Source organism: Pyrus communis, chromosome 8 (genome assembly GCF_041283825.1).
Source record: "Pyrus communis isolate YQ-2024b chromosome 8, ASM4128382v1, whole genome shotgun sequence".
In the NCBI taxonomy this organism is placed as follows: Eukaryota; Viridiplantae; Streptophyta; class Magnoliopsida; order Rosales; family Rosaceae; genus Pyrus; species Pyrus communis.
The window spans coordinates 2,378,741-2,520,540 of NC_142572.1; the positions used below are offsets into that span (position 1 = coordinate 2,378,741).

At 36.7% G+C, this 141,800-nt stretch overlaps 13 protein-coding genes and 4 pseudogenes across 26 annotated transcripts; 8 read left to right on the forward strand and 9 right to left on the reverse strand.

The window, feature by feature from the left end:
* Positions 1-9,061: 9,061 nt before the first annotated feature.
* LOC137718437 (Pentatricopeptide repeat (PPR) superfamily protein) lies at positions 9,062-11,113 on the reverse strand. Its single transcript, XM_068457987.2, has one exon. The coding sequence runs from the start codon at positions 10,861-10,863 to the stop codon at positions 9,349-9,351; it is 1,515 nt and encodes a 504-aa protein (XP_068314088.2). The 5' UTR covers positions 10,864-11,113; the 3' UTR covers positions 9,062-9,348.
* Positions 11,114-12,852: 1,739 nt separating this feature from the next.
* LOC137717190 (putative 12-oxophytodienoate reductase 11) lies at positions 12,853-15,921 on the forward strand (annotated as a pseudogene). The gene is made up of 5 exons (XR_015965687.1): positions 12,853-13,022; positions 13,794-13,923; positions 14,022-14,154; positions 14,449-14,575; positions 14,874-15,921. The product of XR_015965687.1 is annotated as a putative 12-oxophytodienoate reductase 11 (transcript).
* A 3,963-nt stretch (positions 15,922-19,884) lies between these two features.
* Positions 19,885-25,236, forward strand: LOC137717989 (12-oxophytodienoate reductase 2). Its single transcript, XM_088699264.1, has 9 exons — positions 19,885-20,078; positions 20,180-20,249; positions 20,819-20,881; positions 21,563-21,632; positions 23,109-23,245; positions 23,681-23,821; positions 23,931-24,061; positions 24,150-24,326; positions 24,481-25,236. The coding sequence occupies exons 5-9, from the start codon at positions 23,169-23,171 to the stop codon at positions 25,071-25,073; spliced, it is 1,119 nt and encodes a 372-aa protein (XP_088555390.1). The 5' UTR covers positions 19,885-20,078; positions 20,180-20,249; positions 20,819-20,881; positions 21,563-21,632; positions 23,109-23,168; the 3' UTR covers positions 25,074-25,236.
* Positions 25,237-30,209: 4,973 nt separating this feature from the next.
* On the forward strand, positions 30,210-36,829 carry LOC137716803 (agamous-like MADS-box protein AGL12). Of its 2 annotated transcripts, none has more exons than XM_068456178.2 (7): positions 30,210-30,624; positions 30,831-30,918; positions 33,487-33,548; positions 34,349-34,448; positions 34,543-34,584; positions 35,843-35,884; positions 36,526-36,829. In XM_068456178.2, exons 1-7 carry the CDS (start codon positions 30,443-30,445, stop codon positions 36,616-36,618), a joined length of 609 nt encoding a protein of 202 aa, XP_068312279.2. In that variant the 5' UTR covers positions 30,210-30,442; the 3' UTR covers positions 36,619-36,829. The 2 variants fall into 2 exon arrangements, with proteins under 2 accessions (XP_068312279.2, XP_088554388.1); XM_088698262.1 differs by having other exon boundaries at positions 30,215-30,624; positions 34,343-34,448.
* An 833-nt stretch (positions 36,830-37,662) lies between these two features.
* LOC137718218 (suppressor of mec-8 and unc-52 protein homolog 1) lies at positions 37,663-47,115 on the forward strand. Its single transcript, XM_088698577.1, has 16 exons — positions 37,663-37,922; positions 38,339-38,549; positions 39,903-40,055; positions 40,439-40,487; positions 41,031-41,114; positions 41,867-41,970; positions 42,269-42,355; positions 42,449-42,502; positions 42,972-43,067; positions 44,054-44,181; positions 44,560-44,686; positions 44,777-44,836; positions 44,972-45,079; positions 45,269-45,369; positions 45,759-45,810; positions 46,765-47,115. Exons 1-16 carry the CDS (start codon positions 37,894-37,896, stop codon positions 46,861-46,863), a joined length of 1,542 nt encoding a protein of 513 aa, XP_088554703.1. The 5' UTR covers positions 37,663-37,893; the 3' UTR covers positions 46,864-47,115.
* Positions 47,116-50,341: 3,226 nt separating this feature from the next.
* Positions 50,342-52,317, forward strand: LOC137717189 (GDSL esterase/lipase At1g71691-like; annotated as a pseudogene).
* A 487-nt stretch (positions 52,318-52,804) lies between these two features.
* Positions 52,805-54,980, reverse strand: LOC137716789 (GDSL-like Lipase/Acylhydrolase superfamily protein). The gene is made up of 5 exons (XM_068456168.2): positions 54,655-54,980; positions 54,395-54,519; positions 54,067-54,315; positions 53,571-53,829; positions 52,805-53,290 (listed from the first exon to the last, which is right to left on the reverse strand). The coding sequence occupies exons 1-5, from the start codon at positions 54,926-54,928 to the stop codon at positions 53,064-53,066; spliced, it is 1,134 nt and encodes a 377-aa protein (XP_068312269.1). The 5' UTR covers positions 54,929-54,980; the 3' UTR covers positions 52,805-53,063.
* Positions 54,981-57,238: 2,258 nt separating this feature from the next.
* Positions 57,239-59,868, reverse strand: LOC137718308 (uncharacterized). Its single transcript, XM_068457830.2, has 3 exons — positions 59,509-59,868; positions 57,855-57,969; positions 57,239-57,491 (listed from the first exon to the last, which is right to left on the reverse strand). Exons 1-3 carry the CDS (start codon positions 59,734-59,736, stop codon positions 57,418-57,420), a joined length of 417 nt encoding a protein of 138 aa, XP_068313931.1. The 5' UTR covers positions 59,737-59,868; the 3' UTR covers positions 57,239-57,417.
* Positions 59,869-61,523: 1,655 nt separating this feature from the next.
* LOC137718244 (Tetratricopeptide repeat (TPR)-like superfamily protein) lies at positions 61,524-66,243 on the forward strand. Of its 2 annotated transcripts, none has more exons than XM_088699049.1 (3): positions 61,524-63,934; positions 64,313-64,376; positions 65,721-66,243. In XM_088699049.1, the coding sequence occupies exon 1, from the start codon at positions 61,710-61,712 to the stop codon at positions 63,909-63,911; it is 2,202 nt and encodes a 733-aa protein (XP_088555175.1). In that variant the 5' UTR covers positions 61,524-61,709; the 3' UTR covers positions 63,912-63,934; positions 64,313-64,376; positions 65,721-66,243. The 2 variants fall into 2 exon arrangements, with proteins under 2 accessions (XP_088555175.1, XP_068313857.2); XM_068457756.2 differs by having other exon boundaries at positions 64,313-64,372.
* Positions 66,244-66,901: 658 nt separating this feature from the next.
* LOC137716783 (glucuronoxylan 4-O-methyltransferase 3 pseudogene) lies at positions 66,902-68,315 on the reverse strand (annotated as a pseudogene). The gene has a single exon (XR_015965624.1). The product of XR_015965624.1 is annotated as a glucuronoxylan 4-O-methyltransferase 3 pseudogene (transcript).
* Positions 68,316-72,569: 4,254 nt separating this feature from the next.
* Positions 72,570-78,930, reverse strand: LOC137717462 (nuclear pore complex protein NUP96). 5 transcript variants are annotated; one of them, XR_015965469.1, is made up of 7 exons: positions 78,655-78,925; positions 75,726-78,306; positions 74,983-75,070; positions 74,370-74,493; positions 73,917-74,065; positions 73,184-73,281; positions 72,570-73,024 (listed from the first exon to the last, which is right to left on the reverse strand). XR_015965469.1 is itself a non-coding variant. In XM_068456845.2 (6 exons), exons 2-6 carry the CDS (start codon positions 78,252-78,254, stop codon positions 72,829-72,831), a joined length of 3,096 nt encoding a protein of 1,031 aa, XP_068312946.2. In that variant the 5' UTR covers positions 78,255-78,306; positions 78,655-78,930; the 3' UTR covers positions 72,570-72,828. The 5 variants fall into 5 exon arrangements, 3 of the variants coding, with proteins under 3 accessions (XP_068312946.2, XP_068312945.2, XP_068312947.2); XR_015965470.1 differs by having other exon boundaries at positions 74,189-74,493; XM_068456845.2 differs by lacking the exon at positions 74,983-75,070 and having other exon boundaries at positions 78,655-78,930.
* A 221-nt stretch (positions 78,931-79,151) lies between these two features.
* On the forward strand, positions 79,152-85,293 carry LOC137717242 (putative methyltransferase At1g22800, mitochondrial). Of its 4 annotated transcripts, none has more exons than XR_011065765.2 (11): positions 79,153-79,443; positions 79,630-79,710; positions 80,276-80,354; positions 80,949-81,090; positions 81,185-81,254; positions 82,074-82,138; positions 82,238-82,316; positions 82,612-82,742; positions 83,453-83,517; positions 83,627-83,716; positions 84,951-85,003. XR_011065765.2 is itself a non-coding variant. In XM_068456542.2 (11 exons), exons 1-11 carry the CDS (start codon positions 79,288-79,290, stop codon positions 85,062-85,064), a joined length of 1,029 nt encoding a protein of 342 aa, XP_068312643.2. In that variant the 5' UTR covers positions 79,161-79,287; the 3' UTR covers positions 85,065-85,293. The 4 variants fall into 4 exon arrangements, 2 of the variants coding, with proteins under 2 accessions (XP_068312644.2, XP_068312643.2); XR_015965732.1 differs by having other exon boundaries at positions 79,157-79,443; positions 82,612-82,699; positions 83,600-83,716; positions 84,951-85,293; XM_068456542.2 differs by having other exon boundaries at positions 79,161-79,443; positions 82,612-82,699; positions 84,951-85,293.
* Positions 85,294-86,775: 1,482 nt separating this feature from the next.
* LOC137717241 (lysine histidine transporter-like 5) lies at positions 86,776-89,710 on the reverse strand. The gene is made up of 9 exons (XM_068456540.2): positions 89,645-89,710; positions 89,481-89,522; positions 88,934-89,124; positions 88,326-88,709; positions 87,794-88,193; positions 87,571-87,676; positions 87,312-87,403; positions 87,123-87,191; positions 86,776-86,977 (listed from the first exon to the last, which is right to left on the reverse strand). Exons 1-9 carry the CDS (start codon positions 89,678-89,680, stop codon positions 86,879-86,881), a joined length of 1,419 nt encoding a protein of 472 aa, XP_068312641.2. The 5' UTR covers positions 89,681-89,710; the 3' UTR covers positions 86,776-86,878.
* A 5,297-nt stretch (positions 89,711-95,007) lies between these two features.
* LOC137717240 (uncharacterized) lies at positions 95,008-98,946 on the forward strand. The gene is made up of 3 exons (XM_068456539.2): positions 95,008-95,628; positions 97,015-97,160; positions 98,057-98,946. The coding sequence occupies exons 1-3, from the start codon at positions 95,367-95,369 to the stop codon at positions 98,732-98,734; spliced, it is 1,086 nt and encodes a 361-aa protein (XP_068312640.1). The 5' UTR covers positions 95,008-95,366; the 3' UTR covers positions 98,735-98,946.
* A 135-nt stretch (positions 98,947-99,081) lies between these two features.
* On the reverse strand, positions 99,082-104,410 carry LOC137717239 (putative serine/threonine-protein kinase At1g09600). Of its 3 annotated transcripts, none has more exons than XM_068456537.2 (8): positions 102,960-104,410; positions 102,165-102,449; positions 101,565-101,882; positions 101,079-101,306; positions 100,836-100,933; positions 100,371-100,470; positions 99,993-100,277; positions 99,082-99,677 (listed from the first exon to the last, which is right to left on the reverse strand). In XM_068456537.2, exons 1-8 carry the CDS (start codon positions 103,389-103,391, stop codon positions 99,549-99,551), a joined length of 1,875 nt encoding a protein of 624 aa, XP_068312638.2. In that variant the 5' UTR covers positions 103,392-104,410; the 3' UTR covers positions 99,082-99,548. The 3 variants fall into 3 exon arrangements, with proteins under 3 accessions (XP_068312638.2, XP_088554752.1, XP_088554753.1); XM_088698626.1 differs by having other exon boundaries at positions 99,993-100,280; positions 102,960-103,977; XM_088698627.1 differs by having other exon boundaries at positions 99,400-99,677; positions 99,993-100,271; positions 102,960-103,529.
* A 12,014-nt stretch (positions 104,411-116,424) lies between these two features.
* Positions 116,425-117,817, reverse strand: LOC148694595 (uncharacterized). Its single transcript, XM_088699035.1, has 2 exons — positions 117,668-117,817; positions 116,425-117,537 (listed from the first exon to the last, which is right to left on the reverse strand). The coding sequence occupies exons 1-2, from the start codon at positions 117,815-117,817 to the stop codon at positions 116,425-116,427; spliced, it is 1,263 nt and encodes a 420-aa protein (XP_088555161.1).
* An 11,622-nt stretch (positions 117,818-129,439) lies between these two features.
* On the reverse strand, positions 129,440-131,902 carry LOC137717188 (pentatricopeptide repeat-containing protein At3g03580-like; annotated as a pseudogene).
* Between the last annotated feature and the right edge of the window lie 9,898 nt (positions 131,903-141,800).

Consider the following 141,800-nt stretch of genomic DNA (forward strand, 5'->3'; position numbering starts at 1 on the left):
AATTAGACACTAGTTAGATTAACTATCATTACTTACCTTTCCTTACTTCAATTTCTTGATTCTTTACATCTTAATTTACGACCAACATTTAACTACCAAAACCTAAGGTTATATCTTGCATTTTCTACCAATCTCCTTCACACTATTCAATTCCTCAAACAAGGCTATTGTCTCAATTATTTAGTCTCGTTTATTGTATGGCTGTATCTAACGTCTCGTTAGACTGCCTACGTACCATAAACAGGGATCAAGCCGTTCGTAATTCACATCCATTATTTGTAGGTGACATGCATAAATCAATTTAAAAGCATTTGTGGAACTATTAATTATATGCCTATGATAAAAGGAAAAGACCCACTTATTTGGAGTCCACGCTATGATTTTCTAGCACGCGCACCGAGATGTCCCCGAATGATTGGCGCCTAGAACAATTATTGAATCATATCTCAGAACTCTTATTAATAGAATACGTAATTCACATAAAACACATCCTCAAGGATATTCTAAAATAGTTTGAGACCTATTGATCATAAGTTAACCGTCGATCAAAGTCCGACGGTAGGGTCTACAACCCTGCATAACTCGATTCGGAAGATCCGCATATCAGATTTCCAATCCCCAACTTCCAAAGATTTGCTTCTAGAATAACATATTAAAATTTCATTACGAACCAACGGTCGGATCTTCGCCAATTGCCCAAAACCAAGTGGCGGTTAACATTTACTTTATAAATTTACAAATCCAATTTGGGAAGATCTGTACCTCAGATTCCCAATCCGTAAGTTTCTATGGTGCTCAAATATTACGTACTATAACATATTAAAGTTTGGTGATGATCCAACGGTCGGATCATCGATTCATATAAATACCTATTAACGTATCGTACCGAATTTAGGTTTTAATGATCAACCTACGTCATTCAAATATCAAAACTGAATTCAAGACATTTAATATAACCTAAAAATAGCATTGGTGGCCCACCGACCATGTGCCACCGCCGGTGGCGGTGGTGGTCGGTCACTCCGACTCGCCGGAAAATTCCACTATTTCCAAAAATTACCAAAATTTACAGAATTGTAGGTCTCAATGAACATAGTAAACTTTATACTTGTGGCGAAGTCTAATTTTTCTTAGAAACACTTCAATTTTACATAATTCCGTCGGAAACCCTAAAGAGGGTGTGCTTCGATTCGACCTCCATGCTCACTCCGACGCCTCCACAAGTGTTTGGGCTTTGTTCTTGAAGTTGAGGGGAGTCTATTTGTGGTGGTAATTGGAGGAGGTAGCTTCAAATCATGGTGATATGAAACCCAACCCGTGCGCCCCCTTTTTGCACGGTTTTACCCAAAATTCACCAATTTCCACCCAATTTTTACATGAAAATGGAATAGGGATATGTTGGCCTCGTGGTAAGGGTCATTTTTACACTAACCTTGTCGTCCAAGGTGGCCGGAGATGGGAGAATCCACCGGGTCGGGTCACGGGTTGAGGGAAACCCGGTTTCCCCCCCTTTTCTTTTCTCCCTCCTTTTCCCTCCTTGCTCTCTTCCCTGGTTGGTCCCTCACTTCTCTTCTCTTCCTGATTAGGCAACAGCCCTTCCCTTCTCCTCCTTTCCTCTTCTCCCCCCATTCTTTTTCTTTTTCTTCCCCGTTTCCGTCACATACACACACACACACACCCACTGTCCTTCTTTTTAGCATATATTAAAATAATATAAATAGAATAGTTATTTCTTCAAAATACTTTCGGTTCTTAATTCCAAATTCATTTCTGCTTGTGCTTACTCGTTCATATTGTCGAGTACTTCAGGAATATACTAAAAGAATATTTAGTACGTCTCACAACACGTTGGTCCATGAAAGTCAAAACCTTCGCCTCTAGGGCATTTTTGTAAATTCACATTATAAAATTTATAAAATAATAAAATTTGGGACGGGTTCTCATAGCATACCCCATCTCTCTTAGTGTAAATAATATCGTTTGTTAAAAAAAAAACAATCATTTGATAACTTGTTTAATCACACTATTATCCGCGTGCGAAATACCATTTTGATAACCGGCATTACACACCTCTTAAGATATTTTGAACGTGTTTAAAAATAGAGAAATTGAATCACATTATTACTAGCCTATTGTAATGTACTAATTATAAAAATAAAAAATAAAAAAATGTACCAAAAAAATTATTAAAAAAAAAACTGTTAAAATAACGAAAATGCTCTTGCCTTATTTGATGCATTATTTTGGAATGCCCTTGAAGTTTTTTGTCTTGGGGGCATTTTTGTTGAGGCTTGGTGACACCAAAATCACTGTTCACCTTTTGTGTTCTCTTTATATAGATGTGCAAAAATATTAGAGGATATTCAAAATCTTATAAGATAAACAAATTTCTTAATTATATTCCAAAATTACTCCAATTACGAAATTTCCAAACTTGCCGAAAATTCCAAATTTGAAATTTGCGATCTGATCCAATCTGGTTTCAAAATTTTGGAACGGAGATTGAACACATTGTATCAAATCCGATCCTTCCAAAAAACACCCTTAAGCAGTCTAGTTTGGTATGTTAGTTTTGGGTTTAAAATTTGCAGCCCTGATAAATACTCTTAGAGCTTGTTTGGATGTGCTTTTAAAATGACCGAAAGCGCTTTTGGTGAAAATGTTTTTAGAATCAATTTTTAGTTAACATGTAAGTAAATCTTGAAAAATCACTTAAAGTGCTTCCTGGAAGAAGCACATAACTAGTGCTTCTTGCAGAAAACACTTTAAGTGCTTTTGGAACCCAAAAATATTTTCTCTAAAAACGCTTTCAATCATTTTAAAAGTACATCTAAACGAGTTCTTAATTTTTTGGGTTACCACATCTAAAGAATTAAAGAGACACAATTAAGCCTCTTTCTGATAAAAATCACAAAAACCGAACGTCCATCAGCTTCATTTGCTTGGCAATACTAATTTCTTGTATACTAGTCCCTGTTAACATTGTTCGAAATGTTCAAGGTACCTAGGCTAGCAATTACTAGTTTTAACAATGTTCTTTCATCTCTCTTGCACAGAACAGAAGAATCCGAACATAGCGGAGGTTGAATCGAAAGCCATCTCTACCATCATCCCCACGCAGACCCCACAACAAGAGCACCAAATTCTTCGAATACGAACGATTTCAATATCCTTCTGCTCTTGAATCTTTGCAATCAACATCGATAACCAACATATAACATATTTGCAGTTATTCAGCACAGAAAATAGGTAACAGAACAAAAAAAGACAATAGCCTAGCAAGAAAACTAATAGGTAAGTTGTCAAATTCTGGACAATGGATCGACCTCGAAACTCTATCTCAATACAATCGCGAGACATCAACGCTTCTGCAAAATGACCTCTATGTTAAACGTAACGCATAGTTAATCAACAGTTGACGATATCATATTACATCAATTCAATCTGCTTTATTCTGCACTTTCAGAAGTACTTGACTCATAAACCTGCACTCCTTTTCTTCTTTTTATGGTGTACCCCAAGAAACTTTTTTTTTGAACAAATGATATTATTTACGCTAAGGGGAGGGGGTGGGCTTAGAATCACAATGGGCTAGCAATAATGTGGTTCAAAATTCGCCTTTGGTGAGAATCGAACTTAAGACCTTTCGCTCACAAGTGGAGGAATACCGCTAGACCCTAGTACTAAGTGGCGTGTACCCCACGAAACTTTGTGGTCAGTAATGCACTCAAACCCGAGAAGATGGACTCTGTAACAACCTATGTATTCCCTGTACAGTTTCCTTCTAAATTGAAAACAATATTAACAGTCTCACTCACCACAGTTCTCCCACTCAAGAATCTAAACACCTTCACGATAAAGGTCTCTGGGTATTGTAAAATGTTTTCGATACTCACAATAAAAAGGTCTGCTAGAATCTATATATAAGTGTAAAAGAGGATGTTTAACTGATTCCCCTGCTTGCTTACACATGCAACACCAGTTTACAATAACATGCCGTCTCTTGATAAAATTATGAACAGTCGAGATTCTCTAATGAGTGTCCAAAAGAAAATGAAAATCTACTCGAACAACCTCTGAATGACTACTCTCCAAAGAATAGTGATCAAACCCCACAGAGAGACGAATAGTAACAATTGAAACCGAAGTTTAGCTACCCTCAAGATCATTACATCATCATCTCTCCCACATGATCTAGGGGTTCATGAAACCTTACAACAATAACATCTCTCGTCACCAGATCATTCATATTCTGAATGATAATAGGATGCAACTAACGTAATATTAAATCTCAAACCCAAACCCAACATATACAACAACTCACCATCACATGTTTATCAGTAGCCATATTGTAGACCAGATAAATGGACAAGACATTTCAAAAGAACATCAGCATGCAACATGCCAAAAGCAAACCACTCTACGATTATGGGATCACAGATTTTAAAGGCAATAAATATAGAAAAATCTTCCCATCCCTCTCAAAATTCCATCCTAATGAGGGTCTCTAACCAAATCGTTTAAAACACACGATTGCTGTAACTTCAGTCGAAAAATTAAAACACAGGGAAAAAATAGGAAAGGCTTAGGAAGAGACCATCAACAGCTCCTGAAATCCCAGAGTGCAAAAAAGATACCAGCAACTTAAGTATCACATACGAAACAATTGACAAGAGAAAGAAATAACTTTAATTCACAAAAATACTCCATTGCTGATATTTCATAATGCCAAACATCACCAGTAGCTGCCACTAGAGACTTTTTCTTTACCTAGATTACAACAGTGTATGAGGTCATTATCGCATTCAGACCCAATCGATATTGTTATTACTCCGATTTCAGAAAAAGAGCATACCCCTCTTGATAGCAATTTCTCTACATAGAACACAACAGAATCGATCCACACCAGCTTATTTTCATTTATGTTACCTCTAGATTGAAAAATTACCTTGATTCTGTATTCGAAGACTCACAATCCACGACACCCTCCATTCCTGACATCCTGACCTAGACTTGCTCATTTCATTGACATGTTTTTGAAACACACGAAACGTTGTTTTATCCTTTATTCATACAACATCTATCTAACCTAGGAATAAACATTCTGAATTCTTCTTCACAAATGCAGGTTGACAGAAAAAATAAAAACTTCGTCTCGCATGCTTTAAGATGCTCAATACTCACCATGCTCAGCTAATACCACAGATCTAAACTTTGAGAGTTAAACATGCAAGTGAAATGGTGTCAAACACATCAAGATCAGATAGATATTCGACATTCGGTCACTCAACGCTGCAATTCACAAGACAAATCCAGATCTAAGACTAGCCATTGTATTTGTGTGATATTATCTTCCTGTCCATAAATTAGCAAATGTATAAAAAGAACACGATCAAGGCCGCTACAACACACAAGCATATATTGTAAGATTTACAAACCAACCAACCAACCAACCAACCTGGAGGGTGGATTGTGTTCATTGGGATCAATCATCAATCCCTAATGCCAAGCTCAACCTCGAGTTCATCGTCGTCTTCAAAGAGCTTAAGAAGACGGGCGTGTTGCTCTTCTCTCTTCTTCTTCTGCCATATCTTGAACAAGAAGACGCAGAAGCCGATGACAGCCGCCACCCCCAGCAGCACAAGCACTGCCTTGAGCGCCGCCGACCCACTTGAAGCTTTGTCTCCGTTCTTGGGAGTGGGAGTTGAGGGCTCGTCTGCCGAACCTAAATTGAAAAGGAGGCTAATGGACAAGAGGAGGAGAAATGGGATTTGCAGCTGCAGACATCGTTCGCAATGGCGGCTCCGAAGTCCATTCATGTCGTCTGTCGTGCTTCTCGCGGAACCCAAATAAAACAACGACGGTGAAGATGAATTTTCAACTGCAATTTGTATTTAGTCGCGGAACCCAAATACAAATACAACGTTGAATTTTCAACTGCAATTTGGAAGTGGAAGGGGAATGTTCTCCGCTGTTTCCTTCCAACGACTAAACTTCAAACACTCATTCCGACCCTATGAATGTAACGGGTCACTTGCTGTCGTACAAATTTTCCTACAACTGGGTTAGAAATAGTGATATTATTATTTGTTTATATGTCAGAGATCTTAAGTTTAATTATCGTTAAAAGATAAATTTAAACCACATTATTATTAGCTCATTGTTAGGCTAAGCGCCCCCTCCATTAGTGTAAATAATATTGTATTATTAGCTCATTGTTAGGCTAAGTGCCCCCTCCATTAGTGTAAATAATATTGTTTGTTCAAAAAAAAAAAAAAACATTATTACAGACCCATTATAAGGCTAAACACCATCTCTTCAATAATATCATTTGTTCAAAATAAAACTATACAAGTGTTAATATCGAAGATAATTAAGAATTACTTGGTAAAGACTAAAAAGAGAAGGAAAAAAATAAATTGCATCGCATCTTGAGTTAAACCTCTATATGCCTATTGCTAAATGAAATTAATTTATTGATGAATTAATAAATTATTGTTATATGCTTATTTCTTATTTTCTTAAATACTGTATATTACTTGGAACCTTTATAAATCTTCTATAATGTATTATCTTATAAACTTAGTGAATTACTAAATTAGCACGTTATCATCAAGTCGGGACCGGTCAAAAATATTATTTAATTAATTTGCAAAGTACCAAATTATCGAGGTTTTATTGTAGCCTAATTAATTGAATGGATTATTATAGAAAGAGGTTTTTTTTTCCTTAATTTAAACACATGTAACCACTTACTACTACGGTATAGTGATATTTCTATTCCCTTCACTTGTAAGAGAGATTTTAGATATGATTCTTATCAAAGGTAAATTTGAACTATATTATTGCTAGTCCTTGTGAGGTTAAGCCCACTCCTTTAGTGGATTCAAAAATAAAAATAAATAAATAACACACAACATTTAAACGACAGACTTGCAAAAAAAAAAAAAAAAAAACATTTATCTGTTAACATGGGTCAAGTTTCCCATCTAGCCTTGCTCTCCCAATCCAGGAAGACGGAAATCACCGGTTGGCTGATGCCGCCCATCAATCCATGAAGGGCACGGGGCATTGCTTGCTCCGTCAGGTCCTAAGTACGTACTGTCTCGTCCGCTCCCAATGGATGCAGGTACAAGTGCCTCGGCGACTCAGACATGCGGAAAGTTGTCTCACTGAGCTTTTGTACTGCTTCAATCATCACAGAAGAGCAGTTTTAGAAAATGATGCATAGCGAATGGGACAGAGGACCAGGCAGCTCACATGTAGATCTCCTATGTCTCATACTTTCGTCTGAAAGTGCCTCTGGCATTCCGCTGCACATGCCGGAGGAATAACTGCTCGTGCCTAAACATCCAGAGTCGGCGAGTCCTTACTATCTCCCCAAAGTTAGGATTTCAACTAAATCATGTTAATTACATTATGACACAGAAAAATGCAGGTTTCGCTGAGATTAATTTTGAGGAAATTAAGAATTACAAGCATGAAAAACTCAACTATGATTTTAAGATGATATCGTGCGCAGAGAAGTGATCTGTTATCTGCCAGTTGTGGCAAGTTAGTGATAGACAAACCAAAAACCAGAAAGAAAAATACTGTGGCAAAGATGATGGTGGATATGTAATGAAAGCAATATGGGGTTAGGATTCATAAGGCAGGCGGGGCAAAAGCGACAGCAGGTTAAGGGATGCATGAATAGACCAAAGTGTTGCCACAAAAATTCAGTTTCCAGTAACTGGACGATGGCATAATCTCTCGTTACATAATCAAAATCATTGGCCAAAAGACAAATCATGCATTTCAATCAATACTTATCCACAAAAACAGCATGAACAAAATAGTTTCCATGTTAAAAGGACAATTTCAAAGTGTGCAGAAGATAAGAAACTCATTCCACCATAAAGGGAAAACACTGGAGAGGGAGAAAGGAAGGCTTACCAGAGTCAAAGGGATTTCCACTGTCATCTTTCCCATCTCCTCTAAATATCTGCAAACAAGCCAAATCTTTTTAACCAAACCAACCCCAAAAGTCAGAAATAAAACTATGTGAATCTCTAACAATAAATCAGGGACATCAGGACCACCATTTTTTTTCGTCTGCATGTTAACTGACTAGCTAGCTGGATCTCAGATAAACCTTCTTCAACAAGCCTAGAGTTTCCATTTTCTCTACGACTTACAGTACTTCTAAGTTCTAACAGCTAGTGTCATAAGAACTTAACATATTTACTGCAAATTTTCAATTTTTTAATAAGATCATGGACCAAAATATAGACAATGAAAGAAAGAAACCAGTACCCAATTAAATATTTACATAGATCATCCCCTAATTGACAGAATTGAAATTTAAGGAGTGAATGATGGAAAAATTTAAAATCAACAGCAAACCCTTAAAACCGATGAATGCTGCTAGCCTAATGAGTGCAACTGTGCAACAGCCCAAAAAAAACATCAGAACAGAACCGAACCAGCAATAATATCAAATCCTCACCTGTCTGGACAAACGTAGTCCAAAGATTTATTAATATTCAGTGAAATGTTGCAACTTGAACCGCTCGGCCTTGATCAACTTCAACTTCAGAATGCAGCAGCCAAACTCAAAATTAAACCAATTCATAACCATCTGGAGCTACTCCAGTTTGATAAGAAATCATTACCTACATCATTTAATCCATCTCCTCCACCGCCCAAGCTTTTTATGCATCATCTTCATCGTAAACAGTAATAGGATTCTCTTCAACCTTGCGTCCTTGTAATGATATGGGTCACGATTTTGCCAGAGAAATGGTCGTATGCCCATCGCAAAAGAAAGAGAGCAGTTTTCGGCCTTTTTTAGGCTTGAAAGAAAAGATGTTTTGGTGGTCCTGGGTTGTATCTGTGGCATATATATTTTAAGGACTTGTTTGCATTTGGCTAAAAACCAAGTTATATATATCCAGATGCGGATTTATTATATCCTACGTTGCACCTCTGTAAAAACCAATTCTCTATTGGATGAAAGGGCTTATTTTTCAGACAGGTAACATTGTGCGCGCTACAAAGTAAGAAAATTGCAGCACAAACAGGCTATAAACTGGCAACTTTACTCCTTTCAGACAAAAAAAACCCTTCACAATCCACCTTCTGCGTACAGTAGCTAATGTATAACAGACACTACACAAATGTACCTGGACAAGGCCCAAGCAAACAAAAAAGTACGAATGCCTAATCCATATTCTTAGCCCTTGTTACTTCCCAGGGCAAGCCTCTGTATACCAATCATGTAAAGCACTTTTTTTGATATATCAATCAGAAACATTTCTGCATCAATATAACACCGAACCCAAATCATGATTAGTTACCCACATACTTTTATATTGGATGTGATTGTAAACGCGAAGTATTCATTGAGCTCTTTGAATTCTCAGGAAGATGGATTGAAGCACCAAACACTGCCATTTTCTCGGTCAAGTTCTTGAGGGCCTCATGCTTGTTTGCCAGTTCCATAAGCACCTTGATCCTTCTGAAGGAAACGCTACTAGGCTTTTGCCCCTTTTCTACCATCTGCAAGAAGCACCTCTCTGCTTCCACTAGTTTTCCCAAATCACAAAGCAAATCAAACAGCACATCAGATACCAATATATAAGAACCGAAACCCTTCTCAATCATATCATTCCACAGCCGCAATGCCATATCCACCTTTTCCTGTCTCCGAAACAACCTGATCAGGAACATACAAGACTGTGTACTTGGTAAGCACCCAGCATGCATCATTCTCCCATACAAACTCCAAGAGCTTTGTAAGTCATTTGACCAGAAGAAAACCCTGAAGAACAAATTGTAAGTAGTTGCATTCGGACTCAAACCCTTACTCGCCATTGCATCCATCAATCCATAAGCATCGCCAAGCCTCTTCGCGATGCAAAAATTCCTAATGGCCGCATTGTATGCAGCAGCATCTGGGTAGCACCCATACTCCGTCATCTCCTTCAATATATCTCTGGCTTTATCTGGCTGACCAACCAACCCCAATCCACCAATGATACTAGTATAGGTGATCACATCAGGTGATATATCCCGTTCTCGCATTTCCTCTACAATCTTAAACGCCTTGTCTACTTCTCTATTCTTACAATAAACATCAACCAAACAATTGTAGGAAACGACATCAGGTTTCACACCCATCTCCCTCATCTCCTCAAAGAACCCCTCAGCTTCCTCGGATGTCTTCCACCCGGACAGCAATATATTGAAAGTCTGCAAATTCGGCTTAAAATTATGCTTGAGACTGTGATACACATTCCTAGCATCCGCCATACTCTTCTCCTGACAAAGAGTCCTCAACAAGGAATTGAAACACATTGTATCGAATTCAGGCACGAGCTTCTTGAACTTCCTAAAAGACTCAACGGTTTGCCTAACGGAGCAAACCTTAGCGATTCTAGCTAAAACAACCATTACAGTGCGCGGGGTTATCAAATTTCGATCCTTATACTTAGTGTCAACTAAGACCTCCCAAGTTTTGTCGAACATTCGACTTCGTCCTAGAATGTAAAGCATTGTGTCCAAGGAAAACTGAGTGTGGTAAAACCCTCTTCTGTTGCCGGTGTAATTGAAAAATTCCAATGCCTGTGAAGGGTTTCCATGGCTGAACCGAACCCGTTTGAGAACCTTATCAATCAAATCATTGGAGAGAAAAACCCCACTCGAATTCAATGCCTGTTTCAAGTTTTTGGAGCCAGTGGGGCAACTGAGTATGCGATAAACGGTCTCGACGTCGGCGGCGGTGGTTGAGCTGCCGCTTTCAGAGCAGAGAGAGCGAGAGAGAGACAAGACTAAAGGTGGGTACTTTCGGTTTTGCGAGGAGACGTACCTGAATAATGCCATCGTTCGACTTCCCTTGAAACGGCGCTGAACTGATTCAACCACCCACCCCCCACATCCGCGAGGAAGACGACTGAGCTAGCAGAATGTCGAGCTGTGTATGCTGGAAAGGAAGAGAAGCTCACCCTCATGGAATCATTTATATGAAGGTTGTAAACGGAAGTCGGACAGGGAAGAGATGGAGAAAATGATACAAATCAGACGGAACAGAGACGCAGTGAGAGGGAAAAGGGTTTGCGTTCTGGACCTGGGCGCGCGGGGCTACAGTGATGGGCTTCTATATGGGGGTTCCTTTAACACACGTCAGATTCATCCGACGGTCTAAGTTTGTTCACGTTATTCAGGTTGGTAAAGGTTAGGAATAAATCAAACTCATATTGTATTCAATTGAGTTTATGCCTTGGTCCAATTACCTTTTGATTTCGATCTCTTTTTTTGTAGAAACTGGGTCACTCTCTCAACAGCACAGAACTCTGCATCTGATGTTACTTTCGACTGGGATACGAAGATTGAAGTCCCGAGAGCATTCATAATTAGAAATGAGTATCATAGTGAGTTCTACTTGAAATCTGTCATACGTAAAGATGTTCTTGACACGAGTCTATTTTGCAATTCATGAATCTACCATGCTAAAATGTACAAATGACCGTGTTTTCTTTGCTAATAGGGTAAACAAATTGTGGGACGAAAGTTTGCAGTTCTAACTTCAAATCCAATTTAAGAATCACTGTAAATTTTCTCAACGACCTACTCATTTAGTTGTATCTTATGCGAAAAATACTAAATGACCGTCATTTCAATTGCTTGCTAGTTCGCGATAATTAGTGCAAAGAGTAGCAAATTGATTCATGTACTTTGTGCAGACATATCTTTTAGGTAATACATCACGGCCACTAAAGAAATTTAGAGAAGAAGAGCTCGATAACTTGAGAGGAGGTAAGAGAGCTCAAGGAATGGGACATGGTCCTCCAACTCTCTCTCTCTCTATCTCTCTCTCCCTCTTTCTCTCTCTCTCTCAAAAGAGTCTTGCTTGCCAAGCACCACATGAATTCCTAATCACATCACCAACTCTAGTAAAATTAAGTGGTCCTTTCCTACACCCATCCACATTCAGTTTAAGCCAATGATCTGGAGGGGGATCCCAATGGAGGAAGGAAAGTAAGAGTTCTGGAGGTTTGTTGAGTAGTAGCCAAATTAACCTGAAGCTATTCACAACCAGTAGCGCATAATAAAAGCTTTGGGGTTGCTTGGAATAACAAAATCTCGATAAAAAATACTCTTATTTCGCCAATGCCAAATAAACCAACATGATAGCAAGCACCAACTGCATTTCGAAAATCACGAATAACAATTTTTTATGTCATGTTCTTACGGATCAAAATAGAGAAGTCTATGGGTCCATAAAAAAGAGGGACGAATAGGCTTTGCCATGCCTTATAAGCAACAGCGCAATCCCTAAAAATATGGGTCCAAATCATAGCATCGTTCTGCAACGTTCTCTAAGCATTCTTTGCAAGAAGAGCCGAGTTCAACGTTTGCATTTGTGACTAGTAACTTAACAGTTTGCATGACATAAACTGGCATAGATGACGTGACGGATTGAATCAAAGTAGTTCTACCAGCTAAGGAGCGCAAATGAGTTTTTCTATAATTAAAGAAGAAAAATATAGTTATGATGAGTATTTTAGAATGCTAATAACAATTCCATTTTAATAACCTGCACAATTTCATTAATTAATTGAAAAATATAATTCATCTATTTATGTATGATCTTAAAAACTAAACGATCAAATCATCTATTTGCTGAGATATTAACCTAATCAATAATCGATTCAAATCCTCACGTTTCCGTTATAAAAAAGCTAACGTCCAAATGGACATGTGGTAGGATTCCACCCATATTCCACGTAAGTTCTTTTCCACCACCACTTCCACTCCATAAAAGGAGAAGGGCGATGTGGGACGGTCTGATATTTTTGGAGGGGAGTTGCAGGGCTGACTTTTAAGCCCCTACTGAGTCTTTGTATTCATTCATTCCAGAATCCAGTAAAAAGGGCCAAGTGCAAGATCAGGCGGCACTTGAATTCTGATGTTTGCTGCTCAACCAGCACCTCCCACAATTCCTCTCCTTACTCCCTACAAATAGGGAAACTTTCTCATAGGTACCTAGAACTTTCCAAATCGTATTTGTTTATTTTTCTAAATTTCTATGTCGGGCTTCTTATGATAGTTTGGACCTACCGTTTTATTTTATTTAATTCAAACGATAATTTAATTTAATGTAAATTATGAGCGGAAGATCTGAACTTGAGTACAAAGAGTAACTAGCCAATTTGGCTACACCGGATCTACAGATGGCTATTGGCTAACAAGAAGTAAAAAAAAGATGAAATTACTAATTACCTATAATCAAGTTTAGTGCACACTGTGTAGTTTATTCATGGATATGTTTTCCAACTATGATTTACAAGTAAAAAGAATGATTTCTTGCAGGGAAGGAGCCAAACCGTATTCTTGTAACTATAGCTTTGTTTATAAAATAATACAAATTTTACACACTAAAATAAACACAAAAGAGTTTAAGTAACTTCATTAATTAATTAATTGTTGATATAAAATAGTATAAATTCAAATAGTTTACAATTCGGCTTTTGATTTCACATATTTTCCTTCGTTTTTCTTAATTCCTTCTTTCTCCTTCGTTTCTCCTTTTTAACTAAGAAACAAAAACTAAAAGGCGAAACTGTTACCAAACGAGCGTTAGCAAACTATGTTTGTTGCTTGTGTTTATGGTTCATTATTTGGTTTTCTTCTTTAGAATTGTGTTCTCACCGTTAGCATACGGTAAACGGATAAAGTTCCCCAGTCACATTCTGGCTTGCATTACTTTGTATGATTGACAATTTTGTTATTCCTTGCCAAAATTGTTTCAGCACCATTGACCAGACAGAGATCATACAACAATGTTGCTCAACCACATGCTATCTGATATTACTCTCAGAGAACGTCGAACGGGGGTCTTCTCATAGCTGAAGCCACTGCAGTTTCCAACACAGCTCTAGGGTAATTTAACAAGAGTAGCTTTATAGACTAACATACATTTGGGGGTGCTTCTTTCGTTTCAAAGTTTGACGACATTCTTGTTTCTTTAATATTCGAAGGTACCCGCGAACACACCTGGTATATGGACAAGGGAGCAAGTTGAAGCATGGAGACCCATTGTTGACGCTGTTCATGCCAAAGGTGGCGTTTTCTTCTGCCAGATTTGGCATGCTGGGAGGGTTTCTAATACCGGTGCGTTTCTCACTTTTACGGTTTTACCATGGAATGCTTTGTCAACATGAGTGAATAATTAATAAACCGTTGACGAAGTTTGATGTATAACATAATGGTGTACGCATCAGAACGAGCGAGTGATTATCCTGACACTTCTCTGCTTATATTTTTTTTTTCTTTGAAAAAGTGGTGCTACTCTTAATTGTATAATAATTCGCAACAAGGGATTCCAAGTCGAAAGAGTATGCTGCTGTGGATGCTGGTTACTTTCTTTAGACTTCAAGTTGTGATTCTATCTCTCCTTGTTTACAGGTTATCAACCAAATGGGCAAGCTCCAATATGTTTCTGAATTCACACCTCCAGGACTATTAAGGACCGATGAAATTGCACAAGTTGTCAATGATTTTAGACTTGCTGCGAAGAATTCTATTGAAGCTGGTAATTTGTCTTCGCGTTTAATAAGAAATAGATTTTACAACAACTCAATTTGCTTCAAACTTATGCAAAACAAACCATATTTGATCAGAGAAATGTAGTAAGATATGGGAGGGGGATTCAAATTTCAAACTCTGGCCTTCAGGATGGAGTAAAAAGCTCACTGCCATCAGAGCTGCAAGCCCCCTCACACCTGTTCTTTGAACTGCATGTTAACTAACCATTATTTACTTGGGAACTCAGCGACAATGCTTAAGATTCTAATACCATTGGTATGCTGAAATTGTTATCTGCTATATAGGCTTCGATGGAGTTGAAATTCATGGGGCGCATGGCTACCTTCTTGATCAGTTCATGAAGGATCATGTGAATGATCGAACAGACCAATATGGTGGATCTCTAGAAAATTGTTGCCGCTTTCCACTGGAAGTTGTTGAAGATATTGTTAACGAAATAGGAGCAGATAAAGTTGGAATTAGATTATCTCCATTTGCGGACTATATGGACTCAGGGGATTCAAATCCAAAAGAATTAGGCCTCCATATGGCCAATGCCTTGAACAAATATGGAATGGCGTACTGCCACATGGTTGAGCCGAGAATGAAGACGGTTGGAGAAAAATAGGAAACCCCCGACAGTCTTCTTCCCATGAGAAAGGCTTTCCGCGGTACCTTCATTGCTGCGGGTGGTTACGACAGGGAAGATGGGAACAATGCTGTGGCCGAGGGTCGTGCAGATCTTATTGCTTATGGTCGTATTTTCTTGGCGAATCCAGACTTACCAAAGAGATTTGAGCTTAACGCTCCTCTAAACAAGTACAAAAGAGAGACATTCTACATATCTGATCCGGTCGTCGGTTACACTGATTATCCATTTCTTGAAGCCACTACTTAAGTTTACCGCAAAGCTTGAACGCTAGAGCTCGCTTGGTACACCGGATCTGTCTGTACTATTACAGTTGGATTGTTTTTATTGTGTTGTCCAAGGTTTGGGAGGGTTCCGGAACAAAGGGGCTGGAAAAGTTTTACTCTTTGTTCATTGTTGTACCCTACACAATAGGGGTTGGTTTAAAAAACTGAAAAACCGAACCAAATGCAGAACTAAACCGTAAAAAACCGAACCGAATCAAAATTGGTTGGTTCGGTTTTGGTGGTTCAGATAGGTATATATGCGCTGGTATAGATCAGCTGACCAAGTTTGGATTTAGACCTTGGATTGTATGCAGGTCTTCCCTCCTAGAATAAAATGTTTGTTGTTGGATTGAATTAAATGTAGCCAGTAAGTCAGAGAATGGTTTTAAATGTTTACCTTCTTCTTGGATTGGTTTCAGATTCATTTGAAAAAATAAATTTCAAATAAAAGCAATTGAACCGAACTCATATCGAACTAGAAAAGCCAATCAAAATTAACCAAACCAAATAAATATCGGAAAAAAAAAAAAAAAAAAACCTAACTGAACAAAATAGTAATTTCAATTTGGTTTTCGGTTTTGACAAAAAAAAGGAAACCGATTAGAACCGAACCCACCCTTAGTATACATGGGCCGAATGAACTGCAGTTAAAATGTTATTAACATATGTGAAAAAATAAACTATTCTTATCCCTATATAAAGTACAACCAATTGATCTTAGTTGTTCCTATTGTTCTTAAGATGTTGAAGCCATTTGACCGTACTTTTCATCCTCTGAGGATTAGAAACGATGGTACATTTTTTGAGCACGTGAAATACTTATTTAATGTATGATGCCATTATAACTATGTCTTAGTTGCAAGAGAGATTCTCTTATTTAAAAGGGAAATGAAACAAACGTACCCCTCCTTTTTTTATCAAAAACCTTATCCCCCTAATCCTATCAATTTGAGAGGGATTATAGAAGTTCCCTTAATATACTATACTGCATAATAATCAACAATCAAGGACAAAAATATGTATATAGAAATAAACTTGAATAATAAACAATAAATTGCAACAAAGTATATTAGCATAGTATGAATAAAAAGAAACTATGTTAAACGGATAAAACAGCATCGGAAAACTTGACTTTGTGGTCCTCGGAAAACTTGACTTTGTGGTCCTCGGAAAACTTGACTTCTAACGAGGTTCTCAGAATTCTTCGAAAGGATGAGTTCTTTTAAAGCCCAAATTTGCTCTTCATAGTCCATCTTCCCAATCACTCCGTAAGAAGGATTAAGTATTATAAAGTGTCAGAAACTACTGATGGTGAGCAACGTGGGATAGTGAGATAGAATGAGATTTCTACTCAAAAACTCCAACATACTACCCATCTTCTACTTTTGAAGTTTGATATCTATTTTTTTATATATTTTTTTCTTCAACATGCTCTGGATATAATGAGGTTTCTATTCCAAACCAATCATAGACACCGAACCATGCATATGTAATTTTATTTATTTAAAAAAATCCTAGCCTAATTTAAAAGCCTTTTTCACATGTAAGTTGCCCATGATCAAACACTTTAAAAGTGAAGAATAATACTAGAAAGACTAATTTGTAGACAAATAATATGTTACTAATAAGAATAAATACGTTTATCAATGACTTAAGTCAAAATTCAATTATCAACTTTCATATTGCTTAATTTATAAAATTTAGCCTACAAACCGTACTCATTTAAAAAAGAACAACTTATTCAAACTACTCTTATATTTGTCTAGACGTGATCTAGGTCAATGATGTGGAATCAACTTTTATAAGCCAATTTTATTACGGCATAAATGTTGTGACTTTATATGAAAAAGACCCCAAATTATATAGGATTACGTTTTTTTGGTGTATAACTCCCCACGTGATTACAAACTTCACCAAAACCATCCATCATTGGTCTAGATAAACATTCTGCCATATCTATCCTACCACCAAAGCCAAGTGTTACCCTTTAATAATTTTCTTTAGGGTAAAAAACTGTTTACCATCCTCATATTTTGTGGTTTTCAACATTTAGTACATCAAGTTTTTTTCGTCTCTGAGTCATACCTAAAGTGTAAATTTTGGGACAGTCTCATATATCCGTTAGTCAAACTGTTAAGTCTTCCGTTACCTGATGACATGGCACCAATGTGGATAATGATTAGGCGCTACGTGTCAATAAGGGTCTCACGTGGATATTAAAAAAAATAATAAAAAAAGAAAAAAGTTCTCCTCCACCCTTCACAGTGGACGAGCTTCTCCCTCTCCAACTCCTCGACCCACCCCTTCAGACGCCCCCACTCCTCCCTCTCCAACTTCCAGACCCACCTCTTCCTTTCCTCCACCCTCTTCACCTCCACTCCCTTCTCTCTCTCCCCCAGATCAATCTCCAAGTCCTCGAAACAGGAAAATGGAATCGGAGCAGTTAATCTCGGGGGCGGGTCCTACTACCTCCAAATGCGATCAGAGTCGGCGATGCCGCCCTCCTCCTTTCTCTGCAGTCTGTCGTCCTTCAAGCCCACTCAGATTTTCGAGGAGTTGCCGAGCACCACTATTGTCTCTGTCTTCCGTCCCAACGCCGGCAATACCAGCCCCTCACCACCACTTCCCAACCGGACCCATCTCCCTCCACTAATCCTCCATACATGACCCGGATCCCAACCAGATTCCCAATTCTAATTCTCCATCCACAAATCTTTCGAACCTTCCTCCACCTGCTTTGAGGACTGGGATGAAGGCGATATCGAATGCCCTTCAAGGACCCATCAAGTCCGACGACCTGCAATTCCAGATTTTTAATTTTTAAATTTTTTTTTTAAATTTTTTATACCAGATTGAGGTCAGGGTTAGGAATCAGAGGGATGGGTGGGAGAGCTCCGTGTGGACTGCAGAGGAGAGAATGGAGGGAGAAGGAGGGGAATGGGTGGGTGTGTCGAGGGGGGGGGGGGGGGGGGGGGGGAATGGGTGCAGGGAAAAGAAGGGAGGGAGAATGAGAGAGGGGGTCAGGAGGGATAGAGGGGGTGAACGCCAGAATAATTTTTTTTTTTAATTTTTAAATTTAAATTTTTTTTTTTTTTAATATCCACGTGGGATCCTTATTGACACGTGACACCCAGTCATTGTCCATGTGGGTGTCATGTCATCAGTTAATGGAAGACTTAACAGTTTGACTAACGAATCTATGAGACTGTCCCAAAATTTAGACTTTAGATATGATTCTGGAACGAAAAAAACTTGATATACTAAAGGTTGAAAATCACAAAATATAAGGATAGTAAACAGTTGCCCTAAAGAAAATTACGAAGGGGTAACACTTGGCTTTGGTGGTTGGATCGATATGGCAGAATGTTTATGATGGAGGGTTTTGGTGACGTTTGCAATCAGGTGGGGAGTTATACACCAAAAAAACGTAATCCTATATAATTTGGGATCTTTTTCATATAAAGTCACAACATTTATGCCGTAATCAAATTGGCTTATAAAAGTTGGTTCCACATCATTGACCTAGATCACGTCTAGACAAATATAAGAGTAGTTTGAATAAGTTGTTCTTTTTTAAATGAGTACGGTTTGTAGGCTAAATTTCATAAATTAAACAATATAGTAGTTTGAATAAGTTGTTCTTTTTTAAATGAGTACGGTTTGTAGGCTAAATTTCATAAATTAAACAATATGAAAGTTGATAATTGAATTTTAACTTAAGTCATTGATAAATGTGTTTATGTTTATTAGTAACACATTATTTGTCTACAAATTAGTCTTTCTGACATTACTTTTCACTTTTAAAGTGTTTGGTCATCGGCAACTTACATGTGAAAAAGGCTTTTAAATTAGGTTAGGTTTTTTTAAATACGACACAGTACAGAATACTCCAAAATTTTTGGCATTAGATATTTGAATAAAATTAAAAATATTAAAATTTTAATGGTTAAAAATTCTGAAGTATCTGATGTTTTGAAAATGACATCGTAGAATTTTTGTATATAAATGATATGGTATTTAATGTGATATAATAATTATTAAAGACAATAATATAGGAATAAAGATTGTAATTTTGTAAAAGATATGGGAGTATACTTGCTATTTAAAAATTTCATTAAATAAGCATTGATTACTATACTTTGAAGAAAAAAACACTTCTTTTAGAAGCATGGTAGATCATGTTTGTAACAACCCGTCCCGAAATTTACGTAAAAAAATGGGTATTTTTATATTTTCACTAAGTTTGGGGATACTTTCTTTTTTAAAATTGTTTTTGAGTCTTAATTGGTGAGCCCACCCCCTGTTTTGTTCGCCGGTTGCTTTCCCTTTCCCTTTTCTTTTATTTCTTCTGAAAAGTCTCTCTCTCTCCCTCACCCATTCTCTCTGTCTTTCTCTCCCTCCCTTCGAGCAGAACACACCCACACACACACACACACCCATGCCCACACCTATAGCTCTTTTCTAACCCCGTGGTTGTGTTTTGGACGTCAAATCACGAAGAAACCACCTCGGAGACATTTCCCAGTTTTCCGGCGAGCACCGCCCCTTTCGAGGCAATTTCCGGCCAAACCACGGAGAGTTGGCCGGCGTGCAAGGTATCAATCTCTTCGTCTCGCTGAGTACTACAACTTTCCTTCTTGTCTCACCCAGTTTCATTGAGTATTGAAGAAGTTATACTCATTTGAATCTTACCCAGTTTCCGACAGACACCCGTGGCTTCCAGGCTGTTTTCCGGCCAACTCCGGCCACGGTGACGGGAACCAAGGGTATATTTCGATTCCTTACCTTCGGGGCTTCAATTTGGTATATTGAATGACATGTTTTGGTTGAGTTTTGAGCTCCATCGGAGCTTGGGAATTCTCCGGCCGAGAACCGGCCTTCTCCTTCCTTGGAATCCGGCGAACCACCAAACCCAAGGCCTTTGGGCCTTTCTTGCCAAGCCCAACCCAACCCTTTTATTTTTATTTTTTTGTTTTGTTAATTTAAAGGCCTTTGGGCCATTTCCTTTAGGGCCTTCGGCCTGTTAGCCCTAAACCCATTAGACCAAACCCTTAGGCCCAAACCCGGATCCAACCCAAGTTCAAACCCTTTAACCCAACCCGGATCCAAGCCCAGACCCATTTGACCTGCTAACCCGGACCCGGTCAACAGTCAGTGTTGACTTTGACTCCGACCGGTCAACGGTCAACGTTGACTTTGACCGTTGACTTTTTAGGTTTTCGTGCGGGACCCTTCCTAGGCTAATTTCGACGTTCTGAACCTGTTTCCGATGTCCGCTTTCCTAAATTCAATCGTTTGAGTAGAGTTTGACTAAATGTACCATTTATGTGCTTAGGGGCGATTATCTGTGGCGTTTCCTTCTTCGCTAGATGGCGTGGCTTTTCGACGGCGAAGTACTGTGAGTGGACCCTTTCTAAAAATGCATGTTTTGATAGTATAAATGCATACATTAAATGCATGATTTGATGATTATGTTTTCTGAAACGTTTTACGAGATAACATGCTTACTGATGCTAGTTTGAATTATTACTATTTTTCCTATAACCCATGTTCTTATAGAATATCTGATGGATGACGATATGATATTTAGAACATGTTTAGAACACCTCTTTATAGTATAGATGATGCATGACTTTATACTATGAAGTTGACTTTCAATATATGTATGTTCACTAGTTTTATACTTACCTAGTGGTCCTTTCCGCTACGGGACGTAGGGATAGATCCGGTCCGACCCGAGCGACGATTTGGTGTTGGCATAGGGCCTGGAGTGTGTTTTCCTCTGACTGTTTACTCAGAGACGGGGAGCCGGCATGGGGCCTGAAGTGTATTTTCCTCTGACTGTCGGCTCAGGGACAGGAAGCCGGCATGGGGCCTGAAGAGTTATCGGACATTCACTGGTGTTTATTGTTTATGCGAATTATGATTTGAGACATTGCACGACATGCTAGGTTTCGGAAAACCTATGTTTATAATTATATATGTGTTTTCATAAAATCTGGGGATTAGTATGTTGATAACTGTTTTATTATATATATATCAACTTGGTCCACTCATGTTTGTTTTGCGCCCCCTTCAGGACTTAGAATCGAGGCATACAATCCCGACGTCCAGGCACTTCCGCATCGGCATCTTCAAGTCCTCTCGGTGTAGGACCCACTCCTTTGTTTCATTCAATTTTATATTATTTTCTTTTAGTGTTCTAGATTAGAGGTGTGCTCTGAACACAGTCCGTATTTGCATATTAATTATTCTTTTATATTTATAAACCTTATTTATCCTTTGTTTTCAGTATTTACACTTAATAAATGGCTTTCGTCACCCTCGGGTGTCGACCAGCACGTGCCTATCCTGGTATTCGGGGAATATCGAGGTCGGGGCGTGTCAATGTTTTTGCTTTTTTATGCTTTTCTACTATTATTAACAACAGTTTTTTTTTTTTTTTTTTTTTTTTTTTTTTACCGAACACATTTAGTGTTCCAAATTTTTTAATAAGCTACTTTTTTATAAAAGCATCACAATCCCAAACCAGCTCTTAGTACTACGATCTAGTGGTATTCCTCTTTTATTTGTAAGTGAGAGGTCTTAGGTTTGTGTCTCACCAAAGGCGAATTTAAACTAAATTATTGATAGCTCATTATAAGACTAAGCTCATTCCCTCCCTTTAGGCCATCTCCAACCCTTAGTTAAAACCTAAAATTTTTAGCCCATAAAGTTTAGCTTTTAACCGAGAAACAACTTTTCTGCTCCAACCATTATGGCCTAAAATTTTAGCCCCAAATTATTAAAGAATGAATTTATGCTTTTTTTTTTAAATAACTTTATTTAAAAAAAATTATGTAAACTATCTTAAATTAATTTTATGAACATTTTAACTTAAAATATTTAAATTCCGATAAATATTGAAAAATCACTAAATTGACATATAAAACTCATGAATACTATGGAAGAATATGAAACACATGATAGAAAAATTTGGAAATGGGAAGAAATGGTTTGGAAGATGATACAAAGAAAAATTGGGAGAATTGTAGGAGAAAAGTAAGTTTTGTGTGAATGTTTAAACAAATACATAAGTATTTATAGAATTTTTGGGTGAATTTTGAGTTAAATAATTTTTTTAAAATTATTTTAGCCATTGGATTCAATAAATATACAAAATATAAAACTAAAAATAAAAAATAAAAAATAAATAAAAAAGGAATATGGACCGTTGGATCAACCAACAACCTATTTGATTGTGGCCACAAGATCACATAAAGAGCCGTTAGGCTCATCACTTCCATTAGACAACCAAAAGACAAGCCCGAGTGGGTGGGCTAGGAAAGCTGAGCAGGCCTAGCGTGTACGGGCTTAGCGCGTATGGGCTGACGAGTCCAATTCACTCTCACATGTGGGAGCCACCATTAGTTTTGGGCTAAATTTTGGATGGTATTTGAGTTTTTTTTAAGTTCTAACACTTAACCCAATTTTAGCATAAGGGTTGGAAAGAAATGGAGGAAGAATAGAAGGGAAATTTTAGGACCTACTCTAAGAGTTGAAGTTGATATAAAAGTAGATAATATCATCTGTTAAAAGAAAAGAAAAAATCAACTGGTGATACGGGGTCTTCCATTCATTTGCAGCACAACCAAAAGCAAAAGCAAAAACCAAGTGCAAGACCAAGATTAGGTCTGACAACGGATATGTCTGCTCAACCAGCACCTCCCACAATTCCTCTCCTTACTCCCTACAAACTGGGAAACTTCGATCTTTCTCACAGGTATTTTCTCTTTTTCTTCTAAATTTGTATGTCGGGTTATTTTCTTGGTGGATGAATTTGCCATAGCATGGCACTCCTGCTTAAAGAAAGCCTAGCAGCGTTTGTGGAAATTCCCACTTGGCTAACAAGAAATAACTAAGAGCCGGTTCGATATCCCCCATATCGCTTTTAGTTTCGTATTTCACCTCTATCTCTAACTAGAACTAAAAACGAAATAGTAATCATACATGTCCTAATTTAGTTCGAGCGGTCATCGCTTTGTATAACAAGTTAACTGGTTGTTCATCAAATGAAGTTGTTTGTATGCATTTTGATCGTCGCAAAAACCTTCATATAGTCGCAAAAAGGCATCTTATAGTAAGTTGTTGGACTTGTGAATTGGCAATGTGTTGCAATCTGCATTCATACTTCATGATTTCTGTCCTAAATTTCCAGGATTGTTTTAGCACCGCTGACTAGACAGAGATCGTACAACAATGTTCCTCAGCCACATGCCATCTTATATTACTCGCAGAGAACGTCAAAAGGGGGTCTTCTCATAGCTGAAGCTGTTGAAGTTTCGGATACTGCTCGAGGGTGCGCAAACATATGATACATTTCGAGTAGTGCTATTGTCTGCTTTCTACATTAATATTTGCAACGTCTGATGGATGACACTTTTCTTTCCTTAATATCTGATCTGAAGGTATGTGGATATGCCTGGTATTTGGACAAGGGAGCAAGTCGAAGCATGGAAACCAGTTGTTGACGCTGTTCACACTAAAGGCGGTATCTTCTTCTGTCAGATTTGGCATGCCGGCAGGGTTTCAAATAGCGGTGCGTTTCTCCCTGCCCTTCACCTTCAATGATCCCACATATTGTGTTGTGTTCAGGTTGTGATTCTAACTCTCCTCTCTACTAACAGGTTTCCAGCCCAATGGGCAAGCTCCAATCTCTTGCACTGACAAGCCACTGACCCCCCAGCTACTGTCTAATGGTGTTGACGTTGCTGAATTCACACCTCCAAGGCGATTAGAGACAAATGAAATTCCACAAATTGTGAATGATTTTAGACTTGCTGCACGGAATGCTATCGAAGCTGGTAATCAATCTTTTATTTAAACATGAAATGGTAAAATTTGCATAAACTTCAAATTGGTTTAAGCTTAATCTGCTAAATGTAGTAAATTAAGGGAATACAAGAAGGTACTTGAAGAAATGCATGACGAAAATGCTTGTCTGATATGTATGTATAGGCTTTGACGGGGTTGAAATTCACGGGGCCAATGGCTACATTATTGATCAGTTTCTTAAAGACCAAGTGAACGATCGAACAGACCAATACGGTGGATCTCTAGAGAATCGTTGTCGATTTGCTCTGGAAATCGTTGAAGCTGTTGCTAATGAGATAGGAGCAGACAAAGTTGGACTTCGATTATCTCCATTTGCCGACTATATGGAGTCAGGGGATTCGAATCCTAACGCATTGGGCCTTTACATGGCGGAATCCTTGAACAAATACGGGATCCTGTACTGCCATGTGATTGAGCCAAGAATGAAGACACCGGGAGATATAAGTGAAAGCTCCGATAGTCTTGCGCCAATGAGAGAAGCATTCAAAGGTGCCTTCATCGCTGCAGGTGGTTACGAAAGGGAAGATGGGAACAAGGCCATTGCTGAGGGCCGTGCAGATCTTATTGCTTATGGTCGTTGGTTCTTGGCTAATCCGGATTTGCCAAAGAGATTTGAGCTTAACGCTCCTCTAAACAAGTACAATCGAGATACGTTCTACACATCTGATCCGGTAATTGGTTACACTGATTATCCATTTCTTGAAACCACGGTTTAAGTATCCAATTAAATGTGGAAGCTTGAACACTTGTACTTTTATACCTGTATACCTGCACTGATGTTCTTAAATGTTTATCCTGTTACATTGAACATTCTCAGTTGGTTAACTAGGTTTGGTGTATTATGACTCGGCAAAAATATACATGCTGTTTTATCAAGAACACGCAAAAATATACTTTAACAACAAAGTAAATTTAGAAACATGCATCAATCTCTTTAGACAAATCTAAATCCCACCCGATTTTTTTCCTGCAATGTAACAATAGCATTTGGTAATGTACATGGAATTTGTATATGTATACATATGCACTTACATTTTGAAACCTATTTACATTATAAACTAGTTTGACCATTTGAACTATTATCTCAGTTAAAACTAACCCTTTGAATTATTATTTTTTGGTAAATTAACTCCTTGAACTATTTAAATTAGCCAATTAACTCCTCACCGTCATATTCGATGAAATTTTATCCACTTTGCTGTTAAATATGGCACATGATTGTGAATGCAAATTTCCGCCGTCTCTTCCTTTGACAAAAAATGCACATGCAAAATAATAACACCTTTGATTATGGCCAAAGGCCTCACGTGCCCACGATGAATTTGGGGAAGCTTTAGCCGAAGAATCTCTAATGCCAAAGTTATAATTCTGAAAAGAATGTATTTAGGAGTTTGCGGGCAAATGACTTAGTATTTTAGTGGGATAAGAGGGGTATTTATAAGAGAGTGGTCGGCCCTTAGGGTGAGGAGTGGCGGCCTTTTATGGTGTATTTGGGTGATAATTGCAAGATATTATGCAAAATAATATCTTACAATTAACATGGCAAATATTCCTAATTTAAATAGAAAGTTTTGGGAGTTATCTTTTGAATAAAATCCATAAGGGATTGATAAAGAGCGATGAGAGGAATGTAAAATAAATTCCATATTGATCACCTTTGACTCTTTTTTGATTGAGTCGTTATTGTTCGTTGCATGCACTTAGGAATCTCGATGTACCTCGAGGTTAATCTTGTCTTTTTAACCCAAAATTCCAGGTGTCCTCAGATACAAGCTTAGCACTGTTGGAAGTGTGTGATATTTTCAGACATTTCACGTATTAAACTCATTTAGTTTAATCAAAAGGCAAGTATTATTGTTTAAATCCGTCTTATTATATGTCATACGCCAAACAATAAGTCCACGGTTAGGAGAAAGTCTAAAAAGTATAATCAAAATTAGGAATTTGAGTTGCATGAGTGGCTTGATCTATTTTGTGTTTAGGGTCAAGAATAGTAGGAGAAAAGAGAGAGAATGAGCCATCAACAAATTTCCACAGATCATGACTTACAAGAAAGAGCTTAAGCCGACGAAGCCAAAAAAGATAGTTGGAATCGGTTAATTTGAGGAAGTGAGTAATATTTGGGATTTATAGGCGAAGAGGACGACACAGACATGCAGAAGCTATTGTTTGAGGAATGATTGACTTTAACAAGGAAGACACAGTGTACGGTCTAGTAGTATTCCTCTTCGCATGTAAATAAGAGATCTTAGTGTAGATAATACATTTAGGATTTTGGAAATAATAGGAAAGTCTAAAATACATATACGATGTAGAAATTGTAATTCTCACTGCTACTAGTGTGTAACTGTGTACAACATAGATAATTATAAAATAAGAATCTACAACTTATACACATTAAGGGGTAAAGCTTCTAGAATCATTCTTAAATTAACCTGTCTTCTCTAACATAAAATCTAGCCAAAAGAGCTAAACAGTTGATATTCACGACTTTGATTTTTACAGATATATAAACTTTTATGTTTATCCAATTTTGTGATAGAAGTATGAACTTATAAATAGCTGAGTTACTGTGACATCCCACATCATTCAGGGGAGTGATCCTTAAATGTATATTCCCATCCCTACCTAGCACGAGGCCTTTTGGGAGCTCACTGGCTTCGGGTTTCGTAGGAACTCCGAAGTTAAGCGAGGAGGGGGCTAGAGCAATCCCATGATGGGTGACCCACTGGGAAGTTGCTCGTGAGTTACCAAAAACAAAACCGTGAGGGAATGGTAAGCCTAAAGCGGACAATATCGTGCTACAGTAGTGGAGTCGGGCCCGGGACGTGGTCCCGCCCGGGCCAGGATGTGACAATTGGTATCAGAGCCTAACCCTGGTCGTGGTGTGCCGACGAGGACATCGGGCCCCTAAGGGGGGTGGATTGTGACATCCCACATCACCCAGGGGAGTGATCCTTAAATGTATATTCTCATCCCTACCTAGCACGAGGCCTTTTGGGAGCTCACTGGCTTCGGGTTTCGTAGGAACTCCGAAGTTAAGCGAGGAGGGGGCTAGAGCAATCCCATGATGGGTGACCCACTGGGAAGTTGCTCGTGAGTTACCAAAAACAAAACCATTTGGGAATGGTAAGCCCAAAGAGAACAATATCGTGCTACAGTAGTGGAGTCGGGCCCGGGACGTGGTCCCGCCCGGGGCGGGATGTGACAGTTACTCCCTATATTTTCAATTAGTTTTATGATGGAACTTCAACTTTCTTCATGATATTAAAGTCAGGTTGCCCTACCCCCACATATGAAGCTCAACGACCACAGTTCAAATGAAACTCCAGAACACTTCATTTATGTTGTCCATATGTGAGAGGGCGTATTGAAATTTCACCACACGTGAGAGATGTTGAAATGTCCTACATTGACCGTATCAATGAGAAAAAAAGAGTTTAAATATCCTAACCCCACTCCAACTAACACCGATGCCTTTTGTGATAAAACTCCATACCTGACGGATTGTGTAGGTGGTAATTACCAAGTTGGGGACAATATCGGTATTGTTGGAGTGTGCTTTTAGCCCGTCTCTTTGATAATTCTACATGGTATCAGAGCTAGTGAATGGGCTTGTACTGTATTGCCATGTGATGGGTGGGTCCCCTTGGGCCTGCGCGATGATGGTTGGTTCCTTGGCCCCACGTGTAGGGTGAGTCTCCTTGACTCCACGTGGTTGTCGATGTGTGGATCTCCCACGTGTAACCCATTAATTGGGTCTCACGTAAGAGGGTGTGTTGAAATGTCCCACATCGACCGTATCAATGACAAAAAAAGAGTTTAAATATTCTAACCCCACTCCAACTAACATCGAGATCTTTTGTGATAAAATCTCACACCTGATGAATTGTGCAGATGATAATTATCAAGTTGGGAGCAATATAGTGTTGTTGGAGTAGACCTTTAGCCCGCCTCTCTGATAATTCTACCAAAGAGCGTGGCGTGTTGAAAATTCGCTACACATTGCTTTCCCGCATCTTTCCATCTCTTTTCTCACCTTAGGCTCTAGCTGTCATAATATTTCAACTTGAAAATAACAGATCATAGAGCACGAGACGGACCGTACGTCCATGCGACTGTTTAAGGTTTCACCTGTATTCTTTTTCAAGCATTTCAAGCTAAGGCCGAAAATGATGATGGAATCTTGGCTTACTGGTTCATACGAATGGCACAAAGGTTTAGTTAATTGGAAAATTAAAAAGAAACTGTTTGTGCATAATGGCATTTGTTTAGAGTCTTATACTTTTGAACTTTTGAAACCTAATAAGTGGCTAGGTGAGTGTGTTAGCAAAAGATTTCTGGAATCAAGCTTTACACTGCAAAAGAACAATATGCATCCACGCGGCGGCTTTGTAAGCCACTTCATGCAGCCTATTTGATCGCAGATGTCAAAGAGAAATCTCTTTTGTATTGTATTAAACGTGAGGGATTTGACAGGATTATTCTTGGCTTCTAAGCTAAGATGAAGAAAAATAATAACAACTGAATTCTTTGAAATTAAAAATAACTTCTAGGGAGACAGTGGAGAAAGCTGACCTGACGTTTGGAGTGTTTTTTTTTTTTCAAAAAAAAAAATTTGATGGAAAAAGTAAAATGTTTAAGGGATTTTTACAATACCCCATATAATGAAATATTTCGATATAACGATTAAAATACTTAGAACATAAAATATTTCAAGGCACTCCAATTTTTAAAGGATAATGCCATGTATTCACACACCGTTTTTTATTTTTCACACTCTTGTTAGTTTGTGTTCATTCTTCATTCATCTTCTTCACTTTATTTGATCTGATGATTGCAATGAAGAGGAGTGTGAGAGAAAAAAAATAAGTGTATGAAAGAAAAAAAATGAATATTTGAATAGCAATCATTTTTTTAACTGTATAATAAGCTTGGAAGGCTTTAAACCATGCAAAGGTTTGTCACAAAAACAAAGGCAAATGGGTGAAGAGAAGGCCGAAGGGATGTGGAAAAAGAAGAGGCAAAAGCTAACAACCCAACATGGGCAGCTCATTGGATCATTAGAGAGATTGATGGGCATCACATGATAAAATAAAAAATAAAAAAATAAAACAAAACAAAAGCTTACAAATTGCATGCTGACTAGACTTCAACTGTCCCACAAATACACTTTTCCTTCAGCTGAGAGACTGTTGAATGGTCATTGGTCACCGAGGATACCAAATCTAGTGCTGCAATGGCCATCCAATGAGCGTGACATACTATATTTCACCTTTTTAATAGAGAGTGATTCTAGAATTTAGAGAATTGGATGATTTAGTATTTGACATGTTTGCAGAAGTTAGTGATTTAGAGTACACATAAGTTCTTGGTTTACAAAACAACGAGATGAACCAAGTAATTCTAATCTAACCCTAAAAGTTAACGGAATTCTTAGATGAATTCACCTAATTAGTGAACACGCTAATTAATGTAGGAATAATCAGTTTTACTTTAGTAATTAAAGATCCAGTTTCTGAGTAACGTGATCCAATAAATGTAAGTAGCGAGAGACTTTATTAGTTTGCGTTTTACATATAAGTAGTAGAGAGCTTGTAGAGAGAAGTTTGAATTATGCTGAATTCACGTACTATATATTATAAGGTAATAACTAAATTAACCATGGATAAACAATGTGGGGTAATGTGATTAACTTTGTGAAATGGGGGGATTGAAATTCCGTTGGAGACAGAGAGCATGATAGAATAAAAAGAGATGATTATGTGAAAGGTTAACCTAATTAAATGATAAACAAAGCTAAGTGATTTGTGAAAGTAGGTGCGCATTATTCTTAATCATCGGTTGAAGATATAGATTGGAATCCACGTGATGTTATATAAAGCACTAAGCTCTTGATATTTAGAGGCAAACCGTACGTCAGTTCTAAGTTCCGAGAGAGGAGGATTGCAACAACCTCGAAGCTAGTTCAAACTAGTGGGAGGTTGTCTGCAGAGGAAATTAAACAGCCACCAAATTTTTGTATCAGCCATATATATACTCATACATATATACAGTTCAACTTTTGATATATCGATTGGTCGATATGGCTCGCGGAAAGGTTCAGATGAAGAGGATCGAGAACCCGGTGCACAGGCAAGTTACTTTCTGCAAGCGCCGGGCAGGGCTCCTGAAGAAGGCTAAGGAGCTGTCTGTGTTGTGTGATGCTGAGATTGGAGTTTTCATTTTCTCCTCCCAAGGAAAGCTCTTTGAACTAGCCACCAAAGGGTCTCAAGCTCTCTCTACCTTTTTCTGTACAATAATAATGTATCTGTATAATGTTTAGCAGATAGTTTCAAACGCCCTATAATTAAGTGGTGTGCATGTACTCTTACAAAAAATTAATAGAATTGGAACTAATATTGTATTAATTTTAAGAAATCTAGCTTTTAGATTAACTCTGATTGATATTGCTTTGTTTTTTATTATGGCAGAAGCATGCAAGGGCTTATTGAGAGGTACATGAAGATGAAGCCCACCCGAGCACCTCAGACAGAGCAAACCATGGAAACACAAACTCTGGTACAATACCTCTTGCTGTTTAATTTGTCGCTTATTTTCCAATTTATGTCATTTATTTGTTTCATCAATGATTTCTCATATTTATTTTTATCAAAAAATAATTCTCATGTTATATACACATAGTTCTAAGGAAAACACACACACACGAAATTATTGTGCCATTCATTATTATTCCTAAAGCTAGTGCAGCATCAGATGCTGGTTATGAATGATTCTTACAAGATTACAAAAATTAATTAAATACACAACATACACGCTTAGCTAGAAAAATAAAAGAAAAACAAACAAACAAAATAGCACATATATACATGATAATGTTCCTCAAATCACAACTTCTTTTTGAAAGACCGAACAATATCAGACACCTAATTGCAGTAATCTTGAATATACAAATAAATACAAACTAAATACACACACACACACACATATATATATATATATATGCGAGTACAGTAAACTCAAGTGTTAACTAGTATTTTAATACATAGCTAACCACTCATGTTCATGTATGCATGCATATATGACATTACGTATGAATACATATTTCTAATTGGATAATGCTTGTGTTCCTTCGTGGGGAAACCTACTTATTTCTTCACTTTTAATTAATATAAGTAATAGAAATTTCATAATTGCAATCGTTCTTACTCTTTACACTACAAGAATTGTAAGTACTATAGGCAATTTTATTGGCATCTTAAACATTATTAGGGGCATTTATCGTAGATTTTCGCCTCCAAAAAGAAGGAGTGGCGAATAACATAATCGCCTCTAAAAGTAGCGTCACTAATACTATTTCCGCACCTAATCATGATTATTTCCGCTCCTACTGTTTTGCTGGCAATTAAGCAATAGAGACATTTAAATCTGCCCCTATTGTATTATTATAATATTATTAATAATATTAACAAATATTACAATTGAATGCTATAAATAAATAATTGGACCTGTTTTAATTGAAAAACGTTTTCATTCTCCGTAAATGATACTATTAATAGGTTTCTTTCCTGTTAAATTTTTTGGTTCAAATATAATACATCATCTGGGATCAATACCATCAAAAGTAGAATCAAAATTTACTCTTCATTCAAAACTCTTTAGATATACAAGATTAAACTTCGATCGATAGTTACCAAATAAAAACAAAACTTCGATCGACACATGATGGATAAATACAAATAAAAATCAGAAAGTAGTACATAAGGGACTATAGCAAAACTTATATCTAAGGAAAACTAATGAAAAAAGCTTGAAAACTTTCTTATATCTAATCAACACCTGGTCTTTTGACTCCCAACAACAAAATGATGCGTCTTCCATGATCAATTTCTACAAATACACCAAAATGATGCAACTTCCATGATCCATTCTTTGATCTATTTCTGGGTAACAACATTTTCACACAAACAAGAAAAACAAAATCATATAAACAGATAAAATTAATGCAATGTAATGAAAACAATGTTTGAGTAGACCTCACATGAAAAGAAACGAGGATAAACATCTACCCATCGCACTACGAATAGCATACAAAACCTGCAAAACAAACAGAAAAATCAAACCTAATACATCCAATCTGGATTCATGATTCGTCATTTAATGTTTACATAAATAAAACAGAAAAGATAAATAAAGAACACAACCAAGAGATTTATAACCAATTTCACTTCAAATTCTTCACACCCCGTCAATTATACCTGCTAAATAGCAGATCGAGACAAAAAAAATTTAATCAAACGATACTGAAAGGTAGCAATATTAAGAAGCAATGGAGAAGGAAATAAGAGAAAAAATATCTCGGAAAGAAAGAGAGAGCAGGACAAGAAATATGAAGGAAAAGGGAGATGGGGAAGTTTGTGCCGTGAAAGGAGGAGAAAATAGGGGAGATTGATGTGCGGTTATCAGAGAAATAGGGTTTTGATAATTTCTTTAATTTATTACGTTAAGGAAATACACAAAATAATTAAATATAAGTGTATAAATATTCACATCCGCTCCTAATGGAAATTATTAAATTTGGAAAATATATGTTGAATTTAGAAATGTATATTAAATTAAAAATATATATATTAGAGGCTTACTTATCCTCCTCTAATATCTAAATTTTAATAGAGGCATTTTTTTACGCATCTAAAAGTAGTAATAGAGGCAAATATTTATTTCTGCTCCTAATGAAGATTAATAGAGGCAAATCACCATATCCGCATCTAATCTAATGCCCCTAATAGTTACAATTTTTTTAGTGTTATCATCATTTAAAGATTTGAACGATTGTAATTATGAAGTTCTTATGGTAAAAAAATACGTTAATCATAAGTGGGGGACAAATAGGTTTTTTTCATGAGTGAAGTAAGTATTATCCTTTGTAATTAATTAATTATATTTCTTACTTTATGTTAACTTTCATCTCATCTATTAGGGAAAGAGAAATGAAACCCTACATGGTGCATCTACGATAATTACAATCCTTTTGATTGACTTAGGGCATATTTACATGGATGCCATCTACGATTTTTTTCTTCTTCCTTCTAAACCTAATTTGAATTCCCTTATTGTATTGGTATATAGGATGCGAAAAAGGAGATTAACTTGATGAAACAGGAGATTGAAATACTACAAAAAGGTCTCAGGTATTACAAAGTAAAATTATATTATCCTATTTATTACCATGACATCAATATATATAGAACTTATATTTGCATGTGATTGTATCCATATATACTTCTAACAATTATATATGACAATAATATATATAGAGCTAAATCCATGTAATATAAAAAAAAAAATATGAAGGGGTAGGGGGAAAATTTGAAACTATTACATTAATTTAGAGAAGAAAAAGTTTTGAACCTGGAACGCTTGTGTAGAAACCCAACAACCTATCCACTTAGATATTAGACACATGTATAGTCTTCTAATTACCAGAATACAATCAAATATCTCGTAAATTTCAATGTACCAAATTGTAATTATGACCCTTATATAAAGCACTCCATTTCTTGAACTATATCGAATAGGTTTTTTGGAGTACGGTTAAATCTAGCGAAGTCAAAAGTCTAGTTATTTTGCCACTCAGTATTATGGTCTAGTGGTATTCCTCTTTGCTTAGGAGTGAGAGGTCTTAGATTCGAATCTCGTGGATGGCGAATTTGATACCAAATTAGGCTGCCCATTGTATAGCTTAGCCGAACTCCCCCTCCCCCTATTGTAAAAATATCAATATTCTCACAAAAAGTCTAGTTATTTTACCAAAAAAAGCAAAAAAGGCCTGTAGTTTAAATTAATTTAACTCAAAGATTATGAATTGAAGAAGTAAACTTTCAAACATATCATACGTAGTAACATGTTAATTAGGTATGATTAGTTTGGTAATGGTTGTAATTTTGGTTTTAAGGGAATTGGATTACATATGAAAACATTATAGGTATAGGTATATGTTTGATGGAGGTGCTGGGACAATGACTCTGGATGAATTACAAGTGCTTGAAAAACATCTTGAAACGTGGATTTATCATGTCCGCTCGGCAAAGGTATCGTTTTTATCCATCACTTACATTATTATTATTATTTATCACAATCCATAAATTACATCTAAGCAACAGTTAATTCATGTTATGTGTGCAGATGGACATTTTGTTCCAAGAGATCCAGCTGTTGAGGAACTCGGTAAGTTTGCTCTTCAAAGTCCCTACTTACTTTTGATGAGATCATGCATTGGTATTGTATTGTATATAGAGGTGTGATATCCACACACCCCATTTTACTTCTCACATACCTTTTGGATTTTCTACCGTCGGATCTGATGAATTGAAGAATATCAACGGACATAAATTATCAAGGGGTGTGTGAGAAGTAAAATGAGGTGTGTGAATAGCACACCCCTTGTATATAATGCTGGAGATGTTAGTACATACATCAACTTCATTAGATAAGATCCATCAATGTTCCAAAACAGTTTGGCACAATAGTTTTTTTCCATTATTTTTGCTAAGTTTTTAATATTATATCAATGAGAAGGGGAGCGAGCGGGGGTGCAATTGGAGATGTCTACCATAGTAGTTTATAAGTTTAATTGGATCGACACTGTGATTTATGTTATTAGATTATAGCTCTCTGTTTAAATAGGAAAATAATAATCACACTGTTTAATCATATTCGTTGGTTTTGCTTGGTTGATTCAATTCAGTTATTATAAATAAGGAGTTGCATAGGAGAAGAAAAATGATGCGTGGTTGTCATTTCTCTTTGAATAAGTAGAAGATGTTAGAGAGGATTTCAAAAAAATCAACTCCAATTATGCTCCTATCACCTCCTAAGATAGGATACCGCTAAGAGCTCCTAAATATGAGGGAGAAAATGAGCTCCTAGTGGTTTCATGTAATTAAATGCTCCACGTTTCAGTGTTATTATTCATAAATAATTAAATTCATATCGACTCATATTCATTATGACTTTCTAAATTATGGAGTAAAACTTTTTTAGAGAGTTTCAAAAATAATTCTTCTCTCTTTTTAGTAAATTGAGCTATAAAAAATAGAGAACATGACTGGAGTTGCTCTCAAATCCCTATATCTAACGTTTTAGAGTGTATTATTTATTTTCACTAATGTTGCCTAACTCCCTTGGTACTTGAAAATCACTGGTCCAAATGCAACACCAAATTTTTTTTTGGAAGAGAGCTCTTCATGGCCTCCAAAGTTTTTGGCACTACAACTTGACTTCATTTGTATTTTGTTACTTCATGAAGAACAAAGCTAGGAATCATTATCCTATCCATCAAATGTCACTTGAGTGGGCACATTCATGGCCCTTATAAAATTTCAACTTTTAATTTTGGATAATTGATTGAAATTTTATGTTTATTGATAATATTGTTGCCTTGCTTTTTTTAATCTTCTCAAATAATTAAATTGATATTTTGAAGGAAGGAATTCTGGCAGCTGCAAATAAGTATCTTCAAGATAAGGTAATCAACATTCTTATTAAAGTTTATGGTAAATTGCAGCTATTATCGCTAATTATTAGCAAATTTTCAATTTGTCCGCCAATTCAATTTGTTGAAATTTGATCATCTGCCAATTACCCTTTTTTGGCAAGATTTATGGGTAAAAAGACCCCATATATTGTATATACTTAGCTAACTTTTTAACTGAAGTTCTATGTTTAATTTAGAACGAAATAAAAGAGTCTGATTAAGTAAATACATTGCGGGTGGTTATTTTTCCCCAAAATAATAATAATAAAAAAATTCAGACTTTGACGTTAAGACCAAAGTGACAAAGTGTTAAATGATTGGGTATAAATTCAAAGCGTAATGTTAGGGAGACTAAACTTGCAGATAAATTTGTAAATTAAATGATGTTTTACCAATAAAAATGATCACGTTTATCAGCACTTAAGTAATAATCTAATCATCAACTTTCATATCATTTAGTTTACAAATTTATCTATAAATTTATTCTCTCTGCATTACTCAAATTCAAAATACCAATCGAGGGGCCAAGGCTAGATATAATTAAAGCACTATTGTTACAATTACTTTTGTAAAAGTACGAAGTTTTACTTTCTAACTCATTGATCTTAAATATATTTATTTATTTTATGCAGATTGAAGTGAACACTGGAGCTAATGACTTTATGCCAATAGCAACTGACAACACATATCCACTAACCATACCAAATGATATATATGAGTTTTAGAGAAGTAACTATGCTTTATATAATGGTTTAGTATTCTTATTGCCAAGTGTGTGGTGTGGTTTAAAAATTTTCATAAATAAATGTTACTAAGAATCATCCAGCTATCTATGGCTGACAATATTGCATGCATATTGTTGTATTGTACAATATGGTATTGCTATTGAAGTGCATTGTAAGGTAATTTAATGATATGCATAATATTATGGTGTGATTTGTTATTGAGTCATCACTCTTTATTGAATGTATTTTATTTTGTGTTAATTAAATTTTACTGTCACATTATGGCTTGGGGAGGACCACTTTCCGACCCTGCTCCACCACCGTAGCAGATTATTGTCCGCTTTGGGTCCCGACCACGCCCTCACGGTTTTGTTTCTGGGAACTCACACGAGAACTTCTCAGTGGGTCACCCATCATGGAAATGCTCTCGCGCGAACTCGCTTAACTTCAGAGTTCCGATGAATTCTGAAGCTAGTGAGCTCCCAAAATGCCTCGTGCTAGGTAGGGATGGGAATATACATTTAAGGATCACTCCCCTGGACGATGTGAGATGTCACATTTACCCTCTAAGTTTGGTGGTAATTTTGAGACTAATAGTCACAAGGTTTCAGAATTAGCATTTTACACATGAAAAGTTTATTGATCATTATGTCGACAAATTGACCGCTAGGTCTGCTGTTAAATGGATGATGTAGAAGTTGTGATCAATCACAAAATGGCTCGATAATTAACCAACAAAGTGTATTTATACGGAACGTGGTATACAATCTTGCTTAATTCCAGTTAATAATGGTGATTCTTAATAGATAACAACTTTAATAACAATAACTTTTCAGTACTTTGTGCAAAATGAAAACAAAAAAAAAATGAAATTTTTTTAAAACGTGCATGATAAAGAAAAAGTCTCTCACTTACACAATACATTACAACAATATCTTGAAAATCATAATAAAAAACAATTAACAAGACATTTTTTAAGTGCGTTTAGCGCCCGTGATTAAAAAACCCTCGCCCTCAAGTGTCTAAAAAGACATTTATGTCCATGTCCCTGTCAATTAACATAAATTAATTTTGGGGCCTAAACACAAATACAAAAACTGTGTTTTACACTTTACTCCATCTCCCTCTCCCCTTCCCTTCCCCCCGCCTTCTTGAAGCAGCCCTCACCCGCCCGAACTACACCAGTTTCTTTACCCCACCCGGCTTTCGCTTTCTTCTTCTTCTTCCCAGACGGCACTGCAAACCCTACTTCCCCACTGAAACTTCGTCGGCGAGATGTCCACCTTAGAAATTGAAGCTCGAGAGTACGTTTTCTTCTCAAATTGCTCCATTTTTTATTCTTTTTCTTCTCTTTAACATTGTATTGCACACACATAAATCCTATGTTTATGTTTTTCTAGGGCTCAATATTCAAACTCTAGTGTTATTTTCTGGGCTGACAAATGGGGGAGTAGAGCAGACCAGGGTTAAGTTAGGTTAAACTGGGTTCTGTTTTTTTTGTTTTTTTTGTTTTTTGGTTATCATTGGATTCTGTTTGTTTCAAAGCAAAACAATGTCTGGAAAATTCTGGGAAATTTTACATTTTTTCGGATATGTTGGCTTTCGGTAACAGGGGTAGAGACATGTCTGCTAAAGATTTAGTGAGACTACAACGTTGTGCTGTTTGAGTGTACTAGAAAATTCGATGTCGTAAATCTGGTTTGTTTTTCTCCCTTTTCAGTGTCATCAAGATTGTGCTTCAATTTTGCAAAGAGAATTCTTTGCACCAAACGTTTCAAACATTGCAGAGTGAGTGCCAGGTATCTTTGAACACTGTCGACAGCGTTGAGACATTTGTTTCTGACATAAATAGTGGAAGGTGGGATGCAATTTTGCCTCAAGTGGCTCAACTTAAGCTTCCCAGGAACAAATTGGAGGATTTGTACGAGCAGGTGTGTAACAGCACTTACCTTTTTATATGTATATTTCAAGCCTGGTTTTAGTCCTTTCACTTTCCGATGTTTACACAACTGTTCAACTTTTGCTGCTGTGACGTATGAACTATGTCGCTTTGCATATTCTTCAACTTAGAAGCTCAGTCATGGTATATAATGCTTGATATCGGTGTTATTTCTTTAGAATATGATTCATATGGGGCTAGTCTTTTTTGTCTGTGTGTGTGTATATACTTTCTATTATGCATTATGGTTTATGAGGGTGAGCCTTGGCCAATGGAATGGTTGCTCATTTGTGACCAAAAGGTTGCTCCTTTGTCACCAAAATGTCACAGGTTTGAGTCATGGAAACAGCCTCTTTGCAAAGCAAAGGTAAGGTTGCGTACGATAGACGTTCCTCCCCCGACCCTCGGAAAGCGAGGAGCCTTGTTGGCTTGGGGTCGCCTTCATATACATTATGTTTTATGTCTGATATGTCAATACTCTATGAGAGAACTTCTCCTTGTAGGATGCATAATATTGCTACCGAGTTTAGAGTGATCAAAGGCTCAAAGTGTAGGATATAAGCGACAATGTACATTTTGTTTAGTTGTAGAAAAAAGAGAGTATATTTCTGATATAGGAAAGTGTTTCAAGTGTCACATCCCATGGATAAAGGCATATTAGTGAGGAACTAGTTATGACTCATTTGAGAGGAGAAAGTACCTTAAGGTATTGTGAAGTCAGCAATAGAATTGTATTGATAGTGTAGGGTGGAAACATATTCTGTTTAATTTGAAATATTGAATATGAAAATTGTCCCAACAAAAACTTGTGCACGCATAGAAACATACCAGACCAAGCCATTGTCTAGATGCTCAAATAGCATTGTCAAGTTCTTATTTCTAGAACCCTTTGCATGACAGATGGATCAGATCAGTAGTGATGTAAGACGAGCCAACAATTTTAAAATTTGGGGACAAGTAGCGTCTAATTCTGTTGGTTATAAACAGATTCATTGTCATGAGAATGAATGACACTAGGGGAATTCAGATCATTTTCCATAAACCAAAGTTGTGTTTGTACTTGTTTTATTTGTTCATAGTGGGGTTGATACTTTTTCCCCCTATATCAGTGCCGTCTTTGTACTTCCGACATGTGGATTTTTCAGTTGGTGTTAATATGGGTTGCAGAGTTGTGTCTTCTTTAGCCCTAAATGTTAGTATGATCGCTGTGATACCTCCGCCAGGTTCAGCTTGCTACTTTGCTTTACTTCTGTGAATGTTAATTTGAATGGACTGACAATGAAGTAATTTTTGTATGTTTTCTTCTGCTCATGGTATGATCTTTCCTTTCCTATGAATCGTGTAGATTGTACTGGAAATGATTGAACTTCGAGAATTGGATACTGCTCGTGCTATCTTAAGACAGACTCAGGTAATGGGTGTAGTGAAGCAAGAACAACCCGAAAGATTCTTGCGACTTGAGCACCTCCTTGTCAGAACATATTTTGATCCAAACGAGGTATGAAAATAGCTTTGGTATAATCATTTGACTCATTAGTTACTGTATTATTGGTCATAGTAAGAAAAAATTTCTACTTTTCTTTCTTTATTGCGGTCTACTATGGTAATTTGTGCCATGAATTCCTGCCAAAAACATGTTAGTCAGTTGAAGGTTCCCAAACACCTGATGGTCCCAAAAACCTGAAGATCACAAACACCTGAAGGTCTCAAACAACATTCAGCACTCCAGAACTAATGATGCACCACATTATTGGTCTCTGTAATGCCATCAAATTAGATTATTTGCTTCTAGCTCATTCCACTGTCTTGGAGTATGTTGTGCTTTCACTTCAATCAGTATGATGCTTTATCAGAAACTTAAAGGTTTGTTATCTATAACAGGCTTATCAAGAGTCAACCAAAGAAAAGCGGCGTGCTCAAATTGCTCAAGGTTTAACTCCATCTACCTTCTATAATTGAACTTTTTATTATTTCCAGTAGGTTTTTAATTTCAATGAACACATCAGGTATTCTCTTCTCTATCATTAGAGATAAAATTTATCACTGAAGGAACATAATTACCAGAAGAAAAAAAAACTGCACAATTTGGATTGGCTTCAATCTTCAGATAACAGTTCAATTCATGGTTTGGGGAGAAAAAGTTTGATATGCTTGCCGTCTGAAGACTTTTAGGAACTGAAATATGCTCTTATGGTCATACAATGGCATAATGCATGAGAAAAGCAAAGATTTCTTGTTACTGAATTTTCTGTTCAACATTTCCTTTGATTTATTTTTTATCGTTCCTGTTTATAGATTTAGACCAGGCCCTAGGTGTGGAGAGTTTAAATGTGAGATACAGTCAGAGGTGTCAGACTTTGAAATCTGACAAAAAATGTAGATAGCAAAGGAAAAAATCTTAGTAGTTGTTGAATTTTATTCTTTGAAATTTCTGTTGTCTTTGACGACTTCTATTTTCTTTTGAATTTCTCAGCACTTGCTGCGGAAGTTACTGTGGTGCCACCATCAAGATTGACGGCTTTAATTGGTCAGGCTCTAAAGTGGCAGCAGCACCAAGGTGAACTTTTGGCATCTGTTATTTTGTTTTTGGTTATTTGGTATGAGGTTCCCTTTGAAAATTATTCTCTTGTGGATATGTTGCTTACCATTCATTTGTCCTTTACTATTTTTCCCTCCCTCCCTTCTATTTTCTTCCTTTCCATAGATGGGTACTTTTTATTTGTTATAGATACCCTTTATGGCTGTAAAATTCATATTCACTTTTATGCATGGTGAATTTTTAGTGCTACTGAAACCGAGTTTTATCTGTCCACAAGAAGTTTTCTCCGTATATGTTAGGTGAGGAAACAGAGATTTTTGTTGTTGATCTAGGTTCGGCATTTTGCCATTCCATGGAATAGAAATCCCAGCTGCATGAATCAGATGGAATCCCGCGTATATATCCATGTAATATATACGTGTGGGATGGTACTTTCTCAATATTACATTCCTTAGAAGTATGGAATAGAAATTCCAGCCTCCCATCTGTACTTCTATTCCACCTAGTCAAAGGAGTTGATTCCAGTTAGTTCCATAACTCTATTTCCATTCCAAGCTAACTAAACATCCAATTTTGACGGAAAGGGAAACAAATTCCTATTCCTACTGCCAAACAAACGAGGCTTAAGCTATCAGTCTTCTATTGGAGCAGTGGACTTCTGGTTCACTTCGTTTGGTTCTTTCTCTATCAATATATTCTAACTAGATTCCCTTTTTAATAACAGGAGCGGTCACTTATGTGGTTAAGTTTTTTTATTTTTTATTATCCAGGATTGCTTCCCCCAGGAACACAGTTTGACTTATTTCGAGGAACTGCTGCTATGAAACAAGATGTGGATGACTTGTATCCAACAACTCTTTCACACACAATAAAGGCAAGGATTTTATATGTAGCTATATATCATTTTGATACATTGTTCAGTATCCTTTATTGGTTTTAGGGTTCAGGGTTCTTAATGCTGGATACTGAACTTCGTTTTAAATCAGAATTTAGGAACTGAGACTACAGTAACATCAATCTTCCGTGGTAGTTCTTTTAGCCATGCATTGGCCTATGAAGAAATTTAAATAGATTACAAAAATCTTACTAATGTATATAAAGTAGTGGCCTGATTATTTGGAACAATTTCTTTCTGAATTTCTGATCTGTTTTTGGTGGTGTTTTTGCTGCAGTTTGGGACAAAAAGTCATGCAGAATGTGCCCGGTTCTCACCAGATGGGCAGTTTCTTGTCTCTTGCTCGGTTGATGGATTTATTGAGGTATATATGATTAAGGTGCTTTTGTTAACATGAAATTATTTGGTGTAATTTGAATGCCTTTTTTTTTCTTTCTAATGCTTGTGTCACTTCTAGGTGTGGGATTACTTAAGTGGGAAACTCAAGAAGGATCTCCAGTACCAGGCTGATGTGAGCATTTATTTTCTTTTCGGAGTCTTATGCATTCTACAACAATAATATATATATATATATATATATAAATAACCTGGGCACTGACCTGCTTGTCATGTCCTTATGACAAACATAAAAATATATTTTTCATTGCAATGGTATGGTTCATTAATTGTAAAGTTGGACCATTTTGACATATCATTGGTTCTGAACAAGAAACATGCTATTGGAAGTGGGGATAATGTTGTGTTTTTTACCCTCTAAAAAATTCTGGATGAATGCAATTGGGAACTGGCCTGCTTGTCGTGTCCTTTTACACACATGCATGCCTACACACATGGACCGTCACTCAATTGTTTTTTTTTTTTTTTTGCAACTTGGATTTAGTTGTTAATGTTCTGCACCTTGTATGACGACATTTTATTGTATCAGTCATCTAAGTGGACTGTTTTCTTCTGCATTTTCTGATGTGCTGTCAATATTGCAGGAAACTTTCATGATGCACGACGATGCTGTCCTCTGTCTTGAATTTAGCCGAGATTCAGAGATGATTGCATCTGGGTCACAAGATGGAAAGATCAAAGTAAATTATGCTCATGTTTTCTTGGATGCAGGAGTCCTTTTCTTGTTTTTACTACTAGAAGTCTAGAAGTTAAATTCGCATACATTTTTCTTATGTTTTTTTCCCCCATTAGAAACCATCGTATGACCATATATATCTCCAAATAATCAGAGAGTCCTTCAATCTCTACCTGAAATTTACTCCCACACCCGTCTGCAAATACTGTTCACAGTCCAAACCCCTGCCCTCTAGTACTTATTGGAGCAAATCTTGCCATCTGAATATGGGGACAGCTGCTCTATTGATTTTAAAACTGATGTTAGTTCGAGGTAGTTACCTTTCTATCAGAGAGTCCTTCATATGATTCTCCCACTGCTTTGTAACCATTCATTACTGTGTAACCTTATTTTCACATGTCAGCGGCCAATTTGGTGTGAATATGACACTTTTAGGAGTTCCGGAAATCGTAGTGAGTGACAAATGGAGTTTCTGATGTCGCATTCTGGCTCTAATTATAGTTCTATTAGTAGATCTCCGAGTTGTAGGTTAAAGTGCATTATTATGTCGTTGCTAGGAAAGATTGATCAACCGCCAAACATTTGTTTACTTGATTCTTCTCTTGTTATGATCACATGTTGGTATTTGTATGGGGTGTTTGTGGAGTGTTAGCTCATGTCAAACAAATGTTCTGTTTGTTTTGTGAATATATTTGGGTGTGGTTCCCTTAGGTCAGATTTTATTGTATATGATGACATAACTCATGCTTGTTTTTGTTGAGGTTTCGAAGTATGCTTCCTTTTTCTTGTTCAAGATAAGGCTTAAGTTCAGTAATTATGATTTGGCATCTTACTTGAAGCTACAAGATAGTTAGCAGTATTTTATTGTAATTTTTTTTTGTTCCTGTCCATATTGCTATTTAGCATGTGTTGATTAAATTCAATTTTGATATGTTGTACAATTTTATTGAATTTGTTTCTGATCTTAATTTATCTAAATTCTTCTTACAGGTTTGGCGTATTAGGACTGGGCAGTGCTTGCGCCGTCTTGAACGTGCACATTCACGGGGTGTGACCAGTGTTTCCTTCTCTCGGGATGGAAGCCAGTTACTTAGTACATCATTTGACAGCACTGCAAAGTATTTTTTCACATCTCTTGTTGGATATGTTTCCTAGATTGGTACATTAGTTATTACTTTATATGTCAAACATTTACTCTTATCACTGATATTGTTTCTTCAACTTCAAGTTTTGACTGTTCCTACGTTTTCATTATCAAGACATCCATTTAAGTGTATTAGTTATGTAACAGTTATGCATCACTCATTGTAACATGCATCTTCTTGGTTTTTACATTTATGTTTTGGTTACTATGATTTAATGTAAAAAAGTGCATTATTGGCTCCCACAGGCACCTCCTTTTTTCGTTTATATATATATATATATAGGAAACCTTTTATTTATTTATTTATTTTCTTTGCTATTATTTTAAAGACGTCTGTTTATGACTGATGCAGAATCCATGGCCTAAAATCTGGGAAGATGTTGAAAGAATTTCGTGGGCATACATCTTATGTAAATGATGGAATCTTTACTAGTGATGGAGCTCGTGTAATTACTGCATCTAGCGATTGCACAGTCAAGGTAAGTTTCTCGTGATATTTATTTGTATCTCATTGACGCTGCTGTTGTGCAACGCGTATCCATTTTCTGAGGCGTAAATGTTTTTTTTAGGTATGGGATTTGAAGACTACTGACTGTCTACAGACATTCAAGCCACCTCCTCCTTTAAGGGTATTCCTTTTTATTACTTTAATTAATATTTTATATATCCTGAGCTAGAGGAACCTAGCTATATTTCCTTTGAAATATTGCCTTTTCTTTTATTGTTTCGGTGTCTAATTTGTGGGTTTTTGTTTTAACTTTTAGGGAGGTGATGCTTCTGTGAATTCTGTTCATCTTTACCCAAAAAATACTGATCACATCATTGTATGTAATAAGACGTCATCTATTTATGTCATGACACTTCAAGGACAGGTATATATTTTTCACTTGAACAGAACTTAGTTTTTACATATTTTTGTTCAACATGTTGCAATGTATTTAGCAATCCATTTCTTAAAGTTTGCTTGGATATTTCATGTTTTAAAGCCAAAATCTTTTGTTTCATTGTTAAATGGTTGTGAATTTATTATTATTGAGCTTTGTCTGATTATTATGGCTTAGGTTGTGAAGAGCTTTTCATCTGGTAAAAAAGAAGGCGGAGATTTTTTGTCAGCTTGTGTGTCACCAAAAGGGGAATGGATTTACTGTGTTGGTGAAGACAGGTAAATAAAATGTCAAATTTTCATCATGCTCATATTTCACTTGGTTATGTTAGTATACATTCTTAATATGCATGTTTCCGTGTCTGTTATGTGTGTAATCTTGCCAAGTTCAAAAGATCTCTTATACACTATGCGGTGTTTATCCTCATCTTCAAGAGAACTATTCTGTTTTCGTAACATCATTGGATGGATGAAGTTTTTCTTTTCTAAAATGGCATCTCAGAGATGCTTTGGCCTCCTCACTACAGTCAGAGCCATTATGTGTTATTTATTTTTCCACCAACGGGTACCTGCCAGTTGGAACAGTTAAACTACAAAGACCGTGCTACCTGCTTTGTTCTTTTGATCATCAGCATGAGGATGCTTACCAATACTTCATCTATGTGCAGGAATATGTACTGTTTCAGTCACCAATCTGGTAATTTAGAGCATCTAATGAAGGTATGTATTTTGTTGATAAAGATTGAGTTGGTACTGAATTAGGGCTTTATAATGCTATACCTGTTGCATATCTGAAATCAAAATAAATATTGACAATTTTGTTAGTTGTGGTATTTATCTTGGTGGAGATTGAGATGGTACGGAACAAGGGCTTTAGAACGTAAATACTTGTTGCACATCTGGAATCACAGCAATCAAGATCTAGTGATGATTTTGAAAAGACAACTGACATGATCTAGTGATGATTTGTCCTTGGTTGAGTTAAATTGGTGTTTTCAAACCTTCATTGAGACATGGATCTTCTAGTATTTCTAACCAGTTTTGGTTGCTTCACTGATCGAGATCTGATCGCTCAAAGTGTTGCAAACGTCTTATTAGATTCCTTCTGCATGGCATGAAACCCTATATTCCAAGGTGTACATTGATTAAGTTGCTGATTAAGTTGCATACCTTTTTACAAATAAGGTGTGAAGGAGAAATTGAGTGTATGTTCGCTTCGATAAATATCAGTTCACTAGTTGATGACCCTTTCTATGACCGTCTCATTTAAAAGACTAATAGAGGTATCTGGTGACATCTTTGTTATATATACCTGTAAGCATACATGACATCTTTCTGAAGGTCTATTCTTCCTAAATATTTCAATTTTAAGATGGTCTGTTTTGATCCCTGAATGGCTCACACGTTAAAAGGAGTGATAGGATAATTGCAATTCTTGCCACATTCTAATTCCAGCTATTCTGGTCACGAGACCTGCACGATTCACATCCGTAGGTGTGTGCATGTGTGGACGTCTGGGATTGCACTGTTGATTGTTTGCCAAGATCTGACTGCACATGGACAACACTCTCTATTATGTGTTTACAAAATGCTCTTTTGATGGTGGTTTGATTAAAACTAAAATTGCATACATGAATGCCGAAGAGTTATAAAGTTCTCTCTTGTGATATGCAGGTCCACGAAAAGGAGGTAATTGGCATCAGCCATCATCCTCACAGGAATATTGTCGCTACATACGGCGAAGACTGCACACTGAAGTTATGGAAGCCTTGAAGCTCTGTTGACCTGTATGTATTGTATGTAATTTTGTTGCTGGGTGAAGTTTGGATGTTGAGATGCATATTTGGGTGGTATTTGAGAAACGGAATGTGGGCTGCATTGTATGCAAGTGTGGTGTCTGCAAAAACTCACTAAGACGTAGAGCCGATTAGGGCATTGGATTCGAACGTTTACCTCGTCGATCAATCATGCTTGGAGATATTGTATAGCTTTTTACTAAGCAATGTCAGTAATTTTGATTCATAACGTGTACCTCTAGATTCTCTGCGCAACTGTCATTGATTCAACGCAGAGGGAGCTTGAGCTGCCGCTTCTTCATATTGTTCTTCAGCTTAAATTAGAGACAGAGTGAGAGATCGTGATTCATGAGAGGACGGAGGGCGGAGTGGCCCAGAGAGAGTGAGAGGGCGGAAGGCAGAATCGCAGTGGCGGAGTGGCAGAGGTTAGAGGGCGGGGAGAGAGAATAGGGCAGAGTGAGTCGGCAGAGTAAGAGGGAATAAACTATAAACTCTCTCAGTATCTCAGATAGGGGTTTGAAAATTAAGAAATTAACCCTCTTTAATGGGTGATTAAGGGTTTCGTGGGTTCATCCAAAATCAACAGGTTGCTAACGGATTCTCTCGTTATGACTCCAGCCCTTTAAGGCTTCACTTGTTAATTGAAATTTTGTGAGCAAATTGAGTCGCCTTAACGGCTTAGGTTCATTTTGCGAGCATATGTAAAATGCTCAAATATGAAGGAAAATCACCACCCGTTAATTAATCCAGCCAATTAAGTCTTCGTCCGTTAATTGAAATTTTGCGAGCAAATTGAGTCGTGTTAATTTACCAGCTCTATTCCTAGATTGGAAGCTTGGTTTAGGTTAAAGTATAGATGGATAGTAACGTGAGTTGTAGTAGGGGAACAACAAAGTTCATGTTGACCGTGCAGTCAAATGACATACATGAAGAAAGAAACGTCAACTTTATTCTCCCCAAGAGAATCAAATTTTTTTTCTTTGTTTCTTGGGACAAAGGTCAAAGCACATAGGAATGCAGCCCTGCCCTGCCCTGCCCTGCATGCATAACCACCAACTGTCCCACAACAAACTTGGAGTTAGGAGTTGCATGGGAACCTGCCAACCTCTGAATCCGCTTTCAACACCACCAATCGATCAGCTCTCCTTTCCTCTCTCTTTTAAGACTCACACAAAGAGCTTAGTTGTGAAAATATTTAATCTAGTGCGGAAACACTCGAAATACCGGATACCCTAGAGCACTCCAAAAAAAAAAAAAATCCAACTTAATTCCAAGTTTCTATGAAAAACAAAAAATAAGAAAAGAGGATCTTCGCCAAATCCTCCAATCACATTCGTTCATTGTACATCATGTGGCCAATTTTGGTCAAGTACTGTTTATATTCAATTTTAAATAAAAAAATTTACAGTGATTTTTTACCGCACAAACGGATGTGATTGGATGATCCCCATAATCCTCACAAAGAGGATCCGTGAGGATCCTAGTACTTCTTGTGTGACTGCGTACGTCTTGGTTGGTCCTTTCCTTCGTGCGCTAGGTTTTACGAGTCTTGCATGGCAAGTTGGGTTCGAAACTTCCACGAGTGCTAGTGCAATAGCTCAGTCTAGAAAAATAGTTTTATGTCGAAGAGTAATGCTAGGGAGATCACATGATATGATGATATTATATTAATGTATCATCTGAAGTGACAAGTGATTTATAATATTAACTTTCAAACAGATAAATTCATTAGTTAACGAAAGATAATACACATCACTCGGCTTATCAATACACTAATATGATATAAATATAGGACATCCCTAACATTTTTCATGTCGAAAGATTTGACGTGTTAGTGGGAGATTTTAAACTTTAATACGAAAATGTAAATTTATCATTCTGAAAAACAAAAGAATAGGGACCCCAAGGTGGGTAGTAGTGAGACGGATGGGGTTGGGGGTGATAGATTCACATGGACGAAACCCCTCTTTGGCACTCTAAAGCTCAACTGTGATGCGGCATGGCGGAAAGCTACGAAGGTGGGTGGTGTGGGTTGGGTGCTCTGGGATTTTGCCGAGATACCAAAGCTTGCGGGAGGGGTGGGTGTGAAGCATTTTGCTGCTGCGATTATGGCGGAGGCTGAGGCGATTAGGCAAGGGATGGAGATGATTATTGCTAGTGATGTTATGGAGCCTGTGATTAGGTTGGTGGTGGAATCGGACTCAAAGGGGTTGATCCAAATGATTAACAAGGAGGTCACAGGTGATGTGGCACTCGATGTTTATCTCCAAGATATTTGGAGGATAGCGAGCTTGTTCCAGTTGGTGAAGTTTTGCTTTACCCCTCGGCAATGCAATCGTGCAGCTCACTTGGTGGTGGCGCACGAAATTAAGCATGGCAGGAGATTTGGTTGGGATGAGTTAGGTCTGGAGTTTTTTTTTAAATATTTTAGCAGAAGATGCAAATGTAACCGTTCGTATTTAAATTCAATAAATTTCTATCCTTTGACAAAAAAAAAACTACTACCTTAACTTAGCCAATTATTTACATGTTAATTTGCGCACCACTTGCCACTTAGTCCTACGATCTAGTGGTATTCCTCTATACTTATAAGTGAGATGTTTTATGTTCGATTCTTGCCAACTGAGAATTTAAACCAAATTATTGCTAGTCCATTGTGAGGCTAAGCCCACCCCTTCTCATTTAGTGTTGTTCAAAAAAAAAAAAAAAATTGTGCACCACCTAATTAGGTTTGGATATTAATTCGTTGCATGGAAATGACTATCAAATTATGAGAAATGTTAATGAAACTTTCTCAAAAGTGGGATTCTTTATAACTCTTTACCGTTTCATAGTTTTGGTGCAATGTTTTATGATGTTGGCACGAGAATTAATGTTAAATTGTAAGGTGACAGAGAGCCCATAAAGAGTCCCACTTTAAGAGAGTTTTGATAGTATTTCTTTCAAATTATATGAGTGAGAGAGAGGTAGAAAAATTTCAAGAATTTAGAACAGCGTTAGGAAATTAAGTTTGGAAAATGAGAAGGATGCTTGGGAGAGTAAATTTGTATTTAATTACTACATAAGTGGACAGGTGAAAACATTTATCACATTCACAGCCACCACCTTGCCATGCCTATTAAATCATCATGCTAGCTCCTCTTGCAAATTCAACACCACCACCATCTCTCTCTCTGTGTTCCCTACATATCTCAACATCAATTTCAGTTATTCATGGCTAGGCACCTTCTAAGTAGCAGTATTAGGTTGTTTTGTTAATGGTGGTGCTGGAAGCTGGAGTAGCTTGGTGCCAAGACGTGAACTCATCATCACCATCACCATCACCAGCTGACGGTGGCGGTGGGAGGAGATCGTCGTCAGAAACAGTGCCAGCCATGTTTGTATTTGGAGACTCACTGATTGACAATGGCAATAACAACGACCTTCCGTCATTTGCCAAGGCCAACTATTTCCCTTATGGCATTGATTTCAATGGCGGTCCTACCGGTCGTTTTTCCAATGGTTACACCATGGTTGATGAAATAGCTCTCTCTCTCTCTCTCTCTCTCTTAATGTTATGTTTTGCTATGATCAGTTCAGCATATTAAGATTGACATATATGTCAGTCAAAAAGTATATTTATTTTTTGCTTTTATTTTATTTAAGGTAGAGTGTACTTGATCATTTGCTTAAAATAGACCAATTGGGTTGGTACAAAACTCTATTTTTTGCATAAGTTTGTTTTATGTGTAAATATTTACTAATATAGAATAGACCAATTGGGTTGGTATAGTTTCTTAATTTCTGAAATAATTTAGTAATCTACTCGTTAATTACACATAAATTAAATGATATGAGAGCCAAGCTTATAATTTATGTATATTATGAGAAATAACATGAATCGTCTCATGTATGTTGTCCAATATCCTAATGGATAAGGTGGTGTGTTTCTATATATCCATACTTTCTAAGTTTGAAACTTCCTTACATTCCTCATTAGGGCATAAACCAGGCAGTATTTCCATTATATGAAAAACAACTTAAACATTATTGTCATTTTTCTATCATTTAAAAAAAAAATTAATTTGTTCCTCCTGCAGCTGACCTGCTAGGACTTCCCTTGATTCCTGCTCACTCTGAAGCTTCTGGAGATCAAATGCTTCATGGAGTCAACTATGCATCTGCAGCTGCTGGAATCCTTGATGCCACTGGCAGAAACTTTGTAATTAATTAACCACTTCATGCTTCATAGTTTATTAATTACCTAACTCAATATTTATTTATTTATCTTAAACTTTGCATGGATTTAGCAGAACCATAAACTTGCATGCAATTGTTTCACAGAAAATCTTAAATTTGTAGCTAAAGGACTTGAATTATTTTGTCACAATTGTTTTCTGCAGGTGGGAAGAATACCTTTTGGTCAACAAATAAGGAACTTTCAGAATACACTTGATCAGATAACAGACAATCTTGGTTCCGATGGTGCTGCTCGATCGATTGCCAAGTGCATCTTCTTCGTCGGAATGGGCAGCAATGACTACCTAAATAATTACCTGCCCAACTATCCAACTAGGAATCATTACAATGCCCAACAATATGCTGATCTCTTGGCTCAAGAATATACACGGCTGCTCACTGTAAGAACTTCACCTCCTAAACTAGAACCTCCATATGGTTAGATTGTATGACAAACTTACATTGCGTATTTGAAGCGTTATCAATCATATAGCTGGTACAAGTTAGGGGCACTCCGCCTACTGTAAATTGGTTTTGCGTTGGATACTCTTAACTTTATTAACATCACATGCATAAACTTCTCCTACAATTACCTAAGCATCCTACTAATATATGTGATACGTTACAGAGACTTTACAATCTGGGTGCCCGAAAATTTGTTATTGCTGGATTAGGGAGACTGGGTTGCATTCCAAGTATTTTAGCCCGAAATCCAAGTGGAACCTGCTCAGACGAAGTAAATCGCCTTGTTCTACCTTTTAATGCTAATGTGAAGACAATATCAACAATCTTAATACCAACTTACCTGGTTCGAAGTTCATTTACATTGACATTGCTCGTATGTTCGAAGACATGCTTCTCGATCCTAGAACATATGGTATGCCTTGCTACTATTTACCCTCAGGTCATTCCTTATTGAAATTGAAGTTCAATTATATTAGCGATTACAATATTTTGTGAAATTTTGTTTGGAGGATTCATTGTTGCAAACCGCGGATGCTGCGGTCTTGGGCGTAACAGAGGCCAAGTTACATGTCTTCCTCTCCAAACACCGTGCCGAAATCGAGACCAATATATCTTCTGGGATGCATTCCACCCGACCGCAGCAGTGAACATCATAAGTGGGAGGAAAGCTTTCACCGGGGACCGTACGGAGGTTTATCCCATGAACATACAGCAGCTTGCCACTCTTGACATCGAAAGGAACCAGTAGAAAATGTGGTCGTTTAAGTTTACAGAAAAATTTTACACGTCAAAGAGTTGATGCATGTACTTCTACTACCACTATTGGTTTAAAACTTTAGGTAGTTGTTTTGGAACTGGCTAGTAGTGGTAGATTATCCTTCTCCTCTCATTTATTATACATTTATCCTTCTTTTTTTGTTTTTCATTTTTTGTTTCACCTTTCATGGAGATTTGGTAGATTTCTTACCATGACCTTTTGAGATCAATAAAATAGTCAATGGGCCCTAGGGTTAGGCTAACAAATATAATTTCAGGTTTTAACAAATAACCTTCTCAAAATTCTCCTCATTGTTAAAAGCACTTAAAGCACGATTTTAAACGAGAAAAATAAAAATTATGAATCCGATTGTTATTGCACTTAGACATTAACAATTGACAACGATGATTTGTAAAGAGTTCCGCACCAACTTTAGCAAGAGTGCTACACTAATTATTAATTTGATTGAACATGAACATAGTTAATCTTCTAGACCACATTTATTGAATATATTGAAGTTGTAAAAGATAATTCAAGGAATCCTTCCTAGCTTCAGAAGATAATTCAATTATATATTTCCACTAATGGTGATATAACCACATGAATTGACAACACTTTCACATTATTAAATTAGCAATCAGCTGGAAAGCATCAAAGAAATTGATAATTCATGAAATTAATCAGTGATGAGGTTGTTGCATGGATGAAGTTCCAAAAGCCTTATATTGGCTTGGCTTTCAAAGCATTGCCAGTTGTTGAATATTGATTGGGTAAGCATATGATTGTTGATTGGAACCACTGAATGATGCCTTGCCCAGCAAAATGTTTGCTACCTCTGTTGGATGGAAGGCATCCCAAAACAAGTACTTTGTGCGATCCGTACAAGCTTGCTGAAGAGGTAGACAAGTTATCTGCCCATTGTTCTTTCCTACTCCACAACAACCCTTGTCTATCACTTCAAACCCTGCACCATTGTTTAAAAATTGCAGCAGCGTTAATCTCCACATCGGCAATTTGACCGAATACATTACTGCTTATGAATGAATGGTTCCGCTACTAATACACGAAAACCTTTTTTGATAAAACCTAACACTATCGGGTTGTGCATGTGATTAAGTTGGGGCAATACTGGTGTGTTAGTAGTGGTCAGTTGGCCAGACTTTGAAATCTTGACACGTGCAACATAAATTTTTGATATGGTGTGAAGTGAAAGAGATGGGATTTTATAGTAGAGAAGGTATTACCAGTAGCAGTGGGATTTTGAAACAGATCAAAGGTGCTTTGATAAGCATCGAGGTAAACAAATTTGGCCCCAGGCAATTGACCACCATTGAAGTTGTCAACCAGTTTTTTGAGGCCTGAGTTGAAAATAAGGATAGCCTTGTTGATGTTTTCGTTGCAGCGGCTGCTGTTGCTATTGAACCTTGCTAGTTGATATGGTATGCAACCGATTTGGCCAACAGCAGTTACAATCACCTTCCGAGCTCCCAGTGAATATAATTGCTGTAATCAAAAGAATACGTAACAACAATAGTTCATAAGTTTAGTATTAAATTTGTTTTCTACGTAAACGTACCCCATTAATTGAAATTAAGATTTATCATATCAGTTTGTAATTAGGGTTTAGGCGCATTAGCTAAATGCTGCTCTCTTTCTTCGTGTCCAAGTTAAAATGTAGGACAATTATGTAGGAAGCTATAGGAATACTGTAGATAGAAAACGGATTCACAGGTTAATTACCGTGAGTTGGCGTGAGTAGTCCTGAAGGAGTACAGCAGCAAACGCTTGCGTGGTGTAATCGGAGCTAGATGTATAGAAGCTGGGCATAAAATAGTTGTTAAGGTAGTCATTACTTCCCATCCCAGAATAGAAGATGCATCTGCTAAGATAGGTGTTGAGTGCATTGGCATCTCCTCTAAAGAATCTTCTCATTTCTAGCACTGCATTCCCAAAGTTTGCAACTTGTTGGTTCATGGACATGTGAGCACCCTGCAAAATCTCTCTCTCAGTTTATCATTCATAATTTTGAGTTTGACAATTTGTAAGGTTAGTAAAAAAGTGTTCTTACTAGATTGTCTCCCGTTTCTTCTCGGATACCAGCTGCACCGGATGCAAAATTGGCTCCCCTCAGCAGTGCAGCTCCGCGTGTTCTCGAATAGGGCGGAATATAAGTTGGAAATCCAAGAAGCTGAGCTGCAAGTGCAATTGCCACCGGAATATATAAACATACATTAGCTTATAGTTTGATGTAAACTAAACGAAGTACGTACGTACATTAGTTTGTTATATACGAATGAATATATATATGTATGTATGTATGTATATTACCTAGGACATCAACATAGGTTCTACCATTGGTGAAGCGGCCAGTGACACCAAGAGGGAAGTCGATGCCATAAGGTCTATAATTTGCCCTAGAAAGTGTTATTATCCCATTGTTGTTCCCATTGTCAACCAACGAGTCACCAAAAATGAAGAAACCAGGCACTTGGGCTGTCGACTGCGGCTGCGACCAAACTCTGCCACTCAAACCCTGCAGCCACACAACTACTACAACTATTGCAAACAAACCCAAGTCGCAGAATTTTCTAGCCCTACTCATGTTTTGATATATCAGTTGGAACCCTAACTTCTGAGATACTAATTATACAATTGGTGCATGCAGTTTTGTATATATATAGAGTCATTTTTTGGGGGGAGTTTTGACTTTTTGGTTTGGCTATTATGCAATTCATGCAATATACGGTTCGTGGTTGTGAGAGTGAGCAACTTCGAGCTGGAACAAGTAAGGAAGGATCAACTTTTAGTTGGGGTCATGTGTATGCTTCTATTTTTAACTCTGAATCAGCGGTGATGATCATGATCATGATCTCTAGTATCTCGTGACCAATCGGTTGCTTGCTAACAATCCATCGTGGCAACTTCATCTTGTTCGATTTTTATTCTTGAATCGACCTATAACCATAAAGAGTGATGTTATTTAGACGTACAAACAATATTGACAATATACAAGATTGTTGATTATTCTTTCGAACTATTTTTACACGACAAACAAATACTTTTCTGCCGTTAGATTTTAGAGAATTTCATATGAATTTTTGTTAAGTGGTGTAAATGTAACTGTTCTGGATGATGAACCTTTTGAAGCACAAGTTGACGGTGTGGAAACAAGATGAGAACCCCAAATATATCAGTGCCTAAATTCATGGACGTGGTGAGATAGAAAGACAAGTTTGTCCTTAAAAATGTATCACATGTAGCTCACATGACACCACTTAACGGACTCTCAAATCTAATGGGAAGGGGGTATTAAGTTGTCTTTTAATCTCCATGAAAAATAGTCCGGATGGGTGGGGGTGGGGTACTTCGGGGGTATTTGGTAGTTTATTCTCGACTGTTAAAAAACTACTCACTACCAAAATAAAAGATGATTGAATCTCTAGCTAACATAGTAATTAATTCCCTTAATGTTGAATGTTTGTAATGATAATCAATTGGTTAAACCAATTATATGTTATGTTAATATAACTTATTATTATGATCTTTAAATAAGAATATAAACGATTTGGATCATTGAACGATATTTCAAGGTCGCCCCAATCATCTTTTAACAAACGACATATTCTCTAATGTGATATCAAGTTGTACATATGAAGCACCACTTGTACTTCAAATGGAACCCAACAAAAGGATATTGTATGAGTAGTGTGACTCCTTATATACAAAAGGATATTGTGCATCAACAACTAAAATGCCTTGTCGCTGTACTAGCTCATAATCTACCGCTCTTTTGGGAACAATGTCGGGCCTTTTTTTAGCTTGAAATTTACTTGTAAAAAGCAGATGATCAATTGGAGACATAAGAGCATCCCTAGTGAGGGGCTCTATATGAGGTTGGAAAAGTGGTGGATATATCCCATTTTAGAGCTCTAAGGAGGCTTTATAAAAGAATTTCTCCCAATGAGGGGCTACATCTTTCGGGCTCTATATGAGGCTATATATATTTATTTATATAGTAATTTGATTAAGCGATGTATTTTTTTTTTTGTTAGCTTTTCTTAAATTGATTTTTGGACGTGCTATATTAAATTTTTTTTTTATTTTTTATGAACCCTTCAACCTAAAATGTTCAAATTGTGACAAAGTTAGATTTCATAACTTATGAATCGTTCGTTGGATTAGATTCCTTTATCTCAATCTCGTCTGTTGAAAGAAACAAACCCTCACTTTGCCCTCTGAAATAATTTTATCTTCATGTATAACACAACAATTTACCTAGCACCAATTGATAAATTAGTATCAAACAATTTTGAGAAAAAAAATATTTGAAAATTTTACCCATCAATGCCCATGAACGATAAATCAATTTAAAATTTTAATTCTTAAGGAATTTAAAACAATCATTAATTAACCAAATTGCAAGAAAAATAAGTAAGAAAAAAAATTAAAAAAAAATAAAAGGAGAGCATAAGTGCATTTGCAAATGGAGGGAGAGTGATTGAATTTTGCTCACATGGGTTCCTACTTTTTTGTGGGACCCACTGTTTTTTGGGGCTAGATGTAGTCCGATTTTACGCTACCTAAGAAAGAAAGTTGCTAGCCCAAGTGGTGAATCTAACCTCATTTTCCGGCTCATTGGGGATGAAATTTCTCACTAAAGCTAGAAATATGGTAGCCTCATGGAGGATAAAGCTCCCATTGGGGATGCTCTAAGATGAGTGGCTAGGTTAGCCAACCGGGTCGTATTTGTTGTGTTTGTGTCTAACTTGTTATTCTAACGATTGTCCTGGCACCCAAATAATCTTAAAGGGCTTTAAGAATTCAAACCCCAACCTGACTCGTTAAAATTAACGAGTTTAAGATTCTTGTGTTACCAGACTATTTAACATAAAACATTATCCCACATGCATAATTGTATACAAGAGACTCTTATAAGAAGGATACCATCGATAATACAAGGAAATTCATACCATTAGTGTTGCCCCCTTTTTTTTACCAAACTGCTGCCATTTAAATTGTGAGATCAAATTAAACAGATTCAAAACTAGATTACAAAATGTTATAGCTCAACTCTAGATTCCTCGATATGCATCAACGAACTTTACGAACCTTTTCTTCCTGTCCTAGCCCAAGTGACTTTTGCGCATTTGCAATACCTTCAGGATCTGCAATAAAAGAAACCAAATTAACTGGTTGTTACAATGCCAAAGTTTTATCGTATGGCCAAGTTTTCAATTAACCGGCTTCCGAGCGAGGAATCAGGCGTAATGTATATGCATATCCACAAAAAGTTTGACTCATAATTTGGGTCAGAAGTATTGTTTGCCAATCATGAGCACGAAAGTTTACCCTCCCGTATTATAATGAAACTGAACCACAGTGAAAGAAAACTACTCTCACTTAGTTTAATAAGATATAAACAGTTTAAATCTACATATCACCCTTCTAAATTATGAGTCGAACTTTTTGTTATCTATGCTTAATGCTTCATCAACTTGGGATCCACACGGTGAAGCAGATATACGTACCAAAGAACTGTGTGAAGATACGAGTGAAGAAGTTCAAGTTGCGGGAGACATTGTATGCCATGGCAGGCGGAAGAGGTTTCACGACAGTGTCAATGCTAAACACCCGTTGAAGGAACTGCAAACCGAGTTTGTCATGCTTAAACTTGTCAAAGAACAGATTCATATGCAAACTAATAAGATATAAAGAAAAATGAGATGGAACCATGGAAATTATGTCTAAGAGATCAAACATAGAGAACCAAGAAAATATTTATGTAAATGCAGATAATCTAAAACACATAACTGAGCAGCTGCTAGATCGTCAATTCAATACAGGATCCACAGTTTCTTAGACTGTATTTTAAATTACTGAAATAGACGAGAAACACTGACAAAGTCAATTTTTGGCCTAATGTGGGGCAAGGAGAATTTGAACTGGGGACCTCTTCTACCAAAGTGGAGAGAAATGCCGCTAGACTAATAGCAAGTTTGTTCCAACGAGTCCAAGTTTTTTACCATCCTACTCATATTCTATTGCCATGGCTTGCTTCCAGATTTACCTAGAGCTTGTGCTCCTTCACTAATTGCAACTAAATAGGAAAAAAAAAACGTTTCTGAAACACTACCAGAAGGGTTTACTGAAATCTGGTTTCGGCATTCATGTTTCGGTTAATAGTCCCTACCACCCACTCATAAGCATGTGTTGCAGGCTTGCAGCATGAGAACCAACAAATTCAAACATAATAGGACTCATTTCATGTGAATATATGTAAATAAAGTTCCTCAAATTGCCGATATTATTGTTTTGGGCTAAAACGTCCTGGTAGTACTATTATTATTATATATCTACAATGACAGAATGACTTAATGAGCTATGAGCTAAGTCTTTAATCTAGGAAAGATACGCAATCCTGCCCACTTCAAGATTTGCAACACGAGACTCGGTTCTTCTAATACACCTCCTGCATACCTGGAGCATTTGAAGCTTACAACTTCAATATTTATCAATAACATTATGACTCTAATACGCACAAATCCTCATGCATTACGTACAGAAAGATTGTAACACAACGGCTGGTTATATAATAACCCAAGTCCTGAATTGTAAACTACTGACAACCAAATTTATGTACAAACAAAGTGGCAGGCGCAGACCTGGGCGTAGCCACTACAGTAGTGAATTCCCCGTGCACCCGAGTTTGAATGCCCCTCCCGTAGTTTAAATTAGACCAATTTAGGATATCACTCGATAAAAAGGCGATCCCAAACCAACGAGACTCCCTATTTTTCGAGAGTGGGGGGAACGTCTATCGGACAAAGCCTTACTCTTGCTTTGTAAAGAGGTGTTTCTACGACTCTAACCCGCGTCATTTTGATAACAAAGAAGCAACATTTCCATTGCGCCACCGCTCCCCTCAATATCTCTCGAATAAAAATAAAAATAAAAATAGGCAGCACACAATAATCACGCACAACCCAGAAAAAGTAGAAAACTGAAAAGTTCTAGAAATTACTGCGAAATTGAAAATTTCAGAATACCCAAACAAATTTCAAATTTTCAATTGAAATACAGTTTTCTGTCCCTAATTCAAAGCAGATAAATAAACAAAACCAACCAAATTAACAGATAGTTTGAGTATTAATGAAATTGCGAATTGGGACAACTTGAAAGGACCTGAAAGTTGCGCTGGAAGCTGTATCGGAGCTCAGGGTCAATCTCAGTGAGAGAATCTTGATCGTCTTGGTCTTGAGAGCGCTTGGTTTTCTTGCGAGGGACGTGCATGGTTGGAGTCGACCCTGGCTGGCTCGTCACTTTTAGCTTCCCTTCTGGGAATTCAGCTTCCGCCTCTTCTTCCACCCTCCACGGAGCTGATGACATCAGTTGCTTCTTCGTCTTCGACATGGTCGGCACTCTCTCTGTACTGCCTTGGCGGACAGCCTGAGGGGAAGGACAAGACTTTGGTTAATGGAAGAGGGGAGGGAGCGTGTGTTTTAGATAGGGATCGCGTTTGGATGTGGGTGGACTTGTGCTCTGTTCGACCACCAAAAATACCTTATACTCGTTTATAAATACTTTTAAAATAACTAAATGCGATTTTTTTTATGAAAGTATTTTTGAAATTAATACTTAATAAAAATACAAGTAAATTTTATAAAAATATTTAAAATGTTTCTTATAAGAGGTACTAGATGCTTTTGAAATTCAAAACTACTCTCTAAAAGCATGAAGTGTCTTCAAAACCAAAATTATTTTCTCTAAAAACGTTTTCTGTTATGAACACTTATAAACAAGGCTACGTTCACACTAGTGTAGTTTTCGTTTGATATATAATATAATCGGATGGCTTACATTGTACATAAAACTTTTAAAGCTTTAAAGAGCTTAAAAGTGTCTAGATAAGATCATCTTCAAGAGATTCTTTAAAGGAAACTTTAACAAAAAGCTTCCGGTACTATTTATTTTAACGAAAAATCACATTTTTACATTAAAAAATCAATCCTAGTACTATTCACTTTACCCTTTATTTTGTCCTTATCTTTAAAACTCAAAGTTTTCAAACATTTTTTTCATCAGTTTTCTTTTCTTTTCACTAGTTTAAAGAGCTAAACTCATAAAAGTCATCTTCAAGAGACTCTCTAACTTCAACTTTAAGCATAACCTAACAAAATTTAGTTAAATTTATGCTATATAGCAGTTTTGTTACAGAAAAATAATATATAATAACTGTGACGTGCGCTTTAATTCGGCATATTGTGTGAGAGAAGTGAGTGAGCAAAACCTAAACACAAACACCAAATAGCCATGGCAAGATCCAGCAACTCAAGTGGTTCTACAAGTCTCCAAACTCCTATCTTCGGTGGAGAAAATTCCCATTTTTGGGTAGTGAAGATGAAAACCATCTTCATATCCTTTGGTCTATAGAGCTATGCACAATGAGGCCTTGAAGTTGGTGTCTAATTATCTAGGAAGACTCAATGAAATTGTTAATCAAATGAAATCGCTCCTCTTTGTTTGCGAACACTAAAATTTTTATTTATTTTTAAGTACATTGATATTCTACATTATGGGGAAGGAGAGTTCGGCTAAGCCACACAATGGACAGGCTAATTTGGTATCGAATTCATCATCCATGAGATTCGAATCTAAAATCTCTTACTTTCAAGCGAACCTTGAAACTTAGATGAAAAAAACATACCACTTCCTTTTCTCTCTAAAATTCTTAAATTTATATAGTATAGTTTTACAAAATACCCTCACTTTTGACAATTGATGATTATTATTTTTTGGCTTTGTTAACAAGGAAATTTTTGGAGTTTTAAGAAAATTTAACCATAAGGGCTTCTCCCTTGGTAATATAGGAGAAATTTTTAGTTGTGACAAGAACACGAATGATATATCATGTGTTTTTATGTAAATGGTGAAAAATTTTAATTTTTAAGTTATTAAGCTTTTAACACACATAACCTATCATTTATATAAGGACACGTGGTGTACCAGCTCGTGTAACGGTCACAATGAAAAATCTCTCGGTAATATAGATAGATAGATAACAGGAAAGGTTAAGATAGAGAAAATCACACCAATAAAAAGGTTTAATCCTACTGCAGCTGCTCCTATGAGTCAAAAGTCCAGCCCAAATAAGGCCCAATGGTTCTGTATGAAAGCCCACCCAAAAACTCACATGCCCTGCTCCACTCAATAACAAAAATCAGAGACAAAAAATGTCTGACTTTTCAGCGTTTCTCTCTCTCTCAAGAGCTCGGCATGCTTGCTTTAATTCCATCAACAACATTTTTGGTGTGCGGCGGCGGCGGCGCGGTGGAGGCGTCGGCTAAGGTACCACCGTCACCAATCCTCCGAGTTACATATTCAAAATGATGATAAAGCAACTTCTTAAACTGCACCCTAGCTGTAACTTCCCCTCCCATGGCTTCTGCGTTTACTCAAGGCACTTCTCTTCACTCCCATCTATCACTTCTACCTCTGATATCGAAACCCAATTGAGGTTTCACTGTGAGAAGTCCGACCCTCAGGTTTCCGAGGCGGTTTCGGGTTTCCTCCGCGCCGTCGATACGAACCACTTGCCTTCTGGGGCAGCCTGTAATTTGCTCGTGCACACTCTCACAAAGTCGAAAAATTATGAATTGGCGTTTTCTGTTTATAGTAAGATGACCAGTGTTGGTCTTCGTCCGAGTTTTATATCATTGAGTTGTTTAGTAGCTTGTTTTGTTAACTCCCATCACCCCGAATTCGCACCCGGGGTGTTGGGATTGTTGTTAAAGCGTGGATTTCAGTTAAATGCGTTTGTTCTGAATCTTACATTGAAGGGTTTGTGTGCTAACGATGAGGTTGACAAGGCGATTGAGTTGTTTCGTGTAACGGGAAGACATTATGTAACCCCGGATATTGTTAGTTACAACATTCTTATAAACGGATTGTGCAGGGTGAAAAATTTGAAAGAAGCAACTGAGTTGCTGGTTGATATGGAGTTGTCTGGTTCTGAGCCGAATGTGACGACATACAGCACTTTGATCAATGGATTCTGCAAGGATGGTCGAGTGGATGAGGCGATGGGTTTGTTGGAGGAATTGAAGCAAAAGGGTTTGGAAGCGGATGTTGTAGTGTACAGTACCATTATAAGTGCTTTTTGTGATAAAGGGAGTTTCGATAGAGCCAAAGAAATTTTTGATGAGATGTTAAAGAAGGGTATTCCTCCGAATGTGGTTACATATAGTTGTTTCATAAATAATCTCTCCAAGATAGGGAAATGGAAAGAAGCCACCGCGATGTTAAATGATATGATAGAGTGTGGAGTTCTCCCTGATGTTATTACTTATACAGGCTTAATTGATGGGCTTTTCAAAAGTGGAAGGGCTACAAAAGCCATGGAGCTATTCAGTCTAATACTATCGAGGGGTGAAGAGCCTAACACTGTAACATACAATGTTATGATTGATGGACTGTGCAAGCAAGGCTTGGTGGATGAGGCTTTTAAGATTTTTGAAATGATGAAGGGTAAGGGTAAACAGCCTGATGTAATTACATACAACGTGTTACTGATGGGGCTTTCATGTCGCGGGAAGGTAGATGAGGCAATGGAACTTTTCAGTATGATATCAAAAGATGAGAACTTTCTTGAGCCAGATGTTATCACATATAACATGCTAATTATTGGACTCTGCAAGGAAGGCAATCTTGATAAAGCTAGGGATATTTATAATACTATGGTTGAAAGGGGCATTGCAGGTAACTTAGGTACTTATAATGCTTTGATAGGTTCATGTCTAGAGGAAGGATTTGTGGGCGAGGCCATCAAATTCTGGAGACGTGCACTTGACTTGGGATTGGTTCCGAATGAAATTACTTACGGTGTCTTGATCAGTGGATTTTGTAAAACTCATATGCTTAGGTTTGCAAAAGGACTCTTTAGTCAAATGAGAGCTTCTGGGGTTAGTCCTACTTTGATTGACTACAACATTTTGATGCTATCCTTGTGCAAGGAGAGTAGTGTGGAGCAAGCTAGGATGCTATTTGATGAGATGAGGCGTACAAATTGTGTGCCAAATCTGGTCTCGTTTAATACAATAATTGATGGAACTCTAAAAGCAGGAGATGTTGAATCTGCTAAAGGCTTGCTGCAGGACATGTGTAAAATGGATTTAACTCCTGATGCCTTTACCTTTTCCATATTAGTAAGCCGGTTCTCAAAACTTGGGCTTTTGGATGAGGCTAAAATGGTTCTCAAGAAGATGATTGATTGTGGTGTTGAACCTGATGCCTTTGTTTTCGATTCTTTACTAAAGGGCTATTGTTTAAAGGGTGAAACAGAAGAAATCGTTAATTTGCTTCATCAGATGGCAGACAAGGGTGTCGTTCTCGACTCAGAAATAACTTGTACCATCTTGGAATGCCTTTGTGAAATCTCAGACGATGTTGATGTGATGAAGATTCTCCCAACTTTTTCCCAAGAAACATCAAAAGGAGCAAGCATTACCTGCAATGAGCTGTTGGTGAAGCTCAGTAACTCTCATCCAGAACTTAAATTTCCCCAAGAGAAACCTCCAGTGCCCGGATAAACCTGCTGCTTGTTCTATCTTATGTAAGTCTTGTAGTCTTTGGTTGTCCGGTTCTGTAGAATGAACTGTTTATGCCACTTAGGATTCAGTGCCTACGGATATCTTGTTTTTATTACATTCTAGATTTTCCTCCTCCTGTCTTGTCCGTAATATGCTATACAAAGTAACATATACGTGTTTATTCATTGTTGGTTTAGTTTTTTTATTTTTAAAGGATACGGTCTAGTAGATTTAGGGATACGGGTAGGGTTAGAAGGAGGAAAAAGAATGTCGGGGTTTTGGCATTAGGGCAGCATGCATCTTTGTAAATTCTAAATGTTGTTTTGGAGAGAGAAAAATCTCAAATTAGGTGATGTATAATGAACCTTGGTTGATGATTTCTTTTGATTATGTATGTGCAGGATTAGTTAGCTGGGAAACTAGAATTGGGAAATCCTGAGCAGATCTGCCACATCTTACAAGTAGGTATTCAAAAGGATTTCATTTGATTCTTGGAACTGAAATATACATCAGGAATTGTTAATTTAGCTTTATCATAGTTAAACAACATAAATACAGTAAAGCTAATTAATTAATGATGTAAACAGAATCTGATAGATAAGAAACCCAACTTATAGGGTGTGAGTTAAACCTTATTAGCTAGGTGAGAATCGCTCCAATCCCCGTTAGGGCCTAGATTTCTAAAGGGAAATCAAACGTAAAGGCCCTTCGTTGATTTTAGAAACTGATAATACTTCAAATAAGATACATCCAGCCTAACTAGACCTTTTATAATAGTAATGACTACCGATATTGCATTAATAATCCACTAGACAAACAATTTTTTTTCCATATTCCGGTGAGATGTAAATTTGGTATTTCAAATTTCTGGTGTGCTGGAGTTGGAATTCGATTTTAAAGCTATAAAACACACATTTCAATCATTTTACCTCTCCCAATGGTGATGCTCTGATTACTTTGGTTGTTGGTGCCACTTGATTGCACTTTTTTGGTTGTTGCTGCCATTTGGGAAAAAAGAATGCCTGCACGATCATGTCAGTTGTGCGTCTTCCTGATTGTTCGCATGATGTGGAGCATAGATACTCTTGAAAAAAAAAACTTTTTCTTTAATTTGTTGTGTATACACAGTTGAAGAACATTTTGGTTCATCGCTTTTCCTAGGTTTTCTACTTAGTCAAACATTATGCCAATTTCTTGACAAAAGAAAAAGAGAGAGAAATTATGTGCATTTCAAATTGATGCTGCTTGCGAATCAGTTTGAGGGACAATCCAATTGGAAATTAGGTAGTTATCCTTCTGTTTGTCCAAATCCCTTTGCGAAACCATACAGTACAATTCTTGAGGATTTGCCCCGTGTGGTGTATTATCAACCAAAGAGAAAATGGCACTTAGTTCTCTTATTGTAAACCCAGATTTAGTTATAATTCAATTAGTTTGGGATGCGATAAAGTGCCTTGATAGCCATCTTAATTCACTAAGTGCCTTGCTGAAGTATACGTAAGTCTTGCTTACATTTTGCAAGTCTCTTATACTTTTTCTTTTGATGCTTATGATACTCGATGCTCATTAGCGAGAATAAAAGCCACATATTGTCACCAACATTTCATCATTGTTTCTTATCTACCCCCGGCTGGTACTCCTCTTTATAATTCAGTTGGAATTCAAGCTTTGGTGTGGTACGAAATTAAATCATGTGAACAAATTGACTACAATGGCTTCAAGAATTCACTATTCTGTGTACTAAGAGTTTTCTGCCCATTTTTTTGTAATCATTTTCATATACTTCCCCTCCCTTTCCTATGACTGCAGTTTTAACCGTGTAGCATGGAATTCATTGGTCAAACTGAAGCTGCAAGGTGTGATGAGATTCTGATAACGGTGTTATCTGGGACTCAACCCATCGCTGGAAATCTCGATGGAGTCATCTTCCTTGTCCCTTCACATTACAGAAGTTGTGAAACTTGTTTGAGGAAGCTCATGCAGGTTGCGCAATCCAGAATTTTGTTACGAAGTAAATACTAAGCATCCGGAGCGCCGGAACTCTTTGTGGTTATATGTTTTGGCTTATAAAATCCTGACTTGTATGATCAAGTTAGATTTGGGCTCGATCTTCGGCCATGGTCACTGTAGAATCGAGGGTGTCTTCCTTCTCCAGGTTGTTGCTGGATTGGAAAACTGCACCGAGTTGATTGTTGTTACGATTTTTGTTTTCATTTATTTTAGGTGTAATTAGGCATATTACAAAGTTTTAATTTTTTTTTTGTAATTTCAAACTGGACTCCTCAATACCGAGGCCATAGAATTGCTGAGTTAAAGAGGTTGCTTCTTAATACGTTCCTCTCCAGAAATTAGGGGATTTCCTAACACATTTGAGCGAATTAAGAAATATGTAGCGGAAATATGAAATTTCACACGCAGAATTCCTCAAACTCTTCTCTCTTCGACGTTATTTCCCTCTCTCTCTAGTCTCCCGGATATTATTTTTACACCACCCGTTTTTGGTTGGAACCTTTTGTTTTTTATTTATCCTTATTTAATGACACACCCCTTTTTAAATGACATATTTACCTTTACTTTTAACATCCTCGATGGAGATTCAAAAACTTAAGGATAGGGGTCAAAATTGGCCAATTTAAAATAGTTCATCGACTAAATTAACTGACAGAATAGTTTTAGTGGTAAATTGACGCTCACATTCTAACGTAAAGCAACATTTTATCCTTTTTATTTTATTACAATCTATTTAATAAAATTACTTTAATCTACAAGGGAAGGATTTAAACTCTGGTTGCAAGCGGTACTGCACCGATCAAATAGACTAATTCGCGTATCTTAAAATACAGACCTAATTGTTACGAAGAAAAAAAATAGTAATAATAAGTACTTATTTTTATAGTCTCTTACACACTCTTATTTAATTTGATCATTTTTTTCGTTTGATTATTTATTCAGTTTAATGAAAATAAAAGTATGTGTATAAGAAGATAAAACAAGTGTAAAAGTCATCTCCCAAACATAAGGCCAAAAAAACGAACACATACACACCAAGGAAATGTACACATGTCTAGGGAAAGAGATCCTCTTATAATTTCTTCCATTAAGGCCACCTAATCAAATGATCCGAATCCTTGAAATTTAATTCAACAATTAAAATTATTATAACTTTTACAGAAACTTCTATTTTTAATCGTTAAATCAAATTCCATGATCCGGATGACCTGATTAGATGTCCTTAGTTGAAGAGTTTACGAGAGCATCTCTTTCCCATGTCTAGTATGTCGGGACTACTTTTTGTTTTGCATTAATTTAAGACAAAAATATTTAAAAAGAAGAACACTAGTAACTTTTTGAGAGATTTGTTCGAGAAGATCATCATCTAAGGGCAGAACGGTCTACCTAATCGAGCCCTGTGACTGGGAATAGTGAAGTGCCTGATCCTGCCCTCCTGCTCCGTCAAGTACCCCTCACAGAGGAATGCCTTGGAGAAGCTGTCCTCAACCACTCTATCCACATCATGCACAAACACATGAGTTTCCCCCTCCTCCCTGTTCCTCCCCATCAGCCCCGCCGTGTATATGGCGCTCATTCTTCCCGGAGCTCCGTCGAAGTACCCCGTCGGCGCATCCACCATGATCAAATCCCACTCTATATCGTACACATCGCTCGGCAAGCTCTTGAGCGCCAACTCGCACTTTGAAAGCCTTGGATCCCCGACAGCCCTGCACTCTTCCTTCCTTCCCATCTCCATGAGCTTGTCCGCTTCGTGAACCTTGGTGTCGTACGCCACGTGGTAGGCCTCCAACCCCGGCAGCTTCTGTTTGATCTGGTCGATCCATGAACTGGCTTCTTCGAGGAAGATGGTTCTTCCGCCGTGGTTGAGAGCCGTCCACATGAGGCTGTCGAAGCCGAGGCCGAAGACTAGAAAGTTGCAGGGTGCTTTTTGGGAAAGGACCGCGGCGGAGACGGAGACTTCTTTGATGGTTTGTTGTGGGGTGACGTTTGTGGTCGCGTAGTGGATGATGGCGTGGGCGAGGGATGGTGGGGTTTTGGTGCATGTTGGGATGAAGGGCTGATCGCACGGTTGTTGTTGTTGGGGTTCAGAGGTTGACATGAGATGGGATTGCGAGGAATTGGTGGATGATGATGGTGGTGATGATGAAGAGAAGGTTGATCTGGTTATGAAGATGGTGAGGAGGAAGATGAGGAAGCAGCAGAGGAGGATGACCTTCAGATTGATGCCACATTGAAGTTTGGACCTCATGGTGCTTGATATGAGAGAGGAGGAGGAGGAGGTGCCGGCGGGAGGGGGTGGTTATTGGAGGAGATAAAATTGATATGGCGGTCTGAGGTTGTGTTGCTGAAGTTGGGGAAGAAAGAGAGGGGGAGGCGGGGGCTATATTGTTTGTTTCTGCTTTTCAAGGAAAGGTTAGCAAAGTAAGTATGCTTCAGCAAAAAAAGAAAAGTTGGTATTCATTAAATTAGGAATAATACTTTGTTTAAAAATTATTTTTATAAAAAATTAAATATCGTTTAATCATTTAAATTTATCAAATAAATCAACATTTTATCATTGATATATTACTCAATACATACATTGTTTTTATTTATTTAATACTAGCATTTACCTACATACTTTTTGTGTATGAACATATTTTTTTAGAAATAAAAGGGGGAGAGAGAGAGACGTTGGGGAAGTGGGAGGTTTTTTTTTTTAATTTTAAATATTAGAGATATTTTAACATCACATGTATGTGAAGCTTCAATAAAAAAACAGTAAAATTTAAACATGTGAAATTACATTATTGTCTATTATTTTTTTTTGTACGATAAAATATTAAGTTGTCTTTTCATCATTTTTTTATTGACAAAAAAAATTTCATTGATTAATAGAGATATTTAGATAACTAAATGATATTTGAATAATTTTTTTAAGAAATATCTTCAACTGACAGTGGTACCCGGGTACTTGAGAATTACTTGTCTCTTTGCGCCCAGCAACAGAAGTAATGATGCATATGAGAAGATCCAAGGGAACAAAAGATTTTTCAGTGTGACCGTCATACGAGGTGATACATCATGTGTTTCTATATAAATGATGTGTTATATGTGTTAAAAGATTAAAACTTAAAAATTAAAATTTTTCACCACTTACATAAAAACGCGTGATGTATCATCCATGTTCCCGTCACAACTAAAAATTTCTCTAAGGGAACATAGTGTGTACCTTCAAAGATGTCCCTAAAAACAAATTAGGTTGCCCATTGTATTGCTTAGCCGAACTCTTCCTTTCTTTAGTGTAAAAAAAATCGATGTATTAAAAAAAAAAAAAAACTTCACATCTACTATATAAAACAAACAAACTATTTTGTTTTTAATTTTCAATTAAAAAAAAAATTGAAAGTTATTTTGTCTAGTTTTCAAAATTTGAAAATTTTAGTGTTTTTTTTTTTTTTGTCAATAATTAAGTGAGATTCTAAAACCTAACATTTTAAACCCAGAAAATATAGGTTTTAACCCAAAAATAGTTTGTATCCCCTAACTTTTATGGGTTAAATTTTTAGCGCGTAATTATTAAAGAATGAATTTACAATAATTTTTTCTTAAAGTAATAGAAAAAAAATAGGTAGATTATCCTAATTTAATTTTATGAATATTTTAACTTAAAAATATTTAGATTTCGATAAATATTGAAAAATCACTAAATCGACACCATGAAATTCGTGAAACACTGTGAAAGAATATGAAACACATGAACAAAAATTAATTACTTTAGCCATTGGATTTAAAATTTGGACTGTTAGATCTTTTTTTTTACCATTAAATTTGATCATATTAAATCTTAGCCGTTGGATTCAATAAATTTATAAATATAAAACTTAATAAAATACACATATATAGTGGGTCACCTCCACTAACCCATGAAGAATTCAGGCCTAAATTTGCTCCATAAATAAGTTTTGGGTTAAAACTCATATTTACCCCAAGGGTTGGATCAAGTCAAGAGGTAAGTTTAAAACATGAAATTTGAGTCTTACTCAATTGAAGTAGGTCTAAAGGGTAAGGGGTGGGGAAGGCTCAAACCCGGATGAGAAGGGCCACAACGGTACTTAATTTCTACTATGGCTCTAGCTCTCCTCATACTAAATAAGTTTACAATTTTTATTTTTAAACATCCAAAATTTAAAACTAAAAACTAAAATGCTGTCAAACAAGCTCCCGAGTTTTATTTTTATTTTTATCACCACTCCAACTATTTTTCAACATAAGTCCCCCACACTATTATCATTGTAGTGGAGTTTGACCACCAAGCTTGGCTACACCCCTCTTCAAAAGGCTAAAAGCGTTTTCTAAATCTAAAAACTTACAAGTGTTTTTAAAATCATACAAGTGATGTTATTAAGAAATTGATAAATACTTTTTCATAAAACACTTTCCAAGTCTTTCCAGCATTTCATTCTTTCATAATTCCATAACTTTTGTGAAGAAAAATTTCTAGAGTTGATAATCATGGATATAATAACATGAATGGGACCCGGGTCATATATGTATTATGTACCGTCATTTTAAAGAGTAATGCTAAATTGATCACATATTTCTGTCATTATTTGTATAGATTTCTAATAGAGGTAGAGTCCACCAACACATATGAGTCCTAATTCTATTAGATTAAATAATACAAATATGTAGTAGGAGTAGCATTTTTTTTAGTACATTGATATTTTTACACTAAGGGGAGAGAAAGTTCGGATAAGTCACATAATGGGCAACCTAATTTGGTATTAAATTCGCTATTCACGAGATTCGAACCTAAGACCTCTCACTTCTAAGTGAAGAGGAATATCACCGGATCGTAGTAGTGGAGAGAGAGAGAGAGAGAGAGAGAGAGAGAGAGAGAGAGAGAGAGAGAGAGAGGCAATGATTAGTTATTATCTTGCTCTCTAATTGAAATATTCATCTTAGAAGTGAAGCAAGTTGGGTTGGAGGCTTAATCTAGACGCAAAGGCCACCACTGCTATTTTGGTTGGTAGAAATAACATGGTTGGTGTATCGATGACTGCTGTTTGCTTATATATTTCGGACTTTTTTTTCTTTTATATAGGGGAAGATGTGATGCTTTTGATTATCAATGTAGTAGTTATAACAACTTTGTCTAATTGCGACAAATATTGAATAGATCTAAGATTCAGAGATTTTTTTGGTGTACTCGAAATATGAGTTGGTACATTACGTATTATTATGACATATGGTTTATCGATTTGTGTTTTGAGTATAAGAAAAAAAATTTAGTCCATTTAATTTAGTTAGTGATATTCTGGATTGAGATTTAGACGTCTGTGTGAATAATAGAAAATGGATGTGCTATTTACACATCATCTTTACGTCTCACATATCCTTGTTAACTTTTGATTATTGATTTTCTACAATTTATTCGATTCAACTTTATTTAGTATTAATTTGTTTTTTGGATAATGCGTTGCTCTTTGCACTTTTTTTTTTTGGTAACAACATATTTGTATTTGTACACTAAGAGAATGAAAATAATATTATTATCAAACTCGACGCTATAAAAGTTAGACTTAAGATCACTCATTTAAAAATTAATAAAATATTATTAAACAGTAGTATTGAGTAACCACATTATTAAGAGACTTAGTAAATCCACGCATAATACACATGCGAGTACATGCGTATGTTAAAAACTATTTTTGTTTCCTGCACACTTTTTCTTGTTCTCAATGATATAAAGAAAATACATGGTTTTAAACAATTTAAACCACAAAGACCTTGGAAATATTATTGTTCTTAAGGCTCTTTGATATTTTCAATCTTGCGTAAGAAATGGGATTTGCCTAGCAGTTAAGACTAGTGGTAGATTTAGGCATTTTCTTTCAGGAGTTACTTGTAAGCAATCACGCTTCATATTCCAAGTACATTGAAAAATCTCTCCCATCTTTGGAGCCAACAAGCATTCCACAAAACAAGAAAGTAGCAATGTTACTAAGAATTATATTATTAATCTATTCCTCCTTTCATGTTTATGTACGAGACCAATTCAGATTTATATTACTTACTCTTGATCTATTCCTCCTCTCATGATCATGTACAAGAACAAATGAATATACATAATCTCATTAATTCATTTGATCAGACAGCCTAAAATTAAAAAAAGTAAAGAATGTAACAAACAAATATCATACCTTAAAATATGATGGAAGGCTTTGGCGGCAGGGGTGGAGGATAGTGGAGTGTATTTGATAATTTTTTAAGGGAATTGTTATTAGCACTCCAAAAATCTCATTCTACACTCCAAACTTTCTATATTTGGAAAAAAAAATACACTTGTAAGCAGTATAAAATAAGAATTTTGGAGTGTCAATAACACTTCTCTTTTTTAAAAGGAAAAGCAATACAAATAACTTGAAAACTTTGAGTTTTAATGATAAGGACAAAATAAAAGATAAAATGAATAGTACAATGATTGACTTTTTAGTATAAAAATATGATTTTTCGTTAAAGTGAACAATACTAAAAGTTTTTCGTTAAAGTTCCATTTTTTAAATTTAAATGCATGTCGCCTTGACGGTAATTGTATAATAATGTAGAAGAGACAATACACATTACAATTTTTACTTTGGTGTACAGATACAAAATTATGAGTTTGAAAAAAAATTTCCTGCAGCTTTTGCACCATAACATTAATGAGATATCTGCATATCCAGAATACACCAACTAGAGTGAGTGAAGACTGCTGCTGAAGTAAAAATAACAAAATAATCACGCTTGCAACAAGGCCCCCGTGAGGAATACAAAAATAAACCAGAACTCGAACTTCCTTTTTTACAGTTTCAGCGAACAAGTGACATGAAAAAGCACTCAAGCACTCAATTTTCGGATGCCATGCGAATAGGGGAAAAACCTACGCAGTAGCCTCTGAAAGAAAACATGTAAAGAGAGACACTGCCTCCTGCAAATGACTCGAGCGTTTGTCTTCAGGAATGGGAGCACTAAAGACGGTGTCAAAGCAACTTAACTGAACATCTCGTGTTGGTCCCTCGCCAATGTCGGATAAAAGCAAGCCGCATATCTCGTCCGCCATCTTCGAATACACTACCCTGTTTGGTAAATATGTAAATCTCAAGATAACTGTAGAGCTAGCTACGAACAAAAATTAAAAATATCACAGAGTACTAACAAGCATGAGTTGGCTTAATAAAACCAAACAATTTTGCCTCAATCCATGCAAAAGCTCAGTCAAGGGTTGTTGAACGTACCTCACGTCAATTGGTAACCTGACACCCCAAACAGCCAAAGACTGGTTTAACTGACCAAGAAATTCCCTACAAGCAGAATTTCTGCTTTCAAGTGAATCCTGCAGCAAACATAACATAGTGCTGATCATTCATTGAGAAAAGAAAGCAGAACTTCTGCTTTCTGACATGATAAACATCCTGTTGCATTTTTTCAATTACAGAAAGATTTAGCAATAAAAACGTTCTTCTTCTGCCGTCACAAGTCACAACAATGGGGCTATATATCGTCTTTAAGCTATTTCCTAATCCTACCTCATGCTTATCTTGTTAGCTTCCTACTACCAAGATAAGTGCAATAGAAGATCCAGAAGTGCATCAGTAACTAGCACAATATCCATACTAAAGTCCTAAGCTATCAAGGCATGGATAACATTTCTCTCGCTTTAGATATATGCAATATTTTCATTTTAGGATGCTTTTACTTTATTTTCTGACTCTGAGCGAAATGTAGAAAACCTTTTTAGGTCAATCGAATGCGAAAAACCTTAACCAAGTATATCGGTCAAACTTCAGTATAACTGTACGACATATCTTGTTCAAGCCGCTGAATTATGAGAAAGTGAAATGTCGAAATAGGGAAAACCAAGCTTTGGTGCTTGAAACAATGCAATCAGTACTACCATAATGCAGGGATGACTATCACGCAGATCTACAAAACATTTAGAATCTTATCATGTAGGATAAGCCATCATACCAATTCATTCATGGTATCGTTCACTTCCTGCAATGAACTTCTAATTGAATAGAATGAAATATAAATCCCAGCTCCATGGTCCCAATTTTCAATTTCTGATTTGTGGTCCTCCATGGAAGTTGCAAGCCTCCATATTTCTGAGTGTTCGACTGCATTCAGAAAGGAAAAAGAAAATTACATATCCATATTAACTAAAGCAAAATCGAGGCCCGAATTTAAATTTTGGAAACAAAATCAGTTAAAAGTACATTGTCTCTAAACCAATCAACTACCTGCTTATAAATCCAAAAGGTTGCAGAGATAATTGTTCTACTATATACATACACTTAACAACAGAATGAAAAGTATTCTTTGCTATGACAGATTCCTCATCAGGGATCCTACTAGAGTACATCCTGAAACTTAAGAAACACATAATGAAACTAAATGGAAATAGAAGTTATTAAATCATACCAGACAAGAATAATTTGTGAGCAATAGAAGTTACGAAAATAGTATGCGCTCTCTGCCAATTTGCACATTCAAGAAAGTGTTCAAGAGCCTTCGCAAGTTCCCCATAGTAATTGAAATAAACAGCCTGCAATCCAGGAAAAATAAAATCATTCAAACAGCAGAATAATTAAGTCGGAAGACTGAATTCCAATTCCATTTCCAAGACTTTCAGATAAGCAACCAACCACAGACAAATTAAAGGAAAACACCAGACATCAAATTTTTTGGGTTTTTATTTTTATTTTTTTTTTAGTATTTACCAACTGCTGTCCATAAGATTTGAACTCAGCGCACATCAAATTTTTGGTTAGAAACTTATATAGTGATCTTCTGATGAGAATGAACATAGGAAACTCCAAACCCTTGGATTCAGAAACTGGAAATTGAGAATGTCTAACCTTGTATGCATTGTAATTATGACAGTGATCATTTTATTGCCTCTGTCAGAAATTTAGAGCACTCTACGATTTTTAATTTAGAATTTGTGCCATGATAAAGGACAGACCTCCTACAGCCTCTATCAGCAATTCAGAACACTTGTATGATTTGTGTTGTATGATTTCTTGAGCATTACCTAGTGTATAGAAGTAGAAAAGGGGATGCTTAGATAAACAGTATCCCCAAACAGAATAACCGCGTGTTTGTCTTACTCTGTTACATGCCTGGTGAATCATAAAGAAACTAAAAGTCAATAACAGCAGACTGGTAGCCAATAGATTTCTTCTCAAAGAAAGGCTGAAGCAGGGCATTTCAAAATCTTGTCTCATATTTTTTTGGTTTGTAAATTTAGGGTCTATTTGGATGGATGAAATTAAAAGAGGAATTTAGATTTATTTTTTTTTTATTTGAATTTCTTGGTAGAAGTTCAGAAATATTAATTTCTGATTGTTAGTAAAATTCATATATGCATTTACTTATTTAACAAAAAAAAATGGTTTTGAAATATTCAAGAGAAAAGGATTGTTTGCAATCCCACACTTTTTGACATGATCAAATTTATATGCAAATATCATGGCCATAAGAGAATTAATACTTTTAAACTCTTGCATCCAAATGGATCCTTATAAAATTTCAAATAAGACAAAAAAGACAATGAAAAAAATAGGAGTTTTCAAGTACAAGGAATAACAAACCATTTCGAAATAGAATAGGGTTTCAAACTGAATATATGGTTAGTCATTGTCAATAAGCTACTAAGGTCATTGTTTATTGGTAAACATCATTTATGTTCCAAGTATGATAATATAGAGGGCATCATAATAAATTTTGGTCATACAACTATATAGTGTATCAGTAAAATGAGAAAATATGACATACCATAGCCTCATGAAGCCATGCCTTAGGAATACCCAAGTCCTCAATGGCTTGGCGTTGTGATTCTTGTGAACTCCAGGATTCACAGTATTGGAACAAGATTTCCCGAATAAGATTAGAATGAAGATATGGAAAATCTTCAGAATGGGGCATGTGCAGGACCACATAGATCGCCCAATGGCATTGCCCAAGACACAACAGCTGCGAAACAAATCCCATGTCAAGAACATGAAGTTCCTTAGAACTGATAGCCCCAACTGATTCCAACACTGCACACTGATGCCAGATCATATGGTAATCAAGTGGATCATGTGTTGACGAGAAGGCACTAAACATGGACTTCAGAAGGCCAACTTCACTTTCTTCACTGGCATGAAGCAGCATCAGATAATACGATAGGTCATAACGTTTCACCGAATTTGAATCCTCAGCCTCTTCTACCAGTCCTTCATCAATGTAGACAGGAACAGGGTATGGAGCCTTACAATCATCAAGAAGATGTTGATAAGTGCAAAATATTGTGCGTAATGAAGTGCTAGGTTCTAATTGATACCACATCAACAACCCTAGAAACCTTTTCCAATCAATGTTAACATCGTGAAAAGCACCATGGATATTACCAGCAAGCAACTCATAAAGCCTTATCCTGTCTTTCTCAATGAAGTTGAAATCGAGCCCATTGATCCTCCAACGATCAAGTTGTTGAGCAACATCAGTACGATTGACTATGGACCCACCGGCCTGACTCAACAAACAAGCCAATCTTACATCTCCCCGAGAAGCAGCAATTTCCACAGCAGCATCCAGCTGACGCCCACTCAAAAGTAATAATATATATTCCAGATAGCTGGACTCATTCAAGGAGCTTATCTTTTCTTGTACTCGATGGGAAACATTCTCTTGCAACCAACAGCTAAACTCTGCCCTCCGAATAAGAGGTAAAGCTTCCAGGTCGACTTGTTGAGAAGCCTCCTTCACATCCTGCACCATTTCTTCCTCACTATCAGCACCCATGGATTTTGATCTTCCACCATTTTCCCTATCAGAAAAGAGAATTTTAATCAATTCCCAAATCATTATTTGGTGCGTCAAAACCAAACGGGAAGATGAAGATAGGCCGGGGACTTCCAGCTGCTTCTCAATAATATCTACATAGCTCCTGCAAATCTGTGTAAGCATCAAGCGGTTGGAGACAAGCTTTTGAAACCTCAGGTTGAATGGTCCAAATTCAATCTCCTTTGTCTGATGAGATATTCTCTTGTGAAGATCTAACGGAGAATCAATAGCCATGTCAACAAGTTCCTCCCTAACTTTGTTGTTTTCATCTCGAACAACACTGTCAATAGCAACCTTCTCTATATTGATTATGGATGACAGCATCTTTGGAGAACCATTACTCCCTACTGGTGTTCCAGCATGCACAAGGATTCCATTTGGGCCCCATCCTACTCGAAATGACCTACCCATAAATAGACCTGCATCAACTATGTTGTGAGAATGTTTTCTGGTTACTGGTGTTTCATGCTTGAGATCAAGCTGAAAACCTTCTTTCAATGTCTTAAGGGGCATGGCCTTATTTTCCTGGGCCATTAGAATGGCTCCAGGAGAATTTGAGTCAAAACTACCATGCTTGTACTCAAGTAATGCCAGCGGGGTTTTTCGCACAGCTGGTGGAGTAGATCTCTGACTCATCCTCTGAGAAGCAAAGGATGGATTATAATGTGCAGGGATATGATTCAAATCCTCAGCCTCCGCTTCCTCATCATGAAACATCAACATTCTCATTTCTTTCATCTTTACTGGGTCAAGCCCAAGATGAGCAGGAAGAGAATGTGAAAGCACAACTCCAGTGGGATCTATTTCGTTTTCTTCATCAACATCAGAAATATCACCATTGTTCATTTCCACAAAATCTTGAGCTGAAGCAGTATCTTCCATCATGATGTCTTCTTCATCATCTTCATTCAACCCAAATCTGCTGAAATGGTGAACAAAGAATTTCCATTCCCCGCTTTCTGGATTAAATGAAATAAAGCGAGCTCCTTGTCCCTCCACACTCTTCCTCAACTTTTTCACAATATTATATTTCTGTCTCTTGTCAATATTTGACGGTCTTGTTTGTAGCACCAAGGTTACTTCAGCAGGCTTGTTAAGGCCTTGGCCAACCAAAGGCTTGACAGCTTCATCTTCATACACGATTACCTCATGTCTGTGGAACTTGACAATATTATCTAACTTCAAACACCTAATATCAGTCTTCCCAAGATACTTGACAGATCCATAACCAAGTCTCCCAACTGTGAAGTCCAACACTCGGCTACAAAAACCAGGATCTGCGTATTCTCGAGCAGCCAAATCCTTCAAAGAGGGATGTGTATAGTAATCAGCTGCTTCTAAAGTTGGTAAATAAGTTAAGGATCCTTCAAGGTAACTAAAAGTCTCAGACAAAGAAATGCCAGCATCCCGAGAGACCCTTCGTTTCTTGTGTTGACATGCTACTTGTGAATTAGGAGTTCCAGAATCAATGCCCATTCTGCAGGGTTGTAACAATCGATACGATGCTAATAAAGTTCACAATAATTCCCTGAAAATGTGGAACATAAATCAAACTTTAACCACGAATATTAAAAATTAGTACTCTCAATAGCACAGCATCCATGAAATATTGCTTATAATTCTTCCCCAAATAATGAGAGAAATCGTTACATCGACACCGTAAGGGTGCCCAGAACTACAAATTGACATGATGAAGGGGAAGAAACCCCAAAATTTTAAACCAAATTGGGCTTCTCCAAAACCCTACGAACACACAGTTGCAAGACTAAATTACCATAAAAAAAGGCCCCAACTTCAGTGACCCAGTAAAAAACTAACACCATCAAATCAAAAGGAATCAAAAGCAATTATCAGTGAGCTCTGAGTAAACACTTACACTGCATTCAGCTCCTGTTCCGCTCGGTTTCAGCCAAGTCAAGCATTTGAGACTATTGTCAGTTCCTCCATAATTTTGTCGGCTACCATTTCAGAGCACAACCCCAAAAAATCAGAAGCCTGCAACTTCAATGGAGCACAGCAAAGAGAACAATTAGTGGTGTCCTCCTAAGCGTTCGAAATAAAAGACGGAGCAGAAGTAAGGGGTTCTGCGGCGTCGGAGGGGATGGGCTTTCCCTTTATCGCGCGCTTTGTCCAAACTAAATATGAGTGTTCTAATTTCATGTTTTTTTATTTTATTTAAATTTTGTTTCTAATTCCTCAATTTTTTAAAATTAAATTTTAATTGTGAATATATTTAGAATGTTACAAATTTTTTTAAATTCTAATTAAATACATTTAAATTTCTAAAAATGTTAATAAATTATCTTAAAATACTAATTAAATATACGTAAAATTTTAAAAAATCACTTGCACTTCTGATTAAATACCTCTCAATTTATTAAAAAATTAAAAACCCTTCAAATCCCAAATGAATACATCCTAAATTTTCGATGCACTTCGGTGATAATTGAGGGGGTAAAAACGGACGTTGCATGTGAGAAAAACAAAAAGGTGGAGTGGAGAGCAAAAAATGAGAGGCTTGTACCGGAGGAGCTCGCTATGGAGGACAAGAAGAGAAGCTCCGCTGTCACTCTTCTTCTCAAATGCTCTCTGTACCGACGCCAACATTGATGGGGTTCAAAGCTCCAGGATCAAGGTCTTCGATCGCCACTTCAGACGCAAACAGGTTCTAATTTCCTCTCTTTTTTTCCCACAAATTTCAGTAAAAGCATCTAACTTTAGCAATTTCCAATTGGGTTGAGAGATGGGCATTCTGATAAATTATTGGATTAATGAAAGTTCATTTTTTTTTCTTTCTCAGAAATGAAAATAATAATAATAATTGTTATTTGTTATTGTTGTTTGTGTGCAGCTTGATCGAGCTGCTTGGTTGATGCGTTCCAAGGATTCTTTTGTTGATACTGTGGCTGAGAATCTATTAGATCGTTTGGAGGTAAAAACCCAGTTTCCTTTTTAATTTACTTTAACTTTTTATGTTTAAATCTATTTGTTCTACTTAAGGAATGAATTATGATCAGAACAGAGAATTTTGCTACTATAATTTGTTGGCTTCATCACTGTTTAAATCTATTTCTGATGGTAAGAACACTGCTCGTGACGATTTATTTAGTTCGGCATCTGTATGACATTGCATATCTTGAGGCTTGAGCTGTTCTATAGCCGATGAGCCGATACCTCATCATGCTGTTCTCTGTGGTTTTCATAGGACTCTGGTGATTTGTAGAATGCCATTTCCGTGAGTGCCTCTGTGCTTTCGAAAGTCCCTGTGTACATCTTTCTGAAAGGCTTTTTTATGTTTCTGTCTATGGTGCTCAATATTCAAAGAAAAACATTTCACTTTGTACTTAAGAATATGTATTTTTTATAAGAGAAATGATAACTTCCATTGCAATGTTTGGGCTTATGCAAAATGTTAAAACCCTATTATATCATTGCATTTACACTGCTAGTATTTTCTTCCCTTTTGTGTATAAATTTCCATGTGTATCATATTGAAGGACTGCAAGAAAACATTTCCAGCGGCATTATGTTTAGGAGGTCAATTGGAAGCTGTCAGGCGCTTGTTACGCGGTCGTGGTAAGAAATTAGTTTTGTAATACCTTTCTCCTTTAGGCTTTCTATTAGCTTTAACATATTGTCCGATGTGTAAGTTTCATAGTTAATGAGATAAAATGGCTATTTCAAGCCTTATTGATGAAAATTATCTTATTACAAATGATGCTATTCAGGAAGTGAGTGAAAAGATTTTGTGTTGCCAGAGAGGTCCCGGTTGTTCCATGTTCTACATTTTCCACAATAAGGTTTTATGTAGTCTCGAATCTGTGTTTTGTGCTGGTGATTGTCTAACTTAGCTTCCCCAGTGATGTTTAATAAGAAATAACGGTATGATTGTTATTGAATTGGTACCACTCACCAATCATCAATTTCCTACCATGTACCACAGTAGCATCCATAAGTAGAGCCTTAACAGAAATGGTCTCTGTGTGTGTGCGTGTGTGACACAAGTGGACAAGTGGGAACAAAACAACCCAATCACACTAGTAGTTTCCAAGATAAGCTGACTAAGGCAAAATCAGGGATGTATATATGGTGGCATAATATGATTCCTTAGGTACAGTCTTACTTAGCTTTTTTTGTTTTTGTTTTTATCTTTATTTTCGCCAATGCTAGGTGCCATTGAAAAGCTCATTATGATGTCTGCATCATCTGACATGGTAGAACTGTGTAGAAATGCTGAGCGTGAGTTACAAACTGAAAACATTGAAACATCCTTTATGGTTGGTGACGAAGAGTTTTTGCCCGTTAAGGAAAAGTATCTCTCTACATTTAATTTCTTGGTTTTGGTTATGGTCTATCTTGAGGGATTTTTAATTTTGATAAAATATCCTCTAATTTTATGTGTCAAGTTCTGTGGATCTGGTATTAAGCTGCTTGGGACTTCACTGGACAAATGATCTTCCAGGAGCCATGATACAGGTTTTTTTACCCTTTCATTGTTGTGTGCCTGAACATTCAAGTTCAATGATAGTTTTGGTATTTGGATCTGTTATAACCCATGTGAGGGTGATGCAAAGAATTCATGGAGGAGAATATAACAAAACACTTGTTAAAACTTGCATGTTTTACACACACACACACACACACACTGTGCTCTGAAAAATGGTTATTTATGTTATGGCTCTTCATTTCATATATGTACCTTCAAAAGTATATAGATGATTTTAAATTTAAGCTGTTAAAAAATTATACTTTTTTCTTTTACTTTACAAAAGATTTAATAGCTCTTAGTCAAATTCCTAAATCATATTGAAAAATCAAATTCAGAACTTTGCAACTTTCAAAGTAGAACTACATAAGCTTGCATTTGCTGAGAAAATACGAATTTATGAGACATACTCGTACATCGACCGAGACATGAGAATAAAAATCTGCACGATTTGAATGAAATAGTATTTTTCAGTATATCAAATACTTAACTTATAAAAACATGTACAAAAACTCTTTCGTAATTGTTAACACCTTATTGAAAAGTTATATCAGTTACTTTTAAAGGGAGGTATTCTGCTTGTAGTTTTGTTGGTTGATGATGAAACATGATTGCTGTTGCTCTTATGCAGTTAATTCACACAAATTTATTGGTGATTTTCATGTTTGTACCCTCAATTTTTTTTCTCTATTCATTTATCTGTGTTATATAATCCAGAATGTTATCATTGTCGTCATCGTCATCATCGTCATCAGAGTTCAGAATGTAACTGCATGAAAATATCTAAGACAAATGTTTATATTTGACAGTGCAGATTGGCATTGAAGCCAGATGGCCTATTTTTAGCAGCAATTCTGGGCGGAGAAACCTTAAAGTTGTTTATTCTTTGTTGACTTGTCAGTTACATTGAAACTTGAAAAGTAGTTTAATTTTTTAATTTGTTGATGATTGACTTATCCTTTTTTGTTACTAGAGAGCTGAGAATAGCGTGCACCGTGGCACAAATGGAGCGTGAAGGAGGCATCAGTCCACGAATATCACCTTTGGCGCAAGTATGTAATTTGTTGCATAATTGCTTTCATTTGTCCACGAATATCACCTTTTGGCACAATGGCTACACGTGCCTCTCGTTACCAAATATAATTGATCTGCTTTTTAGACTCTTGTCACGCTCATGCCGAACATATTTTTTGGGGGGGAGGGGGGGGGGGGGGGTGGACATTGAGGGTACAAAAGCCCATGTTGTTTTTGTTTCCATGCTCTGTTATTTTAGGTTTTCTGTAAAATTATATTATTGTGTGGTTAAAAATCGGCTTGTAAACCCTTCCACACATTTTCCTTGCTTAGGTGCGGGATGCAGGCAATCTTTTGACCAGGGCAGGCTTTACCCTTCCAGGTGTTGATGTGGACGAATTTGTAGTAAGATATCCAAGTGGTGAGACTTTATGGCTAATGCTTCTTGGACGTTCCATGTCTCAGTTAATATGTTCGCTCCTTCAATGTTCCATGTCTCAGTTAATATGTTTGTTCGTTCAATTTTAGGTTTATACGGTGTTTATTTAAGCTTAATTGCATGTTATCGCATGGGTGAAAAAATAATTATGGGCACAATGTCCTTTACAATGAAATGGTGCATTGCACATGGAAGACAGAAAGTCCACTTGATGCCATCTAGAAGAAGTGGTAACTGGTGTTAGTATACTTATGCTGTTTGATTCTTAGATTTATGGTGCCCTATGTAGAGATTGACAATATGGCTCTAATATACACACTCATGTAAAAAGGGCCTATATGACATATTATAACCCACTTTGTATATGAAATTTATATATTTCAAAGAGGGTCTACATCTCAAACAGTTCAGTGATCCTTCAACTTCGGGGGCCTGTTTCATGGTACTATTTGTATATGGCTATGGCAGGCCCTAGTTTTTCAGCTCATTTTTCTGTTTGTTTTTAAGTTCTTAGTTTTTTTTTTAGGTTGGGCAGGAAAGGGCGTGGGGCCTTGTATGCCAAAAATCTGACTGATTTGGGTAGCATTGAATTTAAAGTCCTCAGTTCTACAAACTTTATTCTTTTTTGAACCGAAGTATCTTTATTTTGCAATATTTTATATTAATGAATTTCCTCTTGTTATCCCTGTATCCTAAGTCTTAGTCATTATTTATTTTTCTCTCCATTCGGTGTAGCTCTGGATCTCATAGAACATTTGCGTGCAATGGGTGAAACCAATGCTCTGCTACAAAGGAACACTGTAAGATATATTTACTTTTGGGATAAACAACTTTGTTTCTTTACATTATCATTGTAAGATATATTTACTTTTGGATTGATAGGTGTGATATGCTTATAATTCAAACCAGATTTTAAAGAGAGAAACGGCCGTGGCCACCGCAGCAATTTATGATTCAATGTTTGCAGCAGAGGATGGCACCATCCCAGCAACCTTCCAGGTGAGCACATGATAAACTCCCTTACAAGTGATGGCTTGAAAAATAGATAATGAAATAACCGTCGTAACTGGGAAGAACAAAAGGATAAAGGCCGGTGTGGACATTCTGGATGGTCTGGTTTTTCATGCGTATGCCGAGTTGCTGACACCAGATGCCCGTCTCCCTTTTCTGGTTGACTGGCAGTATAATTTTTTTTTTCTTCTTAGTCAAATGGCATAGGTTTCTTGCTTAGATTTTAGGTCTTAACACTCGTGCATTAAGACCTAAAATTTAAGCATGTAGGGTTTTTCTACACCTTAAAAGAAGCAACCCCGTCGAGGACGGGATAAGAATCTAAATAAACTGATGAAAATGGTGCCTGTCAAAGAAGTGCTACTAGCATTATGAAATATAACAAGCCGGTTGTCCGGCCAAGGGAGCCGGGTGAGCAAATACACACCGGGACCAAATCTGGACATTAATGTTGATCAGAGAGTTTCTGTCTGTGCGTGTGTATATATATTAGAAAATGTTGTTATCTCCTACCATATGTTGCTTACGAGACTATTAACCAAAACAATTGAACAACTGGATTCTTTGTTGTTGTGTTGTTTGAATTTGTAGTCTAATAATATAAAATGTGGCAAGAGAACACTTTCACATGCTACATGAAACTACAAAACGAAAAATGTAATTCACATATTATACGCTGTATTGAATGGTTTTGCAATACTTAACAAATTGAAAGTAAAAGTTTCCTTTTATAAATGACTGAAATTGGTGGTTCCGCTGGAATCCGTCATCTAATTTTTCATGTTACTTGTATGCTTATCTGAGATCTAAAATTGTCCAAAGGGACGTGGATTGGACAATGCTAATTTTTCTAAATGTACCATTCGAAAACATTTAGGATACTGAACACAGAGATAAACTTAAGTTGTTCGATCAACCAGCCTCTGTCCATCCACCCTTGCTTGTCTTTTGATTTGTTTTAGTCTTGTTAACTGAGAGTGTTCAAGCTGCTATGGTCTAGGATGTGTACGCAACCTATTCTAACGCAGTTTTGTTTTCCTCTCGTATGTTGTCTGTGCCATGGACTCGTCTCTTAAACTGTACCACTGAAGTTATTTGGAGATCTTAGTCCCACACTTCATTTGATCACTATCATATCTGTATTTGTGCACGTGTGTAACAAGCTGATCCAGAAACTCTGCTCTTATCGGACGAATGCGTCTGTGTGTTGTTGGATTTGCAGGTGATATATATGACAGGATGGAGGGACCATCCATCTCAGCAGAGGGCAAAGAGGAGGGGGTCAGCAACTGTATCTTTTCAGGACATCCAGAAGCAATTTGGAAGTGAGGATTGATCTCTCTATGTGCTCACGTTTTCTAAGCAAATGAAGGTCGACTGAGAGGAGAAAGTTGTACGACCAAAATGTGGGGTTCGGTCAATCAGAATATTGGGCGATTGTTTTATGGGAGTTTTAACGAAACACTCTTGCTAATGTTCACTTTTAACGAAAATAACATTTTTACTCTAAAAAGTCATTCATGTTACTATTCATTTATAACATTGTTTTGTCATTTTGATTAAAACTCAAAGTTTTGAAGCCATTTTCATTAGTTTTTCTTTGTTTTATTTCACTTCATTTTTATAGATAATTTTCTAATTTTTATTAAAAAAATTTGCGTAAATACCACTGAAAATGAAATAAAATTGATTGTTCTAATGAATCTTAGGTCCAAGTGTTGAACTAACCAATTTCAAAAACAATATTTCAGAAAAATGATGAGTGTAAGGGTGATATGATGGGTTAAGAACATCTAATTAGTTTGACAATCAAGATTTAGTTTTTTACCATTTTAGTCAATTGCCCCAAATGCCCGTTATCCTTGTTCAAGTTTATCACATCTTGTGCACTTGGAAGAATATTTAATCAATTCATAGGATGGAGTAAGACCTCTTGAAATAGGAAAGCAATTTACATGAAATGATTTGGATTTGCAAACTAAGTGACGGTAAACTCGTTTTAAGTAGGTGCACTTGAAATGAATTGGGGTGCAATACGACCCTAAAAAAAACCTAACCATTAGAAGCTTACGTTAAAGAAAAAACTTTTGTTTTACTTTTTCATCTTGCATCAATTTGAACGTCAAACTGCTTGTCCAATCCTACATAAGGGTTTTTGGAAGGTCTCCATCCCATTTTGAAAATCACCCTAAATCTGAAGAGTGTAAATTGTATTTAATCACAAAAGTCACGTCTTATTGTATCGAGTTAATATATGTGGAGTAATGTCTTGCTAGGATATTTGTTAGGGGTTTGGTTTATTCCATGTGAAGTGTATTAGTGTAAATGATTTTGCTAGGATAAATATCTAAATATTTTATCAAGTGGTTCAAGAGTGGTTATGTGTGTGGAGAGATTTTTCAGTGTACTCGAAACACGATTTGATATATCACTTGTTATAATACAAGTAGAGGTAGAAATACTTAAAATAAAAAACCACCTCTCCACTTATATTATGACACGCAATGTATTGAGCCGTATTTCAGTACCAGGAAAAAAATCTGTGATTGTAATTTGATTGGTTGTGTGCATATAAACCTCGCTTTAAAATAAAAAATTTGATAACATAAGCCAAAAATATAATAAGATAAAGACGCAGGAGAGAGTATAATTTAAGGGAGAAGCCGTGGGCACTTCCCCATCCAAAACTTCACTGAAGAGTATTGATTTAGTAGACATGTATGGACTCAAAACTCAGAAGAAAAAAAAAATGGAATCCAGAGCAGTAGCTCATCAAGCTTCAAGATATGAGGAAATAAATTAATGAATTCTAACTGACAATTAAACTGAGTTCCAACATTTCATTCTTGCTTTCCAAAAAATTCAAAAACAAGAATGCAAAAACACAAAACGAAAAAAAGAATGCGGACTTTTCCATATGTGAATCACGAGAAATTTTTAAGGTGTCAAGAACACAATTTGGTACACCAAGTGTCATAATATAATTGGCTGAAATTTTTTTTTTCCAGTTTTAAACCAATTATATCATTAGACTTAGTGGACTCAAACATGTTCCCACCTCTCGATACGCTAAAAAATTTCTCGTAAACCACATCTTGCAGACTATCTATTCGATCTATTCTAATTAAGAAGAAATAAAACGTACGAGCACTAAGAAAACATTTTGTAACTTTTGGCTTGTACAATAATCTCACGTGCTCCTCCTATGGGTGAAAAAATGGCCAGCAGGACGCCTACAACGATCGAAAACTGAAATCGAAGCACAAAATAAAAATGTAGAGTTTAGCTTTTGTGTATTGATTATATAAAACTTAACAAAAATATAATAACAATTTGATAAAATAAAGAATGAACATATGTCACTGAAAAGCTAGCTAATGTTTTCTGAACATACCCACGATGCCCACCAATGCTTGCTAAATTTTTTTGGTTTTTGTGTGACAATCCACATAATGCAAGGCATCTGCATCAAATTCAGTTCACCAACTTTAAATCGTACACACATACTAATTATCAAGATAAATACAATGTTAAATAATTGTGGTGTTATTTTTCGTCAGTTGAGATTGTATTATGAACTCACGTAATATGATGTCGAGGAGAACACTAAGCCTCCAAATAACCCTAACAATCCTCCAAAAAATGGAATGCACATTGCAATGAATCCTGCTGTGACTATATAAAAATTTCCAAGAAAATCAAACATCATCAGAACACAAAAGATGTCACATATGTGAGCAGAGAGAGAGAGAGAGAGAGAGAGAGAGAGAGAGAGATCATATATATAGAGAGAAATGATAATTTTGTTTCATTGGGGGGAAGGGTAGAAAAATAGTACTTACGTACGTACGCACTGCGAGCAATGAGGCGCAATTGTCGTCCTGGTTTGAATGTTAAATTATTTACTAAAAACGACTCGATCACATCAAACACAGGCATTGAAAATACCTGAAATATATTGAAGCATTAGCAATTAATTTAGTTAATTGATTATGTCATGACTGTCTTAATGGTGTATAATGTATGCATGCTTTTACTAATTATATAGTGTGTTTGTTTAATTACCTGATAGCTTCCTATAACATGGAAAAACACCATAAGGTTGGCAACTGCGATGACCCAAGCAGGTTTTTCGAGTGAGAGGAGAACATCATCGTCTACAGTATTGCCAAAAGCCCAAAAGCCAGAGATTGCAACTGCAAGATAGCAAAATATTACGATGCTGTAAGCGACGACGACACCTCTCCACATGGCAATTCGTGAGGGTTTCTCTGGAGTTGAAGGGATTGTGGCTTGAATCTCTAAAGCCACGCTGTGTCCTGCAAAAGCAAACGCTATTGTTCCAAATCCACTCAACATATCAAATACTCTGCCTGGTGTCGAATGAGATCGAAATGAATGATCAACATGCTCGTGGTGATCCACACCCATTATTGTCGATGTCACAAACGCTATCATAGCATAACTGCATGCAACAAAGATATAATTTCATAAGTTTTTGGTTGACAAACAGGGTTCTAATAATATGTGGTTTAGATTAGAATCACATCATCAGAAATAACTGGAAATGAATAATTAACAAGGAAGGAATATATACCCGAAAGACATGAATGCCGCGAGAAGAGAAATTCCCTTCAAAGAATTGAAATTGGGAGATTGGGAGATCCCTAATTGCAAAATTGTGAAGAAGAGGATGAAATATGTTTGTTTAATATCACCTATGCTTGGAATAACAAGTTCGAAGAATTTTTTCAATGACTTGCCACCAGTGACTGTATACACAATGGATGAAGCCACTTGCACAGTCACCTGCTGCGGCATAATAATCCAGTACCCTAGTTTTGGCCCAAAACAATGCTGCCCTAGTTCTGGGTATCGATCAAAACGCTGTCCGGGCACGATTTCATGCAGTCTTATCAGTTGCCAGAATGAGTAGAAAGTGATCACCCAGGACAAGATTATGGCTGCAATTCCAGGGCCCCTGAATAAATAAATATCAACGTACCATAAGATATTTATGTTTAGTCACACTCCATCAAGCGTTTGTATCTAGAAATTTGATTCAGTTTTATATATGTGGTGTATATTAGCAAGAACTAAATTTCTTACTCTAACTATATATATATATATATATAGAGAGAGAGAGAGAGAGAGAGAGAGAGAGAGAGAGAGAGAGAGATAGAGAGAGAGAGAGAGAGATATTACCAGCCAAGTCCTGATAATGCATATGGTAAGCCCAGTATTCCTGCACCAACAACAGCCGTGACATTGTGGAAAGCTGAGTACCACCATTTTGCATTCCTTTTAGCTGTGATGGGCAGCCAGTTATTTATGTCAAATTGCTCTTGGGCACTTCTAGTTTCAGCCCCTGCTCCAGTTGCATTCGTAGTGTTTTCCTGGATTTTAATTGCATACATAGAAATATATATTAGGTTCATTCACGAACAGCGATCAAGATACAAATTAGAAACCCAAAAGTAAACTATGTTAGATTTTTGGATCGCCAGGCTTGCCCTACTCTAACGATACCGATAGAATCCCCAATTTAACCACCTGTCTAATCCGTCAGGTGTGGGGTTTTACCACAAAAGGTCTCGTTATTAGTTAGAGTAGGGTAATCCTATTTAAACCCATTGGGTTTCTTTGAACCCACCAATGTGGGACTTTAACGAACTAACTAGCTATTGGTCTAGTGGAATGATGAGTATATATCACCCATCATAGACAGATCGATGAATCGGCATTCACATACCGGGCTGCTTCCTAGCGGATTAATAAACTCCGGGCTGCTTCCCTGGATTTGAATTTCATAGCAACATTAAATCAGTGTATTGTGATTAGCAAAGTACAAAAGATTTACCAAAAATAAAAGAAAATGTGTATGTTTTGATGAGTATCATAAACATATGCACTTACAGTTTGAGCACTTCTTGAGTGATGTGGGTTGGTCATTGTGGTAGTCTGGTTGATTGATTAGCTAGCTTGCCAAAGAGAGTTACTGTCAAAAGTACTCTGGGGGAGCTTAAATACTAGAATTTGGATAGAGTGGAGTGTGCTGTCTGTATCTTAGAGATCCTAATTTGTTGGGTCTTGAATTAGTCGTAGAGTCTAAACTACAGTGTTGTGGTGAGCTGAGCAGTACCCTGGAGAAAATAAAGGAACAACCAGATCAGCCTTATCTAATGTAATGTGATTAAAACTAAGTATTAATTACTCCCTTTAGGAAATATATAATTATCGAAATCAAACATCTTTCCTATTTTCTAACAATTTGTCCATGATTTTTGCTTTGTAAAGGATTTGTTTTGCAAAATTGTTAAATAATTACACTTACACATAGTTCTTCAGCATTTTAGAAGGAAAACCCTAGCTGTAATAACCAAATTAAAAGAAAGAAAAAAAATATAGAAAACCCTAGACACAACAGTTTCTGTGGATCTTCTTAATTTGAATTTCGTTAGATCACGAAAATCACAAGAGAAAGTTATACAAGAGAAAATTACACATACGGAAGCCTAGTTATTATTTGAGGACTTATAACTCAACCACGAGATCAGTCTCTTTCAAAATCATTATAGATCTTCTTCTACCCTTTTGCATTAAACCTCCGTCTCATAGTTGCATCTTCTAACTGGTGCATCTGTAGGTCTTTGATTCATGTATCCAAACTATCTTAACCGAGTTTCTTTCATCTTATATTCAATTACGGTCACTCACACTTTAACTTAGATATAATTGTTCTTAAATATCCTATATTTCCTTACGTGCCCACACATCCAATGAAGCGCATTCTCATATCTGCAGCTGTCATTTTTTGCACATTTTGTTTTTTGATCGCCCAACATTATGTCCCATCTAGCAGCGCAACAAAGCAAAAAGAAAAAATACACTGACTTATTCATTTTTATTTTGCAAGTTTTGCGATGTCAGTTTCTAGGTCAAACTTTCATTTCAAGATTTGAGAGATTTCAGGTTTCTGTTTATTTTGATTATTCTAGCTAGGTTTGTTAGGAGTAAATCGATAACTTTTTGAGGTTATCTTCGACCTATATTATAAATTTTATTATCAAATTCTGAAAATTTTCTCGCAGACTCCAGATCGTTTCTGGGGTTTAACAAAGAAATTGATTAAAATTTCTCCAAATTTTCAATGTTAATGCATATGAATTTTTTTTTTTTCTTCATATTATTTGAAATTTTTGTACTACAGAGACATATCTTGTAGTGTCTTGGTAATCCACCTATATATCCAGACTATTCACTATGAAACATCTGACTACTAGCGGAAATAAAAAAAGGCAGCCAGTGACACAAATGGCATTGACAAAGGCTAATGAATGTTGTAAAACTGGATATGTACCAGTGACGAATGCAATTGCCATGAACACCATGCCGAGCGTGGTGTAAGTTAACATAAACTCTAACAAAGGGGGCGTAAAACAAAAAAAATGCTGATTAGGGCCGGGCATACTATACTTAATTAACGCCCAAATTCCATAGCTTTGGATCCGCTATCCCGATCAAGATTTTCGTACCCCAAAGGGAAAGGTCCTTTCCTTTTTGGCCAGTTGTGGGCGAGGAGGGATTCGAACCCCCGATGCTGTGGTTTGAAGCTACATGCTCTAATCCTTTGAAGTACAGACCCCACCCCGACTAAAATATTAATTACTTTTGTAATGGCAATTGGAATGATATTAACTCCTATTATTCATTATCTATGTTATGCCAGATGTTCTATGGATACAAGCTTTTTATTTCATAGTCGACCAAACTGTCTTTCCCTCGGGGCCCCATAAAGAGGTGGCACGCAACAGATGAACTGGAGAAAACCCAGGCTAAGGTATTTGTTATAACGAATGCTTGAAAGGCTTTGGTTCTAATCAGAATTGCAGCACCCTCATTGTTGAAACCACCTGGCATGGTGAAGCCTGCTGTGAATGTTACAGTTGCTATGAGTGTGGCTACCATCAAATGGGTATCACTCCTTTTCTTCGAGATATCTGCAATCCTCATTTTACTGTCTTCTTTGCTCTTGTTTCTGGCTTCCTCTTGTTTGCTCTCTTTTTCTTCGGGAAATCTGCTACCCTCGTTTTCTTCAAGTAAATCTACAAATTAAAGTGAAGTAACACTTAGGAACACAAGCTCGACTGTTATAAAGTTATGTTCTCACTTTAGGGTCACATTAGTTTTAAATCAGAGTACGCATAACAGACGAATGAACAAACACATTACAAAACTTTGAATATTAATCGGTTAACTAAAACAAAGAGAATACTACAAATATGCCAAGATGGTTACAACCAAAAGACTACATTGTGAATTACATAATTAAAGAACTAATCCTAATCCCTAATAGATAAGGAAACAAAACTCTAATTTCAATGGGTTAGCCCAAATCCTAAACTAACAAGCAAAACCCAAACAATTAAAGAAATGTATACTAATATTTTCTAACAACAATTTCACCACTACGTTTGCGCACTGTGTGGAGAGGTTAACTAGTTAGATATATAGATAAATATAGGTAACCGTAACTATACCTCTCTAAAATACCTAGTATTAACAAAACACTCTTTGTAAACTACAAGATGATTAAAAGACAACTTGATATTCGATCACAAAATACAATTATGGGCAATAATTAATTTTTCATAACAAATTTTGCTATTTTTTTTAAACCTCGCTCTCATGTCAGCATATGACACGCCCCGATCCCGGTGTTCGAAGGACAACGGTATAGCCACGTGCTGGCCGACACCCGAGGGTGACACAAGCCATTTAATAAATGCATATGCCAAGAACATGCGAAACATGCATATAAATTTCGCGCATAACTACGCAATGTAATATTCAAGTACAAACCTTAATAGAAAATATAATAATATTCAATTGCTAACAAAATAAAAGTGATAACATGACATGTTCAAAGCATATTACTAATTCAGAATACAAGTGGAAGGTAAACTAGAAAGTGCGATTACAAGAGATGTCCTACATATAGAGGATGAAACAAATTCACTGATATGGGAATGTCTTGTAGCTTGGGTCGTATGCCTTGTTCCTAGGTCCTAAGGGGGGCATAAAACAAAACATGAGTGGACCAAGTTTTTATATAAGTAATACTAAAACAGTTATTCTTCAACGTACTAACCCCCAGTTTAGAAAACTCATATAGCATGATAAATAATAGGTTTTCCGAAAACCCTAGCATGCCATAAAACCTTTCAAAAAACATATGTCATAAAAAGTGTGCTTAGTAGTGGTATCACAATCGCCCAAAGGCCCTACATCATCCGCCCGAATGCATATATAAGTATCATTCGCCCGTAGGCACTACATCACCCAACCGAAGCCATATATAAATATCTTCTGCCCGAAGGCACTACATCGCCCGACCGAAGCCATATATAAATATCTTCCGCTCGAAGGCATTACATCGCCCGACCAAAGCCATATATAAGTGTCATTCGTCCGTAGGCACATAGTATGAATAACCACTAAGTAAGCACATAAAATCATGAACATAATCTTTCCAAAATATATCTCATCAAAGCTTAATAGCTCAAACATCATATCATAAATCCATTGTTCATAAATATCTCTGTAAACATAAATTCGATAAAGCATGATATTTCATAGAGCATAAATCTGATTTACTCATAAACGTTTCATAAAACGTAGTTATAAAATCATGTTTTTTATGTATGCATTTCTAGTAATTAAAATCATGCATTTTGGAAGGAGTCCACTCACATATACTCCGTCGCCGAAGAGCCATGTGAACTAGAAATGCCACTAACAAACGCATCTAAGCATATAAAGGGACCAATTGATACAACTATACTAAAACGATTGAATTTGGGAAAACAGACATCATAAACGGATTCAGGACGTCGAAAAAACTAAAGTGGGACCTTGGGTTCTCCACGCACCGCCGCACACGCCGCCACACTCGTCGCCACGCGCCGAGTTGAGTCGCTGGAAAGTTGGCTGGAAAAGTCGTCAACACCGTTATGGACGACGGCGGAGCACAACATCTCTGGTGGAGGCGCGTGCTCCATGAGCTGGCCATGGCAATGCCCACACGTCGACCTTCGAAACTGGAAATATCCCAGATTTTTCCCCCAACTTCAAGAGCCCATTCCGAACTCGATAAAAATCCAAATTGAGTAATTCAAAAGCCAAAGTGTAGTTAGAAATGTGGAAAAGAGATTTATACCAAGTGGGGACCGAGTGGTGGCCAGAGTTGGCTAGAAAATGGCCTGAAAGTTGGCTGGTCCGAGTGAAACTGGGGAACTCGCCGAATTATGCGCAAACTTTAAACGTTCATAACTTCTTCAATACTTAACCAAATCAAGTGATTCAAAAACGAAAATCATAATTCTCAATGAGATGAAGAGAATGGTACCTTGCATGACGGTTGGTGATGTCTAGGTTGTTGTTGTGTGATTTGTTGGAGTGAAAACCCTCTAGGAGGGTTGGTTGTTTAGAGAGAGAAAAGAGCGGCCCAAGAGTGAGAGAGAGTTAGAGAGAGTGAAATTTCAGAAAATAATAGAGGGGAGAGGGAAGAGAGCATCACAAGGGAAAATGAAGGAGATTGGGGGATAAAAATCTAATGTGGGCCCCAGTGGCTCACACATTAAGGCCACAAAAGACGAAACATGAAATATCCGAAAAAAAGTTCGTCGTTTTGAAACATAAAATCTTCGTTATAATTCCAAATTTAAATCCGTTCGCGCCTACACGTTCGTTACGATGAGTATATAAGAATAAACTAAGAAAATTAGTAATACGCGTTACAACGAGACAGTCAACGACAATTTGGTAATTTCATAAATCTGATAATACAAAATACAATAATTTAAGGACGGGGTTTCACAACATAACATCTCTATATTAAAAAACAAAAAACAAAAAAAAACACACTTTTTTTTTCTCTCTATCTCTCTCTCACATTTCTCTCAAACTTCTTTCCTTTAAGTGATTGAAAGGAATACTCAATAATGTGCTATGAAGTTTTTCTCCATTAAGAGATGACATGGTGCAGCAATTGCAACTGCCCGTGAGTTTGTCCGCAACCACGCAGTGAGGAGGATTCTTTTTCCCCTTAAACTCTCTCTTCTTCTCTCATTTCTTATTTGAACGGTTACGGTTAAGTCACGTCAATATCTTATATTGATTTTTTTTTTATAAAAACACTAATACAAAAAGCAACGTATGAGAAGAGAGAAAAAAATGGAAAGGGAGAAAAGAATGGGAAGATAATATGAAAAGAGATAATCCTACTCCACCGCGCAGACACTTTTTCACAGATTCGCCTAAAAAGTACCACACTAAAATCACAGAGGCTGTGCAGCCCAAGTCCGTCACCGTCTCACACGCGCACAATTGGGTTAATCTAAAAGCATATTCTCTGCTTCACACCGTCGCTCTCAACTCTCTCTCCTCTCGTTTCTGATTGGTCTCTCCCCGTTTTGTTTGTTTTCCAATTCTTATTTCCGTTATCGATTTTCTCACCCTCCACACACTCTCTCTCTTTCTCTCTCTCATCGTTTCCATCGTTGAGAAGAACAGTAAATTCACTCTCCCGACTCCTATTTTCTTCTTCCTGGAAAACTCATCTTCCGGCGAGGCTGCCATGGATCTGTGGTCCGTGCAGGCGAAGAACATCGGCAGAAGCCCTTTTCTACTCAGAAACTCGTTTTCTGAGAAACCCATTTCGTGGAATTTTGTACATGTGCGGCCTTCCTGGGTTGGCGTTGAAGACGGGAAGGATTTCGAGATTGGGGTCTTGAATTTGAAGCGCAGGATTTCGTCTAATGGGTTTCGTTCTTCGGTTGTCAGAGCCATGGGGAAGAAGAACAATCATGGCAATTCATCCAACTCTTCGTCTTCGTCAGGTTTGCTCTCTCAGCTGGAATTAAATTGAATTGCAATTTACATTTGATTGGTCGCTGTGAATTTTGACTTCTTTGATTTTGACGTGTTTGATTTTGTTTTGCTTTGATTTGTGTATGTGGGGTGCGATCGCCGTGATATATGAATACTGTTTGACATTTGAAATTTTAAAGTTGTCAAGTTTGATTTTCTGTTATGATTGGTTACCGGGGAGCTAGAGTGTAGATGTGGAATCTACAGTCATAGAAAGCAGAATATCCCCCTCCAATGTAGGATGGAGGGACTGGGTTGTCCCTAGGTCATATGGGTATCACTTTGGCATCAGACTAGGTTGTCCCTAGGTCATATGGGTATCACTTTGGCATCAGACTAGGTTGGTTCCTTGCAAATCTTTATATGGATTGGACGGACAAGATAAATTTGTGGTCTGAGCCGTTAAGTCGGTTAAACTAGGATAATCATCTGTGCACCCAGCTCCTATGTGTCTGAGAGTATAGTTTGATCCTGTTTGGCAGGGGTGCCTCAGCACAAATACTTTAGTAGACCCTGAAGGTATAAAGTTGACTTGTGCTCAGTAGTATGGGGGCTGGTGAGGTATGCTGCAAACAGAATTCGTCCCTAAATTTACACTCAAATTTTGGAATTCATCCCTGAACTTACACTCAAGTTTAGTATTCATCCCTGAGCTTACACTCAAACCTCATGCTATTTTACTTTTGAGTGCACTACACATATGATTAAATGAATAGTTTCTTTTTTAATCCAGTTGTTTTCCTCTCCCATACCCCTTTTGAACTCTGTCAGTATGCACTACACGATAGAAAGAAGAAGTCTTTTAGCTCTGCAACCGATTTCCACTCTTACATGTCAATTCTTAACCCCTTCATGATAACTGAATAAAGCATTCATGTAATCAATGCTAGGGGAGCTATATATAATTGAAATAAGAAGAAGAAATTGTAGGAATCGATACATTGGTCCATATGCTATGGTGATTTTTTCAGAAAAAAGAAATCTGTCGAAGCTAGAGCTGTGATCGAGACTATCTTTTCAAATGATTCTTTATTGGGGTTGTCTTTTTAAATGACTTTGGGTATAAAAGTTTTGCTTCTGTCCTCCATTTAATTCACCTTTCGGTAAAAAGCTAAAAGCAATATAAATATGATAGGTGTTAGTTCTTAGTTATCTATCTATCTGTGTGTGTACACGACTTATGCGCATCATGTCTTTATGTCTGTATGCCTACATGAATGTAGGTTTTTAGCTCTCACATGTTACTTACTTTCATTGAGCATGGTACCAGTGGTTTACTTGTAAATTTCTCTCTTTTATTTGTTACAACTTATAACTACTTGCATCACAAATAATTTTTTCCATTGGGTTTACAGGAAATGATGACCGATCTATTCCAGAAGGTGATAGTGAACAAGAAAACGATTCTTCTGAAAACTTCAATGACACTTCATCCCAGAAAAATTGTCAGATAAAGTCGGACTGGAGAGAGGTCAGAGCAAGGCTATATACTATGGAGCAGGTAAAAGTTTTACTTTCCTGAAGGGTTAATGTCCTTTGAAACTAAAATGCATAATTATCATGTTCTATATAATACTCATCAATATATTTTCACTACTCTTCCCTTATTTAGTTAATCGTTTTTATTTTTCAAGGTGATAATAAGACTTACTGAATTTTGAATCATCTTGTTATGGGTTAGTTCAAGTGTTGACCTTTTCAGTTTGTAGGTGATCGGTTGGTTTGGTTGGTTATGAGACCCAACTGAGCTGACACAGTTGGTTTCCTAGGTTGAAAATTAAACAACAACACCCAAAGGCACCATGCGACCCTCACACATGCCCCTGATTTTATGAAAACCAAAACTCACCCACACAGGCCAATCATATCACAAATATCACTCGACAAGAGTACACACAAAGCAAATCTCCAGCTTCCTCGACAGTTGTGTACTGCTGGACTAGTTTTCCATGTTTTTCGTTTGTTCTTTGTTAATAAAAATTTTGATTCTTATCAAAATATGTCTTGTCTCCCTTTCATGTATTTCATTTTCATTAGTCCTCTAAGTTGATGGTGACAGACAGCTCTGTAGAAGTTTTGATACCCTACCATAGACTTCTTCATATCTGGTATTGGTCTGTGGCCTTTTGGTTATGAGGGCTTCAGTCTATATATAGTGAGCGAGTTTTCTTCCTCCTTATTTTGATTATATGCGTCTCAAGTCCAATATTGAACAAATCTAATGGCTGGAGCAAATGAGTGCCCTTGTAAGGTTTTTGGTCCACACACAATGTTAGTAATTCTAGTGTCCTTATCGTAAACATTTCTAATGATGATCCTTCATTAATTGTCTTATGTAAACATTTCTAATGATGATCCTCCATTAATTGTCAAGTTTACTCTGGAATCTTTCAACAGGAAGAAAAGGCTGAGCCTGATGCTCAGAACCAAGGTGGGGAACCCCACCAGTCAAAACCTCTAGGCCTGAAGTGGGCTCATCCTATTTCCGTTCCAGAGACAGGCTGTGTCCTCGTTGCCACAGAAAAGCTTGACGGGGTTCGCGCCTTTGAAAGAACTGTTGTTCTCCTCCTCAGATCAGGAAGCAGACATCCAGAAGAGGGACCATTTGGAGTTGTTATCAACAGGCCACTCCATAAAAAGATTAGACACATGAAGCCCACAAATCTTGATCTTGCAACCACATTTTCTGATTGTTCGTTGCATTTTGGTGGGCCTCTTGAGGCAAGCATGTTTTTGTTAAAAAGCGGGGGCAAGTCAAACCTTCCTGGGTTTGAAGAGGTGATCCCTGGGCTTTGTTTTGGTGCTCGTAACAGCCTGGATGAAGCTGCAGCGCTAGTAAAGAAGGGTGTTCTTAAGCCTCAGGATTTCAGATTCTTTGTCGGCTATGCTGGGTGGCAGCTGGATCAGTTGGCAGAGGAGATTGAATCGGATTATTGGTATGTAGCTGCCTGCAGCTCAAATTTGATTTTTGAGGCTTCATCGGAGTCCTCAGAAGAAAGTTTGTGGGAAGAAATTTTGCAGGAAATGGGTGGCCGGTATTCTGAATTGAGTCGAAAGCCAAGGCAGGATATGTAGCCTAGCTTATGAGCCTATTCGTGCTCACTAAACAAAACCTAGTTCTAGATTCTAAGTCGAGTCGTGCAGTCGGAGTATATGTTTAAGCCAATTGTACAGAAAGTTTGCTGGCTTTCCAAACTAGTACATCTTGTCTTGTTTCATTTCTTCCTTTTCCTTTCGTCCTTCCCTTTGTATTTATTTTTTTACCCAATAAAGTTGTGCTATTTATAGTTTTTGTATGCAAAATATCCTCTATATGCACTGCAGAGGCTCTTCGTCTGCAAATTATTTAGAAACTTTACTACTGAGTCTACAGTTCAGTAGCGATTGAAAAAACTCGGTATCGATCGCGAGACAACCACAGATTGATTAAGACGTTATTGCACGTAACATGATATCGAGCGTTTTCTCTTCTTACAAGAAAAATGATCGTTCAGAGAAGAAAATTGTTATCTTACAATGTACACAAACAACATCCTTCCTCTGTACTGTACAAGGCGAAAGCCCCAAACCTATAAATTGTCCAGCAACCAACAAAAAACCAAAAGCTCCTCGGTTCTCATTTACGCGGTACACCAGAATATCGTCCACCCCATTGCATCGCCTTTCTGAACATATAACCACCTTCATCTTCGCTAAGCCTCCATGCTGACATTTCTCGCTGGTTTTTGTAGTTAATTAGCAAACTTGGCGGGTGCAAGCAGCTGTTTCTATTGAGCACTGAGCAGATCAGCATGGTTATAGAAGAGGCAGCAGAATATCAACCGTTCAGGATCACCGAGATATGTCTTTAATGGTCATCATCAAAGGTTTTCATTGGTCCTGGCCTTTGTCAACGTGCTCGTGCTTTACGTACAGCCTGCTGGATTTGTCTTTCGTGCTCTTTGAGCATGTCCTCAAGATTTCCCCCCGGAGGCACCAATGGTCCAGAGCAATGGATTCTGTTCTTAGGTACGTAGCCCTGAAACAATACAAATAAGTTAGTTCATTATTCACAATTCAGGACTACTGTCGTACGAGAACATAATATTACAAACAGAAAAGAATCTGAAAAGAAGAGGAACGAAGAAAAGCGCGTGTGATCAATATCACTGAAGGCATGTGCATTCTTTCGTAAATTATGCTCCTTTGCTCAAAAACGTGTCTAAACTTATTTTAACAAGCGGGGCAAAGATCAAGAGATCATTAGCTAACTCTACAATCTATGATTAGCCAAAAACTTTGAAAGAATAAAAGCTTAAGAAGGTGAAGTGAGTGACGAAAAACAGTTACTTACTGTTCTGGATTCTTTGCCAGCCACAGTTTCTTTTTTCTTACTCGAAGAACTTAATAAGTCTGCTGCAGCTTGAGGCATATGAGATCTCTGTGACCTTAGCTCTGGCCTATTTGTAGAACCTGCTGTCTTATTCAATGACGATCCTACTGCGCTAGGGTGTACCATTGTACTACAATGAGAATACCCATTTGACCTAGCTCCTCCATGTGGTTCCATTGCAAAGCCGGAGACAGTATCTCGCTGTGACATGTACTTGTGACCTGTGGTTTTCCGGTTTCTCTGTCCCTGCTAAGTTTATGTTAGCCAAAAGAGTGAAGCTCCAAATATATAGCATCGACAATTAAATAAATGGTAGATGTGTTAAATACATTTTTATACCTCTCCCTGGGCATTAAATTCTGGCGATGGTGCCTTGGTATCTCTTGAACCCCTTCTAACAGATTCAGGACCACGCCCCTTAATTGCATCGGCTTTTCGCCTGAAATTTAAGAAAAGAAGATGAATTTTTTAATCTAGGCTTCAGATCATTCTGTGGACTTATTTATCTTTAGTTACAGCTTATCTGATATTATTTTCTGCTATAGGCAACCATGTCATCCACTTATATATTTCTAAGTACCCATCACAGCCTGCTTCAAGTACATGTTTAATATACGCCTACCTCTGAGCGTACTATATACCAATTTACTGTTTTAGGGAAGGATTTATATCAGGACAAGTGCAATATCGTAATTGAAACTGACGGAAAAGGAATCGAGTTGTTAATATTCTCTTTGGTGTACATATCTCTTCAATATGTACAAGAAAGTGAGTCAAAGAAATGAAAGCCTCTTAGAGAAGTACCGTTTTTCCTCATCCCGAAGCTTTGCATCAAACTCCTTGCTCGGACGATATTTTGGCAGATCTGAGGGATCACAAGGTAGAGGATGTGTACTGAAGAACTGCAATAAACAGAGCCAGATAAAAGATACATGAGCAATATTTACACGAACCATATTAGCAAATGAAATCATGGAATGTCGATAGTATTAAAAACCATCATGAAGGCACATGGCTATAGTATTAAAAGGAGAAGCTCAAATTTACCTCACTACTAAGCGCGGAAGCAGCCGATCCCCGAGTCTCTGGTTCTATTGCAAGGAGTTTTTCAATAAGCTCCAAAGCTGAAGGAGGGACGTCTTTGAAAGTATCAGCAATACGACGCTTGTAAGGTTGTTGAGGTTTGAAACTAGTTGCAAGGGGTAACTTTGTTTTCTTCCAGAATTCCTCAGATGGCGAACCACAAAGCTTAAAAATTTTATGCATTTGTTCCACCTGAATAACAGCAACATTTGTTCCAAACACTGAAGACTTAATTTTAGAACTATTACTAAACTTATGGAAAATTTGTATGAATAAATATATAAAACTAGAAGATTAGACTCATTTGTAACTTATTCTGGAAGGACTAATTATTCATGTCCGGTATTATGCACTTATCGGACCCAGCGGTGACTTAGTTACAGCAAAAATGAAGAAACTCATGAAACTAGGAATGAAAAAATAAGTTATCTTACAGATTGTCAATTTTACCTCCGTTCTGCCGGGCATGATAGGCTTTCCAGCATACATTTCCGCAAGGATACAGCCACTGCTCCATAGATCTATAGAAACTCCATACTCAGTAGAACCAAGTAAAAGTTCAGGTGCCCTATACCACAGAGTCACAACACGACTAGTTAATGCCTGGTTTTGGTCAGGCTCATAAAAGGTCGCCAGACCAAAGTCGCCGATCTTGAGAGCTCCATTATTGTCAAGTAAAAGATTTGAACCCTTGATATCTCGGTGCAGTACACCTCGACTATGACAGTATTCAAGTCCGCGAAGCAGTTGTTGCATATAACATTTTATCTGCAATTCAAACACACAAGTTATGATCACAGAATATTTGGTTGCAGTGCAACAAGTACACTTTAGCTCAAAATTTATAGAAATTAAGATATAAAACTATGATTTCAATGGAAGAAAATAGAACGTACAAACCAGATATTAGAAGTACAAAATTCAAACATTAGTAATTCTTGAAATACTTATTCGTTTTTGCAGCCAACAAGTTATTTCTCAAAAAAGAAATAAACAGAAACTGGAGAATGGTACAAGAGAAAGGGATCCATATACTCGAAGAGAGAGTACCTGCGGTTCAGTAAACTTGATGCCACGTGTTGCCGCTAGACCAGCAAGGTCATGCTCCATATACTCGAAGACAAGGTATAAGCTGCATGACATTCTTGAAGTGACTAGACCCTCGAGCTTCATAACATTTGGGTGATCAAGTCTACGTAATATATAGATTTCTCTTGCCATAAAACGAACACTTTCTGGGTCCATATTTACGAATCGTACTTTCTTCAATGCAACGATTTTACCAGTTTCCAGTTCGCGAGCCTTGTATACACTGCTATAAGTTCCTTGTCCAATCTGCAAAGAAAGCATCAATTGATGTTTAAAATACTTCACCCTAAGACAAACACTCTTGTCTGGAGCGCACCTACAAACCCCATCTAACACAATAAATTACATAGCTACCAAGTACATATAGCGTCAATTTGAGTCTACCGTTTTTCATATCAAATGTAAAATCCACAAATCCAAAACATGCACATGATACTATTCTATCTTAACTTCGCGCGAAACTGATATCCATTTAAAAGTAATTAATAATGCACGAATCAGAGCATAAGAATTCAACTTAGTACTATCTCCCGAACATGATAGATGCAGCTTTCTGTAAATATCATGACAGAATTACCGTTTCTTTTTTGGGTCAATGACAGAATTACTGTTTCAGATTTAGGCAAAAGCACATTTCAAAATTCATTAACTAGAAATACCAAAACTCTATAGGGAAACGACAAGACAAAGAGAGAATTGATGCAAGCATTTAAAGCACTAATAAGAGGCAGTAGGGAAGCAACAACTAGAACTAACTTTGTCTAACTTTTCAAAGGAGTCTGCCCGTCGAGGCACCCACCCTTTGATGGCATCTCCAGCAACAGAAGTTAGCCATGATGGCCATCCAGCGGCAGTTTGTTCTCCTTGTGCCCCATGCGGCATGCTCACTATCCTGGACATCACCGTTTGCCTTCCACTTGCTCCTAAACCCAGTGTTCCCCCTCTTTGATGGTCTTCATTCTTACTACCATTGTTCCCCACGTTTGCTTTTGAGGCTGTTCTTGATGACCTGCGCACTGATACCTCAGCCCCATCACCACCACCACCTACTTCTGTGACAAAGTCATCTCTCAATGAGGGAGTAGGAGCAATCAACTGAACCGAATAATCCTTCAACGGGCGTTCTACTGTCTCAGATTGCTCCACCTTTCCCTCTTCCGATGTTGCTTTCGAGCAAAGACAGCCCATAATTTTATCTACTCCCCAAATCCCCTGTTTTCTATTTCTTCCAAAATAATCACCCCTTTCCGCAAATTGTTTGAGTGAGAGCTTTAATCAAATAGGTTACCTGCATTTTCTGGGAAACCAAGAGTTTCCCTCCTCAATCCATCATTTCTCCACAAATTCTCAATCTGGGTATCCCTCTTTCATCCCAAAAAAGTAACCTGAATTCACATATCTATAAGCATTTGATCCCTACCCACATACCCAAATTCCACAAAATATCAAAATCCAGGAAATGGGGAAGGAAAAACTCTCTCTTTCCCTATAAAAAAAAATGCAGCACAAAATTGGAAGGTGAGAAAATTATCCAATCCCAAATGTCAAAACTTGATAAACAAAACTTGGATGTTGTTGTATAGAAGGAAGAATGAAATAATGTACACAAAAGATTGGAGCTCCAGAAATGGGAGACCCAAAAATCCAGACCAGAAATCCCTGCACCAGAAAATGAAGAAATGAAGTGCTGGTGGGATGCAGAGGAGTTCTGGCTGGCTGGCTGGCAGATTTTTCTGATTCTTTTTCTTCTAATTATCAATTAATTCCCTACGATAATAAAAATAATTAAATTGATTTTGGTATGTTGATTGAGAAACCAGAAAGTAGGGAGGGGAGAACGGAGAGGAGGACATGGATGGAAAGTCCCAAAAAAAATGAAAAAATGAAAAAAGAGAGGGGAAAAATGAGGGTAGGGGGAGGAAGTGAGTTGTGATTTGGAGGTGGGCGGAGAGAGATAGAGATTTGCGTGCGGACATGGCCCCGAGAAACGCGAGGGACCGAAGGTTTTTGGGGTTTTGACAGGAAGGAGGGTCTGACTCTCTCCCTCTCTCTCCAGCTGAGCTGTTGTAGGAGAGAGAGAGACGTGCGGGAAGCATCGATTCACAGGTTCAGAAGGAAGATGTGTAGAGAGAGAAAGCGAGGAGAAAGACAGGGAGTGAGAAACGATGGAGTAAGTTGATGGATTTTGGTCTCCCGTTTGGTTGCATGATAGCAAAAGAACTGCATTGCATGCTTTAATCTTTCATGAGGATGTGCGTTGCCTAATGTTATTTGGCTACGTATATAAAACAACAAAACATTTTCTTACTAAATAGGATCGATTATATATATATATATAAATATTGACCGAAAATTTTATTTCAATTCATATAACTTATTTCTACATTTAATTTATTTTTAATTAAACTATTGATACTTTTTTTTTAAATTAAATTTTACTATTTAAACTATACTTGCAAATCTAATTCAATATGTAAATTTTTGTTACATCCATTCAAAAAATAAAAAAACTACTTAAATTTATTAAACTTTTAATCAAACCCAATTATGCGTTTTTGTATCAGCATGGTTTGTTTCCCCGAAGAACTTTGCATCACTTGCTCTGCTGATAATTATACTCGTGTAAAACGTACGGCTGCAGAAAGAAGTGGAATTCTAGTCGAGAAAGATCTGGATAGTATTGAGAATTACCCCAAAAATAAATTTACCCACAATGTGAGAAGAGGTCTACCTTCAAAATGTAAATGTCTTCCATTGCCTGTCCTGTCTTACTTTTCGTCTTCTTGGAACTCGTTGTACGGTTCTCTGTTCTAGTCAGTATTATTCTTTTTCTTTGTTTTCATTTTACCCTTTTTTTTTTCTTTCACTATGCCATGTATTCTTCTAAGGACAATGCTTGTGTTCTCATGGTCGTAAGGGGACTTACTTGTCCAACCGCTTATTGATTAACGGACTTTTACCATTCGAACATCATAAGCTGAATCGTTCGTTCTCTTTACTGTCATCTAAAGAATGTATATGCAAACAATTATTTAATTTAGATTTCTTTTAATCATTCATATGCATAAAATAAATGAACGGTTCATAATGAGAATGATACTTGTTATCAAAATCGTTGATTAAGTTTAACACGTGTGGATAACTAAACGATCTATAAATTGAATGATTTTTTGCATATCTGATCTTTAGATGATGATGATAAATATAATGAACAGTTCATATTATGATGTTCAGATGACAAAAGTTCGTTAATCGTCAGGGGGGAGACAAGTAAGTCACCCCATGATGACAAACGTATTATCCCTCTAAACAAATTTTGTAGAACTAAAGATCTGTTAGTTTGTAAAAGAACATCACTTAGTATTATGGTATATTAGAATTTACTTGTAAGTGGGACACAATAGGTTGGAGAGGAAAAATCGCTAGGGCAATCGATTACTTGCAAAGGTCTTAAAGTATTATTTCTAATCATGTGCATGCCACATGATTGGATCATCCCTTGCTTGTAATGTTCTTCTCTATGATTGATCATGTGAAGCTCCCTGAGTGTTGAGCCTCTTGAAGCATTCACACTGATAAATCTACCAGTGGATGATGAAGTGATTGAATTTAAATGTGCCAGCATTATTTCTCATTTGCATCAATAAAATGGGAGCCACTAAGGTGTTTCTGGCTTAGGAATTTTCTCTCTTTTTCCTCTGAGAGACAAAACTAATTGCACTTTTGCACAAGGATGTTGAGGGAAACACAAGGGGTATGTATAGACCCCTTGCCGCAGCCCCTTAGCGCACGTCACTAAGGCCTTAACATCTTGGGTTTGTCCCATGCGTCAAGAGCAATAACTTAACACCTCGGGCTTGCGGCTTGGACCTCTTTTAATTATATAAAGCCTAATCCTATTTAATTATAACAATGTCCAATAGGCCCAAATAATTAATTCAATATAATTAAAAATTAATTATATCTTATCAACATCCACATAATATTACTAGAACTTATCATAGTGTGACATCTTAGATTCTAACTATAGTCGACCAAGGCCACTTAGTACTACGGTCTAGTGGTATTCCTCTTCACTTGTAAGTGAAAGGGCTTAAGTTCGATTCTTGCCAAAAAAGAATTTGAACTATATTGTTATGGCTCACCCCTTGGGAGCCTTACCTCACTCCTCACCCCTTACTGTAGATAATATCGTTTGTTTAATAATAAATAAATAAACTATAGTCAACCGGGAAATTAATTAATGAATTAATTCAATTCTACAAACCATGAGTGACACTTAGCATCCAGACTAGTAGAAGAATACATGAACTAATTATAAGACTTTTCAAACCTTTAGGGCATGTTTGTTTGAACTCACTAAGTCTCATTAGACTGGACTGGCTTACCAAGAATATTAATCCAATGTTTGGTGCGAGCTAGGATTGTGTTTAATAGGGCTACGTCGGACTCGTGCCGACTAAACTTTTCATTAACTGGTCTTAGCGAGATTGCCCAAAAAGGATGGGATTACTAAGACCATCACTTCGCTTTGTTTGCTTGGTCTTCGTCTTCCTCAGCTCACTTTGTCTTTGTCTTCCTCTGCTTGCTTCCTCTTCCAAATCCAACACCAAGAAATGCACCTGCAAGTTTGTCTCTTTCTTCTGCAAGATCGATTGACATCGATTTGCAGAGGTTGATTGAAATGAATTTGCAGATCTAACGATTCGACAAAGCCTCTGTAAATTGAAAAAAAAAATGGAGATTTTTCTGGGTTTGATTTGAAGAGAAAAGTAAATTAAAAGAAGATAAATATGGATTTGAATTCAAGAGAAAGCAAATGAAAAAAAGATAAAAATATGAGTTTCATTATTTCTGGTTTGAGTTTTACTGGGAGCAAATCCAGGTGTGAAGAACCAAAGCAAATGAATGGAGAAAATAGAGAGACATGGGAGAGAGAGTCAAATAAAAATAGTTGCATTTTGTTTATTTTTTTTAAAGATAAAAAAGGTGTATTAATAATAGTAAAATGAATTAAAGAATGACAAAAAAAAGTATTTGAACTCCAAAAATATTTTTGTCCGTGATTTAGTTCGGTAGTACACCAAACACTTCGCTACTCTTATCTAGCTTAGTCCAAGCCAAAATAGTCTAGCTTAGTTCTGGAAGTTAGTCTGGTCCGAGATACTCCGGTACAACAAACGTACCCTTATTGTATTCACAATGATATTCGGTTCTTCTATCATCCATATTCCGATCAAATTATGTGATATGGATTTATGTCAAATCATATGTAGTCATTTACGATCACCATTATACATCTCATGTTGAAGCAGTTCGTACAAACATCACTTGATCAACAAGTTCTCTGCGCAGAGATTTCTAAGATCAATCTTCAAGTGGCTTCAAGGGATATCTCATTCTCTTGAACAATTACCAGAAGGTGATAAATTACTTATTGTGTAATTATATATATATATATATATATATATATATATATATATATATCTCTCTCTCCATACTCATCTACCTGAATCCAAAAAACATACTATCTTTTTTTTTTTTTTTGACAGGAAGAAACACACTATTGGGTCCCCTGCAATCTTATTGAGGGCTTTAAGGTGAAGTTAAAGTTCATAGATATCTGATAATGCATCAGGTCTAAGAATTATTTGCATACTACAACCTGAAGCTTTGTAATGTGGTAAGCATCCATACTTTAAGTTTCTTAGGCAGTCAGTGTTCAGTGAGCTTTGATAGGAGCATATTTATGCGCCTTGGTTAGCTAGTTCTTATGCATTTATGTTGTGTTTTCTTACTTAATTTAGTGTTTAAAGTCATTTTCGTGTGTTTATAGGTTCATATGGCTAAGGATGCAAAAGGATGCCTTTCGGAGCCTTTTGGAGCAAATTAGAGATTGGAATGGATTGCATATGCTTAAAGCCAAGTAGATGGACGAAATTGAAGACCAAAGGAATGAAAATAAAGAACAAAGAGTTCACATTCATCACCAACACAACCATGCATCCACACATTCTTTGTCCATCATTGCCGTGCAAAACACCATCATTGCACCACAATCCCCTTTTGCCGTGCATTACTCCATCAATTACAGTCACATTCCACATGCAACCTAGCTGTCAAAGCACATGCACTCCCATCCTTTACCATTGCAGCCACATGCACATTCCACTTCATCATTTCAGATTTCCACCATCAACAAAGAACCATTCATTAATCATTTACACTTTAATCATTCAACCACATTCACACATCACCCATTCACCTTTGTGCCGTGCTTCTACCTTTGTTCAAGCCCTTCCACATAACCTGCCTTCATTCATTCAGAAAATGCATTCCTTGCCGTGGCTTACATGCACTTCCCACTACCTTTCATTTCAGCCAAATCACATGCATTCCCACATGCATTTCCACCCACATACACCCATAATCATTCAACACATGCATCCATAATCATTTCTCAAAAAAACCGTGCATTTCATGTTCATTCCAACCTTTAATCCACATGCACTCCCTTTAAATAATCAACCCACATGCACCATTCAAACATAAACCCATTCACCACCAGAAAACAACCATGCCGTGGGTTCCCATTCCAGATTTCCAGCATTCCCTTTTATTTTCTGTCAAAACACATGCATTCCCACCCTTTAATCACATGCATTTCAGCCACATGCATCTCCCATCACCATTTCAGCTTTCCACCTAATTCCTAGTCATCATGTTCCCCCCATTTCACCTATAAATAAGCATGCATTGCAGCCACAAAACACACACTCTTCCATTTCAGAAAACCATCTCTCATACACATTCATTCACGCCAGAAATTCCTTCTCTCTCTCTAGCACTACCATACTTCACCATTCTTCATATTTTCTGCCCAAAAACACTCCTTGCCTTCCCCTACATCCATCCCTACCCTAAACACATCATTCTACATCATCCATAACCCCCAAAACTCACCAAAACCCCTTGTGCCGCAGCAACTAGAGGAGAAGAGGCCTAAACGTTCATACAATTCAAGATTGAGTTGTTGGAATTTTTAGGTGTACTTCGATTCTTGTTTTCAATGTTTACTTTGTTATTACTCTCTAAGTTTGTTGTAATCATGAGTGGCTAAACCCCTAATTAGTTAGGGGAAAGTTTGAAGTCATGAACATGTTTGAAATATGAATTGATTTCTTCCAATTGTGATTTGTTAAGTTGTGATTGTAATTCAATTATCATGTTTATTAAAAACTTGTTTTTGTATGTTGATTAGGGATGCATACTTAGTCTTCATGCATAAACTCGATGCTAGTTTATAAACGAGTTTCACCTAATCGTCACAAGTTTATAAACATGAGTAGTGAAGGTTGCTAGTCACAACCGCGTTAATTGAATTCTCGGCAAAAGTATCATGCATTCATAGTTACAATTGCCTCGTCAACACTTATAATTCTCATAGAGCATAATGATCTCTCATTGTATCTCTTCTATGCATTCATGTTGAGAACCATTGGAGAATGATTTGAATTGTCGCATGCATCATCCAATTCAATAACATAAGGAAAATTTGAGAGTTAATTAGTGCATCACGGTTAACTTGGGGTGTTGAGCATCATAGATAATGAAAAGCAATTGGAGAATCGATTCATATATAAATGTGTCATGTGTGGAGAATGGACCTCTAACTAATTCATCCATCATCTTGTTTCTCAAATCCGTTTATACAATCTGCCTAGTTTATTAACTTGTTTTATTTAATTTAATTTCGTCAAAACCTTAATCCCCCTTTACTTTAGTGTCCAACTTAGTTAGAAAGTGTCTTAGTTTGTGTTTTTAAGTGTTTTGATTCAATTTGTTACACAAATTCGTCCAAATTCACCAAAGTGTCCAAAACTGCCCAGAAAGTGTTTTTAAGGCAGTTTTGAGTGTTTTGGGTGATGTTTGAGTCTTTTGGTTTGTTTTAGTGTTTTAAAGTTTAGTTTTGCATTCTTTGAGTCTAGTAAGTGTTTTATATTGTGTTCTTACGTTTTTGAGTCAATTTCACATTGATTAGCATCCCTAGTTAATCCCCGGTCTAGAACGATCCCTATTTGCTCATTTACTACAATTGTCATCCATAGGGTTAATTTGTGTGTTTAACTATTTTCGCATCAAGCTTATTCAACAAACAAGCATCTACATATCCACCACATGTCCAACACGTGTAGCATGAGACCATGCTAACATTAATGCAATTTCACATTGGCCTTTTCTGATAGTTAATGTCCAGTTGACTTTTTAAACGGTTAGGAATTTTATTTAAGGACTTAGTGACAATGAAATATAAGTCTTCTTGTCCTAACCTCGTTTAGGCCATTGCTTTCATACCTTAAATTCTATGGACTCATTCATAGTATATTATCTCTATAATATAAAGCCAAATTCATGAATGAACTAATTTTGCTGTATTATTAATTAATTAATACGAAATTGTTAAATAATATCTAATAATATGAAATTGACTTTTAGAACAACTCGGACAATAAAGAACTCATGATGATAATTTTATGATTCTCAAAAAGAAAATGAGGAACCTAGAAGAAGTAAAAGGATTAGGATTCCTAAAGGTAATGGACCTGAATGAATATTGCCTTCATTGGAAGAGGATTACAGAGTTAAAAGGAAAACCCTATTGTAAATGAAAGACTATTTAGGGACTCCCACCACCACTTTTTAGGAAGTTAAAAGGAATCTTTGTCCCCACCACTTTTTTTTTTTTTTTTTTTTTTAACAAAAGATATTATCTATACTGAAGGGGAGAGGTGGGTTTTTCCTCACAATGGGCTAGTATTAATGTGATTCAATCAATTGTTTATTAAATATTATTTTCTCTATACTTAATGTAAATTCTATAGAGACTGCTTTTATTATGTGAATTCAGCTGCTTTAATTGGTTTATGAGATGTTTCTTTTAGCATGATCTCATTTACTTCAAATATTTGATTTTCCTTTTGTCAATTTATGCATATAAATACATTTAAAACGAGTAAGTCGAGCGTAACACACCGTGATTCAAAGAATGCCTTCTAAATGCGCGTGAGCGAGTGCATGAAAGCTAGTGTGTATGTATATAGTGAGAAAGGTAGTTAATAGGGAAGTGTTATTGGCACTCCAAAAATCTCATTCTACACTCATCACAAGTGTATTTTTCTTTCCTAATATAAAAAGTTTGGAGTGTAGAATGAGATTTTTGGAGTGCTAATAACAATTCTCAGTTAATATTTGTACTAATAATGAACATAACAAATTTTCAAAACTACGAGTAGAGGACAACTCTATATGTATTGAAACGTATACTATGGATTATGTGTATCTTAAGATGACTTTATCTTAATGGCTCTAATATTATATTTAGGGTGAACTGCTAATTTAGTCCATGGATTATCACCTGAGTGAAAATTAGGTCTTTAAACTATTTTTTTTCTTCAGAAAAATCAGTCTTTGAATTATAAAAATCTACCAATTACATCCTTAATTTTAGATTCGAAGCTATTATATTCAATTTTCCGTCAATTTAAGTCACGTTACTTGCATATGATACACATTAGATGATAGATTGGTAATTTTTCATAAAGAAATAGTGAGTTAACTTTGGAGTGTAAGATATGAAATGTTAAGGGCTTATGGGGAAGAAATTTACGGTATTACACTTTAAAGTGTGTCAAGTGACTTAAGTTGATGAAAAATTGGATAAAATAGCTTTAAATATAATAGTAGGGATGAAATTGATAATTTTTAATGAATTATGGGACTTACATGACTTAAATTGATGAAAAATTGGATAAAATAACTTTAAATATAATAGTAGGGATGAAATTGATAATTTTTAATGAATTCTGGGACTTACTTTACCAAAAAAATAATTCAGGAATCTAATTTTCACTAAGGTAATAGTTCACGAACTAAATCAGCACTTTAAAGTATTCATGTGTTGTTCAACTGTGTTATAAAGGAGTAATACTATTAATACCATATTTTCATACCACCTTAGGTGGCATTTGATGTGGACAACCACATCATTTGAATTAATTGGATTTTTAAATTTAGTTTATTATTTAATAAACTAATAATTAAGAAAAACTAGTAAATTAAATGATGATTGTGGTATACGATGAGTTTTTTTCCTTTCTTTCCTTGGGTTTTGGAAATTTTTTAAATGATGTGGCTGTCCACATCAGATGCCACATAAGATGATATAGAAATTTGATATAAAAATATGGTATGAACAACATTATTCGTTATAAAGTAGTCCATGCAATATGAGATCTTTCAATTTGTTATAGGCGTGAAAAAGTCCAACAACCGCACTTTCACAAAATCCTTTCATGAAAAAGCGTTACTTACGTGATTTATTTATTTATTATTGCAACTTACGTGGCTAAGGGCAACTTACGTTGTTTTTTTCGTCGACAACTTACGTGGTTTGGTTTAGTATACAAAGAAGGAACTGGATCTCCTATGGATTCATATATATTGAGCCTGCTTTTCGGCTATTGAAATTTGATTCTGCAAAATGCTTGAGGACTGATTGAACTGATTCTGCAAAAATGGTCGAAGACAGGTTGAATTGATTTTGCAAAAATGGTTGAGGACGGGTTGAATTTATTCTGCAAAAATGGTCGATGACGAGTTGAACTAATTTTGTAAAAATGGTCGAAGACTTGTTGAATTGATTCTGCAAATATAGTTGAAGACGGGTTGAATTGATTCTGCAAAAATAGTCGAGGAATGATTGAACTAATTCTGCAAAAATAGTTGATGATGAGTTGAAATGATTCTGCAAAAATGGTCAATGACTGTTTGAACTAGTTCTGTAAAAATGTTTGAAGACGAGTTGAACTGATTTTGTAAAAATGGTTAATGATGGGTTGAACTGATTCTGCAACAATGGTCGATGACGAGTTAAACTGATTTCGCAAAATTAGTCAAGGATAGATTGAACTGATTGTAGTAATATATGATACAAACTGATTCTGCATATAGCTTCAAAACTGATTCTGCACAAACAATTGAGGATGAGTTGAGCTTATGGAACATATTAATTTTGTTGGAGTTGTGAGGGCTAGGTTCTGTTTAACCTAAAGCCACAAGGGTATGACTGGTATTTTAAAACATTTTTTTCATGTTTTTGGGTTGGGCTTTAGTTGTTTTTATGTTTTTGTCTCTTCTTGACATGTTTAAAAACTAGTGGAGTTCCTTAAAATGTAGTAAAAGTTTTTGGGGTAAATTACACTTTCACACCTCAGGTTTGTGGTCTATCTCAATTCCTTACAACATTTTTAAAACATTTCACTTTCATACCTTAAGTATTATGTTGACGTAGTTGCCACATATATGCCACGTGGCTGCCAAATGTCTGCCACGTGGCAAATACAATATTTTTTTTAAAACCTGAATTTTCTCAAAAAATAAAAAATTAAACCATTGTCTTCCCCCGCACCCCTCCTAGCGACCCTAACCCAGAACCCAAAACCTGGAAGAAGAGGGAGAAAAAAAAAAAAGAAAAAAAAAAGCCCAGTTCGTCCCACCCGAGCCACCCCTTTCTCCCATCCCCCATCACCCACAAAAATTCCACCCGAGATTAGGTGGATCTACCACAAAACTAGTCCAAAAATCATCTCAAACTCAAAGTATTTTCAAAACCCACCCATATTGAAAGTCACGAGATCCTAACCCGAGAAGGGCGAGGAAGAGGGGAAGGTCACACGGCGGCGGCGGCGGCCGGGGGGGGGGGGGATGAAATGGGTTTGGGGTTTTTTTCCTTCTTCTTCTTCCTGCTGCTGCTGCTGCAGTTTTTTTTTTTTTTTTTGCTTCTTTTTCTCCTTCTTCTTTCTGCTGCGGCAGGTTTTTTGGGTTTTGGGTTAGGGATAAGGATGTGGGTCGCTGGGGGGGGGGGGGGAGGGATAGTGGGTTTCATTTTTATTTTTATTTATTTTTGAGAAAATTCAGGTTTTAAAAAGAAAAATTAAAAAATTATTTTTATTTGCCATGTGGCAGACATTTGGCAACCACGTGACATATATGTGGTATCCACATCAACATTTAACAAATCAATGGATGAAAAATGTAACGGAGGTATTATTTTGAAATAAAATAGTACTTAAGGTATGAAAGTGAAATGTTTTGAAGATGTTGTAAGGAATTGAAATAGACCCCAAACTTGAGATATGAAAGTGTAATTTACCCAAGTTTTTGTCTCTATATATAAAGCTCCATTTTTCTTATGAAACCACCCCCCCGGGGGGCGCGTCTTGAGTTGGCTTCTGGGACCTTAATGTATCATCGACTTTATTCTTTATTTAATTAATATTTTTGCAATATAAAGATTTTGTTGGTATTAAATCTCATGTAATTATAAGGAAACGAAATTTTTTAAATTAAATTTGCAAACCAAGTAGATAATTATATTACTGATTAAATATCGATTAACGTGTTTTTTCTTCTTCTTATTGATGACATGTCATTTGGTTTGCAAATTTAGTTTTAAGAATTTGGTCTTCCTAATTTTATCCTAAATCTCATGTCGAGAACTCGGAAAAAGATCATGCATGGTGAGTGCTTGCATTTTATATTAATTTTATAATAAAATTTCGACACGCTAGGTAGACTAAAATTTTAAACTAAAAAAATGTGTCACATATATGAATTAATTAACACTTAAGTAATAATTCAATCATTAGCAACCACATAATTTAGTTTATAAAATTTAATCTCCTTAGCATTACCCTTTTTGTAAAATTATTACCAACCTAAACAACCAAATAAGTTTTAAAAGTTTAAACTCTTCAAATCCCAGTATCCCGTCTCTTTCAAGGCTATCTTCTCCTTGCCTATACAACAAAGTCAGCAGATAAATACTCATGTGGACAAATTTCATTTTTGGATAGTGTTATTCACGCACCAATTTTTACTTTTCACACAACTCTCTTAGAGTAAATATTTGTGGATAGAACTATCCGCACACCTATTTTAACAAGGATATGTGGGAGAAAAAAAGGGGCGTAAGAATAGCACTTTCAATTTTACTTTCGGAATAGCACTTTCCATTTTACTTTCGGATTTCTGTGTGGAATTTGCCAACGAATTAGGTGATGTCCAAACTCTAACCGTGCAACTTTTCTTAGAGTAAACATGGATGAATGATTGAGAAAGGACATTGAAAAAAATAAAAAGTTGTGTAGAGTATCATCGACAGGTTAACAAGGTTGTGTACCGTTATTCGTATGCTTTTTGATCTTTTTGTGACGAAATGCAGAGAAGAATGGATGCAAAAATCAACCTCAGGTATTGAAAATATCACAACTCCTCTACAAAACTTGAGCAGTTTATATTACGATTCTTCAATTTTAACAAATTCTTCTGTCAACTTGTTCCGATTAATTGTCACATCCCGTCCCGGGTGCGATCACTTTCCGGGCCCGCTCCACCACCGTAGCACGATATTGTCCGCTTTGGGCTTATCATTCCCTCACGGTTTTGTTTTTGGGAACTCACGAGCAACTTCCCAGTGGGTCACCAATCATGGGATTGCTCTAGCCCCCTTCTCGCTTAACTTCGGAGTTCCTATGGAACCCGAAGCCAGTGAGCTCCCAAAAAGCCTCGTGCTAGGTAGGGATGGGAACATACATTTAAGGATCACTACCCTGGGCGATGTGGGATGTCACAATCCACCCCCCTTAAGGGCCCGACGTCCTCGTCGGCACATTTCCGGCCAGGGATTGGCTCTGATACCAATTTGTCACATCCCGGCCCGAGTGCGATCACTTCCCGGGTCCGCTCCACCACCGTAGCACGATATTGTCCGATTTGGGCTTACCATTCCCTCACGGTTTTGTTTTTGGGAACTCACGAGCAACTTCCCAGTATGTCACCCATCATGGGATTGCTCTAGCCCCCTTCTCGCTTAACTTCGGAGTTCCTATGGAACCCGAAGCCAGTGAGCTCCCAAAAGGTCTTGTGCTAGGTAGGGATGGGAACATACATTTAAGAATCACTACCCTGGACGATGTGGGATGTCACAATAATCATTCAAGTTCACTCAGAATACACGAAACTGAATCACAGATAACTCAGATTCGGCATAAACCTATAAAATTACAACTCCACGGCTTAGAAAACCCGAGGACAAATCCATGCATGCCAGCTCTAATCCGATGCACTTCTATATCTCTACGGAAAGTACTACTTTCCATACTTAGTTTTGAGAAATAGGACAACTGTCCATCGGATATCTTTGGCGTGGTGGACGCCTTGTCCTCGTACCCCAACAGGTTAGATTTCTCTCCTCAGGTCCCTGCAGCTCCTCGCATTTCGGTTGCTCAATCTGGGGCTGGCTAACTTCAGCCACAGTAGTAGACAGGGCAAAAGTCCCCATACGCTTCCTCCCCCTTCCCTTACCACCCTTACTGGAATTTCTTTGTGACAAACTTGACTGCCAACTCCCACCAGATCCCCTAATCAACCCTTCAATTATTTGAAGATCATCAGTCACCTCATTTCTTGACAAAGAAACAAGACCGGGAAATACATCTCTCTGGAAGTCCTTCCGCTGCCTCCCTCTCCTTGATTGACCTCTTCGTGGCTGTTTTGACAATGTCACTTCTTCTATTAGGTTGTCTGAATTTGGAGGCACATAGCAGGGCCACTCTTCCTTGGTTTCCACCAAATTTAATGTCATGTGCTCAAAGTAATTCGTCACATCAGGAAATGACTCTTCACTGTCAGTTCGCTTAACCTCTGCCGCATTTCCATTGTCAAGATTTCCATCACATGAAGAAATTGTTTTTGCAAACCAAAGAAGGGAGTCGTTTTGCGAAGAATCCATCTTGTGACCAGTGGCATTGTCCTGCATATTGGGAGTTTGAGACGATGAGATGGCAACTAGAGCCTCAGCTGCTACTCTGATAAGGCCCTCATGAGGTGAGTCCTTACCTCTTCTTTCAATGGAATCTTCCTCAAAAATATCTGTTTCAACTACTACCGGTGCCTCCAAATCTATCACAGTTTCCGTCCTCATAATTGGAGAAGCGGCAGCCATTTCAGTTTCTTCTTCAGTTAAACATCTATATAAATCTATTTGGGGTCTAAAACCAGAATTCTCATTTGAAAATCCCTTGTCTAGAACCAGACCGTCTGCTTTCAGTTCCTCTCTACATGCGCGTGGCGGAGGACCCTGAACCATATCACTCTTATCAAACGCAATTCTAGCAGAGTAGCCATTCTCAGCATCACGGCCATGCATTAATGAAAAGGAATACGGAATAAGACCTTGAGAATGGCCATTTCTCAAATCAGCTCGATTCACACACTGCACAGAAATGTTCTGTAAGGAATCTATTTTCAGCTGACGAGAACATTCACTTTCTTTGCAAAACTCACCATTGCAAAGTGACACAGCTTCGAGCCAATGCAATCTTCCTTGTCGGCTTTCTTTGTACCTTAGCCCCTGGAGGCTGGAGAGAAATTATATTTTGTTCACAAGTTACTCCATGCAGATATTTATTCAGAGGAACATCGTTCACATCAATTGCAGACACAGACACCCGGTGACCCAAACTTGAATAGTTCCCTTGGCGGGCAAGGCTCATTGAGGGGTGACAAGCTGTAATTCAACTTGAATGGTTCCCTTGAGAGACTACTCAGTTGGAGTATTACATGTGCCTCAATTGTATCAGCAATGATTCAGTTTAGTTATGTTGACGGTCTTGTGCTGATTTGGAGGCTCACTGCTTTAGTTTCCAGCTGTACATTGTAGCTAATTACTATATCTATATCTCGTCCTAAGATTTTTTTGGTATACATGAAAGGGTAATGCTAAAGAGACCATCTATTTAAATTATATGACGTGATTATTGATGGTTATATTATTAGTATACTTAAGTGTTGATGAACATGCTAATTTTCTATTGGTGACACATCACATAATCTGCAAATTCGGTTTAAAAATTAATCTCCCAAGCATTATCATATATGAAATATTGCATGTATTTGTGTTTTGGGCACTGAGCAGCTAAGTGTGTGTGGATATGTTGTGTGTTTGTTGTGTTTGGCTCTATGGAAACTTCTGCATGTTTTTTAAATCATTTATCTAGAGTTGGGATGATGTATGATAAATTTGTTGAGGAAGAAATTATAAGAAAATATGTTTGACGTTTATCTCAAAAGGGCGAGAGAGGAACTTTTGTCTCGGAGAGAGAGAGAGACGAACGATTTGTCTCGGAGCGAGAGAGAGAGAGAGAGAGAGAGAATATGTATCCGTCTGGGCTTTTCGTTTGCCGGTTGGCTTTGGTATTATTCGGAGTGTGCTATCCACATATCTCATTTTACTTCTTACAGATCTCTTAATAATTTATGTATGTTGATCTTCTTCAATTCATCCGATCCGACAGCCAAAAAAACGTGTGTGAAAAGTAAAATGAGATGTGTGGATATCACATTTCTTAGTCTAAGGGTTTTAGCATAGATTAATCCGCAGAAGACGTTAGTTTGCCTAACTAGTATAGGCATGCTTGGCGGTTAATTTCATGCAAATAACTAACATATGGATATATATAACGGTTTTCTAAACGGATTTGAAAATTGGACTGCATTTTTCTTTTCTTTTTTGGCAAACAAAACTTAAAAACAAGTTCAGGTCCTTTAGGCTTTAGGAGTGCGCTTTGTTTCTTTAGTCTCTACGATCCCGGATTGAGTATTTCTACAAAAAGTAGAGAACACTTAAAATCAGTTCATAAATTTACATAGCAATACTTGAACATTATCTATTTAACTAAAAATAATTCAAGTCAATATACTCCACAGGGAGCTAGCAAGAAAAGCAGCACAAGAAATGAAAGAGAAAAACGGAGCTCGAAATGTGGTGGTGCATGGAAGTGAAACCCGTTTATGAAGTATGTAGTTAATGGATTGAGATCCTCTTTGAAGCTCACAATCCGGAGTCCACGGATCAAGTCAAGCAATCTGAAATTTTGTAATTTAAATTTTGCAGTCCTATTAGCTTATTTTACTGGCTCAACTCACACACAATTTTTTTATCCCACGCTCATGTCTCTCTCTTTCTTGAATTGACGGTTCGGATTGCTCAATCTATAGACTCTAAAATGTGACATCCAAAAAGAATCTCATTCCGTAGCCAACCCAAATACATTTTGAATAGTTTGACTTTGGTCAAAACCTGACGAGGACAACACATGCGAGTTGTCAGCTTGAAGTATCTTCACAGCTACTGTGGAGTGACCTAGTGTGAAGGAGAAAGAAAATGCATTTGCGGACCTGTTACCGCCCTCCTCCTTTGTGCGGTTATATTGTACATAATCTTAGCTTGTTTAATACCTAAATAAAACAAACAAATATTTTGAACTTAACGTTTCTATATGTAGAGGGTTAACATTAATGTTTGCAACCTTTATTTCCCTGTACCACAAGCAAAGAGATACAATTCCTCTGAGGATGTTTTATAGATAAAAGTTTGAGGTTGTCCTAATAGAATCTGAGTAAATGTTACTATTATTCGTTGCTCATGTAAGCAACTTATGATGTTTATTTGTGGTATTTATGTGTTGTTAACTTTTTATGGTGTGGCAGAATGTAAAAAAATAAAGAAGATGATTTAACAATCAATCTGGTAAGAGGTGAAAGAAGAATTTAATCAGTGTCGGTTTTTATTATTTCAAATTTATATATTGACATGTTATTATGTTACAAGTTATTTTTTAATTTGTAAGTTTGTTGTAGGCCCGTAGATTTTTGAACACACACCAATACAAGATGGAGTATAATCTGGAACTGGAGGATGAGTTTTTCTTAAAGGACTTGATTGCAAAAACACTACTAGTGGGATTAGACAATGGAGTGGGCGCTCGGTGGGCTCCTTTTTGTAAAACATATATTTGCAATTTGGACACCTATGTGAAAAAGATATTTTCTCTGACGCAATTTTTACTATATTTAATAATAAATAAACGAAAAGATTGAATATAAGAGAGTTGTACTATTGCTTTGTCCACCGATATAGAAACGGTGGTGTTCCTCACAACAGACCTCTACAAGTCTACATGGGATTTGGACTTCCATTCAACGGCTACATGCATGGTGGTAATTGTTGTCATCGAAGTCAATACAAATTTAAATATGTATCAGATAAAGATTTAAGCTGTGAGGCATCTTAAACTAACTATTCTTATCAATACCTGCAACTTCCTTGCTCTTTCAAAAAAAAATTAAGTATCCCATTTTGGTTTTGGGATTAGGATTCTTCTGTGCCATTCAATCTCGTGTTCAGCTCTTTGAGTTTATGAATGACATAATGGAGCATGTCAGTTGCATTGGTTGGACTTGTACAAAGTCTTTTCAAGGTTGGATATGACTTAACCATAGTTGTCACAAAGCATATGACCCAACATGCGAGAGCAAACCACCCAAAATTTGGAACAAGGATAAACGTTAATAGAATCGAGGCAAAAGTTCCAGACAAAAGGCTGATTTTGTTCATCAATTCATAGAGATCTGAATTGTGGGAAGCTTGCAATATCTTGACAATTGCCAATGTCCCGGCATAAGCGAATAGATCAGCAATTAACATCAAAACAATGACGTAGTCTGTGTCAAATGGAGACACGTGAGAGTTTGAACATTTAACTTGTAGGAGCACGCCTAGCATGGCGAGGAGAAAGAAAATGCATTTGTGTTGACCAATATCCTCCCCTGTGATGCTGGAAAGAAAATTAAATTAGTAAGTGGATGAATTTCCCTAGCTAATCACCTTATAAGTACTTTATTAGGAGTAGTAAAACCAAATAATTAAGAAGTAGAGAGAATGAAAGAAAAAGAAAATGTACTAACCCAGCTGAAATTCGTAAAGAATTAGTGTCGGATTCCATAACTTCGTATGTTAATGCAAATAATTTAATTTGAGTTCTTCAAAACTTTTGGGGAGATCGAGTAAGTGTTGGAGGAAGGGTGAGATCGAGGAAGTGTTCGAGGAAGTATAAGTAAAACCTCGTCCTGTGCTCACTTAAATAGATACGAAGCCCTTTGTATGAGGTTCCATTTTTTGTATATAGGAGTCAATACCTTTGTCAGATAAATAGTTAAAACAAAAAACAAAAACACCTTTGTCAGAAAATGTGTTACTGACATAAAAAGTGTTTCTGACATAAATAGTTCAAAAATAAAAAATAAAAAAACCTTTGTCAGAAAATGTGTTACTGACATAAAAATTTCAGAAAATGTGTTTCTTACATAATAGTTAAAAAAAAAAAAAACCTTTGTCAGAAAATATGTTACTGACATAAAAAGTTCAAGAAAATGTGTTTCTGACATAAATAGTTCAAAAAAAAAAAAAAAAACTTTGTCAGAAAATAGGGTACTGACATAAAAAGTTCAAAGAAAATGTGTTTCTGACATAAATAGTTCAAAAAAAAAAAAAAATTTATTAACACTTTAAAAATAAGAAAAATTAATGACTTGAAAAACTTTAAGAACAAAATAAAGAATAAAATTAACAGTACCAAGATTGACTTTTTAATGTAAAAATTTAATTTTTCGTTAAATTAAACAGTACCGAAAGTTTTTCGTTAAAATTCCCTTAAAAATATACACAAAAAACAAAGAAATTTGTTTAAATGTGATATTAATATATAAAAATGTTTTTAAATAGCCTAATTTTGATACTTATGGCACTAATACTACGCTAATGTGAATTTAATAAATATGTAAGTGTTTTTAAGAAAACTAGTTTGATATGCAATTAAACTCATGAATTTGAAATATTTATTATTTTCACATTTATGCTTTCAATTGCTATCAATGACTATCGTACTTCAATTTGAAGAAAATTTTATGCAACACTATAAAAGCATGATTATTATACAAGTCCATTTGGTCAAAAAAATATTTATTTTCACATTTATGCTTTCAATTGCTATCAATGACTATCGTACTTCAATTTGAAGAAAATTTTATGCAACACTATAAAAGCATGATTATTATACAAGTCCATTTATTTATCACACTCATAAGACAATTAACTTGGCGGTGCAATGGACAATACTGCCCTCTAACCGCAAGATATAGAAGATTATCTTAGTCATTGTCAGTGGACTATATAAGTGTAACCGAAAAAGCATTTTTACAGAAGTGACAGAATAGCAGGATGTCAGGAACAGAAAATCTAGGAAGTTTCGTTTTTTTTTTTTTTTTTTTTTATAGGTATCACGGCTGGACGATCGACCTAAGGAATCTTCCGCAAGGGGCTATCTTCCGAGTGTGATAAACATATTGACTCATAAGAATCACTCATTTATAATAGACCGAAAAATTTGAATCCGATATTAATATATTGACTCATAAGAATCACTCATTTATAATAGACCGAAAAATTTGAATCCGATATTAATATATTGAAACCATGATATTAATTAATATATCAAACTAATTTTGTTAAAAAGACTCATATACTTATTGAATTGATAATAATACAGAATTAGTGTTGCATGTGTTAAACTCAAGTTATTTAATTTGGATTTGGATTATCTTTCCTTCTATCTCTTCCTCATTGTTTAAAAGAAATCTGATACCTTGAAGTTCTGTCACACATATAATAAGCTTTATTTTGTTTTATTTTAATTTCTTGTTCAATAAGCATTCCTCTTTTCTACTCATATCCACATCACTATTTACCCTCCTCTTTCTACATGCCATTGATGGTTGTCTCCTTAGGTTGATCTTAACGTCGTAGCAAAACTTGATAGCTATATATCTCGAAAGTCTCAGAGTTGTCAAGAAAGTCAACGAGAATTTTAGAATTGCATCGTTCTCATCCATTTGTTTAACAATTGTGTACATGGCTAGGCAATAAGCACTAGGGCTGGGTTCGGTTTGAAACGGTTCGGTTTTTTGCCAAAACCGAAACCGAACAGAAATTTTGATTCGGTTCGATTTGGCCCATTTTTTTTGGTTCGTTTTTTTTGGTTTTGGTTTTTATCGATTCAGTTTCGGTTTTTTCCATGATTTTTTTTTTTTGAACAAATCTGCAAGATGCAAAAACTTCTGCATCAAATGAACACAAACTGGGACGATCAGCCATGGATCTGACATTATTAGGTGTCGGTGCGTCTTTCTTGTTGTGGATCCGAGAGCTCTCGCAGAGAAAACACATGCATGTGTTAGTTCTTTGATTTTTCCATGAAAATAAACCTAATAGAACTAAATAACAGCAAGGAGAGATTTTTACATTGGGGGTTTGTTTTTAGTCCCAAACCTCTCAAAGATGTAGACAGTGCCCAAGGTGATTTATTTTCTATGGCGTGCATTGTCAATGGCATTGCCAACTAAGACTAACCTTGTCCGCCGTCAACTGCCCATCAGTCTCATATTGTGCCCTCGGATTTCCCCACTGCCACCATGGTTTGGCTCTCCTCCTTGCTACCGTTGAAATCCACACAGAGAAAGTGATTTGGTGTAAGAGAGGAATGAGAGAGAGAAAGAGAGACATTGAGGAAGCAAAGGCAAAGAAAAAGCAGCGGATGGGGGAGAGAGAGAGAGTGTATTTGAGAAAAGATAAAAATTGAAGTGGGAGTGAGTGACGGCTAGGGTTTGTAAACTTAAGAAATTTTATAAAGCATTAAATATTAGAAACCTATAAATAACTTAACAACATAAAGCCTATTGTCAGGTTGGCTTGAAGCAAATATCCCTAACCTGGAAGTCAGGGGTTCAAACCTTGATGCCAACATAATTTTTGAGTATTTATATATATATATATATATATATATATATATATATATATATATATTTTGGGTTCAGTTCAGTCCGGTTCGGTTTCCGAACCTCAAAAATCGAAACCGAACTGGCCAGATTCGGTTCGGTTCGGTTCGGCAGTTTTGGTTTGGTTTTTTTCGATTTAGATTTAGTTCAATTGTCGGTTTTTTTCTGTTTTCTGTTTTTTGAACCCACCCCTAGTAAGCACATATGAAAAATTCACATATCACGCAATTTATGAAGAAAAACTGCAACAATTTTCCATGATGGTGTGTTCTGCTGTGGAACTCAATAGAAGCGGCTGCCTTAGGTGCTAATGATGATCAACCTATAGACATTGGAGATTTGGATTGTGGTGTGTGTGTGTGTGTATTGAATCGTGTACGTTCATCGTATATCGTGCGGTCAGTTTTTGTCAGGTACTGTATGTATTCAATTTTAAAGAAAAAATTTAATATGATTTCTGACCGCACAATGTATGATGGACAGACACGATTCATAGATTTCCGAGATCCGCATTCATACAATTGATTCGTGGCATATATATATATATATATATATATATATGTATGTATGTATGTAACATCCCACATCGACCAACGGAGAGGGGGTGATGTGCCTTATATGTACATGCATACCTCCATATAGCACGAGGCTTTTTGGGAACTCACTGGCTTCGGGTTCCACCAGAACTCCAAAGTTAAGCGAGTTTGGGCGAGAGCATTCCTAAGATGGGTGACCCACTAGAAACTTCTCGTGTAAGTTTCCAGAAACAAAACCGTGAGGGCGTGGTCGGGGCCTAAAGTGGACAATATCATGCTATGGTGGAATGGAGTTGGGGATGTCACATATATATAAATAGAAAACCTTTAAGAGAATGGTTTTTTTTTATTTTTTATTATATATATATATATAAATGGAGATTAGTTGTGGGGTCCACACTGCATCGAACTTTAACGATCCGAATCATCTATTGATAAGGGTGGTTTTTTTTTTCTTTTTTTTTTTGTCTGGTTTTGTAATATGTAGATACACACACACACACACCATGAATCTAGCAATTTGCTCCTTTGATAAGTTTTTTTTTTTTTTTTATTTATCTTGTACATATCATTAAATAAAATTATTAGACGATTTTTGGTTAAAATTCAAAATTTTGAAGTTCTTTTTGTTAGTTTTCTTTGTTTTATTTGTGGAAGATGATTCCAACTTACTAATCATTTTAGAAAAATTATGTTACATTTAGTTTTCTTCCAGGTTCTAAGCTTGTCGTTTGGTACTTTTTCATCAAATTTCAACTTACACATGTAGTTTACATCCTAAACTTGTTTTTCACATAGCGCAGTATGCGCGAGTTAATTGTATTTTCTTTTAATTGAAGTGACATACATAACAGGTAATTACATGAGAACAATTATATAAAAGAATGCATAAAAAGCTTATGATTGCTTGATATATAATTCTTAAATTGTAATGATTATTTTATATTTTCATTTTGTGTCTTCCCCCCCCCCCCCCCTCTCTCTCTCTCTCTCTAATGTGGTTACAATTATGTCATCTGCAGTAAAAAAAATAACAAAATCAAGTGGGATAAGATATGCTAAATGCCAAAGCAATATAGAAGGAGATCCCAAATTAATTCCACAGGTGGATTTGTATCTCTTGGAATTACAGGAGTTGTGTCTTATAACGTAAATGTGCAATCACTTTGCGGAACATTTCCACAATAATTTATATTTGTTATCTTTTCTCTAGTAGTTTGTCTATATCGTATTAAAATATAAAAATTAATTTTTTCATTGTCTGGATATGAGAAATTATAAACATATAAAATCAATGTATGTAAAACATATAAAATCAATGTATGTAGAACATGTACGAAGTGTTTTTGTAATAAACATGTTTTTATGCATGTACAAGTGCGAAAAGAAAAAGCTACTTTGTACTACATTTAGTGGTATTTCTTTTTACTTATAAGTATGATGTCTTACTTTGATTCTCGTGAAAGGAGAATTTGAATCACATTATTACTAGCATATTATGAGAGTTAGCCTACTTCTCACTTCCTTAGTATAAATAATATCGTTTGTTTAAAAAAAAAAAAATCAAAACTCTATAGGTGTGTTTGTTGCACTATATTGTCTCGAACTAGACTAGCTGCAGGGATTAAGCTGACCTGACTTAGATTAGACTAAGCTGGACTAGCTTGGTGAAGCGTTTGGTGCAGTGTTGGACTAAGAAGCAGAATAATAAAGAAAAAAAAAGAAAAAAAATAAACCGATGATATATAACAAAATATTAATGTTATTTGCTTCAATTCAAAAAAGTAGCAGATCCGCAATAAAAAAAAAAAATCGAGGAACAAAGCTAAACATAAGCAATTCTTGGAAACGAAATTGAGAAAACAAAGAAACAATTCCAGAAAATATAACAGTTGACTCTGAGCCATTTATCATCTACATTCCCAATTCTTGTCTTGCCTTAGGAGTGCAAGGAAGAAACAGAGGTTCTCTGCCTTTCATTGCAATCCCCATTTTTGGCCACAAATCCCTACATACAAATTCACTCCAAGTTTCAAATTTTAATCTAAAAATTAACGAAACTTCATCCAATTAACAAAACCCAAAATCCCCATTTATGGCTACGAATCCCTACATAGCCAGAAGGGGAATTGCAAAATAACCCATAATCCACTCCAAGTTTCATATTTTAATCCCATAAATTAACGAAATTTCATCTAAATTAACAAAATCCATAATAACCAGAAGAAAAATAACCAGAATCCAAAATAACTAGAACCCATACCCCAATTCGAAAAACAAGTAATTAGACGCAAAAATGAAAACTATGATCAAGTTAGAGAGAGGGATGAGAGAGAGACGAACAGGAAAGTGAACAATGGACGCATGGGCGATGACAACGTTGGGCCGTCTAGGGGTTTTCTTTGCGTTCTCAAATGAGAAGTCGAGCCAAACGAGGATGCATCGAGCAGGAAGAGGACCAAGTCGAGCAGTACAGGGACGCAATCAAGCAAGATGACGATGCAAGCAATGATGGTATTAGCAATCCGCTGGTTTTCGGAGTGCCTCGCTAAGACTGTTTAGTGATGGATTTAGTCAGGGGGAGTCTACCCTTATCCCATTAAAATTAGTCCCTCCAACTAACAAACAACAGACTACACTAATCTTTAATCTAGTCTAGTCTAGTGAGGACTAAAGAGACCAAACAAACATTCCCTATATGCCTTGCGTAGCACACGGTCATTATATGAAGTCAGTAATATTTAATACAGTAATGCACTCATAACACAAAACTAAAGACTCTGCTGACTAAGATTTTCACTTTTCATGAACGATATCATCGACTTTATCCGTACGAGGGTCATTGATAAATGTGAAGCTCTTTCTGTTTTCTTAGGAACTGGTGACATCGACATTTATCATCGACTTGATTCATTATTTACTTAATACTTTTTCAATATTAAGATTTTGTTAGTATTAAATCTCATGTCAAGAACTCAGAACAAGATCATGTAAGGCTAGTTCGGTAGGGGATACCGAACTGAAAAGGGCATATCAAGTCCCAAACCGACTATTTTTGGGATGGAAATCTAAGGACCGATCCCAAACCAAAATTTCGGTATTCCTGAAGTTTGGGATTCCCGAAATATTTTTGGTATTTCGGGATTTTCTGAAACCAAACCTGAAATCATCCGAACTTGCATTAAAAATTAAAAATTTAAAACCCCAATTTAAAATCAGAGACAGTGGTGAATCGATGAAGATTGAAGGTTGAGAGTGACAGAGTGCAGAGATAGTCAGACCTTCATCTTCCTCCTGACCCGAGCCCCTAATTCGAAACCCTAAGCCCCAATTTGAAACCTTAACCTTAATTTGAAATCCCACACACACAGTGAATCGCTGGAGAGAATAGGAGGTAGGGATGAAGCAGTGAGGTGCGGTGGTGGCCAGAGTGGAGAGAGTTGGTCGGAGTCAAATTGTGAGAGAATGGGTGGGTCTTCAAATTCGAGAGGAGAGATAGAAAGAGTTTGAGACTTTGGCGAAGGCAGAGATGGGAGAGACTTTGTCTAAGAGCATCTCCAAAAGAGATGTCAAAATGTCCAAATTAGCATTAACGATAACAAAAAACAGCACTAATGTTTTCCTATCGAGAAGCCAAATCTGATATTGCATGACATGGAATGACATCTCTTTCTCTTGCTACCAAATTTGACGGCACCTTCAGATTTTTTTAATTAATTATTAAATGCTTTTTATTAATTTTTTATAAGTTTAAAGCATTATCCTTTTGTTTCTTTTGATTCCCAATGCAAAGAAAATACATATGAATTTTTATTTTATGTTTAAAATTTGGCATATTGCTTGGAGAACAAAACTTTTAAAAGATGTCAAAGTATTACGTAAGCCTTCAAATTTAAATTTTAGGTTTAAAATTTGATATCCCCTTTGGAGATGGTCTAAAGAGTCTAAGCCTTTAGACATCACCCATGTGCTTTTATGCACACTTTACTTATTTTAATATTATGTACTATGCCATTATAGATATGTTTGCAGTTTGCTTGATAGAAGTTTAGACGGCACACAACACATCATGTGTTTTTCTGCACACTTTACTTATTTTAATATTATGTAATAGGCCATTATAGATATGTTTGCAGTTTGCTTGATAGAAGTTTAGACGGCACACAACACATCATGTGCTTTTCTGCACACTTTACTTATTTTAATAATATATAATAGATATTGCGGTTTGCTTTTCTACCCACTTTGTTCTTTGGTAGCTCTGGGAAGTAGGAACCAAAAGCAAAAGGAAAAGAAGATTTCGGGATTTCAGGATTACCGAATAAATTAAATCTGGAAACCAATCCCATACCAAATATTTCGGTATTTTTCAGTACGAGATTACCAAAGTTCGGGATAGTTTCAGTTTGAGATTGAGATTTTTTTGATTTGGTTTTGGAATTTTCAGGAATTTTTTCCAGCCCTAAGATCATGCATGTGCTTTATATAGAGTTGGATCACTTTCTATATATTGTACATCACTCAATTTATGTATTGTCCGCAATTTATATTTTTAATTAACTTTATGTTAAACGGATTTCTTCATAAAAATTATTACCAACCTAATGGTTAAACAGCAAAATGAGTTATAAAGTTTAAACTCTTCCTGTTCCATTATCCCCTCTTTCACGGCTATCTTGTCGTTGCGTACAACAAAGTCAAACAAACAACTACCCATTTGGGCAATTTTATTTTTGGATTTCTCTGTGTAATTTTCCAACAAATTAGGTGATGTCTCTAACTTTGCAACTTTCCTTAGAGTAAATATGGATGAATGACAATCGATTATATTTACTGAGAAAGGTAGTTAATGTTTGTATTAATGTGAATATAAAAAAATTCAAAACTACGAGAACTCATTGAGGACAATTCTATATGTATTGAAATGCTTTATGGATCATATACTATGTATTATGTGTATCTTTATATTTTGCTCCAAAATAAGACAGAGAAATTGATGAGATGAAGTCTTGTTGATACGTGCATTTGAGTTATACAATCACCATGTAGCAACTAGTTAATCAAATATAATATTTTCTCTTTTTTTTTTTTTTTTTTTATTCGAGTAAGACACATGTTTAGAAAAATTGACACAGGTATTTTCTCTTTTTTTTTTTCTTATGATATTGCCCTCCGTGTTGTTGCAGTTGCCACTGCAATGTTCCTTGGTGATAGTGATGGAGAGGGGATGAGTCTCGTAATGTATTTCAAAGTTTCTGAGAGTTTGGAGAAAGACGTCTCTCCCCAACTCCAGGACAGCATCAAGGTAACTTCCTTCCGATGAACTTTTGCGAGATGAACTTGTACTTAACACTTTGATTATCTGTTGGTATACTCAGGTTATTGATCTATGCGAATAATGTTTCAGAAATTAGTTGACGATGACAACGGAAAAGGTTGAAGGGTTTGCCGTGCATCCCATATGCAAGCTTCATCGTGTTCCATGATGTCAGACACCGTTCAACTGCATGCTCGAATAGATTAGCTGCCATATTTAATTTCCCACACTTGGAATAAGTCGTGACCAAAGAATTGGTGAGAGATGTATCGTTGTTCATATCAGCTCGATATAAGTGACAGTGGACTTCTTTTGCAAAACTCAAACTTCCAAGCTGACAAATTGCCTGAAGCAAAGTTACCAGAGTAACTAAATCAGTTGTGCTTGCCCCATTTGCATTGACCGAAACAATGTTAAGGCTTCATCAGCATGGCCGTGGTAAACATAACCCATCATCATTGAAGTCCATGAAATCCCGATATCTCACCTTGTTAAAGATTTGCCTCGCATGGTCTAAACAACCACATTTTACGTCCATGTAGATAATTTAATTCATAGCTTCAGTATCAAGTCAAGCCCGTGTCTTATTACTCGTCCGTGGATACGCCTGCCTTTTCTTATGTCTTTCAGCTCAGAAGTAGCAGAAAGAATGCTCAACAAGGAACCTAGGTTTGGTTTAATACCTTCTTCAACCATTTCGACAAAGGTGTCCACAGCTTCGCTAGCATAATTATTGTGGAGATGGCCCGTCATCATCACATTATAAGATATAGCATCCTTTTTCTCCATTCTATCAAATGGTTCCCTGGACTGGATCAGCTTGTTTGATTTGAAGTATAGATCGACCAGAGCGGTGGCTGCCAATAGATTAAGCTGAATACCAGCTCGAATAATGTAACCATGGATACTCTTTCCTGGACACAAATGATTCAAGCAAGCACAAGACTGAATCCCATTGGACAAAGTTATCAAGTCCGGGACAGAATTTTCTTCCATCACTTGACAGAAAAGGCGGAAAGCCTCCAAGGGTTGTTCTATTTTAAGACAACCAGCAATCATCACATTCCAAGAACCAAAGGTCTTTCTATCCATTTCGCCAAAAATGCAGGCTGCCATTCTAGGGGATCCACATTTATTATACATGTCCATAAGACTTGTTTCGAACACTTCATCCAAACCACCAATTCCTCTTCTAATAGCATAGCCATGGACCGAACGTCCTTCTTTCAGTGCCTCTCACTGCGACGCTGCCTGAAGTAAGCTAACAATAGTGACCCGATTTGGATGCAATCCTTGCCTCTGCATACGGCGAGCAAACCCAAAAGCCTCACAAGCACGTTGGTCGGCACTCTGAGCATAACCAGTGATAATCAAAGTGTAGACAACAATATCTCTCTCAGTAACTTCATCGAACACTTCAGCTGCATCTTCAACAAACCCACATCTTGAGTACAACCCGATAAGCGACGAACCCACAAATCCATTTGAACTAAACCCAGACTTCAAAGCATCCCCATGATTCCCTCGTCCAAATCCCAAATCCCCCAACTCGATACAACTTTTCAAACCAAACGTAATGGCGCCGCTATCCAACCCGATATTCCACCGCCTCAAATCTACGTACCGCCGAAGAACTTCGTCTTATTGACCGGCTCTGAAATACCCAACAAGGAGTGCATTCCAGAGAGATAGATTCCCGTTGACGATTCTGTCGAAAACCCATCTGGAATCTGATAAAAGGTCGAACCTTGCGTAGCAATTCAGAAGCTTGCAGCCGAGAAATATATTGTTTCCGAGGCCGTGAGCGAAAATGCGAGCGTAGAGTTTTCTCAGTGAGAGAGCGTCTGAACAATTGTCCAAGAAAGAAGCGAGGTTTTCTGACAGAAATGGAGATTGAGGGCGTGAGTCGTCGAGAATTGATGTGCAGAGAAATCTAATCTGGGTTTTGGAGGGCAATGATCCCAACCCGGATTTAATACGATTCATGGCTGTAAGCGACTGGTGAGAAAGGAAGCATTTTGATATCTCTCTCTATCTCTCTCTCTCTCTCTCTCTCTCTCAAACCCAAGCAGATCGGTTTGTTTGAACTTTGGGTCTTCTTCTTAGTTTTCATTCATAATTAATTTATTTATAAATTCTGTTAAATATAGCAATTTTATTTAATTTTAGGGTGATAGCAATTTAATTTGAATTATACAATCTGTGTATTGAGTATTTCCGTAGCAAGTTGCATTATTGAGAATAAGTTCCTAACTTCATGAATTGTTAAAAAAAAATTGTTAACTTCATATGCTTTATGATGTCACTAATTATAATCATTCAAAAATAAAAACTATACCTTCATACATTTATTTTGTAGTAATATATCAATGAATATCGTATTATATATATATATATATATAATTTGAATGAATTTCCAAAAGAAATTTTTTTTTCTAATTTTTTTTAATTTGGTAGTCCATATAGGTAATACGTCGTGATGACACGTGGGCATATAACAAAGATATTAACTGAGAAATTGACGAATGTATGATATTGCAATGAATCTTAATTTTTTGTACAAGGTTGTACAATTTTAAGATTTTGTGTGAGTTTCAATGAAAAACAAAATTTACCCATTAATTAATCTATCTCATTTTGGTTTTGGGATTGGGATTCTTCCGTGCCGTTCAATGTCATGTTCAGCTCCTTTAGTTTGTGAATGATATACCGAAGTATGTGTGGACATCGAAATTTCGGTGAAATGAATGTTGACCAATAATTAAAATTTCAACGCTCACGTGTCACATAAATTTTACATGTAGCGTGTGACTCAACGAAAAATCGAAATAAATTGGAAAAGTCATCAAATAGGACACGTGTCATTACCTGGCAAAAATGATTTATTTCATCTGATTATTTAAATCCAAAAATCAAGTTTTGGAATTCTATAAATAGGAAGCCAAGGCATTCATTTTGGAAGAAGGAAGAAGAGGAAGAAAGAAGGGAATTTACATCACACCAAAACCTTGAAGCCTTGAAACTCTAAAGCTCTAAAGCAAATCCCGAAGGATCAAGAAAACACTCTTCGTTCTTCGTCAAACCCTCCTTCAAGGTCAAGCCCCAACGGCCCTTGAAGAACTTCCACCGACTCAAGATCAAGCCCCGACGGCCCCTTGAAGAAAGTGTTCATCATCCGTTCATCCTAAGATCAAGCCCCAACGGCCCTTTGGATCAACAACCTCAACAAACTCATACACCCATTCTTCAAGATCAAGCCCCGACGGCCCCTTGAAGAAAGTGTTCATCATCCGTTCATCCTAAGATCAAGCCTCAACGGCCCTTTGGATCAATAACACATTAACAAATTCACACATCCAATCGTTCTTCGAGATTAAGCCCAAAAGCCTTGAAGATCCGTTCATCATCCGTTCATTCAAGATCAAGCCCAAAAGCCCTTGAAGAAATCCACACAACCATTATTCAAGATTAAGCCCCGACGGCCCTTGAAGAAAGTGTTCATCGTTCATCATCCGTTCATTCAAGATCAAGCCCAAAAGCCCCTTGAAGAAATCCACACAACCATTATTCAAGATCAAGCCCCGACGGCCCTTGAAGAAAGTGTTCATCGTTCATCCTAAGATCAAGCCCCAACGGCTCTTTGGATCAACAACCTCAACAAACTCATACACCCATTCTTCAAGATCAAGCCCAACGCCCCTTGAAGATCCATTCATCAACTGTTCATCCTTAGATCAAGCCCCGACGGCCTTTGGATCAACAGCTCAACCACAAACTTACACCCTACGAAGATAGAATCAGAGGATCAAATTACAAAGAGATTGTAACCCCAAAATCATTAATATCAAAAAATATATTTTGTACACGTATTCTTGTTTCTTGTTTCAGGAATTTTTCGTGTTTACAGTATGTCACTTGCAATTGTTCTACTTGTACAAAGTCTTTTCAAGGTTGGATAGGACTTAATCACAGTTGTTACAAAGCATATGGCCCAGCATGCGAGAGCAAACCACCCAAAAGCTGGAACTAGGATGATCGTTAGTAGAATCAAAGCAAAAGTTCCACACTATAGGCTGACTCTATTCATCAATTCATAGAGATCTGAATTGTGGGAAGCTTACAATATCTTGACATTTGCCAAAGTCCCTGCATAAGTGAATAAATCGGCAATTAACATCAAAACAATGACATAGTCTATGTCAAATGGAGACGCCGGCGAGATTGCAAATTTAACTTGTAGAAGCAAGCCTAGTATGGTGAGGAGAAAGAAAATACATTTGTGGAGACCACTATCCTCCCTTGTGCTGCTAGAAGGAAAATTAGATGGTAAGTGGATGAATTTCATTGAATCCCACTTATCAGGGGACGTTGGAGGGAGGAGTAGTATCCATTTTGGCTTTTCATTTGCAAATAAAAAGAGAGACTTGATGCGACTAACAAGGTGTTTACTAGGACGCTTTGTTTCTCCGTGATCGCAGAGAAAAATATTTTATAAGAAGTGCAGAATTGGGTAGCGTTGTATTTGTAATAATACTGAACATGGGATTGGATAGGGAATGAATGTATGTCAAAAGGAGTTGAAGAAAATGACGATAATGAACAAGACCTATGGTCGTCTATGTGAACTATAGCTTAGAGCCTTAATGTGAGAGAGAGAGGTCTTTTATGTATGGGAAGCTCAAAAGGAAGCAAGCGAGTGGATGAGTTGCCTCTGAGTCATTGAGCCACTTGACAGAAAAAGGTAACAATTCCATTCCATGCATACACACGAATGTAGTGTTGTAATTTTCATACGCAATGTGACATAGGAATCCCTCCTCACGGTGCAAACCAATGTTAGAAACAAGTACCTCGGACGATTAAACAGAAAGAAACCCTCACCAAAAGGACAAAGGAAAACAAGTTATGTGCAGATTATAATCGTTGATAAGTTGACTACTGTTCTTGTATACCACTTTTTCTTTACATTTTTTATGCTCTGTTTTTTCTTTTTCATTAAAAGAACGGAAGTATGAAACTTTGTATTACACGGCTTTATACATAAGAACCACAAGAGTCATAGTCCAACTACAATATTATATCAGGTATTCAAATAAAACAAATTCAAATTTGCATCAGATGAAGATAAGAGCAACGAAATTTCTTAAACTAACCACCCTTATCAACACCTACAACTTGCTCTTTCAGAAAATTAATTAAACTATATCTATTCCATTTTGGTTTTGGGATTGTGATTCTTCTGTGTCATTCAACCTCATGTTCAGCTTCTTCAGTTTGTGAATGACATAACGGGGTATGTCAGTTACAATTGTTGTACTTGTGCAAAGTCTTTTCAAGGTTGATTAGGACATAATCACACTTGTCACAAAGCATATGGCCCAACATGCTAGAGTAAACCACCCAAAAGCTGAAAATAGGATGATCGTTAGTAGAATTAAGGCAAAAGTTCCACACAAAAGGCTGATTTTGTTCATCAATTCATAGAGATCTGAATTGTGGGAAGCTTGTTGTATCTTGACAATCGCCAATGTCCTGGCATAAGCGAATAAATCGACAATTAACATCAAAACAATGACGTAGTCTGTGTCAAATGGAGACATCTGCAAGGTTGCACGTTTAACTTGTAGGAGCACCCTTAGCATGGCTAGGAGAAAGAAAATACATTTGTGGAGACCATTATCCTCCTTTGTGCTACTGGAAAGAAAATTAGATTAGTAAGTGGATGAATTTCATTGAATCCCATCCATTGCTAATCACTTTGTAGGAAAATTAGTAACAAATATATGAATTTATATTATAGGAAAATTAATGAAAATGGCTTCAAAACTTTGCATTTTAACCAAAATCATCTAATAACATAAAATATAAACATGTGATCCCAACGCGTGTAAAGTTTCATAAACAGTGTAGTAAGTTTCATAAATAGTGTTGTACTGTTAAGTTTCATAAATAATGTAGTACCATTAAGTTTCATAAATAGTGAATTATTGTTAAGTTTCATAAACAATATAGTAAATTTCATAAACAGTTTAGCACCATTAAGTTTCATATTCTGTATAGTACCGTTAAGTTTATAAACAATGTAGTAAGTTTCATAAACAGTGTAGTAAATTTAATAAACAGTGTAGTAAATTTCATAAACAATGTAGTACTGTTAAGTTTTATAAACAATGTAGTAATATTCATAAACAGTATGTGTGAGGACCTGCGGGTCCCGCGTGTTAGTTTTTTTTTAATTATGTCTTTTTCATTAAAATTTAATTTCTTTTGTCATTTTTATTAAAGTTTAATGGTTTTTCATTAAAATTTAAGTCTTTTTCATTAAATAAAATTATAGCATGGTTATTGGTTAAAATTAACTTAGCCCAAACCCTTTTTCATGAAAGTTTCATTAACACACCCCGATCCAGAATGTCCACTAAGACCCCGAATCGAGTTGTGCTGGCCGACACCTGGAAGGTGACAAAGCTATAAAGTGTAATAGTGTATAAAATGTGAATAATTAAAACCTAAAAGTGCTTAAGTATACGAGTGCGCGATGAGTGGGTCTGGACCCATTTCACGCATGATACAGAGTATAGGTATAGTACAGTAAGGTAAGGTAATGATTATACCATCATAAGAAGAAATTTGTATTGAAAAGTGCCATGAATCCTTGTCGATACGGAACTCTGTTGCTAGAACCTGGAGGGGTGCAAAAATAGAAAATGTGAGTGAGCGAAACAATACTTTTCAAATCAATTTCAATTACTAAAGGCAGTAACCCCTCGCCGTAACACCTGTATAATTTTCGAGAAAATAATAGGCGTGACTATAACTCAAAAACAAAACCAAAATAACAGTCTCACAGCTATGCCGTGTCAAATATCTCAACAAGAATAAGTAACCCAGGTGAAATAAATCAATATGAAATGGTATGTCAGCCGGATCCACCTATTGTGGCATGTATGGTTGAACCAATAGCTCATCAACATGCTAGCCAATAACTCAATAACATGCTAGCTAATAACTCATTAACATGCTAGCTGGAGTCACCTCACGTGACCTGTCCAGCTGAATCAGTAACTCATCAACATGCTAGCCAATAGCTCATCAACATACTAGCCGGAGTCACCTCACGTGACCTGTACGGCTGAATCAATAGCTCATCAACATGCTAGCCAATAGCTCATCAACAAGCTAGCTAATAGCTCAATATCATGCTAGCCAATAGCTCATCAACATGATAGCTAATAACTCACTATCATGCTAGCCAATAGCTCAATAACATGCTAGCGAATAGCTCATCAACATGCTAGCCAATAGCTCAATAACATGTTAGCCAATAGCTCATCAACATGCTAGTTGGAGTCACCTCACGTGACTTGTAAGCTGAATCAATAGCTTATCAATATGCTAGCTCATCAACATGCTAGCCAATAGCTCATCAACATGCTAGCCAATAGCTCAATATCATGCTAGCCAATAGCTCATCAACATGCTAGCCAATAGTTCACTGTCATGCTAGCCAATAGCTCAATAACATGCTAGCCAATAGCTCATCAACATGTTAGCCAATAGCTCAATAACATAGCCAATATCTCATCAACATGCTAGCCGAAGTCACCTCACGTGACCTGTACGGCTAAATCAATAGCTTATCAACATGCTAGCCAATAGCTCAATAAGTATACCTGCACACGAGTCGGAACCACCTAAAGTGGTCTGTATGACACAACTGGGTGTAAATAAATACGCTCAAGTGCTACGATCATGTGAAGCTTATGCGAATAATCGTGGATCACCTATGAGTCGGAACCACCTATCGTGGTCTGTACGACAGGACTGTGCACCTACCTTGGATCCAAGGTGAGCGTAAGGTGTGGGATGTGAACATCATGTGGAGGACTATGCCCTGGCCATGGGCGGGAGCACTAACAACGAGGTGCAGGTTTATGAGCTCTAACTGCATCTAATATAACATGTACGACTTATGGGCAACCAGTACGACAAGGTCGGAGTTGCCTATTATTGCAACCTGTACGACAATGTCGGAGTTGCCTAAAACATAAATGTAGTCATGCCATAACTCCATCATTTCAATTAATTCCATAAACTCACCTAAACTTACCTGTGTGTCCTGCATTCACCTTTGGACTTCAAGGCATTCACAATAATTATGTGTAGATAATATACATATGGATATGCCATGATGCAATCTAATACTCAACCATAACATAGTGTTTCCAAATATATATACAACATGGCGTGAAATGCATAATCTATAACGCCTCACTTCCAAACTATTTATTTTCGGGAATAATTATCGGTGATAAACCCAACTAGACACTAGTTTAATTAACTATCATTACTTACGTTTCCTTACTTTAATTTCTTGAATCTTTGCACATTGATTTATGACCAACATTTAACCACCAAATCATAACGTTAAATCTCACATTTTCCACCAATGTCCCTTACATTGCTCAATTCCCCAAACAAGGCTATTGTCTCAATTATTATATGGCTGCATCTAACGTCTCGCTAGACTGCCTATGTACCCTAAACAGGGATCAAGCCATTCGTAGTTCACACTAGTACTTCAAAGCATTCATAGTAATTATATGTAGGTAATATGCATAAATCAATTTAAAAACGTTTGTGGAATTATCAATATATATATATATATATATATATAATATACACGATAGAAAGGAAAAGACCTACTAACCTGAGGTCCGCGCTACGACTCCCTAGCACGCATATCAAGACATTACGAACCAATGTCGCCTAGAACAATTATCAATTCATGTCTCAGAGTTCTTACCGATAGAATACATAATTTACAAAAAAAACACATCCCTACATAATTTACTCCGGAAGATCTGCATTACTGATTTCCGATCCCTTACTTCCAAAGATTCACATTATGTTCCTAAAACCACGTCCTAATATTTCATTATGATCCAACGGTCGGATCTCCGCCAATTGCCAAAATCAAGTGGCGGTCAACACTTTATTTTATGAACTAACAATTCCAATTCGGGAAGATCCATATGTCGGATTTTCGATTCGTAAGTTCCTATAGTCCAAAAATATTACGTACTATAATGTATTAAAGTTTGGTGACGATCCAACGGTCGGATCGTCGATTCACACTTTTACCAAATAACGTGACGTAGAGAATTTAGGTTCCAACCATCAACCTAAGACATACAATTACCAAGACTGAACTCAAGGCATCTAATTTAGCCTAAGAATAATATCGACAGCACCTTGGCCATGCGCCGCCGCACTCGTCGCCGTGGGTGGCAGTCGGCTGCCCCATCTTACCGGAAAATCCAACTATTTCTAAAAATTACCAAATTTTACAGGAATGAAGATCTCAATGAGTAGAACAATGTTTATACCTGCGGCCAAGGCCAATTTGGCTGGAAAATACCTCAAACTGACCATAAACCGTCGGAAACCCTTGCTTTGGGTGTTCTTGATTCGTCTCCTCCGGTGCTTCGCTGCCCCTACCATTGTTTGGGCTTTGTTCCAGACCTCAAGGGGGTACTAAAGTTGGTGGTAATTGGATGAAATCATTTCAAAATTTGGTAAATCCCGGGCAAGAACCGTCGCACCCATCGATGAGATTTCTCCCAATATCAAGCCCAAATCTCTCGAAATTTAAGGTATAGTAGGAAGAGGGAAGGGCTAGATGGTGTTTGGGAGTGGTGGCTAGGTCCATTTCGTGGAAAATCTGATGGAAAACCATCGGAAATTATGGTGGAAACAGGTCGAGGGTTGCGGGTCGAAAACGGGTCAAAGGGAAGGAGGTCATGGTTGGGTGTCACTCACCTTTCTCCTTTCCCTCCCTAATCTCTCCCTGATAAGTTCCTCACCTCCCTCTCTCCTTTCCGATTGGGCAGTGCCTATCTTTTTTCTCTCCCTCTCCTTTGTTGCCATCAGGCAGCCTCCCCTTATTTTTTTCCTTCCGTCTCCCCTTCCCCATTGGTTCTCCTTTTCCTCTCTTAAAATTGATTGGTTACCACTCCCACATGGTGGGAGTTTGAATTAATTTATAATTAAACTTTAAATAACCAATTTCAAATGTTTGTAACTAGACCGATATAATACTCGCAAACGGCTTTCGTCTATGCGTTCGTACCAACGAGTACTATAAGGACATGCTAAAAGAATAAGTCATACATCTCTCTAACCATTGGTCAACGGAAGTCAAAGTTCTCGCCTCTAGGACATTTTCATAAATTCATTCTTTTAAAATTTATAAAATCGTAGAACTAGGGACGGGCGGGTTGTCACATTCCTTATATTATGCCTATAAACAAGATACAAAACCTAACTAAAAGGTACAAAAAATAATATATCTACAAGAAAGACACATTAATATGTGATACAACTTGATCATAAAAAAGAATATGTCGTATAGATAAATAAATAAAATTAACTTGTGAGACAAGTTGATTATAAAAATTAAAAAAAAAGTTCTATAAATGGGGTCTAGAGCAGCAAGAAGGACAAGAAATAACATAAAAAAAAAAGGAAAAAAAGAGGAATCATCAAAGAGAAAATTAGGAAGAAATTTAATTTTTATAGTGAATATTATCATTAAAGAGATAATTATTGACAATAACAATCTTAAATTTAAGGAATTTGACTAAATTTAAAAAACTGGACTATTTTTAATATTGACTGAAAAAATTGGACTTATATCAAATTTTCAATTTCTTCCATATTAGTTAATGGCATGTGTCATCAACCGTTAAAATATCTGCCCACAACCCAAACTCATTTATTAGCTAATTAAGAACATGAGCTTATCCAAAATCCCGTCTCATATACATATTGTTTCTTCACTATTTTTTATTCCTCATTTCTTTCATATATCTACATATTTCTCCCTTATTTATTGCACAGAAATATTAAAACGAAACAAGAATCACACGGGCACTAATTCAATTCCACAAAAGCCTATTTATTCATATATCTACATATTTCCACTCTCCTGAACCCAAAATTAAAAAATCCCAAAACAAAAAATCCTCATATTTCGGTTGGGAATTGGGACCTGTCTGCCAAATGTTGGGTAATTCCCGAACCGATATATATAATATATATTCTTATAATTATATATATTAAAATAAATTGTAAGCGTTGGATTCCGTTGAGATTAAATATCAACCGTTGGGTAAAAGACCTCACTCTCTCTTATCTCTCAAAGAGTCTGCACTCTCTCTCGAGCATCATTTCTACACTCTCTTCTCTCCTTACAAGGATTGTTTACCCTCCCACTTCTGATGCCCTCCCGTGCCTTTCTGTTTATGTGGTTACGGTTAAACCACGTCAATATTTTATATTACTATTCATTTTTGTCTTATTATTTCTATAAAAAAATAATATAAAATATTGACGTAACTTAACTGTGACCACACAAAACAGGAGGGCACCGGAAGTGGGAGGGGTCATTCTCCCTCTTCTCCTCCTCCGCTCTGTCAACAGATTCAACACCTCTCTAATCTCTCGAATCGTCCCTGCACTCTCTACTCTCCTCCTCCTCCTCCTCCCTCTGCCGACAGACTCAACACGTTGGCCGTCGAGTCATCGACCACCACACTTCTATGAGTCCTCCATATTCCAGATTCAGACTCCTACGGTTTCACCTCCATCTCCTACCACGACCTCCAAATCGAAGCTTCTCTGATCTGAAGGTACCAAAATTCATGAAATTATTGTACCTTGACTTGGATTTTGAAATTGAGGATTAGGGTTTTAAACTTTCAATTTGGGGATTTAGAATTAAAATTAGGACTTCTGTTTTGAAAATCCCCTAATTCCAATTACCGCTTGTTTTCTTTTTCATTTGGTTTCAATTTTTTTGCTTTTGCATTTGGATCGAGGGCTTTCTTCGATCTTTGTATTGTTGACTCTCTGATTTTTTTGGGGCTGTCTGCAAATTTGGAATTTGCT

Bases quoted from the DNA above. Each gene is read 5' to 3' on its own strand.
- LOC137718437 (XM_068457987.2), bottom strand. From the start codon at position 10,863: ATGGCATTATTCAGGTACGTCTCCTCGCAAAACCGAAAGTACCCACCT.
- LOC137717989 (XM_088699264.1), top strand. From the start codon at position 23,169: ATGTCTGCTCAACCAGCACCTCCCACAATTCCTCTCCTTACTCCCTAC. The intron at 23,246-23,680 runs GTATTTTCTCTT...CTAAATTTCCAG, and splicing joins AACTTCGATCTTTCTCACAG to GATTGTTTTAGCACCGCTGA. The intron at 23,822-23,930 runs GTGCGCAAACAT...TCTGATCTGAAG, and splicing joins GTTTCGGATACTGCTCGAGG to GTATGTGGATATGCCTGGTA.
- LOC137716803 (XM_088698262.1), top strand. From the start codon at position 30,443: ATGGCTCGCGGAAAGGTTCAGATGAAGAGGATCGAGAACCCGGTGCAC. The intron at 30,625-30,830 runs GTCTCAAGCTCT...TTATTATGGCAG, and splicing joins TTTGAACTAGCCACCAAAGG to AAGCATGCAAGGGCTTATTG. The intron at 34,585-35,842 runs GTAAGTTTGCTC...GATATTTTGAAG, and splicing joins TCCAGCTGTTGAGGAACTCG to GAAGGAATTCTGGCAGCTGC.
- LOC137718218 (XM_088698577.1), top strand. From the start codon at position 37,894: ATGTCCACCTTAGAAATTGAAGCTCGAGA. The intron at 40,488-41,030 runs GTTTAACTCCAT...TGAATTTCTCAG, and splicing joins GCGTGCTCAAATTGCTCAAG to CACTTGCTGCGGAAGTTACT. The intron at 43,068-44,053 runs GTAAATTATGCT...TTCTTCTTACAG, and splicing joins CACAAGATGGAAAGATCAAA to GTTTGGCGTATTAGGACTGG.
- LOC137716789 (XM_068456168.2), bottom strand. From the start codon at position 54,928: ATGAGTAGGGCTAGAAAATTCTGCGACTTGGGTTTGTTTGCAATAGTT. The intron at 54,316-54,394 runs GTAAGAACACTT...GAGATTTTGCAG, and splicing joins AAGAAACGGGAGACAATCTA to GGTGCTCACATGTCCATGAA. The intron at 53,830-54,066 runs GTAATTAACCTG...TTTTGATTACAG, and splicing joins ACTACTCACGCCAACTCACG to CAATTATATTCACTGGGAGC.
- LOC137718308 (XM_068457830.2), bottom strand. From the start codon at position 59,736: ATGTCGAAGACGAAGAAGCAACTGATGTCATCAGCTCCGTGGAGGGTG. The intron at 57,970-59,508 runs GTCCTTTCAAGT...CTCGGTTTGCAG, and splicing joins GCTTCCAGCGCAACTTTCAG to TTCCTTCAACGGGTGTTTAG. The intron at 57,492-57,854 runs GTACGTATATCT...CTTTTATTGCAG, and splicing joins TATCTTCACACAGTTCTTTG to ATCCTGAAGGTATTGCAAAT.
- LOC137718244 (XM_088699049.1), top strand. From the start codon at position 61,710: ATGATGATAAAGCAACTTCTTAAACTGCACCCTAGCTGTAACTTCCCC.
- LOC137717462 (XM_068456844.2), bottom strand. From the start codon at position 78,254: ATGGGCATTGATTCTGGAACTCCTAATTCACAAGTAGCATGTCAACAC. The intron at 74,066-74,369 runs GTATGATTTAAT...TTCTGAATGCAG, and splicing joins TCACAAATTATTCTTGTCTG to TCGAACACTCAGAAATATGG. The intron at 73,064-73,183 runs GTACGTTCAACA...GTTCGTAGCTAG, and splicing joins AGGTTACCAATTGACGTGAG to CTCTACAGTTATCTTGAGAT.
- LOC137717242 (XM_068456542.2), top strand. From the start codon at position 79,288: ATGAGAGGCTTGTACCGGAGGAGCTCGCTATGGAGGACAAGAAGAGAA. The intron at 80,355-80,948 runs GTAAGAAATTAG...CGCCAATGCTAG, and splicing joins GCGCTTGTTACGCGGTCGTG to GTGCCATTGAAAAGCTCATT. The intron at 81,091-81,184 runs GTATCTCTCTAC...TTATGTGTCAAG, and splicing joins TTTTTGCCCGTTAAGGAAAA to TTCTGTGGATCTGGTATTAA.
- LOC137717241 (XM_068456540.2), bottom strand. From the start codon at position 89,680: ATGACCAACCCACATCACTCAAGAAGTGCTCAAACT. The intron at 87,677-87,793 runs GTAATTAAACAA...AATATATTTCAG, and splicing joins ATGTTATAGGAAGCTATCAG to GTATTTTCAATGCCTGTGTT. The intron at 87,404-87,570 runs GTAAGTACTATT...ATTTTTATATAG, and splicing joins TGCTCGCAGTGCGTACGTAC to TCACAGCAGGATTCATTGCA.
- LOC137717240 (XM_068456539.2), top strand. From the start codon at position 95,367: ATGGATCTGTGGTCCGTGCAGGCGAAGAACATCGGCAGAAGCCCTTTT. The intron at 95,629-97,014 runs GTTTGCTCTCTC...TTGGGTTTACAG, and splicing joins CAACTCTTCGTCTTCGTCAG to GAAATGATGACCGATCTATT. The intron at 97,161-98,056 runs GTAAAAGTTTTA...ATCTTTCAACAG, and splicing joins GGCTATATACTATGGAGCAG to GAAGAAAAGGCTGAGCCTGA.
- LOC137717239 (XM_088698626.1), bottom strand. From the start codon at position 103,391: ATGGGCTGTCTTTGCTCGAAAGCAACATCGGAAGAGGGAAAGGTGGAG. The intron at 100,934-101,078 runs GTAAATTTGAGC...TGTTTATTGCAG, and splicing joins CTTCCGCGCTTAGTAGTGAG to TTCTTCAGTACACATCCTCT. The intron at 99,678-99,992 runs GTAAGTAACTGT...GTATTGTTTCAG, and splicing joins CTGGCAAAGAATCCAGAACA to GGCTACGTACCTAAGAACAG.
- LOC148694595 (XM_088699035.1), bottom strand. From the start codon at position 117,817: ATGAGCCTTGCCCGCCAAGGGAACTATTCAAGTTTGGGTCACCGGGTG. The intron at 117,538-117,667 runs GTACAAAGAAAG...ATTTCTGTGCAG, and splicing joins TCCAGCCTCCAGGGGCTAAG to TGTGTGAATCGAGCTGATTT.